This window comes from Rhizophagus irregularis, chromosome 19 (genome assembly GCF_026210795.1).
Source record: "Rhizophagus irregularis chromosome 19, complete sequence".
Classification (NCBI taxonomy): Eukaryota; Fungi; Glomeromycota; class Glomeromycetes; order Glomerales; family Glomeraceae; genus Rhizophagus; species Rhizophagus irregularis.
This window is the reverse complement of record NC_089447.1, coordinates 3409443-3553621: the sequence shown is the minus strand read 5'-3', so window position 1 is coordinate 3553621 and position 144179 is coordinate 3409443. Positions and strand designations below refer to the sequence as shown.

The following is a 144179-nucleotide window of genomic DNA, read 5'->3' as shown; positions in this document are numbered from 1 at the left end:
TGTTGGTGCATTTGGATCATTATTTTTTTTTCGCAAGCCAGCGGTAAACACACATCCATTAAAGTATCTCATAATATGTTGTTCAAAATTGTGATAACGTGCATATTGTTTTTTTACTATTGCGAAACAATATAAAGTATGTAAAATATCAATATTATTACTTTTAACAAATTAAAAATAAATAAAATAACTACTAAAATAAATTTTTTCGGATATTTTTGCTTGCATGCTTGAGGTCCGCATAAATTTCTGACACAATAGGAACGTTGGCTAAAGTTTTATTGGAATCCAAATCTCCATCAATGCAAACTTCAAGTAAAAGATCAGATTCTTCTAATATTGGAATTATTTGTTCCAAAAGTGCAATTAAAATTGCATGCTCCATCTGGCGAGAACTGGCATCAAAATTGCCTTGATGTATTACAACTTTTTCTTCAGAAGTTCCATCTTTTCCTTTTTTAGTGGTTATACGAGATTTTTCTACTACATGAAAAGCAACAACGGCTTTGTGTCCGTAACCTTATATAAATAGAAATAAAATTAATTAAATTGATAAATAATCAAATTTTATTTATATGAATTTACCTTCAAGCTCCTCTAAATAAATAAATTCTCCACTTGCTTGTTTTGCATTACGAGAGTGGGACCAAGAACAGTCAAATCCAATAGTTAAAGCTTTTTTCCCCTCTGTTAAAGTATGGGTTATAGCAGCTTTTAACGCTTGTTTAGTAGACTCTTCAGCTTTTAATATAAGGGCAGGAAACATCCGAGATTGATATTGATGATAAGAACTTTTACAACTCTGAGCAGTAATACCCATAACTGCTAATGCAGCTTGCATAGCATAATGATTCATTCCACCTGCCAAAGTTGATGCCGCAACTAGATGTGAAAAATTGGTTCCTTTAGATTGATTTGAGTACGAATCTATTGTACCACATAGTTGGCAATCTAAATCAATTGCAACATTAAATCCAGCGCAAGATACATGATATGACTTTTTTTGAAAATCGGTATTACAACAATGACTACAAGGATGCGAAAGTACTAAAGAAAGATATTGTTCTGTACTAACTAATATCGTTGATCCCAATTTCTTCTCATCTAAAATTTTATTTACTGCCTTTTTTATTCTTTCAGATTTTTCATTTAAATCAATTTCACTATCCAAATCAAAATTTTCACGGTTGAGTTGATCAATTTTAGTTTTTAGCCGTTTGATACTGCGATTAGCATTATAACATGTTGATTTGTATTTTTCGTGCATTACCATAAGAGCCTGTGTAAACTTTGGAGAAAGGTTTTTTCCATCTTCTTCCAATTTAATTCCATGAATAACTGAATCTTTTTCACAAAGTTGCTCAAGTTCAACACTTTTTCGTTTAAGATTACGAACCAAAGTCTCTTCTTTTAAAATGGTTGTTAAAGGCGATTGAAAATTTGAATTTTGACAAAAACGATGGGAAAAAATCTTATGAACTGTATTTTGTAACATCGTTACAATTGTAGGTTCATTAAATCCTAAAGCTGAAACAACTGAAATATTTTTTATATTATATTGTTTTATCATGAGATAAAATCCTAGTGTTTCCCGGCCTTGAGCTTTACAGCTAGTAAATGTGAAGTCTTTCCCAAATTCTTGCCAAAAAAATTGCAAAGAATCTTCATTTCTTTCAATAGAAAGTTTGAAATATAAGCCGCCCAAAGAAGTATATATGACATAACCTGGCAGTAACGGCACCCAAGAACTTTCGTCAAGAATATTATTATGCAAGTGCATATAACCGACACTCATATTTTTTTGTTGAGTTTTTTCAAGTTCATTATAGAAGTTTTTTGGTATAGAAAATTCTGACAGTTCTTTATGAAGTGGTAATACTTCGAAATTAAAAGAGAAGTCAACTACAAATCTGCTTCTATTTATTCTTTGATAACTCTGACATTTGGAAGGGTTTTTTTGGACGATAAGGTCATACCAGTTACGTGTCATATTGTTATATGTCAGTCAGTTAGTGTATAGGATAAACCTGTTGAAAACTTGATTTTTTTTAGACGCGTTAATTGAGTTGATCTGTGTACCCGGTTTTCGGAACCTCATGTGATCAACAAAAATTTGCCACTGCGCATATATAAAAAATGATCGACATACACTATATCTTTAAAGCATATGTAAAATTAATTTGCTAAATTTGAAAAAAAAATGAGTTTCAAATTTTGACCCAATAAAAAAGTCGATCCGACGCCCCGTGCTAATTTTTAAGTCAGCACAAATTTTGGTCGTACCACAGCTTGATTTATTTACTGATTCTCTCTGTGACAATCGAATAATTATTGTGCAATCGACACATGCATTATGATTAACTCTCGTACGCTGATCATTAAGCAGCTCTCATATGTTCAGCATTCCCTAAATTCAAATAATATATAGGTGCTTGATGACCATGTAGATAATTTTTCACTTCAATTTTTTTCCTATGTTAACAAAAGTGAGGTGCCAGTCCCGTCTTACCAAACATAATTTCAAATCCAGGGATGTTTGATCATCTGCAAATTATTAGCTAATCCTTTTGAAACATTTTATCACATGATTCATTCCTATTCTGATCAAATAATGATTTGATACTAGTATTATTATGTGAAAACTATTGTGCAACATTACATTTTTTTATTTTTTACTTTTAAATTCTAATAATGAGATTATAGGATACCTTAAGGAGTAAAAAAAAAAAATTTCGGAACAATTAAAAATACACAAACTCAAATGGAATGAAACACAATATGAACCTTCAAATTCGTTTATAATTTTCTTTTATTAAAAATTATTTTTGACTCTTTTTAAATAAAAATTACAGCAATGCTACAAAAATATTTTGTTTATATTACATTATGGTTTTTATTCCAATTTATATTAATTGAAATAAATTGCCTAAATGCGCCTTATACACTAAAGAAACGAGATGAACATACCGCAACGCTTGTTGATAATAAATTGTATATTTTGGGTGGGTCCTTACTTAATGAAGTTGGAAAAGATTTTTTTTATATCGATTTTTCTGTTTCATTTAATATTCAAAATTTATTATTGATCGATTTATCAAACATTAATACTGTCCCTTCACACTTTGGTGCTGCGTCTGCGAGGGGTGGTGCAAATAATGATACATTATTCATATGCGGAGGAATCGGAAATGTCACAGTTGATAAAGTTGAATTGGTTTACTCCTTTAACCTAAAAAGTAATTCATGGAGTATTCCAAAAATAACTGGTCAATCTCCCATTAGTTTATTTGCTGCTGAGACAGGAATTATAAACTATAATGGAATGATGTATTTCTGGGATGGAATTGTATCAAACGTTAATATTTTAGACACTATAAATTTAATTTGGAAAAAAGGAAGTTCGATCGGTGCACCAAAAGGTGGATTAGGTAGCGCTGCTACTTTATTGCCTGATAATAAAATAATTTATATGGGTAAGCAAGCAACTTAATAGTTCTTTATGATCCTAATATTATTAATATATTCATACTTCATCATTTTATTTACTTGTATAATTAGGCGGTATTGGTGATAAATCAACATTAATGAATCTGGTAAATTGTTGATTTTTTTTTTGCTTTGAATCGAAAAATAATTTCAATAAATGTTCTTCAGCTTGATACGTTGAGATTTTTAAAACATTAAAATTATATAATTTTGAATATATATTTATTTTACAAACAATAATTTGTGTACTGATATTAAAAAATTTATTTATATAGGTTTACATATATGACACAATAAATGATTTTTGGAGTACGAAAGTAAGTTGATAAAATTTATTAATTAACAATTTAAAAAATTTTACTACCAAACATTTTCATTCTTTTAATAAATACAGATAACTTCAGGAACTATACCTCCTAATAAAATTGGTTCAACTGCCGTTCTTGGTGTGTATTAAATAATATCATTATTAGACATTCGGCATTTTAAAATTAAGTTATAATTTTATTTTAATAGGACTAGATGGCCAAAGAGTAATTGTTTTTGGAGGTATTCCAACTGCTGATATTGCTAATGCACCTAAAATTCCACTTTATGAATTAAATCTGATAACTTTTGAATGGCATATTCCGAAAACTTCCGGATCAACTCCAGCATCCCGAGAGAATCATAGAGCAAATGTAATTGGAAATTATATGGTGATAACATTTGGTAAATATGCTTTTAATTATTTCTATTTAGTTTTAATTAATATGAACTTAACAAATATATGATGATCTTCAATAGGAATATTTTATTCTGAACCTGAAAATGACATTTTATTACTTGATATTAGTAATGTCGACGAATATATATGGACGAATGAATTTAATCCTTCATCAAGTATTGTAAAATCGTCACTACCTACAGTGCCCACAATACCTACAAAACCGTCACCTTTACCAACAATTTCTTCGCAACAATATATATCAAGTAATAATTCAAATATTGTTGGCGCAATTATAGGATCTTTGATTGCTGGTGCTTTATTATCCTTTGTAGGCTCCTATTTATACAAATGGAATAAAAATAGAAATAAAGATGGGAGTAATCTTAACGATAATCAAGCTAATACTAATAGTCAAGCTAAAAGAAATTATTATCCTGGACAAGAAGCAGTACAACCACCCGCTCCAGCTTCAGTTATTGATAGGAGCTATTATCATGGACGAGAGATTCCTAATAACGAAATACAAGAACTTAAACAAGAGATTCATGATTTGAGACAAATAATTTTGCAAAGTAATAAACAGTCTACTAGTTCTATGGGAAATAATTAAATACTATATGCATAATAATTTGAATAGTAAGCCAATCATTTTTAAGAATTATATATAATTACGACTCTTGTAAAGAGTATATAAACTTTAAGAAAATTCATTTTCTATTTGTATTTTATTTGTTAAAAAAAATATTGATATTAAAATTTATTCATTATCTCCGGGTTACATTTATTTAGAAATTAATATTTATTTAAGGTAAATCCACAGTAGAACTTTTATAAAATATTTTCATCTTTTTAGAAAAATAAATATATTTATACAAGTAACCATTCCTCTTTTTTTATAATCGTTAATATTTTGTGACGATGTGATAAATGATTATTTTGTGACTAATTTATTCTGGTAAAGAATAAAATCTTAATTCCTTTTTTCGGTACATACGGTAACGGTAATATCACATTGCTTTACCGACGCGGCGACACCTTGATTCTATTTGTGTAACAATATAATAAATAAACTGTTTTAGCTGTCTAAGAAGTGTTACAACATAAATATTTTAATTCCATTAAAATAATTACATCTTAATAGTTTAAAAAATACCGAATTCCATCCGTTTTAGAATACATACCAAGAATTTTTATATAGATGCCATGCTTCTCTTTTCGTTGTTTCTAAATCAAAGTTTCTTAGCAACAAAGCGGCGACCAATAAATGAATTACTAGTGGATTTATATTGAGAAAAAAGATTTGTCAAGATGATTTACTCTTAGCTGAAAGTCAGAAAATATGGACTTGATCACACAACTAATACGAAAAAAATGTTTGATACCTTTAACTTTTTTTGCTGTTTATTAATAAATGATTATTGCTAAAAATTACATAAAGATTTTTAATATACTATAAATGGAAACAGCGTAGATGATTAGCAAATAATTTGTTATCTTAACATTACTTCCTCCTACTTCATATTCAACATTTTTCTATTGAGTCAAATAATATCTACGTTTCAATTTTTTTAAAAAAATGATCGGCATAAAATTTTACTCAATGAAAAATGACCACATATGGTTTTCCTTATTCAGTAAAAGTACATTTAGAAATGCCCAATCAAATAACCATATCTGCCGATCTGTCCTGATTTATATGACTTTCGGCCCGAATAAATCTCTTTTCTGGAATTCTACTTTAAATTTCGTATTTCGTACAAAACTTTGATTTTTCTGCTAATTTGGATTAATTATTGTAATTTAAACAAGTCTCATGAAGAAAAACCTAATAATTCATCACATACTAATGAAGAACTAAGTATGGAATGTAAGAAATGTAATCATGAATGCTACACAGTTCGGTTTAAACAAAATTTTAAAAATTGGACTAGTGGTAACAATGACATTGACAAATTTATTCAAGGTACTCAGTTATCAGTTCATGATAATCATAGTAATATAAAAGAAGCATTAGAATGGATACCTTATAATAGATTATATAATATTAAAAATATTGCAGTGGGCGAATTTGATAAAATGCATAGAGCAAAGTGGGTTGATGGATATATAAATGGATGGAGTAACTATAATCAAGATTGGATAAGAAGTAAACAAAATATGTCTGTAGTTCTGAAAATATTAAATAATCCAGCAAATGTCACATCAGAATTTATAAATAAGGTAAAGTTGATTTATTATTTAATGACATTTTTAATCTCTAATTTTTGTTTATTATATTTGTAGAATATTACAGTGTCTCATAGAATTTATGGAATATCTCAAGATCCAGAAACTAAGAATTATATAGTGGTTTGGAATGAGATATGTGAAAAATGTAATTGTATATGTTTTAAACAAAATTTTGAAAATTGGACTAGCGGTAACAATGATATTGATAAATTTATTCAAGATACTCAATTATCAGTTCATGATAATGATAATAATATAGAGGAAGCATTAGAATTGATACCTTATAATAGGTTGTATAATATTAAAAATATTGCAGTGGGCGAATTTGATAAAATGTATAGGGCAAAGTGGGTTGATGGATGTATAAGTGGATGGAGTAACTATGATCAAGATTGGATCAGAAGTAAACAAAATATGAATATGTCTGTAGTCCTGAAAATATTAAGTAATCCAGCAAATAATGTCACATCAAAATTTATAAATAAGGTAGGGTTGGTTTATTATTTAATGACATCTTGGAATCTCTAATTTTTAGAATTGATGTGTTTATTATATTTGTAGAATATTACAGTGTTTCATAGAATTTATGGAATATCTCAAAATCCAGAAACTAAGAATTATATAGTGGTTTGGAATGAGATATGTGAAAAATGTAAATGTATATGTGATGCAATACGTTTTAAACAAAATTTTGAAAATTGGACTAGTGGTAATAATGATATTGATAAATTTATTCAAGATGTTCAGCTATCAGAACATACTATCCATAAAGAATCAAAAGTATTAGAGTGGATACCTTATGACAGATTTTATGATATTAAATATAGTATTACAATAGACAAGTTTGACAAAGTATGTAGAGCAAAATGGATTGATGGATACATACTTAATTGGGATATCTATGGTCAAAACTGGGAAAGATTCGAACAAAATATGTCTGTATTTATGAAAATTTTAATTAATCCAGCAAAAATCACATCAGAATTTGCAAATAAGGTATAGTAGATCTATTATTGAATGATATTTTAAAATCTATAACTTCTATTTGGAATTGATGTGTTTATTATATTTGTAGACCTTTATTAAAGTACCTCATAAAGTTTATGGAATAACTCAAGATCCAGAAACTAAGAATTATATGGTGGTTTGGAATGAAATATGTAGAAAATGCAATTATATATGTAATGCAATACGTTTTAAACAAAATTTTGAAAATTGGTCTAGTGATAGCAATGGTATTGATAAAATTATTCAAAATGCTCAATTATCAGTGCATAGTATGTATAATGTATTTGTAGAAGCATTAGAATGGATACCTTATAATAGAATCTATGATATTGAGCATATTACAAAAGGCGGATTTGATAAGATGTATAGAGCAAAATGGATTGATGGATATTTATATAGATGGGATAACTGTAATCATAAATGGGAAAGAAAACATCAAAATATGGTTATAATACTTAAAATTTTTAATAATCCAACTAACATTATGTTAGAATTTATGGAGAAGGTATAATACATTCATTATTTATGATATTTGTAAATTTCAATATTTATTAATTTATTATATTATAGCCTAGTCTACATCTTGAAGTTTTTGGAATAACGCAGGATCCAAAAACAAAAAATTATATAATGGTTTTGAATGATAAATGTGAAAAATGTAATCGTATATGTAGAGCAAAATATTTTCAGCAAAACTTCAAAAATTGGAGTAGTGGTAATAATGATATTGATGAATTTATTCAAGAAACTCAGCTTTCAAATTGTTATGCAAACAATGCATTAGAATGGATACCTTTTGATAGATTTTATGATATTAAGTATATTGCAAAAGGTGGGTTTGGTAAAGTATATAGAGCAAATTGGATTGATGGATGTATAGATAAATTGGATAACTACGATCAAAATTGGATAAGATATAATCAAAATATGTTTGTGGCTCTTAAAAGCTTAAATAATTCAAAAAATGTTACATTGAAATTTATGAACGAGGTATAAAATTTATTATATAATGAAAGTTTTAAGATAAAAAATTATTAGTACTGATATTTATTTGATTTATAGATTACATTACATTATAAAGTAAATCTGGATAGTAGGTGTATTATTAAACTATATGGAATAACTCAAGATCCAGAAACAAAAGATTATATTATGGTTTTGGATTATGCTGAGAATGGAAATTTGCGAAATTATTTAGATGCAAATTATAATGAATTGAATTGGAATAATAAAATTAATTATTTACATAGCATTGCACATGGACTTAAAGATATTCATGAAAAAGAATTAATTCATCGAGATTTACATATTGGTAATTTACTAAGGCTCAAAAGTATTACTTGTATAACTGATATGGGATTATGTAAACCTGCAGATTATGATGTATCAGAATATACAAAAAATAGTATATATGGCGTTTTATCATATATGGCTCCTGAAATTTTACGGGGCCAAAGCTATACCAAAGCAGCAGATATTTATAGTTTTGGTATGATTATGTATGAAGTAATTTCTGGATTACCTCCATATCATAATATGAGTCACGATAATAATTTAGCAATAAAAATTTGCCAAGGGTTTAGACCAAGATTTAACAATAAAGTACCTCAATTGATTGTGCAATTAATTAAAAGATGTTTGGATGCAAATCCATTAAATCGACCAAATGCAGAAAAAATTAAACGACTTTTAAGTCAATGGTTTAGAGAATCATCTGAATTAAAAAATCATAATGTTTATACAGAACTTACAGAACTACAAAAGCAAATTATAGAATCAGAGAAAAGCAATAATAATTTATCAATCAGTAATGAATTTTCAGTCAATTTAGGAGCATCATATGAAACACATTCTGAAGCTATTTATATCAGTAGATTACTTAATCTTAGTAATCTTCCTGTACCAAAGAATTCTTATGATTATTATGAAGAGAATGATAATATAATTAGCATGGAATCATCAGGTATTGATTAATAAAAGAGTATTTGAATTAATTGTAAAAAAATATACTAATCAACTTTAATTACTAGTATCTTTGTCTCTACAAAAGTTACAAATTGATATTTCTTAATTTAACGTTAATGAAATGGAATTTATATTTATAATGTCCTTTTTTTCTTAATATTTTTTTTTTATTATTAGATCAGAATAGTAAAATAAATATGGAATTGAAGTAATTTCTTTTGATATTTAATTACTGAATTTTATATTGTCTTGTTCATCATTGTCCAGATATATACCGTACTGCACTGCTTAAATCACCCCCCTTTGAGAATACTCACGTCAAAAGACCCGGATACAATATACGGCTTAAAAATGTTAATTCTGGTAGAATAAATCTAATTTTGGCCATGTATCTCACAAAATACCCACGGGTATCATGCAATTTAAAATCAAGTGTTTTGTATTATACCTAAGTATCTTAAGCAGTGCGGTACGGTACGGTATACACACTATACACTATGAAAAATTATCTATCGCGTGAATTCTGTCCTCATGTGACGTTATCCAATGAAATCGTAAATTTCTTTTTTTGCTCCGGACTTATACCGGTTTCCATATCTTAGTTATAGTTTAAAAATCTAAATAACATTAGTCTGTGTAAAGGTCTTAAGAATATTTACTAATTTATTGTTTATTTTATTACAATTTAAAAATGAAGTTTTTCTTCCAATAATTAACTGTAATATTTTTTTTTTTAATTCTTCTCTTTAAAATAAAATTTATACTTTATAAAAATTATTTTATAAAAAGTTTCTTATATTGCTAATTTGTCGTACACTGTTCTAGTGCATAATGTACTAAGCAAACGCAACTCTCATTTTTATGTCGAGCATTTCTAAATTCAAGAAACATATAGAAACTTGCAAAGTGATTATATTTGGACATAATTTAATCATTTTAATTTTTTTCCTACGTCAATTACTTTATTTCACTCATATATAATTTCTGGGGACTTAATTTCAAATCCAGGGATGTTGATCATCTGGACTCTAAACCTGAAAAATGCACTTTATCACATGATCCATTCCTATTCCGATCAAATAATGATTTGATACTAAAAAAAATGTGCAACGTTGCATTTTTTTTTATTTTTTTTTATTTCAAAAAATTCAAAAGAAAATTTATTGTTGATTGTACAATGTTTGCTTATGGTTATCATTCACTTTAAATAGTTAGTAGTACACATAACAAAGTTAACAACGTAATTATAGGATACCTTTTCACTTTAAAGCGAATTAAAAAAAAATTTCTACAAAGAGCAGAAATAGAACAAATGAAAGCGTATAATGAGTGAATTGGTATGTATGTCCATAAGATTTAACTTTTACCTTTTTTTTTATAATTCAAAATTATTCACGAGAGGTCTACAATCTTATCGTTGATAATTGTGAGAAAAATGCACAAACTCAAAATGGAATGTAACACAATTTGTAATGAATATATAACTTCCAAATTCGCTTATAATTTTCTTTTATTAAAAAAATATTTTTTGACTCATTTTAATAAAAATTACGGCAATGTTACAAAAGTATTTAGTTTATATTATATTATGGTTTTTATCCCAATTATTAATTGAAATAAATTGTCAAGAAACACCTTATGTACTAAAGAAACGAAATGAACATACCGCAACGCTCATTGATAATAAATTGTATATTTTGGGTGGGTCCTCAATTAATGAAGTTGGAAAAGATTTTTTTTATATCGATTTTTCTGTTTCATTTAATATTCAAAATTTAATATTGACCGATTTATCAAACATTAATATTATACCTTCACATTTTGGCGCTGGTTCTGCGAGGGGCGGTGCTAATAACGATACATTATTCATATGCGGAGGAGTCGGAAATATCTCAGCTGATAAAGTTGAATTGGTCTACACCTTTAATACGCAAAGTAGTTCATGGACCACTCCAGTAACAACTGGTGTAATACCTATTCTTTTCGATGCTTCAATAGGAATTATCGACTATAATGGAAAAATGTATTTCTGGGACGGAATTGGTGATATTATCGCCATTTTAGATACAAAAAATTTAATTTGGGAAACGAGGAGTTCAATTGGTGCACCAAATATTGGATTGAAAAGTACTGCCACATTATTACCTGATAATAAAATAATTTATATGGGTAAGCAAGTAATTTTGTTATTCTGACATTATTTATTATTTTCTTATTTGTCATTTTTATTTTTATTTATTACTTTATTATTTAGATAGTAGTTCCAGTAGTTTAATACAGGTATTGAAATCAAAAATTAAATTTAATAATATTTTTTTATTGAGTTTTTTTTTTAGACAAAAATTTGTTCTAGCTAGTTTAATTAAGTAAAATAATTATTTATAATAGGTTTATATATATGATACAGTAAATGATACTTGGAGTACGAAAGTAAGTTAATATAAATGTAAATGTAAATTATCAATTAATTATAAAAAACTATGTACTTAAACATTTTCATATTCAAATAAAGATAACTTCAGGGATAGTGCCTCCTAAGAGACTAGGGGCATCCGCGGTTCTTGGTATGTATTTAAATTAACAATATTGTCAAAAAAATATAGTATTTAAATTAAGATACAATATTATTTTAATAGGATTAGATGGTCAAAGAGTAATCATTTATGGAGGTTCTATTACTGAATCTGTAGATTCACTTTATGAATTAAATTTAATAAATTCTGAATGGCGTATTCCGAAAACTTCTGGGCAAACTCCAGCGTCCCGAGAATATCATAGAGCAAATGTAATTGGAAATTATATGGTGATAACATTTGGTGAATATATTTTTTTAATTATTCATTTATTTAATGTTAGTCTAATATAACTATAACCAAGATATATAATTTTCAATAGGAATGTTTTATCAACCACCTGAAAATGATATTTTATTACTTGATATTAGTAATGTCAATGAATATATATGGACAAATGAATTTAATCCTTTTCCATCAAGTATAGTAAACACATCGGCATCAGTACCCAGTGATTCTCCCTCTCAATCTGTGACAAGTCATAATTCAAATATTGTTGGTATAATTATAGGATCTTTGGTTGCTGGTGCTTTATTATCCTTTGTAGGCTCCTATTTATATAGATGGAATAAAAATAGGAATAATAAAAATGAAAGTAATTTAAACAATAATCAAGCTACTAATAATAATCAAGCTGAAAGAATTAATTATTATCCTGGACAAGAAATAATACAACCCCGCTCCAGCTCCAGTAATTATTAGGAGTTACAACCATGGACGAGGATCAATTCCGATTGCTAATTATGAAATACAAGAATATAAATAGAGATTCATGATTTGAGACAATTAATTCACAAAGTAATAGTAAACAATCCACTAGTTTCTATGGGAAATAATTAAATATTTCATGCATAATAATTTGAACATTAAGCAATTATTTTTAAAGAGTTATATTATTGAATTACGTCTTGTAAAGAATATAAACTTTAAATTTTACATCATATTAAATTTTTCTATCAAATAAACATAAATAAAAGATGAACATTCTTATTCAATCCCTCCGGATTACATGTACTTAGAAATTGAAATTCATTTAAGTGTAAATCCACAGTAGAATTTTTAGAAATATATTTTTTAATATTTCGTGTGACAGATAAATGATCATTTCGAGAAAATTTATTTTGGTAAAACATAATCTTTAATTCCGTTATTTTTTTTTTACGAACCCTCCGTTCTGGAAAGGTTTAGTTCAGTATAGTGAATTCGGTATACCTTGGTAATTCGGGCCAAAAGATGTAATGCCGGCCAGAATTAAACCTCCTGTATCACTATTAATTCTGGCTAGACTATAAATATGGCCCGAATTACTATTTAGTCACGTGACTGTTCGTTATGGAAGTATATGATTAATATATCTGAGCTGTTAAAGTGGGTTCGATATACATTTTATTGTAAAAATTCGTTATAACCAGAGTAATTAAGGAAATGTGAACGAGTTAAAAAGAGTACAGACGGTATAATTAATAAAATTTTACTTATAGAATTAATGTAATAAATTGATCCAAGAAGAAAAATCACAAGATCACCAGATTGGACAAAACTAGCAGTTACCCGTTGCTCTGCACCGGGACCAATGAGTTTGTTTAAATAGAAAATTTTAGTATTATAATGTAATACTAAGTAAATTAAAGATGAATACAGCAGTTTTTTGTTTATAATTATAATTAGGAATTTAATATAGGTAATAATTAGTTAACAAAATAATATGTACTAAATTATAATTATAATATTAGAATGATATAAATTATATTGGGAATTGGTAAACATCGCCTGGGTCTTCGATCATGTGGCAGATTTATCATATTTATTTGTTTTTCAAATCTCATTTTTATTATAGGTTCAAGGTTCGTTTTCTCAGTCTCGAGGTATTTTTCTTTTTTTCTTTTTATTTTTATTTCTAACTTATATCCTTACACTTTGTTTCTTACTAACTCTAATTGATTTTTTTTTTAGTGAAAACATTAAAGATTTTCAAAGTCCCAATTTCATCCAAAAAATTACTCATTCAAATTTTTTATAAGTATTAATTAATAAATAGTAATTACAAAATTTGACGTTCAATTTAAAATTTAAAAGTATTAAAACATATTGTTATTTTCAAATACATAAAATCAAATATTTAAACATTAAATTTTTATGTTGGTAAAGCAAAAAAAAAGATGATAAAATAGTGAAATTAATTACATGTACTTATAAACTAAAAATACCGTCAGAGTTTATGTTCAAGAAAGAAAAATATAATAAATCAGTTTATGCTTATCTTGTGGATTGGTGATATAAGGTACCGGGCAATACAGAATTTGTATGAAAGGAAGACGTAAAGAAAGAAAGAGAAGACCTAGATGGAGAGAAGATAAACCTAAAAAAATGATGACGAAAAAAAATAAAATGAAAAACCACATACGCAAACCCACACCCACCCGCACTCCCAACCCACACTCCCACACTCCCACACAACCCACTCCCTCCCACACTCCAACCCACACTCCCACACAACCCACTCCCACACTCCAACCCACACTCCCACACAACCCACTCCCACACTCCAACCCACACTCCCACACCCACCCACACTCCACACTCCTACACTCCCACACCCACCCGCACTCCCAACCCACACTCCCACACTCCACACTCCCGCACTCCCAACCCACACTACCCACATACCTAAAGAGAGACGAAAAGAAAAAGGGCCTAAAAGGAGATAGACAGAGAGAAGGTAAACCTAAAAAAAGATGACGAAAAAAAAAAATGAAATGAAACACCACAACACAAACCCACACTCCCAACCCACACTCCCAAACCCACTCCCACACCCACTCCCAACCCACACTCCCACACTTCCAACCCACACTACCCACATACCTAAAGAGAGACGAAAAGAAAAAAGGGCCTAAAAGGAGACAAGAAAACTATGAAGAAGATAGGTTACTACTACCGCACTAAAGTGTGTGAGTGAGGTTTCTTATATATAAACAAAATAAAGTTAAAAATAATAAAAAGTAAAATAATTTTTAAAAAAGAAACTTTTTGAAAAATATCCTACGCGTAGTGTTTGACGATAAGAAAACACGAAGAAAATGGATTACTATGGAAAAAAAATAAGTTCGTTCGAGCTTTCTTCTTTCCTTTTTTTTGAAAAAAAAGAAACATTATTTTTTTTTTATGGGTTACTATGCTGGAAATGATAAGAATGAGGGGAAAAAAAGGATATTTTTTAAAAAAAAATTTTGGATGGAGAGGTATTTTATATAAAAAAAATTGTCATACAAAATTTTTTTTTCCCACGGAGTTTGCGAGTTTGCTATAGTCAGAGCCAAAAATCGCGTCATTGATCAAACAAAACAATAGTAAAAAAATTTTTTTTTCTGTAAGAGATGACTCATGATTATTGATATTATTGATCATGTGATCATGTGATGAAAAAATAAGCTTTGATATATTGGATCATGCATATTGCATAAAATTTTGAAGGTCCGCTTATAAGATTTATAAAGTAAATCAGGTTGTATATTATAAATATTATAACAATATGGCTTTTATTTTATTTTAACCTTTATGCCGCAGCTCCTGATCGTCAGTTTATTTGAATGATAAGATAATGTAAAATAATTTTATAAATTAATATTTTTTTTATAGACAAATTTTAGTGATAGTGTACTCAGAAACTCGGAATAAAACAATATTATTTCCTCATTAAAATTTTAATATTTTTCCGATAATAATTACATTTTTTTTTTGTGTCGCGATGATATCACGTGATAGAATATTACAAAAGCTATTACTAATGTGTTACTTAAAAAAATTAGGGGTATGTTTACGTAATTTTTTTTTTGGCGGGTATTATATAATAAATTAATGATCTACTTTACCTTTACTGTATTATATAAATAATTAATTAAGAACTTATATTTTTTAATTAGTTTCACAAAGTAATATTTAATAAAAATCGGTAACAATATTGATGATCTGCAATTCGGAATTCATACCTTGAACTTACCGATATTAACCTAAATAATCTAGAAAATAAGAAGCAAAAAAAAACTTACGCTAACATGGAATAGATTAGGCGCAAGCAGAAAATATACTATTACACAATTCAAAACTATTTAACATGCTAGTCTAAACGTTACGATTTTTTTATGTATTTTTTTAGTTATATAGATTATGTAGAAAAACAAAAAAAAAACAAATCCTTTAATAAAATGTTTATACGTTTCTATTTTTACTTTTTAGGTGGCTCCTTCAGTCTTCTGGACGCGATATTTTGTAAGTTTTTAATTTATTTTCATTAATATTTTAATGAACAGCTAAAATAGAATTATCAAGTTTAATAATTATATTGATACCAGTTAATAAAGAACATAGTAGAATTTACTTTACATTTAGATAAAAATATATATAATAGTGGTATAAATTTTGATCTTGAAAAAAGTGAACGGAAAAAATTTGAATTATAAATTATATTTAGAATATAAATTTTTATTTAATTGGATTAAAGAACATTTCTTGGCGGTGTCATGGATTAAAAGAAAAGACGAATTTTAGAAAAAGGAAAAAAAAAGAGAAAATAAAACTAATGATAGAAGATTTGTGTTATACGTTAAGATGGAAAAAACGCCCAATATTTGGAGATTACTATAGAAACTGGATGAAATGTACAATAGAATCAAATATAAAGGTGAAATGTTAGCAAGTGAACATTTGATGGATATTTCCATTTGAATGTATTGCCAGAATATGATTGGAACACGACATTTAAGTTCATTAAGAAAGGAACAAGCGTGAATAGATTTGTAACCAACGTATTGGATAATGAAATACGGGCATATAAAATCAACAATTTCATAAAAGAATTACCTACATATGAAATTTTATTCAAGAGAGGTAATAATGCAATTATAACGGAAGCTTGCATCAGATGCTACAATAGAACCAATAATCATAATGTACCAGCAAATTGGGACCACATGTGGGAGTGTACGAGTAATGAGTACACGGAAGAAAAAATAATGTTCAATGCTCTTATGGAATTAGAAAATGAATTTAAAAATAATACGATAAAAATTAAGCCGTTAAAACATGTCACGGTAGAATATATAACGTTAATGAATCAAACATCAAAAATTTTAATATCGGAAAACACTGGCAGGCACGCCTTGAAATTTAGAGAATTGACGAAAGGTTTATATAATAATCAATTAAATAAAATAGGAAGAACCGAAGCTAAGAAAGAGATGGTTAAAGTAATATAGGAACGAAATTATTTGAATATTAGGGAAAAGATACTGTATGGTTACCGAGATGTTCAGAAGTTATAGCAAAAGAATTGAACATAACAGCAAAAGATAAAAAAGGAAAAGAATGGAAGGAAAAATAGAAGGGAATAATAATATAGATCATATAGACTAAAAAAAATTATAATAATAATAAAATAAAAAAACATAGAAAAAAAGATAATAATATAAATTTTATAAATTTCATTAAATAATAAAAAATACGCGTTACTAACAAAAAAAAAAATTATAAAAATGGGAATCTTGGTTCAGTATAACGAGTTTTTGGTTCGGTATAACCAGTGGCGACTGTATAAAGGTCCCTTATTTCGGCACTTTTATTTTAGTTGATTTTATTCGGTAAATACGTTAAATGTCACATTGCTTTACGCTTGGTTCTACTTGCGTAACAATGTAATAAATTCCTTCATAATAACATGAAATGGGCAACTCATTTACAACCTATTTCAAACTGTTTTAACTGTTTAATAAAGTGTTTAAAAAAAAAAATTAATACGTTCAGTAGCTTGATGTGTAGCAACTTGACATTCGTGTTTATAAATATTTTTTCATTAAACTAATTTATATTGGCTCTTCGTTTTTAAATCTTTCGGATGTTTATAGTTTAAATGGTCATGATGATGCTAACTTATTTTCTTGTCATAAATTTGGTGTGTATTAATCTAAATTGTATACATAATAGTCCACTTTTAACATTTTATTATTCGTGGCTTGTATTCAAATAAATTATAATTATATATGGTACAGTATGAAGAAATTACTTTATATTAGGGATTAGAAATTTTTTAGAATCGATTTTACTAAAATCGAATTAATCGAAAATCGAATCAGAATCGATTTTACCGATTATCGAATAAAAAATCGGCCACAAAATTTGAATGATGTTACACACAGTTTTAATTCCGGCCGGAATTATAAGCTTGGCCAGAGTTACCGCTATTTACTGATTTATATTTTAAAGATAATGTTATTTCAAAGTTGTTACTATAATTAAATTTTTCTGTCTTAATGAATAATATAAATTTATTTGCCAAAATCGTATATATATATAAGTTTAAAATTATGCACATATTATTTATTAGGCCACACAAATTCGAATTTTCGGTTCACTTCACCCGGCCGGGTCACTTTTTCAAATTTCAATAAAAAAAAGTTTATATATAAAAAATTTATCATGTGATCAGAACGTAATTTTATTGGCGGGTAAGTTTATCACGCGGCTGAGAACTTCTAGAGCGAAAATAAATTCCTCCCTTTTAAAAGTCAACCAATCAAATGTCACGATTTTATATATAAACTTTTTTTACTAATAAACAATAAACCCCGGGTCCCCGGGTCGATTTTAAATTTCAATGTTACGTGAACCGAAAAATTGAATTTGTGTGGCCTTAGTAGTAAAGAAGAAAGCATAATAGAGTAATAGACGTTAAGCTGAGTTCTGAGTTCTGAGTTAGACCAAAAAACTACTTAAAATTTGTTCAAGTTAAAAATGTTTGAAAGTTCATAATCAATTTGCCAATCATGCATGCAAGCCAGAATTATTCAAACAAAAAATTATGACTTCAGCCAAAATTTAATATTACGAAACCTCTAATTATGAATGAAACAACACGTGGTATTTCTATCTACTGTAAATTGTTCCAGATTCTAGGGATTTCATATTAAATTTGCCTAGGTACGCCCCTCCACAGGTTTGTTTTTCGACGCCAGTGTGGCGTTGTCGTAATGGCGGTTTGGTTCACGGTTTAGTTTAGAATTACTTTTAGCTTACGAATAGTTTGTCCTTGCAATTTGTATCGTGACCTCGTTCACGTGGAATCTAACAATAAAAATAAAAATAAAAATTAAAAGATTTCACATTAAATTTAAATTTTTCTTGGGGTACGGATGACCATATAAATGTTAGATTGCTGTGTCTAATATTTTCAAAAATTTTCAAATACCTCATACTTAACGACTTAACGTACCTAGAGTTAGCAACTGCGCCACAACAAAATCATAAGAAAGTTTTTTTGATTCATAAAATGGCAGGAAAATAATAATGCACAAAAATTTAAAAATTTCATTTAAAATTAATTGGTTTTTGCCTAGAGGTTTAATTTATTATATTTACTTTTGCATAACTTGCATAAGACACAATAATACTGCAGTTACGACGTCGAGTAACTGTTTCATAAGTCTTATTGAATTTAGAAACATTTATTTCGTTATTTATCTCTTTATAAGGAAAAGCGTCGTACCGTTTGATATCACTTGACAATATAAAATAAATTTTTAGAATTTTAATTTATACAATGTACAAATGATTACCACATATTTATGTAGAAAACAATTACGAAACAAGGGTGAAAAGAGTTATTTTATTACCTTATAATCCTATTCTGATCAGACAATAATCTGATGCTAGTACTATTATATCACAACCCAGGTAGTGATTGTGCAACGTTGCATTTTTTTCATTTTTTGGCTCGATTGTTGATCGTACAATTCTTGTCAATATTAAATTAATTCACTTTTTATGGATAGTAGTACAATCAACACGTGTTATTGCAGGTCCTATTAAGTGAAATAAAAAAATTTTCTACAAAGCAGAACTACAATAATCGATGAGTTGACGAATATATGCATGATAGATTTTATTTTATTATATAATAAGACTTATATAATATTAATTTTCCCATTGTAGCTGACTTTTTAGAAACTGCAAAAAAAAATTCAAATTGGAATGTAACACAGATTGCAATAAAATAATAACTTCTTTTTTTTTTTTTTGTTGAAAAATTAATTTCTTATTCTTATTTTTTTTTGAAAAAAAAATAAAAGAATATGTTGCAAATACATCGATTTTATATTATTATATTGTGGTTTTTATTTCAATTATTTATTGAAATAAATTGCCAAATATCACCCTATGTACTAAAAGAACGGCGTGGTCATACTGCAACGCTTTTTGATAAAAAATTGTATATTTTGGGTGGTTTCCCACTTGAAGAAATTGGAAACGAATTTTTTTATATCGATTTTTCTGTCTCATTTAATACTCAAAATTTAAAAGTGAATGATTTAACAAATATTAATACTCTTTCTCCTCATTATAATGCTGGATCCGCGATAGGTGGCACAAATAATGATACGTTGTTTATATGTGGAGGCCTCAGTAATGTCAAATATGCTACTATGGAATTAGTTAACACATTTAATCCACGAAGTAATTCATGGAGTATTCCAAAAATAGCAGGAGACAAACCATTTCTTGTAGATTGTGATATGACAACTATAAACTATGATATCTATATCTTGAGTGCATTAGATGTATCTGATATTAATATTTTAGATACAATAAATTTAGTTTGGAAAAAAGTAAATCCGATTGGTACACAAAATATTGGAGCGGCGAGTTCTTCCATTTTATTGCCTGATAACAAGATAATTTATATAGGTAAGCAAAGTAATTCTATAATTCTTTGTATTTATTATCTTTATATATGTCATTTTTTTATCATTATTTAGATAGTAGTAATACCGGTAATTTAGCAGAGGTATTGAAATCAATAAATAAATTTCAATTTGAAGTATTGTTTTTTTTCCGATAAAATTTTGTTCTGGGTTAGTTAGTTTAACTAATTATTTATATAGGTTTATATATATGATACAGTAAACAATAATTGGAGTAAGAAAGTAAGTAAATATAAATTATCAATTAATTGTAAAAGACTTCTTACTACTAAGCATTTTTTTTTATTAAATTATAGACAACTACAGGTACGATACCACCTAAAAAAGATGGAGGATCCGCTGTTCTTGGTATGTATATAAACAATAATATTATCAAATTATTTTCTGTGTTTTAAAATAAGATGTAATTATATTTTAATAGGATTAGATGGTAAAAGAATAATCACCTTTGGAGGTTTTGTCTCTGCGACGCAAGATCAACTTCATGAATTAAATTTAATAAATTTTGAATGGCGTATCCCGAAATCTTCTGGGTCAATTCCAGCGTCCCGAAGTCATCATAAAGCAAATGTAATTGGAAATTATATGGTATTATCATTTGGTAAATATACTTTTTAAAACTATTATTTAAATTAGTTTAATAAAAATATTAACCAAGTTATAATAAATTTTAATAGGATCAGGTTATAAGAAAAATAATGAAAATGATATTCTGTTACTTGACATCAGTAATATAAACGAATATATATGGACGAATGAATTTAAATCTTTATCATCAGCCAAATTATTAGCATTAGCAACACCAGCACCAGCAACATCTTTATCATCAGCCAAATTATTAGCATTAGCAACACCACCAGCACCAATAGCAATAACGGGAACTTCGTCATTTTTATCGCCAACTTCGTCATCTTTATCGCCAAAAGTTTCTTCGGTTTCTTCGGGATATAATGACCAAAATTCTAATAAAATTTCAACTGGCGTAACTGTAATATTGTTGATTTGCGGTGGTGCATTTATCATTGTAGTATCCATTTTACTTAGAAAATGTAACAATAGAATGAATAGAATGATATATGGAAGTAATTATACCATACAAATACCCGTTCCAGCTTCATTAATTAATAATGATATAAATAGAAATGTTGTTTATTATAATCAAGCTAATAGTAATAATTCTAATCCTAGGCAAGAAATAGTACAACAACCCGTAGCAATTAATAATGTTAATGATAGAAGAAATAGAAATGAAGTACGGCAACCCATAGTAATTTATGATGTTAATAATAGAAGAAATAGAAATGAAGTACAACAACCCGTAGCAATTAATAATGTTAAAGATAGAAGAAATAGAAATGAATTACAACAACCCGTAGTAATTAATAATGTTAAAGATAGAAGAAATAGAAATGAAAATGGTGATAATAATTATCAAACCGAAAGAAATAATTATTATCCCGGACAGGAAATTGTACAACAACCTGAAGTGATAAATAATGATAATAGAAATGAAAGTAATTATCACCCTGGACAAGAAATAGTACAACCTCCCGCTCCAGCTTCAATAATTAATACGAATTATAATCACGGACGAGAATCTGTTCCAATTGCTAATTATGAAATACAAATACTTAAACAAGAAATTCAAGATTTGAAACAAATAATTTTACAAAATAATAAACAATCTACTAGTTCTACGAGTAATAATTAAATATAATATAAATAAGTTAAATAAAAAAATAGTAAAAAATGTAATTTATAAAAAATCAGGGAATTAATGTTACGTAATTTTTAGGTCGTACGAGTGACCGTACGATTGACTAATTTCATTAATCAGTGTGGCTTTTATCTTACTCAGATGCTAATATGATATTTTGATAGAATTTTTCTAACTATCACCGGGGGTAATGATCACTGGTGACTGAAATCATGTCGATCGACCAGCATTAAAAAAAATATAGTACCGGTAAAATTTGATAATTCTGGCCAACGGTGATGATCACCCCCAGTAAAAAACACTTTGATAACATTAATAAAAAAATAATTTCAAATTAATACCCAAAAGCTAGAACGTCCTATGAAAATGTTATGTCTCGTAAAACTTAAAATAATAATTTTTTTTTTTTAGTAACATGCGTTATTATTATAAAATTTAAACGATTATTTTTGAATAAAATTTATTTTAAATTATAAATTATTTTTCTATTTTAATTTACATTTTAATATATAAATCATTTTTAATAAGAATTTTTATTAAAAGTGTGGGTAATAAGCAAAATTAGGATTATTATTATTTATAAGATTTTATTATATCGCATTTTAACGTTAATACCAATCGATTTATAAATTTCATTTACGAGATCTATCAATCAAATGTCCGCCAAGAGTTTTATCATAAAATCAAACTTCAAACATATAGTCATGAGACCAAACCGCGCTTCTACTTTCAAATTTAGAATAAAAGTAAGTCTATTTTTTTGTGTCGTGTTTTTGTGTATTATTTTTAAACTTTAAAGACTCACTTTTTTATATTTGTTTTCACTTATTAACAATGACCTCTTCAGTAGAAAAGGGTTCTCAGTTTGAGAGTTGCGTTTATAATAAACGAAATTATGTGTTAGTCGCACTAGGTAAGTTATATTATATCTCTTAAGTAGATTGATGGCCATATATACCTGAAGTTAAGCTGCCACTAGGTAATAGGGACTGGAAGCGCATCGTGGCTCTATAGATTACATGTTGGGTAATAGTTTAGTGAACGTCCTTCTCTGCTTAGCCTTATTATCCCTATGAAAAAAGTCTGTGTGATTTTTGTTGAAAAATCATTCAATTAAATTCACTACGATTTCTGTATATTTGACCATACAATAATTGTGCTAAAAATTGCAATAAATCACACAATTATTGCATGGTAATTCATTCAATAATTATCCTATTTTTGACCTGAATTTATACAATTATTGTGTGATTTCTGAGCCAAATTTTAGGCCATATTTTAGGAATTATAGGTTAAATTTTACAGTAATAACAGGCAATTTATAAAGTGAAATTATGAATTTTTATTGACTTAAAATATAAAAAATATACACAATATTTCATAAATAAAATACTAAATTTGATATAATCATAAATATAAAAATTTGTAAGAAAATAAAATAAAATAAAGTATGTTAATAACATGAAAGTAAATTAGTAGTATCAAAGAAGAAAGTAAATTATTAGTGTAAGTAAATTATTAGTATTAAATAAATAAAAAAGTATGAAGTTAGTGAAGAAAGCAAATTAGTAGTGTTAAAAAGTAAATTATTAGTGTTAGTAATAAAAAAAAGTATGAAGTTAGTGAAGAAAGCAAGTTAGTAACATTAAAATGTAAAAAGTTAGGAAAATAAAAAGATAAAGAACACAAGTTTTTCTTACCTGATATTTTAAAAGAAAGTTGAAGAAAAGTTAAAAGGTTAAAAAAACATAAACAAAAACATTTCGCGTCATCATATTTATTTTGACGATCAGATCACGTGATCAACATATATAATTTAAGAGTTAATTTTTACCGCATAATTCTGGCCAAATTATAATTCCAGTCAGAACTAATTGTGTAACCTAATAAAAAGTTTTTGACTTTTTTTTAGTTACAAGATGATACAAAAATTTCACCAATGGGTCCGAAAGATGCCCGTTTATAAGCAAATATGCAGTTGAAATTTGTGTAACCTTACTGCATAAATCACTTTACTTAGGAAATCTATTTGTAATGGTTAAAAGTGGTCTATTTGACCCTAAAAGTGGTCAAATGTAACCATACAGGTAAGATGGAAAGTAGTATAGTAGGATTACTCAAAAATTGCTTTCTGTATCCTAAATTTAAGTCTATTTTCAAGTTGTACAATAATCACAATTTTTATTGTACAAAAATTGAATGTTTTCTGTATCCTAGATTTAAGTTGTATAAAGATCACACAAAAATTGAACATTTTCTATATTCTAAATTTAAGTTGTACAAAAATTGCATACTTTTAATATGCTTTGAAAAACTTCATAGCTATTTTTATCCAAAAATCTGCAATAATTGTACAATTTCCACACGAACTTGAACAAATATCGTACAAAAATTGGATGATTTTTTTTCATAGGGTATTCGAAATCCTTTATGGTTGTGATGAATAGGTGTATGGTTTGTAGTAACTTGAGACCGACCTCAGGTTATTGCATCCACATTGTAATGATGTTTACTTGCTTTTATTTTACTTGGTATAGGGGTTCGCGCATCGATATTTTTTAGTCCATTTAAAGAACATACCCTCTTGGTTCAATGTAAGAATTATATCACCACAAAAGTGGGAATAAACGAAATCCGAGAATTTGAAGGAGCCCTCATAAGGTAATCCTTTTGAATATTTGAAAATTTTAATGTAGTGTTTTCATTCCTAATTAGATTTTCATAGGTATAACAAGGACCATACTCTAGGAGTCTTTGTTAAATCTATTGAGAATGGATACACCACTCCAGCACTACTTCATGCAAGTAGTTCGCAATATAAGATTCTTTTGACTGATATTCACTATCTAAGCAATGGACCTTGCGAACTATCTCCTAAGAACCTTATAAAAAAAAAATAAATAACAATTCAAAGAACGAAATTCTGATAAACTTTGCAAAAAAAATCATTTTCTCTAATTTTAAAACTGATAATTGTATGGAAATCAATTTTAAATCGAACCTGACTTGAACATTTAGTAAATATTTCCTCAGGATATAGTTAAATTTGATGCAATTTAATCACTAGTCAATGAAAAAAGTAATGTTATTAATAATATAAAAAATTGTAATTTTTATTTGTAATTAATAAATTTTATAAAAAAACATTAATGTTATAACGTGTTAAACCAATAATATCAAAAAATTTACGTTCGTTCGTAAGAATACTGTAATTTGCCGATCTTTAACACAACAAATTATTTCATTCATAGTGATGATTTCACTCTAAATATAAATGTGACAGCACATTCACCAGAATATTCATTCATATTTTCACATTCTCTTGGTATTTCAAACTTTGCCATTTCAAGCTGGCACAAAGTCAAACGTATTGCAACTATAATTAAAATTATAATGATCAATAAATAAATACAGTAATCTAAATATATTCCCATTACACGCTAGGAGACCAGGTATCTAGTTATATAGTTCATAAAATATACTTGCATTTTATTTTTTCTTTATCCGATCCATTCTTCAATTCTGTGCATTTGTTTCTAATTGCTAAATTGGCTTCTTTAAAACAGTCATTTTTACTTTCATATTGAACTAACATCCATATAACAATAATAATATCAATTATTACACGCTCATTAGGATTGTGCGGAATTCATTGTACCGATATTTTTGTTATCATGCCCGATATTTTTAATGATGATCGACAATATAATTATATTAGCACACGCACTAATCCTAATATCACGTATAATAATATTGTTATTGAACGGGGCTATATCGGCCTTCGGCTGATATTTTGACGCCCCGTTCAATAACATACAATTAATTTTTATCTCAAAATTATTTATACATAAGTTAAAATTGAATACAACCTTGACCATGATCTACCAACATTCTTTCTTTAGAATTGTTATCCATAAAATATACTCCACAAGTTAAAACCATTTGAATTACAAATGGGTGTAATAAAAAAAAAGCATAAAATAACAGATTTCATTTATATTTTTAATTCGAATTTGATATGAATTGGTGGGAATTAATTTTAAATCGAAAGGAAAACCTTTTTTAAATAAGAAATTTTTTCTATACTTAATTGACGATCCGCGAGTCAACTAGAGAAATTACATATAAAATTTGACGCAAATCATATACTAATTTGTCATAATACGCCGACTTTAATGATTTCTGATGTAACAAAAACTATAAGCATAGTTTACTAAAAATAACACAAACAATAAAGTAAATGTCACACTTTTATTTTTCAAAGCTACAAAGTGTAAAACTTTTTTTTGACGAAGTTTACCTTGGAAGCACGCGGCATTTACTATGTTATTAGGTAAACTAAGGTTTTAAAAGTACAAATTATGGAAATTTTTTTATATTTCACTAAACTTTCATGCATATTGCTTTATTTTTGATTTATTTTATTAGTAAACTATGCTGTAATAACTTCTAACTCGACAAATTCAAGACTTTTTCACACTCATTATACAAGTGATATGGTATGATAAAACTAGTTTTTGTCTTTCGAATCTCAGATCTCTTAGAAATTGGACTTTTTTCCAATGTTACATTATGATTTTTTTTGCATGAGATTGGTGGGAAAACTGTGGAAAACTATTTCATTAAAGAAAAATGGCGTTATTTAAACATTTGGCTAGAGAAATTCATGAACAACCCCACATTCGGAAATGCGGCTTTTAATTAATAAATTTCCGTCAAATTTTATTATCGTTTTCGCTACTTGACTCGCGGATCACCAATTAAGAATAATAAAAATCATTAAAAACTTTACTTTTGAAAACTTGGAAACTTTGGAAAATTTGCATATGTTTATTATGTGCAGCAGATTTATGATTTAAAAGGAGAAATTTGGGTAATGCTAAAAAATAACTAAATTAGAGATGAAAGAACAAAAGGACCTGCAAAAGTTGAGAATTATTAAGCGATATCAGAAAGAGGATTACTCCAAATGCAATAAAAAAAAGAATATAAATAATTATAAATTAGATAGCACAATTCTTAATCCAAATATGGTATTGAATTTTTAAGGTGGCGAATTATTGAAGCAACTGCATTTTTAAGTGATGCTCTTGAATATTCTTTGTTCTAACACCATATAAAAATTCACACATTTCCTTTACAATTTGTTCATTAGAAGAAAGTGATTCAAGTGTATACGTATAACCAACATTTTGATGATTTTGCCAAGAATTCAAAATATTGACCCATTTTTCAGTACATCTAGTTGTATTTAATGGTACGCGGCTTTGTTAAAATTTTGCAAGCTCTTCAGCCGTTGGTTTGAAATATGACTAAAATATTATATCAGATATTATTAATTTTAAAAATATTAATAACAATCATAATAATTTAAATATAAAACTCACATTATCGTTAATAAAATCAATATTTTCCATTAGAAGAGTCAAGAGACGATATAAATGTTTATTTAGTAAAAAAAAAGTTTATTAAAAAAAAGTCTTAAAATGGCAAAAAAAAGCTTAAATGTTACATATAAATCACATGATACCGGACAAATCACTTATTCGGCACTTTTAGCTGAATAACTAATGCTAGCTTATAATTAAATTTGATCAGTTGATCTCAGGCTCCTGCGGAGCTGGATCAACCAATCAAATTTGATTTACCCAATATTCGGCACTTCGTGCCGAATAACTATTAATTATGATCAACCCTATAGTAATTAATAATGAAGTAGTGATTGCTATAAGAACAACTCAAGATACTAGCATGTTGAAATTTGAAAAGTGTCATGCGGAAAAAAAATAATTATATAAATGATAATAAATACCTTTTATTATAATCTTCATTATAGGATGATTAATGAATTAATAATGATTAAACATTCATTTATAAAAAAGAATGGCGAATTATATTTGCGTTTACTATTTATGATATCTTGCTTAAAAAAATGTTTATCGAAATGATATACTTATTATAATTATTTGTTTGCAAATTGGAAAAAGTATTCTCTTTTACTAGTGTTTCGGCCCGTAGCCATATTTACTGGATGAACCGAATAAATTTTCTTTTTCAGATATCTAGATGGTCGTGATTTTATCCGAAATCTGGATAATAAAAATAAATAAATATTTAAACGATTTTGGATCCTGGTAAATCGATTTTATGCACATATTCATTGATAACCATGATTTTTAACGGAAAATCAGAATTTTTCAAATACTACTGTCTTTTTGTATAAACACTTGCGTATATTTATTGTGTGCAAGTGCCAAAAAATTTTACATATAAAAAAGAATTTATATATTAGTGTCAGGTATTAGGTTATTTATGTATCCTATCCAGATTTCAGTTCTATCCGGATATATTCGAATTTATATCCAAGTTGGATTTTTTTTTTTTAATTTATTCGAATCACTATCTTTTACATAACATTTTTTGCAAAAGTACGACAAATAGATTTGTACATATAATATAAATTCTTATATTGTAACTACTATAAAAATATTTTTTATGCCTTGTGTTTTTGAATTTTAAATATCAACAAGAAAAAGAATATTGATTATTCAAAGAAAATCTATTTTCTTACTTTGGAAGAAGAAAAAAGAACATTGAAAAAATTTTTATTTATAATTAGTAAAATTAGTTTAATATTCATTATGAAGGTATTTTATATTTTGTGAAAGTAACACTTATTACATATATGTAATAAATAGTTTTTATTTTCATTTCGATTAAAAATAATTTTTTCATTTGTAAAATTAAATAATGACGTTTTGTTTGTACTATTTTAATTTTGATCCGATAGTCTGTGAATGGCGTGATTTATCTATTTATATAATTCAATACTTTACTTTAGTCAATAAATAATTGGTTAATAGTAATCAATTAAATAAATTAGCGCAGAAGAATTTTAGAAGATAAAATTCTTTAATCGTGAATATATAATCTATTAAGCTTTGGAATAAATAAAGAAATTATGTGATAAATGAATATTTTCCTGGTGCGATTACTGTGGATACCGACTGCAGTTTTTGTTTCATGAAAAAAATGTATGATTATTTTAACCCATCTTAAAAATAATTCAATTAAAGTCTTAAATAAGTTTAAAATAAACAAAAAAAAATTTTTATTTAAACTTATTCAAATATAAAAATAAATGACTTTTAAATATAAAGAATAATTATTTGTTTGTTTGCAGCTTTCTTAATAGACAAGCTAACCTAAGATTTTTCTATCATAATTTTTTATCGTGATATCATAATGACATTTTCCAAGCATTCCGCTTTTTAGCGTTTGTAATCAAAATTGGCGTCTCTTTTTAACATAAGATATTTTTTTTTTTACTTATTTGATTCTTCCATACTATGATATAATACTGATTACTAAATATAAACCAAGTTAAATAAAAATTTTTAAATTATTATTCTGACTATTCCTGAAAAACAAATTGTTATTTAAGGCTCATCAATCAAATTATTTTCTTCTTGATTAATTTCATTGAGATCTATTATTAGGAATAATTAAATAAATTAAACGAATTAGACGGAAACTAATTAATAAATCACTCCAAATAAATTATTTTACCTGATTCACTAAATTTTACAATCAAAACATTCTGAAACTATAAATTAAACAACAATATAATGTTAAAATAAATATAATTTATAAATACAAAAAGTATTTACACTTACTTAGATTTGCTGATACTGATTGGACATCATCGATTATTAAAAAGGTTAGATATTATTAAAACTTGAACTTTTTTTTCACAATTAAAGTTGAAGATTTACCTGAATTAACTTGGAAAGATGTTAAATCTGATGAATTTACTGGTTCTGGAAGATTTTTAAAACTTAAAAGTCTATGGTATAAATTGCTTGAGGATGAGTTTTAATACTTTCAGAATTATTTCCATTTGATCTGTTTTTAGATTTTTTTTCTCTAATTTTATCTTCATATTCACTCATTTGAGAAGAAATTTTATCATCATTATACTGTATTTCCTCCCATTTCTTTAATGTTTGATACAATTCTTTAGCAATTGGTCTATTTTCTGCCCTAGCATCCCAACATTTCATAATTAAATCTACAAGAAATTTTGGAATATGTTCAGAAATTTTTGGTCTAAATCCTTTACATATTTTAACAGCTAAAATATGATCATGAGGAATATCATTAAAAGGGATTTCTTCAGAAAGAAACTCATTCATAATTATTCCAAATGAATAAATATCAGCTGCTTTTGTATATTGATATCCACGTAAAACTTCTGGTGCCATATAAGGTAATACTCCATAAACTCCTTTTTTATCTGATTTCTCTTTATTATTTGCTGGTTGACACATTCCTAAATCACTTATATACATAGCCCTACCTTCCAATATATTACATGAATGAAAGTCTTTATGGACTTTTTCAGCATTATGAATACTTAACAGTCCATTTGCAATTTCTAATAAATGATAAAGTTTTATATTATCGGAATTATTTAAATAGTAATTTCTTAAATTTCCATTTTCACAGTAATATGAAACCATCATATAATCTTTGGTATTTGGATCTTGAGTTATTCCATAGCAATAAATAATATCCCAAATAAAAATCTGAAGATGAGATTTGATCTAACAATTAATATTAAAAAAAAGTTTAAACAAAAATTACAATGAAAATTTAAATATAACATGATAAATTAATTTTTTTATTTAGTTACCTCATTTAAAAAATCTGTACTAATTTCAGAAGAATTATCCAAGCTTTTTAAAGCAACTTTATGATTTGTATTTCTTTCCATTTTTGATTTTCAATATCCCAGTTAAAAAAATTTCCTTCAGGCCATTCGGCTGAATAAATTTTACCAAAGACTCCTCTGGTAATATAAGTGACATTTTGAAATTTCTCAAAAGGTATCCATTCAAGACAATTTGTATAACGTACAGTGAATGTTGTATTAATTCATCAATTTCTTTATTTCCACTAGTCCAATTTTTAAAATTTTCTTCAAATCTTTTTGCATTACAAGGTTGACACCAATATTCTCCTGTGCCAGGTTCATTACATTCTCCACATATACCATATACTTCTTTTCTTTTTTCTATTTCGTCCATATAGATTATTTTATCATCAATTTCTTCTGATTTGATAACTGAATCAATAGAAGAAATTGTAACATGTTTCTAAATATGTAATAAAATTTATTTACTATTTAATTTATATTTTTATAATAAATTAAAAAGTGAAATTGCATTTACATGATATTTATCAGAATCGACATATTTCCATAAATTTTTTGGCTTTTCTCTGGATGCTTTATTTAAAATTTCCATATTAGTATTTCTTGGCTTTTTTTAAAATATCTTTTTAACGATTCTATACTTATAAATGATGAAATAAATGTGTCAATTACAGTAATTTTAGTTATATATGTAATATTGTTATTTACTTTATAATAAATGAAAATCATTAAAACAAATTTAGTGATCGTAAAATTATTTTATTTTATTACAGAGCTCCGAACTAAATGTAATGTATACAAAAATATGCATGCACATTGCACATCTGAGGCTAAAATCCATACCAATCAGATTCAACAATTTTTACATCCGCACATTTTTATTTTCATTACCTAATTGAAACATTGTGAAACCATTTAGATAAATAAGGAATCATCAAAATTATAGTATTACAAAATTCATGTCGATCCGAATTTTTTCTACCATTTTACTGGCAACTGATATTATATTTTTAAATTACACATATTTTTATTAGTAGATGATATATTATTTCATATTAAAAAATTAATGTATTAAGATTTATAATCATAAACTTAATACACTTTAGTTGTAACATATAATGGTCTTATAATTATTCAAACTTTTAATTTAGAAAAATAAAATAATTAATAAACTAGCTTAGGTTTATACGCAGCGACTTTGTTGCCACCAGACTGTCTAATACTTTTATATTATTAGGTTTTTTTTTATATTATGTTATGGATTTTATTTCAATTATTAATTGAAATAGATTGCCAAGAAACAACCTATTTGTCGAAGAGAAGGTCAGGTCATACTGCAACATTTATTGATAATAAATTATATATTTTGGGTGGTTTCCCATCTAATGAAGTTGGAAATGATTTTTTTATATTGATTTTTCTATCCCTTTTAATATTAAAAATTTAAAAGTGAAAGATTTATCAAGCACTAATAAAGTTCCTGCACATTATAATGCTGCATCCGCAAAGGGTGGTGCAAATAATAATACGTTATTCATATGCGGAGAATTCAATGACGTCAAAGTTTTTAAAGTAGTAACAGCCTACACATTTAATCCACAAAACAATTCATGGAATATTTTAAAAGTAACCAGAGGAACTTCCTAGTATTCTTTATTTACTTTTGAAATGGAAATTATAGACCATAATGGATTAATGTATCCCTATAAAAAATAAGTGTCCGGAAATTGTCCAGAAAATGTCCAGAAAATTTGTCTAAATAATTGTCCAGAAAATGTCCAGAAAATGCCAGGTACCATGTCCGGAAATTGTTCTGAAAACACACTCGTTTCTGGACACTCATTTTTCCAGAATTTGTCCGGAAATTGACCTGAAATATTTTTTCATAAAATTTAGCACAAAAAGATGATCAACAGGTGACCATCATTATAATTGCTTTTAACTTAAAGTTTATATTATAGATATATAGTATTTTTGCCTTCTCAGCAAATTTAATTAGTATGACAAAGAAGGTTATGAATGTCAGTCTTGTGCTTTTTGCATTTTTTTACAAAATTAATTTATCCTTTTTTGGAAGTAGCGTCCAGAATTTGTCCAGTTCAAATTATCTGAATTTTTATATGTCTGGAATTTGCCCAGGTTTATCTGTCCGGAATTTGTCCAAAATTTTATACTGGACAAATTCTGGACAAAATCCGGATATATCAAAATTTTAGGTACCAAATTTGTAGCAAAAAATAGACATTTTCTAGACAATTTCTGGACATGCCAGATTTATTCTGGACAATTTCTGGACATTTTCGTAGACATTTTCTGGACATTTATTTTTTATAGGGTATTTCTGGGATGGAATTGGTCCAGATGTTAATATTTTAGATACAATAAATTTAATTTGGAACAAAGGAAATTCAATTGGTGCACCAAAAGGTGTTCTTGGTAGTGTTGTCACTTTATTGCCTGATAATAAGATAATTTATATAGGTTAGCAAATAATTCGGTGATTCTGTGATTCTAATATTATTTACTATTTTCATATTTATCATTTTATTTTTATTTTTTACTTTATTATTAGATGGTAATGATGAGAAATAGATATTAATAAATCAGGTAAATTTTACATACTATCATCTATCTTATCTTTGGATATAATTATATAATTCTGGCCAAAATTAAGATTATTTATTTATTTATTTTATTACTAGAAGAGTAGTATTCCCAAAACTATTACAAAATAAAAGTCAAGCAACATTTACATGATGGTAACTGATAGGCGTGTATAGAATTTTGGAAATTAATCCCCTACGGGACTTCACCCTTCGAACAAACTATTCAAAATACTAGGACTACGCTAACAGGATTCCGCCTACTACTAAGATATATTACCGGTAAAAATTTCACTTTCATATGAAACCTTACCTTAGGATTTGCTTAAATTCTATTGGTTAATTGATTAAAAAGGAAAAAAATCATAACAATGTAACATAAAATTTCCTTTTATAGTAGGAACTTCAAAGAATTTTATATGTAAACCTTACGTTAGGCCACAGGGTGACCTATCTTAATAGTAGGCGGGGTCCTACGCTAACATTTCAAATGGGTCAAAGAAAAAAAGAGAAAGAAGAAAAGAAAAAACTACAATTCAAAAAAAAGATTAAGAATCCGTATTTTGCTTTCAACCAAGGTCGCCACTTGTAAATACTGTAAGAAGTGGAATGTTTCACATTATTTTAATAGATTAAACTACTTGATAAGGGGTATTTGACTCCTAATGTATAAAAAATTACATATGAATAAAAAATTTTTCTGTATTAGTTGATGGTTCAGCTACTGGGGAGTCATCTGCATTTTCAGTAGAAGGATGAGGACGTTTGTGAGGATGTAATGAATTATTTGTAGACGTATTAGTAAAACAAGTTGAATCGTGTTTGTTAGGTTGGTGTTCTAAAGATTTAGTATCATCTGATATCTCGTGTAAAGTATTGGGAGTTTCACTTTTTAACTTTTTCAAAAATTTAGATAAATTTCTATTAAGATTACGTTGTTTTCATTCATTATTAATATGGTCAGGGTAATTCTTGTCTGTGATATGATGACGTATGTATTCATCATATGTATCCTGTACTCTTGTAAAAGAATCTTGATCGCGTAATCACGTCACTAGATGTTTAAAACTAGTGCCATAATAAGCGGCCCTTGATATGTTTTTTTGATTACGTAAATTTTCTAAAGCAATAGCTTCAGCCTATTGTTTGTGGTCAATTTCATCAAAGCGTTATTGTCTTCTAATTCTTCATTCTAAATTATACATATGAGTGAACCATTGTCGAGAGCCAGGTGGAATATAAGTTTTACCTTCATCAGTTAAAATATAAATAGGATCTTTTGGAATAATATCTCAGTATTTTACTGGGATAAACATGTTAGGGATCGGATTATATTCTTCAACCCAAGGAACTGAATCATCAAAGGTTTGTAAGGTGGGAGAAATGTGAATGCGAGCATCAAGAAAATTCACATTCTCCTTAATTGTGTTAGCGTGTTGGGAATTATTTACATAGAAAGGTATAAAGAATTTGTAATCGTCAGCATTCGGAGCGATATTAGCCTTCTTGTATAATAAATGTTTGATTGGTTTGTTGATATACTGTGATTTAATGAATAGGAATTGTTATTTTTGTCCTACAGCCAAATAATCTGAGTGTTGAGCAGTACGTCCAGGAGATAATTTCATCTTACTAAAAATGCGATGATAAGCGCGATTGAAGCGTATTTCTTGCCATTTCTGTGTACGGAGATTAGGACTTGGAATCTTTTCAAAATTAGATAATCTTTTTCTGTACATGTGTTTGTTGTGAAATTTGAGGACAGATGAATTGTCCCGAGCATGGTAAGAAGAAATAAAGGATATACCCATTCTTTTAGAGAAAATATGTTTTGTCATCCAGCTAACCATCTAAAATACAACAGATTAGCATGTGAAGTTTTACTATTAGTAAAATCAGGAGTAGTATCTTTATCTTTGTGTTCAATTTTGGGTTTAATATTATGAAAAATGTTGGATTTAAAAAATTGTGGTTGGTGATTGACACAAGCACATCTATCACGTAACATAATAAAAGGAGCAGAAATTTTACATTTGCCTAACATAGAGAAAGTGTCTGGAGTTGATTGAATATGAGAACAGGGTATATAAATTCCAAAATAAAATCTATATTCTTTGTAGCTAAAATTAAAGAATGTTTTAGTATGAATATTTCTGGTCGTTACCAACGAACCACGTGATTCTATAATATTAATTCAGTCCAATAATTTGTTTCGAAGCATATTAAAATATTTTTGTTGGACACATCAGGGTATAACTCTTTGTAAAGAAAAAAAGTGTGTGAGCATACAACTAATTTGGTATTTGTTGTTTGGAAAGGAACTCGTGTTCTTGTAACTAATAGGTTTTGTGTTCATTTGATAATCATTTGTGTGTATCGTTAAATGAATATTATTGGTGCACGGAATTTGATCAGCGAGCTCAAAAAAGAAACTCCTTGATCAGCGTATTTCATATATCTTGTTATAACCTGATCGATTTGGTTTGGTCACGTGAAATTTTTTCAGGGATACCTGCAAAGGAGTTTTCGAAAAAAAATTTTCCAAAGAAAATTTTTCGGAAGACATTTTAAGGAATATATAATAATAAAAGATAGTAAAAAATTTATATTTTGAATATTAAAATATAAAGGTTCAAATGTATAGTGTAGCTACAGTAGAAAATAAAAAACTCTTATATAACTGCTGGGTTGTATATTACGTAAAGGGGTAAAAAGACGTTGTCTCTTGACTGTATAATTTTATTAAAAGTATTAACTTTTACCATATGTATATACTAGAAGATATGGAGTGACTTATATATATTCGCGAGTTGTAAGTTTAAAATAAAGGGTATTAGCAAGCAAAAAAAAATAAAGACGTCTATTTTGTAATAATAAAAATATTCTACTGCGCCATTTTAATAAAAATTGGATTTATCGGAAAGAGTTTTTTTTGGCCAAAATTAAGATTTACCGCATCACGTTACATAAATTTTATTGGTTAATGATCACGTGATCCGATTTATCGAATCATTTTACTATATCTGGTTAGAAAATTGATTTACTAGTAAACTCAAACTATTTTAATATACGTGATTTAGTTCCAGCAAAAAAGTCCAGTTTGGCCCAAATCCGGTTTATTGAAGATCCGGTTTATTGAATTTCACTGTGTAAATAAGTTTATATGTACCTCTGTCTTTTTTTCCAGAAAAAAAAAGATCAACGAAATTAATCTTCACAAAAAAACTTGTTTATTAATCCTCCAATTTAATATGCAATATATAAAAGTACATAGGAGACCTTAAATTGCATTTTACTCTTTTGATGTCAGAAGAAGTTATAAGTTATAAACTATAAGTTATATAACTATAATCTATATTATAAAAATCTGATTTCACGTTGTATGTGATGACTAAGCATATGAATTAAGTGAATATATTTGGAATAGTATGATCACACTATTGCCAAACTGGGAAACATATACATGTTTTCAGAGACAGTATGTTTTTAGAAGAATAATTATTGGATGCTACATAATTTATATTGTTGATCATAATCATGTGTCAGACGGACAGTGGGACATTTTGTGCCAATCTGCAGATTTCATATGATTTAACAATGAAGACTTATGGATCTGCGACCATATTTCCACTTTTATTTAGTTACGCTTCCATAGAATTCCATTGAGAAAATTATATTAATAATTTTTATTTTATTTTTACTTTTTTTTGAAATTTTCCTTAAAATATATTGCATCGTGGAAATTATGAATAGTAAAAATTCTTTTAATCCGACACCAAGATTAATATCTAGTCCTATTCAAATTTTGTTTCTCCCCTTTAACATAGACGAGATTAGATGTAATTGTGGAAATTTATACTCGTTTGCAAGTTTTTCACAACAATACTGCGAAAATTGTTTATCTAAGTATATAAAGAAAATGACTAATTTTAATGCATACTTAGATATTTATGATGTAAATGGAAAACGTTTTCATATACAAAAAAGAATGATTGAGAATTTTTATTTTAAACAAATGATCTCAAATTCTTTATTTTGTATTGATACTAGTAGTAATACATATTTAAGAAACTGTGAATTATGTTGTGATAAGCAATATAATATTATTTGCCCAGTTTGTTATTTAATCTCTTTCACATGGACAGAATTTGCTTCTACTTTTCCAGTTCTTCATTTACCATGGTGGGATACCCATAATCAATGTATAGTTTGTAAATCAAAATTAGAATTTAAATCAAATTGTCAAAAATGGTGCTCAAAATGCTTTATAATTTACACCGGGTGTAGATATTGTTTAACAACAAATATTATTTTTGGAATTACAGAAATATCTCAATGTATGAAATGTAAAAGATTGACAATGATTGATATCAATATGTCGCCTGATGTGGAAAATATTAAAGAATATTTTCTAAAACTTAATACTCATAGCTTTAATCAAATTGCTAATTATGTAAATAATATTAACGAAAATTCCAATTTGTTGAAAATATATAGTTTTATAAAGAAGCTTAATTATTTTCCTTTAAGTGTTTTATGTTCACACATTGCAAATTTAGCAGGAAATAATAAAAATTCTTTACATTTAACTATACCAATTATGTTCATCCCTTTTAGAAGTGATGAATATAAATGTTATTGTTGCAAAAAAGTCTATTCTGAAACACTATTATTCAAACAAAAATATTGCAAGTATTGCTTACAATGGTATATTAAATATGCAACCAGTAATACAGATAGTATTAAGACATCAATTGGTAACTTGGATGTATGTATAAAAACAACTAATACTAATTGTGATGAACATGAACCAAAAAATTTGGATTTTTGTATTCGAGGGTGGTGCGAAAATTGCTCGGAAATTTTACATTTCAAACAAATAGTTACAAAACGGCATTTTTATTTTAGTAATTCGTATCATTTTTATGAAGAAACCTGTAGATTATGCAAAAAATTAATGTACAAACAAAATGTACAAGATAACATTTTTGAGTCTAAATTATGTTCCAATTGTTATTCGATTTCTTTTGAATTTATAGAATCAACTTTGGCCAAAAATCATATTTTAATTCTTCATTTACAATGGTGGGATGCTTATGATGAGTGCATAATGTGTAATTTAAAACTAAAATTAAAAACTAATTATCAAAAATGGTGCTCAAATTGCTTTATAATTTACACTGGGTGTAGATATTGTTTAACAACAAATATTATTTTTGGAATTACAAAAAAATCTCAATGTATGAAATGTAAAAGATTGTCATGGATTGATATTGATCCACTTGATATGAAAAATATTGAAGAATACTTTTTAAAACTCAACGCTTGTTACTATAATCAAATTACTAATTATGTGAATAATATAGACAACCATTCTAATTTATTGGAAATATATATTTTTATGAAGAAGGTTAAGAAGTACTTTAATTTCAAGATATATTCTAAAACAATTGCAAAATTAGGAAACAATGGAGATTATTTAACTATGCCAATTATGTTTATTCCTTTTAACAATGACGAAGTTCTATGCTATTATTGTAAAAAAGTCTATTCTGAAACCCTATTCAAACAAAAGTATTGCAAGAATTGCTTATATTGGCACATTAATTATGCTACTAGTAATTTGAATATTAAATGTGCAATTGATAATTTGGATATATGTATAAGAACAACTAATACTAATTGTGATAAACATGAACCAAAAAATTTGGATTTTTGCAATCAAGAGTGGTGCGAAAATTGCTCGGAAATTTTATATTTCAAACAAATAGTTACAAATCAGCAGTTTGATTTTAGTAATATGAATTATTTTTATGAAGAAAACTGCAGATTATGCAAAAAATCAATTTATGAACAAAATGTACAAGAGGCATTTAAATTATGCTTCAATTGTTATTCGATTTCTTTTGAATTTATAGGATCAACTTTGGTCAAAAATCACATTCCAATTCTTTATTTACCATGGTGGGATTCTTATAATCAATGCGTAATTTGTCACCAGCCTCTAGAATTTAAATATAATTGTCAAAAAAATTGTTTAAATTGTCCTATAGTTTATACTGGATGTAGGTTTTGTTTAACAACAAATATTATTTTTGGATATATTAATCAATCTCAATGTAAAAGATGCAAAAGAATTGAAAGAATTGCTTCTATTGGTACCATTAATGTCAGTGACGTCAGTGGAAATTATAATATAGACGAATTTCTTAATTTTACAAAATTCAACATAGCTAATCAAGTTGATGATTTTGTTAATAATATTAACAAAAATTCTAATCCATTAAATATATATAAGTATAATTTTGCTTCAAAATTAAAAATAGAGTGGATTTCATATTCTCGAATTACAAATTTAAAGGAAATAGCAGAAGGAGGATATGGTAAAATTTATAAAGCGTCAATAAATGGAAATATTGTCGCGGTTAAAGAGTTTCTAAATTCTCAAGATCCTAGTAAATATTTTTTAAATGAGGTAATTAATTGATCCTATAAATTTTTTTATAAATTAATATTTATTTATTATTTAATAATTTTTACAATTTAGATCAAATCACTTTATCAATGTTATGATAATAAATTTGAATATATTATTAAATGTCATGGTATTACAAAAAATCCTACGACAAATAAATTTATGTTTATCATGAAGTATGCAAATGGAGGTGATTTGCATAATTATTTACAAGAGAATTTTACAAAGATTACATGGAAGAAAAAAATGCATATCTTATGGAGGATTTCGGATGGGTATTTATAATTAAATTTATTTATTACGTATATTTTATGATATCAAATCAATTTATTTGTTTTTATTTTAGGCTTCAAACTATTCATGAAAAAGATTTTATACATCGAGATTTTCATAGTGGTAATATATTAGTTGAAATAACTGAAATTGATTCATGTATAATTGACCAATATTTGATTGGAGATTTAGGATTATCACAACATGCAAATAATACAAGCAATGAAATATATGGAGTTATACCATACATTGCTCCAGAAATATTTAAAGGAGTTGCATTTTCAAAAGCGTCTGATATTTACAGTATGGGTATGATTATGTGGGAATTAACAACTGGTTGTAAGCCTTTTGCTAACATTGTACATGATACTGATTTAATTTATAAAATTATTGATGGAGAAAGGCCTAAAATTACAGATGATACTCCCGAAGATTTCGCTAATTTAATGAAAAAATGTTGGGATGATAAACCCAATAAAAGGCCATCGGCAAAACAAATTTGTGAAAGATTTGACCTTTGGGCAAATAAAGGAAAAAATCCTGATCAATTTAATCAAGCTGAGGAAATACGATTAGAATTATTAAAATCTAAGTCAATTGGTCCAGAATTTAGTGAAAACCATTCAAAAGCAATTTATTCGAGTAGATCATTAAGTTCTTTTATTTCCGAATTTTCATCTACTAATTCAATGAATTCATTGGAACAAAGTATGTAATATTCTAAAATTAGTCGATTATTATTATTTATCATCTTAAATTATAAATATGAAACCAATTATTAATTATTATTAAACTCATCTTTTTAGAATATGTAACAAAAGAATATGAGCTTGATATAAATGACATTCAAAGGTATGTATGAAAATATATAAAACATTTTTTATAATATTATTAGTAATATTGTAGTCTAAGTAGAGATTTTATTATCAAAAATTCAAACATTCAGTAAGTAATTTATACTAGCAAAACCATTGAGCAAATTAATTTCGGAAATAAATATTTCAGGAAAACGGTATATTGAAGGCGAAACTCAAGCTAATGAAGTTAATAGTAAGTAAAATTTTTATTTTATAAATGCGTGTAATAGGACCTCGAAATATATATAAAGGCCATAGGTAGCCAAAAAAATTTTGCTATTAGTTGTACTCATTTTTTTCAGTGCCGGAATTATGATAAGTTCGGCCAAAAAAGGTAATAGCTTTTCACCAGGCACTATCTATAAAAGGAAAATTTTTCACGGTTTTTTTTTTGGCTGTACGCAAACTTGAACTTGACCTTTTCATATATATTTCGGGTCCTGGTGTAATAATTACATATTTTGTAATATAATATATTTTTTATTTACAAAAACAGGAGAGCACGTTAAAATTAGAACGGAAATAACACATAGTCTCAAAAAGTTCATTTAGTGTAATCAAATTTTATTTATTTATTCATTTTTTTTTTGTATTCATTTTTTTTTTTTTGTATTTAATTAAATGATTAATAATAAATTTTTATTGAAAACTAATAATTTATTTACTCATTCATTATTCAAATATCATCAGAAAAATGACCAATATAATTTTCATAGCAATTGAGAATTGAGTTAAAGAAAATGCTATTATACTATGACAAAATCTAAACTAACTGAAAATATCGCTTCTGTGCCTCGTTTCTAAAATAATTGACAAATTTAGTTATGTCTACTACTTTTTGTTTCTCATCAATTTTCGCAGACTTTATGACTGTAAATTTCCCACTGAATATGAAATTCGTATTGGTAAAATTAACATAAAAAAGATAAACTTTACCTTTAATATCTTAATGTAATTATTAGTTCAGATTTTATATTGCTTTTTAATTATTTTTAAAATGTAAGTTACCAAATAATTAAATTATATTAAGACCGCGCAAATCAATAAATTAAGGTCATATACAAATAAATTTTTAAGGGGGAAATATTTAATGTAAATATTTAACAAGGGAGCAACGATTTACCAGCGAAATATGGCATAGTTCTTAAAGAAAGCAATATTAATTTTCGTGATAGTTGATTATTATGTCATATTGTGGTCATCACACTTAGGGTGTCTCTTCTCATTTGAAAAATATATCTGTGATGTAAAATTTTGTTTGTTAATAAATACACTGTTTAAATCTTCCTGATTGTTTTAGTTTCATTTACAAAGCGAAATGATGACCTGCCTATATTAACTGCTCATGTTTCTTGCTCCATAATGCTAATAAATTCCTCGAAATTATTGAATGAAAAAATGGATCTAAAGTCACTTCCTTGCAAGTCCGCACAGCCACAGCCATGGTTTTTTCGTCTCTACAGCATTTTGTTTGATATCGCACAGATAAGTTCATGAGTAAATCATTATCACATTTCACATTTCCCAACTGTATAACTTATAAATTGTACAACAGTTATTAATTAGTACCTCTATGAAATTATTTTATCATAAGTTTTTTTAGCTGATAGTTTTCTTTTATTCTATTTTTTTCATGGTACTGATAACAAACCTTCTTTTACTAAATGTCCAATGAAAATAAACAAAATATAATGAACAAGATATTATGAACGACAAGTTAATAAATGAGATAATATTCAAATTATTTTTTTTAATGATAGTGGATTTTTATAAATAAAGTTTTTTTCAATTTGCATTAATATTAAAAAATTAAGAGTTTAAAAAAAGTAAAAAACATTAATTTCAATGACATAATAACATAAGATGCTTTATTATTATATAGAAGTTACAAAGAATGACTGATTTAAAATTTGTATAATAATACCGACCGTATATACCATAATAAGGGAACGTCTAAAGCCGTGTTAGATCACATAATTTTAAAAAATTCATCACCCATTCATCACATCCCTGTTTTCCATTTTTACTATTTATTCTGGGGACGAATTTTATAAATTTATTTGTCACGCCTCTATTTGACACATAGTTAACAAACTTACCTAGCGTCACCTAGAAAAAATGGTAGCCGGATAGGTTCGCTGGCTACACGTGATTCGGGAACTGATTTCCGGTTACATTAATTACAAATTGATAATTTTTTACCTTTTTACCTTTTCATCAATATCTCGCCAAACACGTCACTATAAACCCTTTTCTTTTCTTTCTTATTTTACTAATGTCAAACCAGGAAAATAGAACTTGTAAAAGATGTCATATTCGTCAAAGCTATGAAAATTTTCTAAATGATAAAGGTGTTACTTTAAAAAAATGTTTGCACTGCCGAGATAAACTTAAAATTGCTCGTTTAAAAAAAATACTGAACAATCTGAACACAATAATTAATTATTTAATTTCTCTAAATGATACTAACGAACATTATGAAGGTGAAAATGTGGAGTTAAATCTTGATCTTGATATTGAATTATCATCTTTTCTGTAATAACACTTATTTCGGAAGGTGATGCCGTGATGGCTATTCATGGTTTATCGGAATAAAAATAAAAAAAATACTCTCTTCATATATTATATTATTGCAATTGTCGAATTGAGCTTGGAAAACGGCAAGTAAAGCATCCTATATTAGATAAACAAAGAGACGCATCTACCTATTTAGAATGGTACCATTGTGAAGGAACAATAAATATAGAAATCTTATCAAAACTGGACTTAATTAAAGTTAAGTATTCTCATAAATGTTATATCCACGACCAAGGCATATTAATATTACGTATAAATTTCATATACAGATGCATTTTTAATCTTTAATAATGTCAAAGAAATTTTTTAGGCTAAAGAACTGTTAAAAGAATCATATAACAAACCAAATCGACATCTATGGTTAAAGAATGTTTGCAAAAATTTCAGATTGTTGGAAAAGATGAATAATGATAGTAAAGCACTAGAAAACCGTTGAACAATGCCAAAAACATGAAAAAACTTTAACAAAAATACAATGTATTGGGAATAAATAAAATAAATAATAGCAATATTAAAATAAAATTTCAGAAAAAACTTTAAATATTTACTGTATTAATTTATTCAGAAGTTTTTTTGTTATAATAAAAATTAATAAGCTAACCGGAAATCAGTTTCCGAATCACATATAACCCGGAAAACCTATCCGGCTACCATTTTTTCTAGGCGACGCTAGAGTGGTTATAGTTAACATGAAAAATCACGTGATATACCGGCTTTAGACGACGTAATTTAGATATAAATATTATAATTATTCAGGATTCTTATAAATATTCTCAATATTGACCTTTCTTTCTAAATTAATATTTTTCTTTCCAGAAAATAATCCAAATCTAATCTTAACTTTAACTTTATGATATACATAAATATTATCTCTATCAGTAGACCAATTAACCTTATCATCCAGCACTTCAATTTTAAAATTATATGACCATTCATTATGTGCATCCAAAATATTTGGAAATTGATCACCAGATACTCTTCTTTCTTCTATATACTCACTGATCAATTTTACATTCTCAGAAGCTCTAAAAACATGATACTCTTTCAAACCAACAAATACTTCTTTTATTATTAAATCATACTTATAAAATTTAAGAGCAAACTTAACAATAATAGGATTTTCAGGTCCAAAGGTACTATAATACATGAAAACATCATAACCTAATCCACGTTTCCAAGCTTTCTGATCATTCCATTCTACCCATTTTATAGGATCTGTCATTGGCATTAGACTATAACGAGAAATATTACAATTACATTTAATCATTTTCTTTGAACCTTGAAATTTCCAAAAATTGCTTTTCCTTTTAATTTTTGCGTTCACATTATAATAAATAGTTCCAGTACCCAAACTCATTGATGATGGTATATCATTAGGTAATGGAATTTGGAATGGAATATACATATTTGCAATATTTTCATATAATTCTTTTTTTGACCTTACATTATTCTTCAAATTTCTGCTTTGCCATAATATCATTGATCTATTCAGAATTTGTTGTTCATGGAGATAATTTATTTTTTCCACATAAAGTTGAGTATAATATGAATTGGTAATAGAATCATATACTTGACGAGTTCTGGTTACTTTTTCAGTCCAATGAACATACTCTGTACCCGTGATGGAAACTTCAATTTGCTTGGCATTTAGGGGTTCCCCTTTAGGAAATTGAAGGTGTAAGTTCCCGGCTATATATGAGTTAGTAATGCCTAACAACTCATGTTGAAATCTATTAGAACCTTCCACATAAGAGAACCATACTTTTCTACTAGCTTGAGTGTATGAAGATCTTGGAGGTTGAAGTAGTGCCATTTATGATTATTTAACCAAAAAGAATTTATTACACTCTTAGGTAATGATTTTTTATTTTACATATAAACAAATTTCTTCAAATAAATGAACAATAAATTTCTAGAATTCGGAATTTCCATTTATAACACATGTTTATACTATTACATAAAATTATATACATGATTACAACTTTGTGTAAATATAAGAATAGCTCCTTTCATTTTTTTGGTGTGAACGATGTTTGTTTGTTTATTTTTAGCCATGTCACTATTTCAGCCAAAATATTGTTTGTTTGATAGTGGAACATACAAAATCATAATATAAATAAGTTGTAATCCTATAGAATCAAAGGATCAACAATTTGAAGATTTTGTGTTTTCGAACATTCCAAGTGCATAGCGTATTACATTGAATCGGTAAATAATTATCCGTTCATTTAAACGAAAAATATTGTCAACGTCTTCTTGTTAAATTGTACGTTTATTTATTTTTTTTTTTCAACAAATAAAGTTTGCATTTTTAATATTTTTAATAAATAAAATATGTAAATAGATTGCACTAATATACTATTAGTTCTACACGTCTCCTCAGGGCCAGAATTATTACATAAAGCTGCCTGGAATTATACAAAAAAGGAATGATCTACACGTTATTCTACTTTAGTCTTAATTATCAAGCTTTGAACTTTATCTTAGCTTATATGAAAGAACAATAATTTAATTAGGCATTTCTTTATAAAAATATTTGAATTTTTATTGTTGTTTTCGGTGTATATTCGAAGTTTGAAGTTTGATTTGTAAATGATCAGACAAAATTTCAAAAAAACCGCCAATAAACTGATTTTGTGTGAACGAGCTTTATATTAGCATTAAATTCAAAATGACTATTTTTATAGTTAAAGTATAATAAAAATTTATTTTAGTAGAATTATTTAGTAATAATTTGACTTGATTGACCTTTAAATTAAAACATCATTATTTAATTTGCATTTTTTGAAAAATTTTCAACAACCATATCAAGCGATAGTAATTGTAAATATTTATTAATTTTAAATAAGCAAATTGAAAAATTTTATTAATCTCATTTAATATCAAATGTAAAAAAAAATATATAAAAATTTTACTATCACATTGAAATTGATAAATATTATTAAATTATTATTAGAAGAAAAAATCGCATTTTCTTGTTGAATTTTCTTTTAAGAGATTCCCCGTGAATAGTGTTTAAAGTTAATTCATGTTAAATACGATTTAAATTTTATTTTCATATATAAAAACTTAATATTCAAATTTAATTTTCTTAAAAATAATAATCGCTATTTTAAAGATTATATATATTTACATATATTTTTAAAATAAATTTCAACATCAAATTTAATTTCATATGAAATATCAAAAATATAACTTGATAAATATATTATTCTTCAAATCATGAATTATAGCGAGTATAAAATCATAATCTATAACAATCCGTGTAATATTGATCATTTACACGTTAGATTTGCTAACAGAAAAAAAAAATCGACAATTTTGTAATTAAATTTAATTGACGATATATAAATTAATAAATTTTAAATTATTGCTTCCAAAAGTTAAGCTATTTCTTAATAGACTTATATTATAATATTTACAATTTAATAGGATTTTTTCCCCGAATTTATGTCTCAAAAAAAAAATACTCCGTAAAATTCCCTACATTCATACATTAAATATTTATTTAATTAGGGAAAATTATTACTTGATTTTATTACGTTTTTTAGACTTTTTTTATAAACTTATACTAGCAGTCACTCGTTGCTTCGCACCGGAATCAATGGACTTAAAACCATACAATAAATTATAATAAATTGTGCACAAATAATACATAATTATTATGTATAATGATTATATATTAATTAATTGTATTTATATTTATTCAAATTAAAAGATTATAATTTATTCAAATAAGAAAATGATCCCGATCCAAACCTAAGAGATGAGCGAAAAAAAAATGATTAAGGGAAAAAAATTAGTAAAAATAATAAATAAGAAAAAAACAGACGGGCCGATCCCAATCAGAACCTAAAAGGTCTAGGGACGAAAAAAAAAATTAAGGGGAAAAATTAGTAAAAAAAAATAAAGAAATGGAGAAAAAAAAAGCGCTTATCCGTGGCCTTGCAACGCCAATCCGATCACTTGATGAAATGAAAATTTTTTTTTTTTTCAAAACGAAAAAAAGGGAAAAAAGTTTCAGTTTGAAAAAAACCGAAAAAGGTAAAGTTAAATATATTAGATAATATTTGAAAGAAAAATTCTGTTTGAAAAAAAAAACCCACTGAAAATTTGAAAAAAAAAATCAGTTTGAAAAAAAAGCCGAAAAAGGAAAAATTAAAACAAAATTTCTGTTTAAAAAATTAAAAAAATAAATTTTGGTTTGAATTTTGAAAAAAAAAGCTAAGAAAATTTCAAAGTGGAATAATAAAAAAAAATCCGAATTGGATTAGCCCATCGCAACCAATCAAATCATATTACGGCATGAGTTTTCATGTTATTTATTTATTGGAGACTGCTCTACAAATTTTTTTAGTTATATAGATTATTAGAGAAATAGGACCCAGAAATATATATAAAAGGGTCAGGTTTGAGTTTGCGTATTTTGAACTAAAAAAATCATGAAAATCTTTCCTTTTTTAGATAATTTTTGATAATGCCAGTCAGAATTTTATTTCCTATTATAGTAACCGACTGGCATTATCATAATTCCGGCCCTGAAAAAATGCGTACAGCTCATAGTAAAAAATTTTTTTCATCACCTGACCCCTATATATATATTTCTGGGTCCTAGAGAAATACAATATATGAAGTAAATAGTAATTTTTGCTCCTGCGCTATATCTCTACGTACATAGATTTGTAATGGGATACCAATGTTCGACTTTATGCAGTGGATACGAAAAATTTATATTGGTCATTGTATTGGTTGATACTTGAATAATTAATAAGATAAATAAATTCAAAAATTTATTAACAAAATTAAGTTTAAATACAGTAAATATAAATAAATCTATATAATTAAAAATTACCTTTGATATTTAGATACTCTTCCATATAAATAAATTGAATATACTATTGAGTTCATAATTATGTGAGATTTGTATGCCGGTTAATGAAATTTTGGTCAGTTTTTCTGGCTCGCTTGGTTTTTAGTTAAAATAAATATATCTGTTATTTTTTCCTTTTTTCGTTTTTTATAAAAGATAAAAAATTTTTTTGATTCAGTTATTAAATAAATAATTATTCTTTTATTCTTTTTATATTTAAGCAAATTACTCATTCTCAAATGATATTTTTTTAATTCGTTCAAAATCTTTTTACATATAGTTGATCACTTGACTAATTTTTTTTTAGAGAGAAAAGGTATAGTTAAAAGATAGTAATTGGTAAAAAAACATGAAAAAAAAGTTAAAAATGAAATCTTTTTACACAAAAACATAAGTTGCCATTAAGAAACATCTTTATTAAAAAGAATTTAATGGAAAATTTCGAAAATTCCATCTTAATGGAAATTGAAAATATGGAGAAAGTTGAAAAAGATATAACAAAAAAAGAATTAGAGATTTGAAAATTTAAATAAATATTAAAAAATTCGCGTAAATTAATATGATATATAGGTCACGCAAACCACCCTAGCGTCGCCTCCAAAAAATGGTAGCCGGTTCTAATTTGCCGGGTTACATATATTATTGAGAGGTGATAAATAATACGTGACATTTAGTACTTTACGTATAAAAAATTTTCTAAGTCCTCAGAATAATTATAAAATTAAAGAAACGTTAGGTGTGACATTATGTGACGAATTCTTAACCCTTAATCCCCTTACCCTAATCCTAATCCTAATCCCCTTACCCTAATCCCAACCCTAATCCTAACCCTAACACTAAAGAACCGGCAAAATAATCCGGCTACCATTTTTTGGAGGCGACGCTATGGTCGTCGGTCACGCAGAAGTAATCGCATGATATATAGCCTTTTCCTACTACAAATTTAGGACTAAAATAAAAGCGTCAATATATGAAAGATAAAAAAAGATCATTTTTAAATATTTAATAAAATAGAATAAATTTAATTGTAAAATAAAAAAAAAAACAATTACTATTTTAACATATAGTCTCTATTCATTTTTTCACTAAAATAATCTATAGATATATCTCTGCTTATTTAGTATATAATATACTTTATACACATAATTTATCATATATTGATTAAAAACATTATTCCCGGTGTGAAGCAATGATTCACTGCTAGTAAATAAATAAATAAATAAAATTTGATTTTTCTAAATGAATTTATTACTCTTGAGATTCTGTGTTAATTTCGTTACTAATTTTAACGTGCTTTCCTGTTTTTGTAAATAAAAATATATTATATTTACGATGTATATAATTATTGCATTCATATATAAATAAAAATTTTACTTACTAACAACTCCATTAGCTTGAGTTTCGTCTTCAATATTCCGCTTTCTTGAAGGATTTATTTCTGAAATTAATTTGCTTAATGGTTTGCTAGTATAAATTACTTGCTGGGTGTTTGAATTTTCAATTATAAAATCTCTACTTGGCCTACAATTATAATTATAATGTATTAATGTTAGTAATATTATAAAATAAATTTTCGTAATTTTTCATTCATACCTTTGAATATCATTTATATCAATCTCGTATTCTTTTGTTACATATCCTAAAATGAATTAAATAATAATTAACAAATAATCATCTAAGTTATTATCCGATAATTCAATTAATATTTCAAATTTATAATTTAACTAAACTGGCAATATTAATACTCATCAATTAATCTAAAATATATTTAATAAACACATTATTATACATACCTTGTTTAAATGAATTCATTGATGTATTAGTAGATGTGGAAATAAAAGAACTTAATGGTCTGCTTGTATAGGTCGCTTTCGAATGAAATTTTCCAATAGATTCTGGTCCAAGCAACTTAGATTGAATTAGCTCTAATCGTATTTCCTCAGCTTGATTAAATTGATCAACATCTTTTTCCATATTTGCCCAAAGGTTAAAACTTTCGCAAATTCTTTTTGCTGAAGGTCTTTTTCTAGGTTCAGGATTCCAACACTTCTTAATTAAATTAACAAAATCTTCAGGAGTATCATCTGTAATTTCAGGTCTTATTCCATCAATAATTTTATAAACTAAATGAACATCATCCTCATCAATATTAGCAAAGGGTTTACAACCAGTTGTCAATTCCCACATAATCATACCCATGCTGTAAATATCAGATGCTTTTGAAAATGCAGCTCCTTTAAATATTTCTGGAGCAACGTATGGTATAACTCCATATATTTCATTGTTTGATAAAGTATTATTCGCAGGTTGTGATAATCCTAAATCTCCAATCAAATATTGGTCAATTATACATGAATCAATTTCAGTTATTTCAACTAATATATTACCACTATGAAAATCTCGATGTATAAAATCTTTTTCATGGATAGTTTGAAGCCTAAATAAAACAAATAAATTGATTTGATATCATAAAATATACGTTATAAATAAATTAAATTATAAATACCCATCCGAAATCCTCCATAAGATATGCATTTTTTTCTTCCATGTAATCTTTGTAAAATTCTTTTGTAAATAATTATGTAAATCACCTCCATTTGCATACTTCATGATAAACATAAATTTATCTGTCATAGGATTTTTTGTAATACCATGACATTTAATAATATATTCAAATTTATTATCATAACATTGATAAAGTGATTTTATCTAAATTGTAAAAATTATTAAAAATAAATAAATATTTACTTCATAAAATATTATAGGATCAAATAATTACCTCATTTAAAAAATATTTACTAGGATCTTGAGAATTTAGAAACTCTTTTACTGCAACAATATTTCCATTAATTGATGCTTTATAAATTTTACCATATCCTCCTTCTGCTATTTCCTTTAAATTTGTAATTCGAGAATATGGAACCCACTCTATTTTTAGTTTTAAAGCAAAATCATTCTTATATATATTTAACGGATTAGAATTTTTGTTAATATTTTTATTTTTTTTAATGGGTTCCAGTTAGAAACCTAACATGGACGCGATTATAAGTAGAAAATTACATATAAGTCAAAATTGACAAAAATATTAACTAAACTACACGCAAAAATAATCTACTCAAACCGGTGGGCAATTAACAGGAAGAAGGTATAATGTGAGATACTAAAATTAGACCCCACGACACAAAAACCCAGATAACGCCACTGCCTCCCATACTCTCGCCTAGGTAAACCTAAGTTTTGGTAAGTTGAAGCCTGTACCCCGCAGATTATCAAACTGAACCGCCAGCCCCTGGTTGGAAAAATCCCCCCACACTGGTCGATAAAAATAAATTCTCCAAGTGACTATATTACCAGAGTTAACAAACTACCTAAGAGTAAACTAAAGGGGAACTTTTTAGTGTCATGCAATCCCTGAAAGGACACCCACCTCATTTCGAACGATCCCTCCAATCTAAACTAAACCGCAGTAAAAACTCATGATAGTCCAAACATGTGCCACCTTGACCTCACCTGACCAAAAACTGATCACCAAGATCTGCACCCTCCTTAAATTACACCCAACTCTCTCAAAAGAAAAGATCTACAAACCACCTGATGTCGATCAATTTTGGGATACCCCCCTACCCCCCAGAAAAACTCCAAAAAGCAGAAGGCAAAAAAGAAAGACGAGAAAAATTCACCAAAAAAATAAGAAAAATTCATAACCCTAGGAAAACCAACCCAAAGGAGTAAAAACCTAGGTAAAGAGGGAAATTTCACCAAACTATCACCAGGAACAACCCCTTATTATTAAGAAAGCGAACTTTCACCACTGAGCGAAATGGAAATTTCTTCCTTCCAGCTTGGAATCTTCAACCTTATAACCAAAGTCGTTCAAAACATATGAACAAGTGCCGCTGGACCCAATAGAGACAAGTAGCGGAAACCAAGTTGGTGTTTTAACCAGGTATTTAGGGCAACTTCTTTAAATACGAGTATTTTAAAATGAGTGAAATATTATTTCCATTAAGAAAAGTGAGAGAAAGGAGAGAGAGTTCATGGATCTTAGAATTTTTGTTAATATTAACACCCAAGTAGGATTTTAAGGCGATTTTTTACTTTAAAAAGCAAAAATTTTGGTTGATCATTTCATTTCAGTCAGATTTTCACCAAAATTTTCTATTCCGTTTTTGAAAATCATCCACATGCATAGTTGCCATGGATACAAAAAAAATTGCCTTTTTCGTAAAAAACTCTCGGTTTAATCTTAAATATTAGTACAGTACTGTACATGTACATGTACAAGTACAAGAGCAAGAACATGAACATGTACATGTACATGTACAGAGAAAGTGAACATTCACTATGGAAACTTTTTGCGCTGAGTTTAACTGTGCTGCTCAAAAAGAATGTTAACTTGACAGATCATGAAATAGTATGTTGATCATTTTTTATTAAAATGTGAAAAATTTTTTTTTTTAATTAAAAATGTCAAAAACTTGATTAAAAAACAAAAAAAAATTAAATTTTTTAATTAAAAAAGTCAGACTTGACGTTTTTTGTTATTAAAAATCAAAAAAAAATGATTTTATTAATCAAAAATGTCAGACTTGACGTTTTTTGTTATTAAAATCAAAAAAAATGATTTTTTTTTAATTAAAAACGTCAGACTTGACGTTTTTTGTTATTAAAAATCAAAAAAAAAATATATTTTTTAATTAAAAACGTCAGACTTGACGTTTTTTGTTATTAAAAATCAAAAAAAATATATATATATTTTAATTAAAAACGTCAGACTTGACGTTTTTTGTTATTAAAAATCAAAAAAAATATTTTTTTTAATTAAAAACGTCAGACTTGACGTTTTTTGTTATTAAAAATCAAAAAAAAATATTTTTTTTAATTAAAAACGTCAGACTTGACGTTTTTTGTTATTAAAAATCAAAAAAAAAATATTTTTTTTAATTAAAAACGTCAGACTTGACGTTTTTTGTTATTAAAATCAAAAAAAATGATTTTTTTTTAATTAAAAACGTCAGACTTGACGTTTTTTGTTATTAAAAATCAAAAAAAAATATTTTTTTTAATTAAAAACGTCAGACTTGACGTTTTTTGTTATTAAAAATCAAAAAAAATGATTTTATTAATCAAAAATGTCAGACTTGACGTTTTTTGCAAAAAAAATGATTTTTTTTTAATTAAAAACGTCAGACTTGACGTTTTTTGTTATTAAAAATCAAAAAAAATATTTTTTTTAATTAAAAACGTCAGACTTGACGTTTTTTGTTATTAAAAATCAAAAAAAAAATATATTTTTTAATTAAAAACGTCAGACTTGACGTTTTTTGTTATTAAAAATCAAAAAAAATATTTTTTTTAATTAAAAACGTCAAACTTGACGTTTTTTGTTATTAAAAATAAAAAAAAAGTGATTTTTTTAATTAAAAACGTCAGACTTGACGTTTTTTGTTATTAAAAATCAAAAAAAAAATATTTTTTTTAATTAAAAACATCAGACTTGACGTTTTTTGTTATTAAAAATCAAAAAAAAATATTTTTTTTAATTAAAAACGTCAGACTTGACGTTTTTTGTTATTAAAAATCAAAAAAAAATATTTTTTTAATTAAAAACGTCAGACTTGACGTTTTTGTTATTAAAAATTAAAAAAAAAATGATTTTTTTTTAATTATATTAGTGTACTTTTGGATATAATGGGTGAGTTTATTTTAAAAGCATACTTATACTACTAATAAATTAATAAAAGATTTTTTTATAACAATAGATTGTGTTTAGTGAGATTTATGAAAAAATTTTATGAAATTTTTTTTAATAAGAATAGCTTTGTATAAAAAATTTTCTAGAATTTTTTTTTAATAACGATATATCAGCATAGTAGTAATAGTACAATAGGGTTAACTATAGTACAATAAATAGATGTAATAAATTTTTTGGAATTTTTTTTTAATAACAGTAAATTGGTATCATATAATAGATGATATAATAAAATTTTTTTGGAATTCTTCCTTAATAACAATATATTGGTATAGCACAATAGATAGATATAATAAAAATTTTCTGTGATTTATTTTTTAATTTCAATAGATTGGTAACTTATTAACGGAAGTTAATAATTTTTTTACAGTTCACAGTAACACTAATATTACTTTTTTTTTTAATCGCAGCGCATTTGCAGTTTTATTAAAGTAGAAAAATAAAAGAATATGTATACATAGTATGATTCTAAAAGCTACTCTAATATAATTAAACTACAAACCACTCGTCATACGTATAGTACCCCACGTGTGCACTGTCGAGTGATCGTTAGACTCAGTAGGTAGACAACATTTGTAATGCGTTATCTTAGCCAGACGGCCCTATCTTCAACATAGTAACACTAATATTACTAATAAGTAATGATAATAAAAGATTTTAATTACATTTAATAAGGTTAATAAAAAAATTTTTTGAGATATAATAGAATGGTATAGTACAATAGATAGATATAATAAAATTTTCTGGGATCTATTTTAATAATAACAGATTGGTATAATACAATGTATAGATATAAAAAAATATTTCTGAATTCTTTTTTTTAATAATAGATTGATATGAATATATTTTCTGGGATTTTTTTTTAGCAATAAGTCATTATATCAGTATAAAATTTTCTGGATTTTTTTTAATAACAATAGATCAGTATGGTATAATGGATAGAAATAAAAAATTTTAAGGATTTTTTTTTAATAACAATACTAGATTGGTATAGTACAATAGTTACTAGATATAAAATTTTCTGGGATTATTTTAATAACAATAGATAGGTATAGTACAATGGACTAATTTAATAAATTTTTTTGTGATTTTTTTTAATAACAATAGATTGGTAATAGACAACTGATTATTAATTTGTTCAATTAATAATTGTTTTTTAGTAAGATTTTTTCCAGTAATACTACTACTAATAGGTATTAATAGTTAGTTTAATGAGTTAATAAAAGATTTTTTATAAATAGATTATATTTAATGACATATAAAAAAATTTTGGGAGATTTTTTTTAATAACAATAGATCAATACAAAAAATTTACTGAGACTTTTTTTAATAACATTAGATTGGTATAGTACAATGAATAGATATAAAAAAATTTTAACTTTTTTTTTAATAATAGATTGATATAAATATATTTTCTGAATTTTTTTTTAACAATAGAGTCAATAAATCAATATAAAAAATTTTTTTGATAACAACAGATCAGTACTACTATATTATAATGGAGAGATATAAAAAATTTTTTAGATTTTTTATTAATATAATAGATCAGTTTCTGGAATTTTTTTATGACAAATTAGTATAGTACAATATATAAAATTTTCTGGGATTTATTTAAATAACAATAGATATGATAAAATTTTTGGTGATTTTTTTTTAATAGCAATAGATTGGTAATAGACAATTATTACTGTGACCAAAACTGATCTGATTTACCAATTCATTATCAGTTCAGTTTTTAATGTTTTCATAACATTTTTTATTGTCTATTACCAATCTATTGTTACTAAAAAAAATAATCACCAAAAATTTATCATACCTATTGTTATTAAAATAAATCTCAGAAAATTTTTTTATTAACCTTATTAAATGTAATCTATTGTTATAAAAATCTTTCATTTATATTACTTACTAGTAATATTAGTGTTACTGTGAACTATAAAAAAATCTTACTAAAAAACAATTATTAACAAGTTAATTGTCTACTATCAACATATTGTTATTAAAAAAAAATCCCAGAAAATTTTTTTATACCAAACTATTACTAAAAAGAAATCTCATTAAATTTTTTATAAATCTCACTAAACACAATCTATTGTTATAAAAAAATCTTTTATTAATTTATTAGTAGTATTAGTATAAAACTCACTCACTATATCCAAAAGTACACTAGTTATTAACATAATCATAAACTTGATTATTCATGTTGAACTTTGTAAAATTAAGAAATTCGTCTATATTAGAATTTCCACTGACATTATCGACAACAATGGTATCAATGGTATCAATAGAAGCAATTTTTTCAATTCTTTTGCATCTTTTACATTGAGATTGATTAATATATCCAAAAATAATATTTGTTGTTAAACAAATCCTACATCCAGTATAAACCATAAGGCAATTTGAACAATATTTCTGACAACTAGATTTTGATTTTAGAGGTTGATGACAAATCATGCATTTATTACGAGCATCCCACCATGGTAAATAAAGAATTAGAATAGATTCTGAAAATTCAAAAGAAATTGAATAACAATTGGAACATAGTTCAAACTCAAAAAAGTCATCTTGTACATTTTGTTTGTACATTAATTTTTTGCATAATCTACAGGTTTCTTCATTAAAATGATCCAAATTACCAAAATCAAATTTCTGTTTTGTAACTATTTGTTTGAAATATAAGATTTCAGTGCAATTTTCGCACCACCCTTGAATGCAAAAATCCAAATTTTTTGGTTCATGTTTATCACAATTAGTATTAGTTGTTCTTACACATACATCCAAATTATCAATTGCACATTTAATATTCAAATTACTAGTAGTATACTTAATGCACCAATATAAGCAATCCTTGCAATACTTTTGTTTGAATAGGGTTTCAGAATAGATGTTTTTACAACAATAACATCGATCTTCATCATTAATAAAAGGAATGAACATGATTGGCATAATTGAATAATCTTCATTGTTCTCTAAATATTCAATTGTTTGAGAATACATTTTGAGATCAAAGTACTCAAGCTTCTTTATAAAAATATATATTTCCAGTAGATTAGAATGCTTGTCTATATTATTCACGTAATTAGTAATTTGATTATAGTTACAAGTGTTGAGTTTTAAAAAGTGTTCTTTAATATTTTTCATGTTGATATCAATTAATGACAATCTTTTACATTTCATACATTGAGATTTTTCTGTATTTCCAAAAATAATATTTGTTGTTAAACAATATCTACACCCAGTATAAATTATAAAGCAATTTGAGCACCATTTTTGACAATTTGATTTAAATTTTAATTTTGAATTGCAAATTATACATTGATTATGAGCATCCCACCATGGTAAATGAAGTATTGGAATATGATTTTTGACCAAAGTTGATTCTATAAATTCAAAAGAAATTGAATAATAATTGGAATACAATTTAAACTCAAAAAAGTTATCTGATACATTTTGTTTATAAATTGATTTTTTGCGATTTTTTTTAAAAAAATGATCCATATTTTTAAAATCAAATCGCTGATTTGTGACAATTTGTTTGAAATATAAAATTTCAGAGCAATTTTCACACCACTCTCGAATGCAAAAATCCAAATTTCTTGGTTTATGATTATCGCAATTAGTATTAGTTGTTCTAATACATACATCCAAGTTACCAATTGCTGTCTTAATACTATCTGTATTACTAGTTGCATATTTAATATACCATTGTAAGCAATCCTTGCAATATTTTTGTTCGAACAATAGTGTTTTAGAATAGTTTTTTTTACAACAATAACATTGATTACTTTTGTTATTGAAAGGGATGAACATAATTGGTATAGTTAAATATAAAGAATTTTCATTATTTCCTGCTAAATTTGCAATATGTAAAAGTAAAATACTTAAAGGAAAATAATTAAGCATCTTTATAAAACTATATATTTCCAACAAATTAGAATTTTCGTCAATATTATTTACATAATTAGCAATTTGATTAAAGTTATGAGTATTAAGTCTTAGAAAATATTCTCTTATATTTTTCACATCGGGTAACGTATCGATATTAATCAATGACAATCTTTTACATTTCTTACATTGAGAATTTTCTGTAATTCCAAAAATAATATTTGTTGTTAAACAATATCTACACCCAGTGTAAATTATGATACAATAAGAACACCATTTTTGACAATTTGATTTAAATATTAATTTTGAATTACAAATTATACATTGACCATGAGTATCCCACCATGGTAAGTAAAGAACTGGAAAAGTAGAAGTAAATTCTATCCATGTGAAAGAGATTAAATAACAAACTGAACAAATAATAGCACTTCGTTCATAACAACAAAATTTACAGTAATTTAAATATTTAATAGAAGATGAATTCTTATTGACTATTTGTTTAAAACTTGAATTCTCAAGCGTTATGTTTTGTTTTCCACTTCCATCATAAATATCTAAGTATGCATTAAAATTAGTTATTGTCTTAATATACTCAGATGAACAATTTTTGCAGTATTTTTGGAATAATCTTATATTTGAGTATGCATTTCCACAATCACAAAATTCCTTATCTATACTAAAAGGGAAAAACAAAATTTGAATAGGACTAGATATTAATCTTGGTGTCGGATCAAAAGAATTTTTGCTATTCATAATTTCCATAATGCAATATATTTTAAGGTAAGTTTCAAAAAAAAAGAAAATATAATAAATTTAAGTAGGAAAATATTTATTATATATTTGTCACATTCTATTAATACCCCGTAAAAAAAGTCGATCCGTTTTTTATATTACGCCTTTTTTCCGTAAAAGGCTCATATTTCCGAAATTAATAACCCCTATATCACGGAATTTACCGAATCATTTACATTTTCCGTGAATGGATCCGTGAAAGGCTCACTTTTACGGAGTTTTTCCAGAAATAACGGATAAAATTTTTTATAGGGATAGAATTTTCTTGGAAATTTAGAATAGAATTCTATTATGGAAGTGTAACGAAATAAAAGTGGAAATTCCATATTGTAAAATCATATGCATTCTGCCGATTGGCGCAAATTGTTCTCCGATGTACTGTACAACAATATAATTTGCGTAACCAGATTGTCGCAAAATGTTCTCCGATACATTATGATGTACTGTACAACAATAAAATTTGCGTAACATCCAAGCAACACTTCAGGCTTTACGTATTTCTGAGTTGCAAAATAATTTTCATGATTATTATTTCGATTATCAAATATAATTATTCTTTTAAAAACACACTGTTAATTTTGATCTCTTAATGTGAGAATGAAAATAACTACTAATTCTATAAACTATAGTATATATATGTTTCCCAATTTAGCATAATAGTGTGATTTTAATCTATATTTAGAAAATTAGTTATTACATAATATTAATTCAGTTAGTGTAGATTATTTATAATGTGAGTGAAAAATAAAAATTATTAGAATTACATCTTATATAAAAAAAAAATACTTTCTTTTTCAGTTAAATATGATAATTTATCAATGAAATCATATATTATTATTTATTAAATATCTTCAAATAGTAATAATTCTAAGTTCAATAATTATATTAAATATATAAAAAATTATTAATTCGATTTTTTTTTAGGATATTTTTATTAAAAATCGTATTCATTCTAACTAAAAATTTTTATAAAATATATTATCATACTATTCCAAATATATATTCACTTTTCGTTTAATTCGTATGCTTAGTCATCACAACGTGAAAATCAAATCGGATTCTTATAACATAGCCATATAACTTATAGCCTATATCTCATAACTTCTTTTGACAACAAAAGAGCAGAATGCAATTTAAGGTCTCCTGTGTACTTTTATTATCAGTAAGTTTTTTGCAAAAGTTAATTTCGTTTGATCATTTTTTTTAAAAAAAAGACAGAACCTCGTAAAAACTTATTTTTAGATATGTAATTTGCATTAAATTATCAAATCTTTTTTTATCTGTCATTACTTCTATTTTTAAATTATTTATTTATAGAAAAACGATCATACAATGTTTATTGGAAACTACGAAAATAAGCAACCGTTCATAAAATTTTTTAATTTAAAATATTTTTATTAAAAGCTTTTAGGTTAATAAACTCTTTTTTCATAAATAAATTACTGTATATATGTTGAAAGAATTTGTAATTAATAAAAAAACCTGATATTATAGCGGGCGAGCTTGGACTCGAGTTAGGATGAGTCAACTCGAGTAAAACGAGTCAAGAATTTATTTGACTCGAAGAGTACTCGAGAGTCATGATAAGTTAAAGTGCGGGCCAAAAAACTTATCCATAATTCTACCCAGACCGTTATAGTCATAGTGCCGGCACTATCAACCACGTGATCCCGGTTGACTCGAGTCAAGAAATTTCTAACTTTAGTGGGAGTTCAACTCGAGTCAACTCGAGTTACATGAGTGCGAGTCCAAGCTCTATTATAGCCTTTAACGGAAATCACAAAAAAAAATGTACAGTATTTATCTATTGTATATTTAAGTTTCTATCAGTTCTAGAAAATATTCTATTATTTATCTATTTGTGCAAAAAAGTGTTGTCGGTTGATTTGTATCACTCGAGCGGATAAAAAAAAAAATCTTTTTTTATATAAAGATGAATTATCTGAATTATCTGTTATATAATTTACTTATATAGAAAGTTAAATTAATTTTTCAAAAATTCTTGAAACAATTATGAAACCATTTGAAGAAATTTGAAAAATTTTTTTTATATTACATTAATAAAATTTCTGCTGCGACAAAGTCACACAACATATTATGATTGTATATCCCATCATGTGATCCGTTCCTATTCTGATCAGACAATGATATGATACTAACTATTACAAACTAGTATCTGTGCAACATTGCATTGTCCTAACCTTTTTAATTCAACGATTGGATCGACTTGATCGTAGAATTCTACACGTATTTTCTCTCACGAAGTGTAAAAGATATCTACAAAGAACGGTAATAAGATTACTTTTCCGACTTTTTAATGCACAAACTCAAAATGGAATGTAACACTAATTTCATATAATATAAAACTTTCAATTCGCTGATGTTTTTCAATAAAATTATTTTTAATTTTTTTTTTTTTAATAAAAAAAACGTGCAAATGTTACAAAAGTATTTTATATTATTGTTTATTTTTCAATTCTTAATTGAAATAAATTGTCAAACATTTCCTTCTATAGATAAGGAACGAAGCGAACATACTGCAACGCTTATTGATAAAAAATTATATATTTTGGGTGGTCTCTCAACTAATAATGTTGGGAAAGATTTTTTTTATTTCGATTTTTCTGTCCCGTTTAATACTCAAAATTTATTAATAAAAGATTTATCAAGCATTAATACTATTCCTTCACATTTCGGTGCTGGGTCCGCAAGGGGTGGTGCAATTAATGATACGTTGTTCATAATCGAAAATGCAGGAGCTATTAAGTTGTCATCTGTTCACACATTTAATCCGCAAAATAATTCATGGAATACTCCAGTAACAACCGGTGTAATACCTATTCTTTATGATGCTTCAATAGGAACTATCGACCATGATGGAAAAATGTATTTCTGGGATGGAATTGGTGATATTATCGCCATTTTAGATACAAAAAATTTAATTTGGGAAACGAGGAGTTCAATTGGTGCACCAAATATTGGATTGAAAAGTGCTACCACTTTATTACCTAATAATAAGATAATCTATATAGGTAAGCAAGTAATTCCGTCATTCTTTGTTATTCTGACATTATTTATTATTTTCCTATTTTTCATTTTTATTTTTATTTATTACTTTATTATTTAGATAGTAGTGCCAGTAGTTTAATAAAGGTATTGAAATCAAAAAATAAATTTAATAATGATTTTTATTGGATTCTTTTTAGACAAAAATTTTGTTCTAGGTTAGTAAAATAATTATTTATATATATAGGTTTATATATATGATATAATAAATGATACTTGGAGTACGAAAGTAAGTAATTATAAATGTTAATTATCAATTAATTATAAATAACTTAGTACTAAACATTAATTTAAATATAGATAACTTCGGGAACAATGCCTCCTAATAAACTAGGAGCATCCGCTGTCCTTGGTATGTATTTAAATAATAATATTGTTAAACAAATATCGTATTTAAATTAAGATACAATTTTATTTTAATAGGATTAGACGGTCAAAGGGTAATCATTTATGGAGGTTCTAGTAATGCCAAACCTGTAGATTCATCACTTTATGAATTAAATTTAATAAATTATGAGTGGCGTATTCCGAAAACTTCTGGGAAAACTCCAGCGTCCCGAACTTCACATCGAGCAAATGTAATTGGAAAATATATGGTTGTATCATTTGGTAATTGTATTTTTAAACTATTATTTAAATTGATTTTATATGAATTTAACCAAATATATAAATAACAAATAACTTTAATAGGATTGGGTTATAACGAATCAGAAGAAAATGATATTCTATTACTTGATATTAGCAATAAAGATGAATATATTTGGACAAATGAATATGATCCTACATCATCAAATATATCAGCACAATCATTTAATGAACCATCAAAAGTTAATGTAAATATTACAGGCGCTATTGTAGGATCTTTGATTGTTTGTGCTTTATTTGTTTTCGCTTTATATATGTGGAATAAAAGGAGTCAAGCTGAAAAAAATATTTTTAATCACGGACAAGGAATAGTAGCATCACCTGATAATGGAAATATTCATAATTATGAACTAGAATCATCCAACAATGTAAATATTCATAATCATGGGCGAGAATTTGTAGAATCATCCAATAATGAAAATATGCACAATCACGGACAAGAAATAGTAGAACCACCTAGTAATGAACGTATATTTAATCATGGACGAGAAATAGTATAACTGGTAACTCAAGATCCAGTAATAAATAGTAGTTACAATCGTTGACATTATTAACATTATGATATGTACAAGAACTTGAACGAGAGATCCAAGACTGAAACAAACAATAAGGCATGAATAAATTCGGATGTTATTATCAAACAAATCAAAAGAATAATGCGGTATTCCCATCTCAATGTGGTATGTAATTTTGTTTGAATTACTAAATTATTGTTTCCCAAACAAACCTTTATCTGTTATATTTTTTTCTTAACATTAAACACTAAAATAAAACCTACAATACATTATTTTTTATACTTAATAGTTTGTCAAATAAATTTAATATTTCTCAGTATACTTCTGTTAATATAAGCTTGTATATATCATAATTTAATAAAGCAAAAAAATAAATTATAAACATAAAAAATATTCGTTACACTACGCCATGAAATAAATATTATCTATACATATGATATCGGTCTCATTTGCGTTAACGTTAAATCGAATGATAAAACTATTTTGTAATACCAAAAAAAAATTATCTGACGGATGATAGGACCCCGAGCTATACATAGAAAGGTCAGGTCCTGGTTATGAGCCCAAAATTATGTAGATCGCTTCCATTTGTGGATAATTCCGACCAGCATTACATAGTGCCGGCCCTGAAGAATGCGTAGAGCTCGGGTCTTCGGATGATCCTAGAAAATGTCATATCATTTTTTAACTGCGTAGTAATTTTTATGTGCAGTATATATATAGGCTTAATGATCAAATATATATAATAATTTCGTTCATTTAATTATACAATATAGGAGTTTCTGCCTTAAAATTTTGATTATGAACAAATTCTATTGTATAAGAGAGCTCTTATGATAGATATTATACTAATATTTACCAAAACGTATTTATTGAATTCCAGCTTAAAAGAAATTTTACCAAAATCAAATAAAATTTTTTGCTGCGCTTATAATAAACAAACGATACAATGTGTTTACTACTAGGCATTATTTAATAATTAAGTAAAGATATAATGAAAAATTAGTAATCATGGTTTGTTATTATTCATCTTATTGTAAATATTGATAATTATGACTCATTATAAGTTATTTTATCAAAGGAATATGATGGAAATTGATGGAAATTAGTATTTATAATTATTCATTTTATTATGATTATGACTCATTATAAGTAATAAAATGTCATATTTCTTATAAATAGGAGTAGTTTTGGACCTATTTATGTTTTCAGAAAATTACATTACTTGTAGGTGATTAGAATCTTGGGTTGATACCACCTTATTTTTAACAAAGGTGAGTTATTGTGTTCAATTGAGCTTTAATTGCAATGAAGGCTTTTTTACGATTTAGTTCATGGGTCTGTTCACGTATATATATGTCTAAGGTTTTCCAAATATATTTATTTGTCGGGATTCTTTGTGAGTCTAGATGAAATCTGGTATATGTGCCTGAGTAAGCGTGGATGAGCGTTCTGATATCAGCCCAGTAATTCAATAACTCATTTATCTGAGTGATCATAGGATAACCTCTCTTTTATTTCTATTTATAGATCAATTATCAATTATTTAATTATCTTCGAGTTATCGTCGCCAAGACCATTGTCATCAAGACCAAGTAGAATCCCAAAAATTTCTTAAGTTCCAAAAATATTTATTAATAATAATAGCTTTAAAGATTTTTAAATTTTTTTGTAATTAGTTAACTTCATTATCAAATAATAAATTATATTAATATTTACAAATTTATTATTTTTTTTTAAATTATAACATGTAACTTTTGGATGAAATTTAAAAATTAGTTGACTTCACATTATTAAATGAAGAAATAAAATATTATATTAAATTTACAAAATTATTATTTTCTTTTTAAAAAATCAATATAACGCGTAACTTTTGGATAACTTTCGGATGAGTAACTTTATGAGATTTTAAAATACTTAATATGATTTTAACAAAAATATCTCAAAAAGAATGCTGTTATAATTATTACAATCACTTGAAAATGGTATTTTATTACTTATGCAGGGTTTATAATTGTTCAGATACTTATCTTTGATATGTTACGACATTATCTTAAATATTACACAAGAGGTAAAAAAAGTTCAAGATGAATTTTTGTTGAATTTTGTTATGCCATTATCATTTAATATACCGTATTCTTTACCATTTGATAGAAATTGACTCGTCCCTATTTAAAAAATTGTATACATTAATTTTTTTTTTTTTGAAAATAATAAATACATAAATTCATCGAATAAAAATAAAATATCAAGTGTTGAAACATTTTCTATAATTTGTTTAAATAATACACATAAAAAATTATCATACAATTATTTAACTGTAGTCGCGATCATGGTTTGACCGTTTGGGAGTAAAAATTCGGTATTTTTTTATATACCGAACCCAAAGTTTTTTGAAAGTTCGGTATACCAAGAAAATCACGTAATTAATAGCCCAATTTCGGTCAGAATTAAGATGTTTTAACATTAATTAATTTAGGCAAAAATTAGGTAGTTCTAATTCTGGCCGAAATTAATTAATTTCAGGCAAAATTAGAAAATCATGTGACTAAGTGAAAATTTTTTAATAAATGGTAAATCAATAAAAGTTCGGTATATGTTATATAAAGTTTATATGATGTTCGGTATATCAAGACGTTTTAAATATAATGATGAAGACGGTTTTAAAAAAAAGTTTGGTAAATCATGAAGTTCGTTATATCGTTTGTTCGTTATATCGAGATTAGACTGTCGCGGAATCTACCATAATTGATATGAGCACTCAGCTGACTGAATATTTTGTTTTTTTACTTTTTTACTTATTAGGTCCGGCTGTCATAATTAATAAAAAATTTTTTATTGGCTAAATATTACAAATGTACTAAAGTAATATCACAGCGGCAAATGTATCGTTCTTATACGTGTACGACATACTATCTTATACGACCTATATTATGTGACATATACGTCGTATAAGAACATAGCACCTGATCGTATAAGAACGATACATTTGCATCACAGCGAGACATAAAAGTACAAAAATGGAATGTAACCAAATAAATCATACTTTTGAATGATATATTAGGCAGTATGGCACAAGTAGATGATTAAATATTTCCTAATATAGTATACCGCACACATAGCACACGGGAACCGCATTTCTTTATTAATTATTTGCCTAATTACAAAGGACTACAATAACAAACAAAAGAAATACATAAAGATGTGTAACCGTAATCTTTTCTTTGATACGATCTTATTAATTTTCATTAAACTTTATCAATAACTTCTAAATATGTTAGTCTTACGATACTTTTTTTTTTTTTTTTTTGACTTTTAATTTAGATAAGCACTTTAATTCACTTGAAAATTATTTTTTTAATAAATAACTATATAATGTTACGAAAGAGTTTAATGTATATTACATTATGGTTTTTATTTCAATTATTAATTGAAATAAATTGCCAAATGACACCTTATAATTTGAAACGGCGGGGACATACCGCAACGTTTATTTATAATAAATTATATATTTTTGGTGGTTCCGAGGATGGTGACGTTGGAAAAGATTTTTTTTATATCGATTTTTCTGTCCCATTTAATACTCAAAATTTAATAGTGAAAGATTTGTCAAACATTAATACTATTCCAGAACATACGTTTGTTACATCCGTAAAAGGTGGTGCAAATAATAATACGTTATTCTTATACGGGGGATTCGGTCCCACTTCTATGGATTTGGTTTATACCTTTGATCCACAAACCAATTTATGGAATATTCCAAAGATAATTGGTGATACTTATCATAGAAAGTACTCTTTGACCGGAATTATAGACGACAAGGGCAAAATGTATTTATGGAGTGGATTAGATATTCGTACGAATGTTTATAGTGATATGCTTATTTTAGATACAGTAAATCTTGTTTGGGGTAAAGGAAGTTTTGCATCAATTAGAAGTATGAGTTATGCTGCCACTTTATTGCCTGATAATAATATAATTTATATGGGTAAGCAATTCATTTTACAATTTTTATGATTCAAATATTACTTATTATGATGTATGTCACTTATATACTTGTTCTATTATTTAGATTTACTAGATTTACAGGTATATAATATTTTTGCAATAATTTAACGTTAAAACGTTGAGATTTACGTTTTATTTCAAAAAAACGTCAGCATTTTTTATCTCTTTGTTATAAACCTTTAGAACATAGAATTTTTATACAGAAATATTTCGGTTCAACTAATTAACTATTTATTTATACAGGTTTATATATATGATACAATAAATGATAATTGGAATATAAAGGTAGATTAATAAAATCATCAACTAAATAAATATAAAAGAAATTATTGCTTATTACTGTATATATTATTTAAATATAGTCTACTTCAGGAACAATATCTTCCTACAGAAACGGTTTTACCGCTGTTCTTGGTATGTATTTCAAACAAAAATATCATCATATTATTCAGAATTAAGAACTAAGTTAATTTATTTCAACAGGATTAGACGGTCAAAGGGTAATCATTTATGGAGGTTATAGGGATGTTACTAAACCACCTAAACCTGTAGATTCGCCACTCTATGAATTAGAATTAATAAATTTTGAATGGCGTATTCCAAAAACATCTGGGCAAACTTTGGCATTCCGTTATGGTCATGCAGCAAATGTAATTGACAAATATATGGTTATATCATTTGGTAAATATATTTACGAACCACCATTTAAATTAACTGATATGAATTTAACCAAAATTTAATTATTTTAATAGGAGATGGATATAATCGTTCAATTGAAAATGATATTTTATTGCTTGATATTAGTAATGTCACTGAGTATATATGGACGAACGAATTTAACAGCTTACCACCACCATCAAATAATGAACCGTCATCAATTAATAAATCACTTATTATTGGGGTAATTGGTGTAATTATAGGAACTTGGGTTGGTTTCTTGTCCTTAGTAATTTTTATTGAATACAGACGGTATAAAAATAGAAGTAAAGATGATGATAACGATCAAGTCGAAAATAAAGTTCATAATTACGGACAAGAAATAGTGCAACCATTCAAAAATGAAAATATTTTTAATCATGGACAAGAAATAGTAGAACTACCCAATAATGACCATATTTTTAATCATGGACAAGAAATAGTAGAATTAACCAATAATGATCATATTTTTAATCATAGAAAAGAAATAGTACAACCGCATATTCCAGAGCCAGTAATCAATAATAATTACAATCATGAACAGGAATCAACACAAATTGCTAATGATAAAAAGTTATCATTACAATATGTACAAAAACTTGAACAAGAGCTTCAAGATTTGAAACAAATGATTTTACAAAATAATAATCAATCCACTAAAAATTAAGTATTATTCATATTAATAAGTATAATTTAAGAAGTTAAGAAATTAATTATTTTTTTTAGTGAATTATAGAAGAACAAGAATATTTATTCTGTTCAAAGATTTGATGAGTAATATGAAAAAATTTTCACAATAAAATTTAAGTAACATTTAGTTTAGTATTTTTATCTAATATAAAACCTAATTTTAAATATCTGTAATTTTTCATGTTTTTAATTGATCTATAACCCAAACACAAAATTTTTCTCCAAAGACATGGTTCACAGTCATTTTATAATAAATTTTAACGTTTGTTCTAGTATAACTCCTCTCTAAACATGAATCCTTGTATATTTTGAATAAATTTATTTAATGTAAAATTAAAAATGAAGGATATAACTTATGTCACAACAGTCAGGTTACACAAATCAAGTGATTTTGGCTGTGAATTTTTACCTCACTCAGCCAAACGTATTGCTAAAAATTAGTTTAACCGTTCGGCTTTGATACTTTTGCTAAGCAACATGATTTTATTATTTATATCTCGATATAATTGATATAATTCAAAAATTTTTTGTGATAAACTGTTACAATGGGTAAATTACAAATAATAATATACCCTTTAACTATAGCTATGATTATTATTATCATATATACTTGCATATTAGCACAAATTTTAGCTCCAACTAAAAATGCCCAAATAGAGGGATTCGTAACTACATGGTCTCAAAATAAATATACTAAAATGTTTTTGTTAAGATTTTTACCAATAATTGGACAACATATTTTTTTAAAAGAATATATTAATGAAGATGTAACATGGCGTATGAGAATTTTAAAGGATGCTATACAAACAATTCTACCTCCAACAATTGCAATAGTAGCGTTTGTAATATCTCCGGAATTCTTAGAAGCTAAATATAAATATGCTATATATGGTTTCTTTATTGTTAGTCTGGTTTCTGGTGGAATAACATTTGGATTTTCAATGTATGATTTCTATATTCACAAAGAAGATTATGACAATAAAATTTATGAAGATGAACAACAACAACTAGAAGATGAAAGGAAACATAAGAGATATAAGAAATATAAAATTTTCATGTATTTCATTGGTTTTATTGATTTTTTATCAGGTTGTGTTTTCATAATCCCATTATACAACATGTATGGTCTTAAAAGCGCAGCTTTTGTTATTTATACAACTTCATTCGGAACGCTATTGCTTGGAATAATTTGGTCACTTTTTCAAAAAAACAAACATTCTTATGGTTACACAATAAGAACTTTATTGATTGGTATAATATCATATTATAGTACAACGGATCATTTACAGATGAACGAAACTTCGATCACAATTTCATTAGTATCTGCTTCAATCACCTTGAGTTTTGCAATAAGTGAACTTCATAAATTGAATGAATCATTTATCTTTAAATTAGATCGTTTAGAATTAAAAAATGGATGTTATTATATTCCAGATAAAATTATTATTCGTGATAAAGAATTTAGAAAATTTGAAGATCGAATTAATCAAATAAATTCAACCGGTTTAACTATGACAAGCTCGAAGGTTTGAGGAACAAAGAAGGATACATTTTGTACTACTAAATTCATTATCTAAAATATTATTATTAATCTTAAAAATTTTAAAATGATTTTTTATAATTTTTTCATAAACTTTGGATATATTAAATTTATTTGTACCTTATTTATAGAATTCATTGGTAAATAATTACCTATAAGGAATTATTAAATTATTATTTTTATCGAATTTTTTTCTTTCTCATTTATCAATCAAAGAAAATTATCTATATATATTTAAAATTCACTATTATTAAGAATAAAATTATTAGATATAATGTAGGTCAAAATTTTAAAAGTACAAATATTAATGTACTGTAAATATCCTTTATTTATATTTTCTGTTTTAAATTTAAAATAAGAATAAAATGATAGTATATGTAATATTTTAAATGTGGATCGAAGTACAAAATAAAATTATTAAATGTCCTCTGTTGTTGCATTTTAGTCTTCCCCTGGATAAGCTTTGGAATACTTATATAAAAGAAATTATTATTTCATTCTAATGTACTAACATTTTTTGAATCAGAATTAAAGCATTGTTAGATTCCATAGAAATTTTTAATACTATTTTTTGGTAATTTTGTTCATAATTAATAAAGTAGTTATTGCTAAGATGAAATTACTCACGTAGTTTTACCAATTCTGGTGCTATATATACAAGGAAAATTTCTATATATACTTTTTGATGCTTTGATAGTTTATCATCTGATTCATAAATCTGACGTTACTTAGTATAAAGCTTTGATTATATTCTCAAAAATTCATAATACATAATTTTAGACCCTGGAGAGTACAGATTTCTTCGAACCGCGTACATCATACGTAATTCCTGTACCATAACAGAACATGGATTCAATTAAGTTTTTTTATAATACTAATACTAAAAATTTCAAAAATTTTGTAAAATGAGCGTTAAACACACTTTTTATTAGTTAATTTTTATAACTTGTCATCTTTAATATAATGTACGGAATTTCCTGGTTATTGATCATTTAGATTGGTATCAATAGATTCAATGAAAATTCGGCCTGCAAAATCTTATAACCTTTTATTCTTTCCAGAAAAAGTACCAGTTTTAATTTACTATACCCGAATTCAATCTATAAATCATAAGTTCTACTTCGAGTTATTGATTGCAACATTTTTGACGGAAACTTTCACTTTCAAATAATACTCAAACATTTAAATTCAAAGAATTAATCACTGACAGAAAATAAAACAAATAATTTTGTGAACAACAATATTATTTATTATTTATCCAAAAACCCTCTTATGTTTCAAATAAAGAAAAACATGCAAAGTATATTTGACACAATTACCGACTCTATAATCATTCGTTTAAATCCACTCGTAATGAAATCTTTTTTTATTTATCCAAAAAAAAAATTACACAAAGCGATTTCGTAATTTTTCGTAATAAACTTCAACGTAACGTAACATTTTATTAAAATCAGTAATTTTGATATATTTGATATCCTTTTTAAATTACACCTGTTCTACACTTTATTCCCGTCCCTTTCCCTTATTCCTTAATTAAAGGGTCGACTATTCTGAAAATTAAAATTTTAAAGTATATATTATTATAAGAGTTCTTTAAAAAATATTAAATATATGTAATTAAATATATCTTACCAAATAATTTTTCATCGCTTCTTCAGCAGATAAACGCCAATTAAAATAACGGAAATTACTATATGTGATAAAAGTAATAATCATTTATTAAACTAATTCTATGATTCATAGACAAACTTAATTATTATGACAAATTATACCTAATTTCGCCATTAAAACCTTCACGATAAAAGCGTCCAATGTATAATGGCCCATCATTGAATTTAACTTTATGCGTTTTGACATTTTCAATACTATAAAATGCGACCCATTCCCCATTTATGTAGAAATCCAGTCTCTTTTCGGGATCAGAAAGTGTGTAAGTTAAATGATACTTTTGATTTAACAAAAGTTCGTCCCCAATTTCTTCAATTCCAACATTATTATCCCAATTTCCGGTAAAACGTACATGCAATTTTGATGTATTTGGCATTAAATAAAGTCCAGGTGTACGAATTAAACGTTCAGTACCTATATTTTAGGAGAGTTGTAGAGTTATTCAGGCAAATGAATTAGCTAATACTATTTTTTATTTACCTTTATGAAAAATGATGGCCCAATCAGAAGCGTGATTCTTAAGTTTCAACCATAGTGACACTGATAACTCATTCTCAACTACTGGCAGTTCAGCATGCTGCACGACGATTTGGTCTCCAGGCCTGAACGTTTTAGGCTCCGAAACAAACTCATAGAACTCATTTATGGCAAATTTCTTCATTTTTCTTGACAAAAACCAAATGATTAATTACCACCGTATGACATTAAATATCCAAAAATTCGTTTTTATGCACAGTATGAATTTAAGAATTTCATGTTTTACAGTATGTATGTATATACTATATATTACACACAATTACGTTACAATGACGTCACGCACTACCTGTAAAGGGATAGTATCAATACATTGAATGATCGTCTTCAAGAAATAAGTTCACGACCCCAAAATATAAAAAGAGGAGAATTCAACTGGCAAAGAACACCATAAGAGAATTAAATTAAATAAGTTATACAAAAGAAAATAATTATAAAAAGTAAGAAAGGTAACAATAAAAAAGATAGAAAATTTTTCGTAACCTTTTTTGGACTCTTTTTTTAAAGCAGATGATTGTGGATTTTCATAAATAATAATCACATGATCGAATCAGATGTTTCGTGTTTCTCAGGCCGAAGAATTTCCCGATCTTACATATAAGGATATTCATTCATTCGATAAATTTGGGACAATTTTACCATTTTCTTTCATTTCTTTGAGTTTACCTAGAAAAAAAAAAAAATTTCTTTGAAAATTTAAAATCGGTGATAATGTAAAATGATAAACTTTTATCAAAATTATCTCAAAATTTACTTGAAATTTTATAACTGTTGAAGTTGGTAATGAACCTTATTTAAAGGTTTTTCGTTCTCCTTATTTGCGAAGATTTTTATCGACTGACGCTATGATGTAATCTTCGTACATATTAAATTACCAAATATTTCACCTGAAATTTTTCAAATGATCTTAAGGTAGGAAAAAATTGTACCGATTTTTTTTATAAAAAAAATGTATAATATATATGAATATATTTTAATTCTTGCGAAAATATTCAAATATTTTCATTTTAGATATATTTATGGAGGAAGACTTTCTTTGGAAGAATATGATACTTCGGATATTATTAAAATCTTGAATACTTCCAATGAACTTAGTCTTCAAGAATTAATCACCCATTTACAATCATTTTTGATTGAAAATAAAAAAAATCGGGATGGAACAAAATTTTTTTAATTCAATCGATTATATTATTTACGTTTGTTTGTTAAGAAATGTATATTTAAAAGAAAAAAATAGAAAAAATATAAAGAATTTTAAAAGCCGGCTATGATTAAAGTATACGAAAAAAAAGAATTCGATGTTAAAAAATATTCGGATTTAAAAAATTCGGAGTTATAATTCAGAAAATGGAAATCAATGGAATTAATTACAAAAAGATATAATGAAAAAAAAGCATAGATTAATTGATTTATTTTATTATTTCACTTTAAGAAAAATCTTTAATTTCTTTTATTCAACATGATAACTTTCAAATGAATGTTATTCAAGTTTGGAAGCATGTACTTAAGTAGGGTATTCGCTACTACCAGTGTATTATGAATCGTATATATTTACTAATAATTTACACGAACGCTATAAATTTATGTATCATTTTTAAGTAATAATATATTTATTAAGTAATAAATAACAAAAATAGTTGTATTATTATACAAGTTTATTAAAAGATATTTCCTACGTTGTGACATCACTCACTTTGTGTCAGATGTATTTTTCGTCTATTTATTTGAAAAATAGATTTATTTTTTTGAAGCGTTAACATATATATATATATATCATGAATGAGCAATTTTATTTATGGTACCAGTTCTTCTAAGATTGAATCAATATAGTTCATCTAATGGCGTAATTTCAATTTCATTGTTTCTCTCTTTAACAAATAAATAATTCTTATTTTTCGATAATTTCTTAACTTTTCCGTGAATAAATTGCAATGAACTTACTAAAAGAGAAGAGAAAAAATAAATAATTTTCCTATAAATTTTCAAATTGATTCAATAAAATTTTATCCAAAGAAGATTGTGACAACTTACATTTAAGAATGTGTGGATTATATATAAAAATTATTTTCTATATAAAAAAATAGAATTTTTAAAGGATTTCTCTTTTTTATAAGAAAATATTTTATGACTGTTTCTAATTTGCTCTCTATTTGAAATCATCTAGTAGGTGATTTCACCCATATAAAAATTTATTAAATTCAGGTGATTTCACCCATAATAAATTACACGTATAAAAAGTTAAAAAATTTTGTATAAAAAAAACTTTTAATTTGAGCGTAAAAATAATTTATATATAGATCTAATTAATTGAAAATTTTTATTATAATATAATGACATTTAAAAGTCTATAATCTCGTTACACTATTATTATGGTTCATGTGATTTACAGACTCTTGATAACCACCACCAAAATCAAAAATAGTTGAGATTGGAATGAACCAAAGATTAAAATAAATGGGATCAAAATAAGACTAAATGAAACCAGAAATAAAAATATACAAGGCTAGAATGAACCAAAATCAAAGATAAAATAATGAGAAGATAAATGAAAAACCAAAATCGAAATAAATCCAAAATCAAACATAAAGTAAAAATAAAATCACAAAGTCAAAGTTTAAAAAAATGAAAAATTCCAACCAAAAGAAAAGAAGCATAAGAAGAAAGTCAAAAGAAACACCAAAGAAAAAATTAAAGAAAATCAAAGAAGAAACCGTCAGCCCCCCGGCGAAAAGAAATCCAAAGAAACCAACTTAAAAAAAAATGCAAGATCCAAGGAAGAAACCCAAAAGAAACCTGATGAAACCAAGAAGAAATCCAAAGAAGCCCAAGGAAAATCCGGCCAAAAATAGAAGAAACTCAAATGAAAAGTGAAAAAGAAAAAAAACTGATTAGTTACTGTAAAGAAACTAGGCTTCTGAAATTCTGAAAAACTTGAACTTACCATTTAGGCATTTACTAGAATTCCGAAGTTGAAAAATCTACAAAAAGAAAAATGGGTAATTAAGGAACAATAGCAAATAAAAAGAAAATATTATAAAAAAAAGCTTACTTTCAAAAGTCTAAGAAGAAAAGGCATTAAAGAACGTAAAGAATATTGAAAGACATTAAAAATGTTAAAGGTTGTCAAAGAACATTGAAGGATATTAAAGAACGTCGAAAAAAGGTTGATAAACAAATAAACAAAAAAATCAATCAGGTGATATCAACTAGGTGATTTCACCGGTGTTTGTTGCTCGTACGATCATTTAAATTATCATTTTCTATTTGAAAAGATTTTTGTCAATTGATAGAATTTTAGCATAATTTAAGATTATTAGAAAAGTTTCAGGTAAAATACTTCTTTAAGATCTAAGTAATTGAAAGTGTTGAATTATTATTTTTTTTTTATTGCATAAATAGATTTTTAGTTTATAACACTTAGAATTTACTTGTGGAGAAGTCTTTCTTTAGAAGAATAATTTATCATAAAGAACTTGTAAACTCAGTCTTCAAGAATTGATCACATTTAAAATCATTTTTGACTGAAAAAGAAAATTTTGGAAGCTATAAAATTTTTGTACAAGTATTTATACTATTTAATAAACAATATTTCAATTAAAATGAAAATTTTCATATGAATGATATACGAGTTTGGGAAAATGGATATCACTTAAATCATTAGCGAATTTAAATACAGGGTATTTGGAGTATTTATATGAAATTACAATCAGTCAGACAGTCAGACGATCCATAATTACGTCACTTAATCCACATTTATGATTATAAATTTAGCTTTACCACACGATTTATTTTTCAAATATCGTTATAGACTGCTTATCAAGTTCAAAAAGCTTAGAACGATATAATTAAAGGGAACGAAAAATTCTCATTACCGGCTGATAATGTTCTGAAAGGGTCGAGTCAGATCGGGTTTGAGAATGTACTTGAGTATGAAAACCAAACTCGATAAATATTCGGGTTTACATGACTTGGGTCGTTTATGATCAGCAAGACAATATGTCGCACAACTTTTACGATAAATTTTCATATTTTTATTATAACAATATTTTATATTATTAATAACTTTGACCTATATTTACAGCACATGTTAAAGTTATAAATATCCAGCTTTTCATATTGTACTCGTTATGGATCAAAGTTTCAATGAATGGTTAGTCTACTTCAATAATTATCATAATTATATTTTTAACGTAAAATTTAAAATTCTAAAATTTATAACTTTCATTAGATCCTTCTTTTCACATCCTATACCTACCTACCAATCAAGATTTCAAACACATACATATTCGCACTGCATTATCTTTTTGGGAACACAACTGATGTTCACATAAGCGTCCGCTTGATTCTATCAAACCAGCCCTAAAACCATAAATATCTAATAAATCTTTACATTTTTACATTTGTGATGGAAATTCCATTTCTTCAAAAAGTTCTCTAATAAAAAGTTTGCTTCTTAAAGAATAGAGAGCTTCACTCATTTTAATCATATAATTAAAGATTAAATCCCGGGAAAAGGTAAGAGCGAAGGAAAAGTACTATAGTTAACCGATGCGCAACCAGTTACTGCGATTTTGTAATAATTGATATACATTCCAGTTGTGCAAAATTTGTGCAAAATTTGTGCAATGCTTGTACTTGTGATCAACGCTTCTGCACAATGCATTTTGCATAAATATTGTTTATTCATACTAATAAAGACGGTTAATAATAAAAAAAAAAGATATTTATTTTATCTTTTTCAATTAGGGAGAATTTTGATATAAGCAATGGATGGTAAAGGTAAAGCATATAACATGAATAATAATATAAATTAGAATTATTCAAAATTATTAAAATAAACTTGCAATGTTTTTGTATATACCAAAGAACCTGAAGGTAAATATAATATACAAAACAAAATTGAAATATTAAGATTTTTATTTATTAAAAAAACTTAATTGTAAATAATTAAATATAATTAAACCAAATTTGCAATATAACAAAACTAGTTTCCATTAATATTGAAGAATTTGAAGAAAGTGGCACTGGAGAATCTAAAAGTATATCAAACAAACTGAAATATTAAATTTTTATTTATAAACAATTCAAATACTTATTATTTTTATTGTATTCCATATAACTAAATAATTTATTCAATAATTAATAATCTGAAGTTGGTAAGTTGTCAGTTATTTAAATCTTTAGTCCTTTACTTTATTTATTCTACACAACATTCAAATAACTAAATTCTTTGTTTAAATAACTATTTAATAATTAATTGTATTACAGATGGTAAGTTACAATATAAATATTATATTTATTTGTTTAATATTTTACATAATTCAACTAATTATATTTTTAATTTAAATAACTAGATTGTAAGTAATATATAATTTACAGTAAATACTTTTATATTATCTTTATATCTAACTAATTAATAATACTACAGGGTGTAAGTTATATGATATCTATATTTATGTTATTTATATAATTTAACTAATTTCTTTATTTAAAAAATCATTAAATAATATAGGGAGTAAGTTATTTATTTAATTCTATTATTACTTTATTGTTCTAATATTTACATATAATTTAAACTAACTAATTTCTTTATTTAAAAAATTATTAAATAATATAGGGAGTAAGTTATTTATTTAATTTTATTGTTACTTATTGTTATAATATTTACATATAATTTAAACTAACTAATTTCTTTATTTAAAAAATTATTAAATAATATAGGGAGTAAGTTATTTATTTAATTCCATTATTACTTATTGTTATAATATTTACATATAATTTAAACTAACTAATTTCTTTATTTATTTAATAGATCGTAAGTTATAGGTTATTTATTTAATTTTATTATTACTTATTGTTTATAATATTTACACTTAATTTCTTTATTTAAAAAATAATTAAATAATATAGGGGGTAAGTTATTTATTTAATTTTATTATTACTTATTGTTATAATATTTACATATAATTTAAACTAACTAATTTCTTTATTTATTTAATAGATCGTAAGTTATAAATTATTTATTTAATTCTATTATTACTTATTGTTATAATGTTTACAAATAATTTAAACTTACTAATTTCTTTATTTAAAAAATTATTAAATAATATAGGGAGTAAGTTATTTATTTAATTCTATTATTACTTAATGTTATAATATTAACATATAATTAAAACTAACTAATTTCTTTATTTATTTAATAGATCGTAAGTTATAAGTTATTTATTTAATTCTATTGTTATAATATTTACATATAATTTAAACTAACTAATTTCTTTATTTAAAAAATTATTTTGTAATTTATTTTAGTTGGTAAGTTATAAGTTATTGATTTAATTCTATTATTACTTATTGTTAGAATATTTACATATAATTTAAAATAACTTATTTCTTTATTTATTTAATAGATCGTAAGTTATAAGTTATTTATTTAATTTTATTATTACTTATTGTTATAATATTTGCATATAATTTAAACTAACTAATTTCTTTGTTTAAAAAATTATTAAATAATATAGGATGTAAGTTATTTATTAAATTTTATTATTACTTATTGACATATAATTTAAACTAACTAATTTTTTTATTTAAAAAATTATTAAATAATATAGCTTGTAGGTTATTTATTTAATTCTATTATTACTTATTGTTATAATGTTTACATATAATTTAAACTAACTAATTTCTTTATTTATTTAATAGATCGTGAGTTATAAGTTATTTATTTAATCCTATTATTACTTATTGTTATAATATTTATATATAATTTAAACTAACTAATTTCTTTATTTAAAAAATTATTAAATAATATAGAGGGTAGTAAGTTATTTATTTAATTCTATTGTTACTTATTGTTATAATATTTACATATAATTTAAACTAACTAACTTCTTTATTTATTTAATAGATCGTAAGTTATAAGTTATTTATTTAATTCTATTGTTACTTATTGTTATAATATTATATATAATTTAAACTAGTAACTAATTTCTTTATTTAAAAAATTATTTTGTAATTTATTTTAGTTGGTAAGTTATAAGTTATTCATTTAATTCTATTATTACTTATTGTTATAATATTTACATATAATTTAAAATAACTAATTTCTTTATTTAAAAAATTATTAAATAATACAGGAAGTAAGTTATTTATTTAATTCTATTATTACTTATTGTTATAATACTTATATATAATTTAAACTAACTAATTTCTTTATTTAAAAAATTATTAAATAATATAGGGTGTAAGTTATTTGTTTAATTTTAATATTACTTATTGACATATAATTTAAACTAATTATTTCTTTATTTAAAAAATTATTAAATAATATAGCTTGTAGGTTATTTATTTAATGCTATTATTACTTATTGTTATAATATTTACATGTAATTTAAACTAACTAATTCCTTTATTTAAAAAATTTTTTTGTAATTTATTTTAGTTGGTAAGTTATAAGTTATTTATTTAATTCTATTATTACTTATTGTTATAATATTTATATATAATTTAAACTAACTAATTTCTTTATTTATTTAATAGATCGTAAGTTATAAGTTATTTATTTAGTTTATTATTACTTATTGTATAATATTTACATATAATTTAAACTAACTAATTCCTTTATTTAAAAAATTATTAAATAATATAGGATGTAAGTTATTTATTTAATTCTATTCTATAATATTTACATATAATTTAAACTAACTAATTTATTTATTTAATAGATCGTAAGTTATAAGTTATTTATTTAATTTATTATTACTTATTGTTATAATATTTAAATATAATTTAAACTAACTAATTTCTTTATTTATTTAATAGATCGTAAGTTATAAGTTATTTATTTAATTTATTATTACTTATTGTTATAATATTTACATATAATTTAAACTGACTAATTTCTTTATTTATTTAATAGATCGTAAGTTATAAGTTATTTATTTAATTCTATTATTACTTATTTTTATAATATTTACATATAATTTAAACTAACTAATTTCTTTATTTATTTAATAGATCGTAAGTTATAAGTTATTTATTTAATTCTATTATTACTTATTGTTTATAATATTTAAATATAATTTAAACTAACTAATTTCTTTATTTAAAAAATTATTAAATAATATAGCTTGTAAGTTATTTATTTAATTCTATTATTACTTATTGTTATAATATTTACATATAATTTAAACTAACTAATTTCTTTATTTAAAAAATTATTTTGTAATTTATTTTAGTTGGTAAGTTATAAGTTATTTATTTAATTCTATTATTACTTATTGTTATAATATTTAAATATAATTTAAACTAACTAATTTCTTTATTTATGTAATAGATTGTAAGTTATAAGTCATTTATTTAATTCTATTATTACTTATTGTTATAAAATTTTACATATAATTTAAACTAATTTCTTTATTTAAAAATTATTTATGATCTAGCTTGTAAGTATTTCTATTGTTATATATTTTATATAATATTTTTTGTTAACTGAATTCTTTTATTTAAAAAATATCTGTTACTTTAGTCAGTAAGTTGTAAATCATAGATTATTATGTGTATTTATCTAAAAATTAAGACTTATTTATTAAATTCCTATTTAAATTTTAGAGTAAGCAATAATTTATTTTGTATAAATTATAATACAATCTATAATATAATTTAATTATTTAAATTTATAGATTTGGGAAAAGTGGTGATACAATTATAGATGATTTTATTTTTGAAAAAAAATTAAGATGGATTCCTTATAACAATTTTAAAAATGTTGAATATCTTAATGAGGGAGGATTTGGTACTATATATAAAGCTACTTGGTTAAAGAATAGAGAAGTAGAAGTAATCCTTAAATGTCACAAGAATTTAAATGAAAATTTAAATGAATTTTTGAAAGAAGTATGATAGTATATTATTATTTATTTTTAATTTAAATTAAAATTTATTTATATTAATAAATTATTATTATTTTTTATAGTGGGAATATCATACAAGTGTTTTAACTTCAAGTGATATTATAGAATTTTATGGATTCACAAAAGATCCAGATACATTGAGATATATGGTAGTAATGGATTATGCAAATAAAGGTAATTTAAGAGAAAATTTAGCAAATATAGTCACAAATAATTGGAATCAAAAATTATATTTGTTGTATGAAATTATTTCTGGACTTAGTAAGATACATGAAAAAAATCTTATTCATTGTGATTTTCATGATGGGAATATTTTAAATCATAATAATCTGAATAAGGAAATGATTTATATTAGTGATTTAGGATTATGTCAACCTGTAAAATCGTTTTTGGGAAAATATGATATTTATGGTGTTATATCATTTATGGCTCCTGAAGTTTTAAGAGGCAAATCTTATACTCCAGCCAGTGATATATATAGTTTTTCTATGATTATGTGGGAGTTTACATCTGGAGTACCACCATTTAATAATAGAGCACATGATCTTCAACTTAGTTTAAGTATTTGTAAAGGTGAACGTCCTGAAATTATTGAAAATACTCCACAGTGTTATGTAAATTTAATGAAAAAATGTTGGAATGAAGATCCATTAAAAAGGCCATCTACTTCAGAAGTGAAAAAAGTTATTGAAAATTGGATTTTCCATCCTGGTAATGATAACATTAATGAAGAATTAAAAAGCAACATTATGGAATTTATAAATGCATCAATTGGGCAAAACAATTTTGCTACTAAATCTCATCCTAAAGCTTGTTTTAAAAGTCGTTTACTTGATTTTACTAGTAAAAAATTGAATGAAGTTCTTGAAAGTGAAAATTCACAAGCATATCATGCAAGTCATTCAGATTTGAATGATTGTGTAATTAGAGATTTGAGGTCATTAGGTATATACTATAATTAAAAAAAATTAATCTTGCAAATTATTTATATGAAATTAATTAATTAATTAATTTATTAAAACAGATGAAAGTAACAGTAAAAAGTTGAATGAAATTCCTGAAAGTGAAGATTCACAAGCTAGTGTAAAAGCAAATGAAATGCTAGTAAGTGAAGATTTGAATGATTATATAATTAAGGGTCTGGGATCATTAGGTATGTATTATGATATATAAAGAATTAATCTTGCATATTATTTATGTGAAATTAATTTTATTTAATATTTAATTATTTAATTTAGATATTAAAGCAGATGAAAATTAACCAATCATTGTTTGCTTTTAAAAAAATTTATAGTTTTTTTTAAGTAATATTTGATATTATAACATTCAAATTTATTTTGTTCTTTTTAAATTTATTTAAACACTAAGGCTAGCATAGTAAAATATTTTACAAGTTTCTTAGTTTGTAATTTAAATAATTCATTTTTTTTTAGTTTATGTATTTATATTCACTTTTTTTTATTATACTTAGAATTATTTAAACACTAAGGTTAGAGTAGTAAAATATTTTACAAGTTTCTTAGTTTATAATTTAAATAAATCTTTTTTTTATAACTTTTTCAATTATGAGATATAAATTATTAAAATAATAATATAAAACCATGTAAATTGCTAAAGCTCACTGGCGGTGATGGTCACCATACCAGCAATCCAGCATTATGATGTATTTTCGACCAGAATTAAAATACTGGCAAGCATTACATCATAATTTCACCATCAGTAACCGGTGATGTTTAGCAATACCCTAAAACTATTTCCAATAATAATGTAAAATTTTTTATGCTTATTCCAATAGCTGATTGTACTTAATTTATATTTATTGATTTTTATTTTTAATATTATTTAAATATTTTGATAAGAAACTACATCAAGAATATCTGCTGGATTATACAATGCATTTTTTTTTCTTAATAAACCAAACAAAAGTTTTCTAACTTTATTCTATTTTGACATAAAAGCACAAATGTACTTATTAAGATAAATATATATTAATTTATTGCTTGATGTAATCAAATTAAAAAAAATTCATAATTATTATATTACAATTTACAAATTACAGTAAATAGTTACTTTATTAGCAAATTTAATAAGGTGTAATATTATGAAAATTTACACCTGTGAAATACTCTGCAAATTTACATGACCTTTGAAAAATTACACAGCTGTAATATTTTGTATTTTCAACATAATATTTTACAAGTTTACACATAATACTTTGTAAAATTATAGTGTAATATTGCCATGTGTATAAATTTTACATCGTAAAATTTTTTAGATTTACAGTGCAATATTTTAAAACTTTTTCAAAAGTAAATATTTCATAATTTTATGTTATAGAATTTTTATAGGTTTATGGGTCCAATATTTCAAAACTTTCTGAAAGTGTAATATTTCATAATTTTATGCTGAAGGTACTATAATATTTTGTAATTTTACATCACAGAATTTTGTAAGTTTATGTTATAATATTTTAAAACTTTCTGAAAGTATAACATTTCATAATTTTACATCACAGAATTTCATAGATTTATGGTACAATATTTAGCAACTTTTCTGAAAGTGTAATATTTCATGAACTTTTCACAAATTAATATATAATTATACAAATAATTTTATTCACTGTAACTTACATGTAATATTTTATAAATTTATGTAATATTTGTAATTTTATTCAAAATATAGATATAATTAATAATTTGTATTTAAAATATCATAATATTGCATTTAATCTTGTCAATATTAATCTTATTTGTCATTCATCTTCATTTATTTGACTCTTCATTCTTTGACTTTTAATTTTTCAACTTTACTTCTATAGTTCTATTTCATCTGTGATTAATATTTTGTTATATCTGATATTATAAAATAAAAAAAGTCATTTGGATACAATAAAAGAAAAACACAAAATACACAAAATCTAAAGAAAAAGAGCAAGCTTCTCTATTAAAGAAATATCACATTTGTCTTAGATGTGAAATTTTTTACAAACTTTACTCACAGTTCTTTTTTTTCTTTTGTAGTTGAGAGAATATTTGAACATGTATTAATTTGGTAGGAGAGATTATTTTTTTAATTATTTTTTACTAAAGTTTCATTTTTTTCTCTTTTTCAAGTGGTAACTTCAGTGTGGTACCATAAATAAAATACTTATTCATGTTAACGCTTCAGAAAAATAAATCTATTTTTCAAATAAATAGACGAAAAATACATTTAGTAGTACTAGTAGTGTATACTGACATAAAGTGAGTGACTTAACATAATCTAAGAAAGATTTAGTATATACTTTGTCTTCATACTTGGTTATATCCCTCCTAAGTTTGTTAAATATATACCGTCATAACGAGGAAATATCCTTTAGCAGTAAATATTGATAAACTTGTATAATAATGCAACTATTTTGTTATTCATTTATACTTGATAAAGATATTATTACTTAAAATGATATTTGATATTTCTAATTCAAATAATATTAAATTTTATTTGGGAAAGGCCGTATATAATATATGATTTACATAAATTTATAGCATTCGTGTAAAAATATATAACATAATTAACATAAGACTGCGATGGCAACGTAATTTATCACGGGCGTAGATCCAAATGACGGATGAACGGGATCGTAACACCGCTTCGAAGTGTAATGTTTGTTATATGACATCAAGAATACGAAATAGTCAACATCATGTCCATAGATTTTATAGATTTTGAATCAGTATGAGCAAAAAAAAGAAGAAACTTAAAAATTATCAGCTTAATACAAGATTCGTTTCTTAAGTAAATAAATAATAAAAAAATATATACTATATCGTGAGAATACTAACATTAAAGTGTTAATCAATCTTTCATAATTTGAAATACTTCAAATTCTTCTACGATAAAAAAACAAGTTTCTCTATACGATTCATAATACACTGGGTATTGCACACTCCCATTTCTATCATAATTAAACAAATTAAGTTCATAACCACCAAATACTGGGCCAGAATTAGAGCTATCACATATGGCAAATTTTTCATCCTTTACTCGACTTAAAATATTTTCTTCAACATTTTCTTTATTCTTGAAAAAAAACATAAAACTATCTTTAGTAGTGCCATAATTGCCATCAACTTTCCATATGATCGGATTATATCCTCCAAGAATTTCATTACTACCTTTCGCTTTAATAATTGATATAGTGCGAGATTGATAATCACAAATCTCATGGAATTTACTGGGTGTGAATCCATCACGAGATCCACGAAGAATTAGCTTAAATTCATACAAATTTTTCATCTTGTCAGTATTTTCTAATTTATCAATCCATTTTGAAATTAATTCAGCATGATGAGATGTAATGATTCTTGAATCAATACTTTTTGAACCGATTTCTTTAATTATTATCTTTGATTCTGGCTTATTATTATCTGATTGATCTATAAAATGTTTAATTAAATTTTCGCGTAAATCTTTTGGTATGATTTTTCTATACGGATAAACTTTGTTTAAAAATTCTTTATTATTTAAATTAAAGAATTTAATAAAAGGAATAAATTGTTGTAAAGTATTTTTTAAAGCATTAAAATCGTCTTTTGAATAACTTGAAGGGTCTGAAGAAAGTCCAGGATTTCGAGCGATGCCCCATTTAAGTACATGTTCCCAAATTTGAATAACATTCAATTGAAAGTTATCATGTTGAATAAGAGAAATTAAAGATTTTTCTGAAAGTGAAATAAAATCGATTGAATTAAAAATTTTTTCAGGTTCGTTGGATATTAATTCCGTACAAAAATTTTGCAATTTCGAGAAAGAATCGTTCTCAAAGCTTGTTTTATATATTAAATTAAAATTTTGTTCCATCCAATTTTTTTTATTTTCAATCAAGAATGATTGTAAATGAGTGATTAATTCTTGAAGACTAAGTTCATTGGCAGCAATCAAAATTTTAATAATATCTGAAGTATCATATTCCTCTAAAGAAAGTCTCCCTCCATAAACATATCTAAAATGAAATATTTGAATATTACCCGTAAGAATTAAATATATTCATATTTATGTTTTTTTACAAAAAAAAAAAGGTCAAATTTATTATTTCAATTTTCCTACCTTAAAATCATTTGAAAAATTTCAGGTAAAATATTTGGTAATTTAATATGTACCAAGATTCCATCATCATTCTTTTTATTAACGTTAGTCGATAAAATTCTTCGCAAATAAGGAGAGCGATAATTTAAAATGACCATATGGGAACGAAAAATCTTTACATAAGGATCATTACCAACTTCAATAGTTACATCGTAAAATTCATTATCTTCTAAAATTTCAAGTAAATTTTGAGATAATTTTGGTAAAAATTTATCATCATACATTATGACAAACTTTGAATTTTCAAAGAAATGAAAAAAATGTAAAATTGACAAATTTGTCGATTGAATGAAATATCCTTATATGTAAGATCGGAAATCTTCGGCCCGATAAACACAAAACACCTGACTCGATCATGTGATTTATTCACAAAAAAATCCACGTTAAAATTTTTCTATTATCTATATACTTATCAAAAGCATGGTTTCAAAAAAAATTATGATGTAAAATTCGCCGTATAAAGAAAATAATGCGAAGATTCTGAAAAATGATAACTATCTAATGAATAATTTATTTTATTATGATCATATTTAAAAAATAAATTTTGTGGTAAATCAACTGTAAGAAAAAAAATCAAAAAGGTTAACAAATTTTTGATACCGACACAGTACGCTTTTGTGATTGGTTTGTGTTTCGAAAAATATTCTATCCATTGTTTCATTGTGGAAAAATTATTGAAATTGATAGATTTTTCATATCGTGAATTTTTTTTCCGTACAATTTCCGTTCATTTTATATACAATTTCTGTACGGAAATTATACGAATAATATACATAACATAAAATGTATGCATAATAACCTGAAAAAAAAATTCACAGTAAGAAAAATTTTGTCAATTTCAATAATTTTGAAAACCACAACTAATTATCTTTAGTGGAATGATTTATTTGAAAAATACTTTTTTTAAAAAGAAATTTTAAAGAAAAATAATCCATGCATTTTCAATTCTAAGTTGTCACAATCCTTCTTGGAAAAATAATTCTCTAAACAGGATTAAAAATGAAAATGAAAAGAATCTAGAAAAATCTTTATTGAACCAATTGAAACTTATAGGAGGAATTATTTATTTTTCTCTTTAGGTTCGTTCTATATATGAACAGAAAAGATAAGAAAGTATTGAAACAAGGATTTTTTAATTTTTTAAAGAAGTATTGTGATTCAACCACCTTTGTCATGATATGTTGATACTGACAACCTTGCACGAATTCAAGATTATTTCGTCAAAATTTACAGCTACTATTTTCCATAATTTTATATTACAATAATCATCTGTAGACAAGCCATAAATTATATTAAACAGAAGTAACTTAAGAATTTTTTTTTATTACTATGCTTAGTAAATAATAACTATTAGCCAGTATTACCATATCTGATATAATATTTTTCAGGTAAATAATAAATAATAATACATATGAATCGTGAAGAACATACTGGCAACTTTAATTATTAAAACGTTAGTCAATTATTCATAATTTGAAATACTTCATATTCTTCCACAGAAGATTTACTAAATTCTCCAACCGATCCATAACAAACTGTTTCTGCTCCCATATTATCGCCTCCACATAAAACAAATTCATAGCAACCAAATGCTGATCCGAAATTAGAGTCATTACATATGGCATATTCTTCGTATTTTGCTCGACTCAAAATATTTTCTTCAACATTTTCTTTATTTTTAAAAGAAAATATAAAACTGTCTTTAGTAGTGCCAAAACTACCATGATCAGATTTCCATATGATCGGATTATATCCTCCAAAAATTTCATCACTATCTTTCACTTTAATGATTGATATAGTGTGAGGTTGATAATCACAAATCTTATGGAATTTACGAGGTGAAAATCCATCACGAGATCCACGAAGAATTAACTTGAATTCATACGGACTATTCATCTTGTCAGTATTTTCTAACCTATTAATCCATTTTGAAATTAATTCAGCATGTTGAAATGTAATGATTTTTGAATCAATACTTTTTGAATTAATTTCCTTAGTTATTATCTTTGACTCTGGCTTATTATCTGATTGATCTTTAAAATGTTTAATTAAATTTTCGCGTAAATCTTTTGGTATGATTTTTTTATATGGATAAACCTTGTTTAAAAATTCTTTATGATTTAAATTAAAGAATTTAATAAAAGGAATAAATTGTTGTAAAGTATTCTTTAAAATATTAAAATCATCCTTTGAATAACTCGAAGGGTCTGAAGGAAGTCCAGGATTTTGAGCAATACCCCATTTAAGTAAATGTTCCCAAACTTGAATAACATTCATTTGAAAGTTATCATGTTGAATAAGAGAAATTAAAGATTTTCTGAAAGTGAAATAAAATCGATTGAATTAAAAATTTTTTCAGGTTCGTTGGATATTAATTCCTTACAAAAATATTGTAATTTCAAGAAAGAAGCTTGTTTTATATATTAATTTAAAATTTTGTTCCATCCAATTTTTTTTTATTTTCAATTAAAAATAATTGTAAATGAGCGACTAATTCTTGAAGACTAAGTTCATTTGCAGCAATCAAGATTTTAATAATATCTGAAGTATCATATTCCTCTAAAGAAAGTCTTCCTCCATAAATATATCTAGAATGAAAATATTTGAATATTTTCGTAAGAATCATATATATATATATACATTTTTTTTAAAAAAAAAATACTGTTACAATATTTCCTACCTTAAGATCATTTGAAAAATTTCAGGTATAATATTTGGTAATTTAATATGTACCAAGATTCCATCATCATTCTTTTTATTAATGTTAGTCGATAAAATTCTTCGCAAATAAGGAGAGCGATAATTTAAAATGACCATATGGGAACGAAAAATCTTTACATAAGGATCATTACCAACTTCAATAGTTACATCATAAAATTCATTATCTTCTAAAATTTCAAGTAAATTTTGGGATAATTTTGGTAAAAATTTATCATCATACATTATAACCGACTTTTGATTTTCAAAGAAATGAAAGAAATGTAAAATTGACCCGATTTTCCGATTGAATGAACATCCTTAATTCCTTATATGTTAGACCGGAAAATATTTGACCCGAGAAACATGAAACATCTGACTCGATCATGTGGTTTACTAATTTTGTGGTACTAGCAAATTTAATATGATATACGCTTTGATTGATTTTGTTTCGAAAAAATTTTTATCCATTTATTTAATGTTAACTTTCATATAATGGTTACGTAACTAGTTTCTGCAACTTTTCTATCTTTCTTGTATTCCTTTCTTTATTCTTTTTTTTTTAACTTTGTTCCATATTTTCTGTTTATACCTTTAATGTATTCTGTTTCTTGTAGTATTCCGAAAGGGTCGGGTCAGATCCGGTTATTTGACCCGACTCTTGTTTAAATCCCGAATCAAGTCTTTCATTATTTGATACGAGTCTTAGGTTTGATCCAACCCATCGGGTCAGAGTGCTTGACCCGGTAAATTTCGCAATTGTTGTGTTGTGAAACAAATTCTTTTTTTTTTATATTTATTTATTTATTTTTGTAAGATACGTTAACGTTTCTTCATTCTTAGAGCTCCGAACGGTCCTAGCCCTGTTCATTTCCGGTCGGTCGCATTTTTCGGTCAGATTTAAGTTAATTTTGATTGGGCTGATCAGTTTGTACAACGCAACCATTTTCTGAACTTTTAGCCCAATTTTTTTGGGGTTTTTTGGTCGAACGCCAAAAATAACCAACCAAAATTAGATAATTTCTGTTTACATGACAATTAAGAAAAAAATGTATATCAATAGAAGGAGTTCGAACTAAATTTCATCTAAAGCAGTTCAATTTGCGATCGAAAATAAAAAAATTTTATTGGATAATTTTTGTACAACAAAATCCGACCAAAAATGCAACCGACCGGAAATGAACAGGGCTAGTGTAGACAGTCTATATAGCTAATATAGTATTTCTATATTATATATTTTATTGGTTTAATAAAAACAAATTTTTTTTTTTGTATGTCCGTGCTTGTGTTATGTACTATATAAATGTTTCAGCTACATTGAATTGATTTATCAAGGCTACAACCATGATGAACTGAATAAAGTAAACCTTGTAACTTAAACGTGATAATATGAATAAAAGAGAATGATGATAGCCGTCACAGAAATAAATTCACGACTCAAAATATAGAAGCGGAGAATTCAACTAGCAAAGAATACTATAAGAAATTAAAATAAATAATATACAGGACTATGATTATAAAAAAGAAAATAACGTATTTATAGTATCAAAATTTAAATTTTAGTACGATAAAAGAATTATGTACAGTATATCGGCAAAGAGCAATCAATAATTAGAAAGATTAACAATGCGATTGCAGAAATAGAAACAAGAAGGTTTAGTAATAAAAAATACTTGGGAGAGAAACATCATAGTAGACTGCTTACTTATCAAGTTCAAAAAGCCTGGAAAGAGGCGTGGCGAACGAGAAATTCTCAAGAAAGATAGAAAAAAAGAAGAAACTAATTGCGTATACCATTATATGAAAGGTAACATATTTAAAAATGGATGGAAAATTCTCAAAACGGGAAAAAACTACACAAGAGCATATCAAAATTTGCTAGCCTTTTTGGATTTTTTTTACGTTATGATAATTTTTTCGTAAATCACATGATCGAGCCAGGTGTTTTGTATTTCTCGGGCCGAAGATTTCCGATCTTACATATAAGGATGTTCATTCAATCGGCAAATCGGGACAATTTACATTTCTTTCATTTCCTTGAAAATCAAAAATCAGTTATAATGTATGATAATAAATTTTTACCAAAATTATCTCAAAATTTACTTGAAATTTTAGAAGATAATGAATTTTATGATATAACTATCGAAGTTGGTAATGATCCTTATGTAAAGGTTTTTCGCTCTCATATGGTTATTTTAAATTATCGTTCTCCTTATTTTGCGAAGAATTTTATCGACTAACGTTAATAAAAAGAATAATGATGGAATTTTGGTACATATTAAATTACCAAATATTTTACCTGAAATTTTTCAAATGATTTTAAGGTAGGAAATTGAAACAATAAATTATAACGATTTTTTTTTTTGTAAAAAAACATATGTATATATTTAATTCTTACGAAAATATTCAAATATTTTATTTTAGATATATTTATGGAGGAAAACTTTCTTTAGAGGAATATGATACTTCGGATATTATTAAAATTATGATTGCCGCCAATGAACTTAGTCTTCAAGAATTAATCACTCATTTACAATCATTCTTGATTGAAAATAAAAAAAATTGGATGGAACAAAATTTTAGTTTAATATATAAAACAAGCTTTGAAAACGATTCTTTCTTGGAATTACAAAATTTTTGTACAGAATTAATATCCAACGAACCTGAAAAAATTTTTAATTCAATCGATTTTATTTCACTTTCAGAAAAATCTTTAATTTCTCTTATTCAACATGATAACTTTCAAATGAATGTTATTCAAGTTTGGGAACATGTACTTAAATGGGGTATTGCTCAAAATCCTGGACTTTCTTCAGATCCTTCAAGTTATTCAAAAGACGATTTTATTACTTTAAAAAATACTTTACAACGATTTGTTCCTTTTATTAAATTCTTTAATTTAAATCATAAAGAATTTTTAAACAAAGTTTATCCATATAAAAAAATCATACCAAAAGATCTACGTGAAAATTTAATTAAACATTTTATAGATCAGCCAAATCATAAACCAGAATCAACAATAATAACTAAGGAGATTATTGGTTCAAAAAGTATTGATTCGAGAATCATTACATTTCAACATGCTGAATTAATTTCAAAATGGATCGATAGGTTAGAAAATAATGACAAGATGAAAAATTAATATGAATTCAAGTTAATTCTTCGTGGAACCCGGGATGGATTCTCAGCTAGTAAATTCCATGAGATTTGTGATTATCAATCTCATACTATATCAATTATTAAAGTGAAAGATAGTAATGAAATTCTTGGAGGATATAATCCGATCATATGGAAATCTGATAGTTCTGTTGGCGCTACTAAAGATAGTTTTATATTTTCTTTTAAGAATAAAGAAAATATCGAAGAGAATATTTTAAGTCGAGTAGAGAGTAATGGAAGTAATGCTATACGTAATGATCCTGATTTTGGTCCAGTATTTGGTGGTTATGAATTTATTTTGAATGAAAACGATAGTAGTGGGAGTGTGCAAGACCAAGTGTATTATGATAAATCGATCAGAGAAATTGATGACTTTTCCGTAGAAGAATTTGAAGTATTTCAAATTATGAAAGATTGATTAATTAAAGATATATTTATTTACTGAAAATATTATTATAAAAATTTTTTAGTTTCTTTAAATACAATTTATTGTTTATGTACTATGAAATTATATATTTCGTATCTTAGTAGTAAAAACTTTATTAAGTAATAAAATATATTATCGAGATAATCAAGATAATCTTGAATTCGTTCTATAATTAATTACTTTAACTGCAACTTTGTCTATATCATTTTAACGTGTAAATAAATCACATGATCGATCAGATATTTCGTGATTCTCGGGCCGAAAATTTCCCGTACTTATATATAAGGATATTCATTTAATCGGCAAATCGGGACAATTTTACATTTCTTTTTTCTTTTATTACTTTTGAAAATCGAAAATCAGTTATAATGTATGATGATAAATTTTTACCAAAATTATCTCAAAATTTACTTGAAATTTTAGAAGATAATGAATTTTATGATGTAACCATTGAAGTTGGTAATGATCCTTATGTAAAGATTTTTCGTTCTCATATGATTATTTTAAATTATCGCTCTTCTTATTTACGAAGAATTTTATCGACTAACGTTAATAAAAAGAATAATGATGGAATCTTGGTACATATTAAATTACCAAATATTTTACCTGAAATTTTTCAAATGATTTTGAGGTAGGAAATTAAAATAATAAATTATAACGATTTTTTTTTTCTTTTGTAAAAAAACATAAATATTAATATATTTAATTCTTACGGATAATATTCAAATATTTTTCATTTTAGATATATTTATGGAGGAAGACTTTCTTTAGAGGAATATGATACTTCAGATATTATTAAAATCTTGATTGCTGCCAATGAGCTTAGCCTTCAAGAATTAATCACTCATTTACAATCATTCTTGATTGAAAATAAAAAAAATTGGATGGAACAAAATTTTAATTTAATATACAAAACAAGCTTTGAGAACGATTCTTTCTCGAAATTACAAAATTTTTGTACGGAATTAATATCCAATGAACCTGAAAAAATTTTTAATTCAATCGATTTTATTTCACTTTCAGAAAAATCTTTAATTTCTCTTATTCAATATGATAACTTTCAAATAAATGTTATTGAAGTCTGGGAGAATGTACTTAAATGGGGTATTGCTCAAAATCCTGGACTTCCTTCAGACCTTTCGAGTTATTCAAAAGACGATTTTAATATCTTAAAAAATACTTTACAACAATTTATTCCTTTTATTAAATTCTTTAATTTAAATCATAAAGAATTTTTAAACAAAGTTTATCCATATAAAAAAATCATACCAAAAGATTTACGTGAAAATTTAATTAAACATTTTATAGATCAATCAGATAATAGTAAGCTAGAATCAAAGATAATAACTAAGGAAATTAGTTCAAAAAGTATTGATTCAAGAATCATTACATCTCATCATGCTGAATTAATTTCAAAATGGATTGATAAATTAGAAAATACTGACAAGATGAAAAATTTATATGAATTCAAGTTAATTCTTCGCGGATCTCGTGATGGATTCTCACCTCGTAAATTCCATGAAATTTGTGATTATAAATCTCACACTATATCAATTATTAAAGTAACAAGTAGTAATGAAATTCTTGGAGGATATAATCCGACCATGTGGAAATCTGGTCTTAGTTTTGGTAATACTAAAGATAGTTTTATATTTTCTTTTAAGAATAAAAAAAATGTCGAAGAAAATATTTTAAGTCGAGTAAAAGATAAAAATCTTGCCATATGTAATGACCCTGATTTTGGTCCAGTATTTGGTGGTTATGAATTTTGTTTGCCCAAAGATAATATATTAAGTATTAAACGCCCAGTGAGTTATGAATCGATTAGTGAAGTTGGTCGCTTTTCCGTAGAAGAATTTGAAGTATTTCAAATTATAAAAGATTGATTAATTAAAAATGCTACTAGTATATTCTTCACGATTCATATGTATTTAGTATTATTTATTTATCTGAAAAATATTACATTATTACAAATTAAATAAGATTATAATACTGTTTTTATTAATTACCATTTAAACATAGAAATAAAAAAAATTCTTAAGTTTCTTCTTTAATACAATTTATTGTTTACGGATAAAAATTATATATTTTGTATTTTAGTAATAAAATTTAGGAATTTAGATTTTGTGCGTGATGCATTTTATGCACCCTAGCATAATTTTTTTGTGTGCATGGGGATTATAATTTTATAAAGTTTATTTGTCGGATATTTGTGATCATCACATGATTTATCCAAACTTTCAATAAGCTTTTATAAGCTCCATTTTTCTTTTTCATTCTCCTTATTATTTTCATTTATTTCCTGTAAAAAAAGTCGATCCGTTTTTTATATTCCGTCTTTTTTCCGTAAAAGGCTCATGTTTCCGGAATTAATAGCCTTATGTCACGGAATTTATCAAATTATTTACATTTTCCGTGAATGGATCCGTGAAAGGCTCATTTTTACGGAGTTTTTAGAGAAATAACGGATAAAATTTTTTATAGGGATTATTTACGGCTTTAACAATGTCAATGAGTGATATTGAGTCTATTTCTCTGATAGTGTACTGAAGAATTTCTTGAGAATATTCCAAATGACAGTAATACTGCGGAAACAAATGCAAATTTAACATTAGAAGTTAGCTTAAGAATTAGACCAGCCTAAGAATATGAATAACCTATCAGAATTTGATCAGGAAAATGTTAGAAATCCCGGGATAGACATCCAAAGGGAAGACTGCAGGAAACACCAGATTTAAAAGACCTTTAGAAACTTCAAATGACTCTAATGAAATTTCTAATGAGCGGAATCAAAACAAATGTAGTTATTGTAATTATAAAAAACATAATCATGCTACTTATCCATCAAATCTCCGTCAAAATAAAAAAAAAATGGCGAATAAAAATTCTAATTGGTAAGTCATTACGAGTTGGTTAGCGTTGGTTAGGGTTAGGCGTTGGCTTAGAATTAGATTAGGGTTAGGGTAAGGGTTAGGGAGTTGGTTTAGGGTTAGGAGTTGGCTTCATGATTAACTTAGCGTTAGGGTTAGGATCAGGGATGATTGGTTAAAGAATAAAATGCTAATTCTTTTTTTAATTATGTAGGATTTTGCATTGACTTAGGTTATGCATTAGATTCGGGTCTAGGAGTTGGCTTAAGTTTAGACATTGGCTTAGAGTATTAACAGATTCAAGAAAAAATGAGTTTTTTTCTTTCACTTTTATATAGGATTGTTAATTGACATTTATGACGAAAAATCGTTAACTTATCATTGTTTTAATTATAGATATTGTAGTCGTATTATTTAAAGTTTCATTTTTGTCGGTAATTGTATTATTATTATTAGGAATGCGTAAAAAAAAAAATATGTGCACTCAGATAAATTTTAATAAAATTTCACATAATGCGTAAAATTGTAAATTTTTATAATAAATTTAAAATTTTATGCACCCTTGCAATTTATGCAGTGCGTAGAAAAACAAACCCCATAAAATTTTATTACAGTAAGTAATAAAATATATTGTCATATAATCTTGAATTTGTTTTGTAATTGATTACTTTAACTACAGCTTTGTCAATATCAAATTATTTCTATTTTGAAACTTTTAACGTGGATTTTTCGTAAATAAATCACATGATCTAGTCAGATGTTTCGTGATTCTCGGGCCGAAAATTTTCCGAATTTATATATAAGAATATTCATTCGGCAAATCGGAACAATTTTACATTTCTTTTATTTCTTTGAAAATCGAAAGTCAGTTATAATGTATGATGATAAATTTTTACCAAAATTATCTCAAAATTTACTTGAAATTTTAGAAGATAATGAATTTTATGATGTAACCATTGAAGTTGGTAATGATCCTTATGTAAAGATTTTTCGTTCTCATTTGATTATTTTAAATTATCGCTCTTCTTATTTACGAAGAATTTTATCGACTAACGTTAATAAAAATAATAACGATGGAATCTTGGTACATATTAAATTACCAAATATTTTGCCTGAAATTTTTCAAATGATTTTGAGGTAGGAAATTGAAATAATAAATTATAACGATTTTTTTTTTTTTTTGTAAAAAAAATAGATATGAATATATTTAATTCTTACGGATAATATTCAAATATTTTTCATTCTAGATATATTTATGGAGGGAGACTTTCTTTAGAGGAATATGATACTTCGGATATTATTAAAATCTTGATTGCTGCAAATGAGCTTAGTCTTCAAGAATTAATCACTCATTTACAATCATTCTTGATTGAAAATAAAAAAAATTGGATGGAACAAAATTTTAGTTTAATATATAAAACAAGCTTTGAAAACGATTCTTTCTTGGAATTACAAAATTTTTGTACGGAATTAATGTCCAACGAATCTGAAAAAATTTTTAATTCGGTCGATTTTATTTCACTTTCAGAAAAATCTTTAATTTCTCTTATTCAACATGATAACTTTCAAATGAATGTTATTCAAATTTGGGAACAAGTACTTAAATGGGGCATTGCTCAAAATCCTGGACTTTCTTCAGACCCTTCAAGTTATTCAAAAGACGATTTTAATACTTTAAAGAATACTTTACAACAATTTATTCCTTTTATTAAATTCTTTAATTTAAATCATAAAGAATTTTTAAACAAAGTTTATCCGTATAAAAAAATCATACCAAAAGATCTACGTGAAAATTTAATTAAACATTTTATAGATCAGCCAAATCATAAACCAGAATCAAAAATAATAACTAAGGAAATTACTAGTTCAAAAAGTATTGATTCACAAATCATTACATTTCAACATGTTGAATTAATTTCAAGATGGATCGATAGATTAGAAAATACTGACGAGATGAAAAATTTATATGAATTCAAGTTAATTCTTCGTGGAACCAGGGATGGATTCTCAGCTAGTAAATTCCATGAGATTTGTGATTATCAATCTCATACTATATCAATTATTAAAGTGAAAGATAGTAATGAAATTCTTGGAGGATATAATCCGATCATATGGAAATCTGATAATACTAATGGTACTACTAAAGATAGTTTTATATTTTCTTTTAAGAATAAAGAAAAGATTGAAGAAAATATTTTAAGTCGAGTAAAAGATGAAAATTTTGCCATATGTAATAATCCTAATTTTGGTCCAGTATTTGGTGGTCATGAACTTATTTTGTGCACAGATAATCATAATGGGATGATGCAATTCCCAGCATATTATGAATTGATTAGAGAAATTGGTAACTTTTTTGTAGAAGAATTTGAAGTATTTCAAATTATGAAAGATTGATTAATTAAAGATGTTAGTATATTCTTTACGATTCATATGTATTTAGTATTATTTATTTACCTGAAAATTGTTACTATAAACTAAATAAATGGTAATAAAAAAAATTTTTTAAGTTTCTTCAATACAATTTATTTTTTACGGATGAATATTATATATTTTGCATTTTATTAGTAATAAAATTTTTATTAATTAATGGAAAATATTGACGAGATAATCTTGAATTCGTTCTAATTTATTACTTTAATTATTATTTCTATTGTACGAATTGAAATTGTTTTAACTGATTTAGTAAATAGCTTTCTTTAGTTCAAAAAATATTTCTTTGTTATAACATAAATATAACATACTCATTTGTGACTACTGAACTGTTGTTAAATATATTTTTATACTAGTAAAAAGTTTATCATAAAATGAATGGAGATAAATGATTAGAAATTCTAGTGAATCAAAAATCGTTGTTTATTGTCGAAAAAAAAGTAAAATAAAATTTAAGCACACGTGAATAATAATTTAATTTTACAGCATCAGTCCTTCCGCCAAATCAGTTGTTAGTCTTAAATAAATCGAGCATTGGTAAACATTGATACCACGTGTATATTCGCGCCTTCAACATGATATCATGACAAAGTGGTTGATCTAATGATGTAATTTCAATCTCAATACTTCAACTAATTAAAAAGTTCTTTACGTTTCAATATCTTCTTAACTTTTCCGCTAATAAATATATAGAATGAACTTCAGTTACTAAAAAAGAAAAACAAATAATTTATCCTATAAGTTTAATTGGTTCAATGAAAATTTTAGATTCTTTTTTTCATTTTTTTTCTCCTATTTAAAGCTTTAATATTTCCAAGAAATATCGTAACAATAGCAACATTTTTACTCCAATAGAATTATAAATCGTTTAATGCATCTATTTTTATAGATAAAATTATGTAATTCATAATTTATTCCAATTTCATTCCACAATTCATTCGATCATTTAATAGCTTCAATTAAAATATAGAATTACCATTGCTAGACTAAAAATTTGATTATAAAATTTCTAAGATTTATAATCATTCATTATTATTTGTATCATACACTATCAAATACATATGCCATGAATCCTTCCGTATTATGATATCTAATAGGAATATTTGGTTTATGTTGAAGGTACGGTATCTCGTTGGACGGCCTACGGATTTGGCTTCTAGTAGCTCTTGGAATTCATCTTGGACAAATATTCAATTATATTATTTCGCGCATAACTTTCCTACTAGTATAACATCTGAAAAGTCTAAGGTTACATTTCAAAGTATTGTTCGAGGTAATGATACTGTAAGCCGAAAATTAAATCTGATTACATACACCTACTGGACGTTAGCAATTACCATATTTTTTATTAAATGATAATAATAAAAAATTTTGAAAAGCACGATTCCTACCTCTTATATATGTAAAGTACATTATAAGTAAATATTTCATCTTCAATAATACATACCAAGATAAAGTTTTTTGCATAATGCGTAAAATAAATTCGCATCATTTTATTAAAAAAAAAATTAATTTGAGAATGAAATATATATTCCTATCAATAATAATATAAAATGTAGAAACGAAAAAAATTATCCAATAATCCATAATTACAAAATAATGGAAATGTTCCTAATACAAGAAAAAAGCAAGAAACGTAACATTACTTATTATGTAATTGCATGGCAAAATTATGAAAATTATGAAATGTATCGTTTTATGACTTTACATATTTATCTCTTTTCTTTTAAACTCGAAGCAAAAAATAAACTTTTCAAGTAAACCATTTAATTTTTGTTATAAATTAGATATGCTTTCATATTATAAAGATCTATCAATAACAAAAATTTTTCTTTTTCAAAAGCCAATAAAAATAGAAAATGCATTTTATGTTCGTGTAACGTTACTGGTCATATTGCATGATGTAATGCCGTAGTATATCTAGTAAATTTATTAATTGTGAGGCGCAGTATTACATTTAGTCTTAGTGTATAAAATTTTAACTTATTTTTATTTTTATTTTAAATTGGACCGAGAAGTCGTTAAACTAATAATCACATGGATTAAGGTAATTGGTCCGTGATGACCTTAAACTATTAGTCACGAGATTTAAGGATAAATGAGGATCCGAAAGATACTAAATTGAATGAAATCAAGTGATCTAAGGTGTCAAGTGATTAATTTGTTGATCACTACGTTAATATTATAAATCATAATTCAGGAGTTTATGATGATCAAATGGATACAAAATTAAGATAATGGAAATACTTTAAAACAATGGAAATACTTTAATAATTTAAATCCATGAATCGAAATTATGAATTTAGTTACACAAAAACAAACATAAAAGGGCGTGAAGATCACCTTTTGGAAAGGAGAGAAATTAGACGAATTTTGTTATGAATTATTTATTTTGTTATTTAATGTTATTAAACCAAGCATATTATTGTATTTATTTATATTATTAATAAAGAGTCATTTTGTTAATACCTGAGGTGGCAAACATAATTCTCTATGGGCTCAGGTGTTACAATGATTAATTTTATTGATTTTCATAACGTTACTTAAAATGATTGGACAATTTTCCAAACATTTCCGATGTGCATAATTTGTCTGACAATACATTTTGCTATAGGAAATTTTATTTGTTATGATCCTGCGTTTATTTAAATCTAGGGTAAACAAACAATTCTTATGTAAAATAATAACAACGTGGTTTAACTTTTAAGGAAATATTATAATGAAATCTCGTGTAACGTCGAAATTGTTATTTGTTTGTTAGTCAAACCAACGTCGAACAATTAAAATGTTCAATTGCTTCGGTGAAACGAATTTATAGAATGCACTAATTCAGAATAGTGCCACAAAGTACAATCTGGTCAATATAAAACATGCAACTTTAGTAACTCCTAAAAAATAATAATAATAATAATATCAGCTAAATTAAAAAAGACGCAATAATGTTACAAAAGTCTCTAGCGAATATTATTATTTTATTATATTTATTTCAATTAATAAATTGTCAAACGAAATTTTACGAGCCAAGACAACGATTTGGTCATACAGCAGCAGTTCTTGATGATAATAAATTGTATATGTTTGGCGGATATGATATGACATCAAGTATTGAATACCTTCTCGGAAAAGAGTTTTTTTATATTGATTTTTCTACTCCATTTAATACTAAAGAATTAACATGGGAAGATTTATCAGACTATTATACTCTCCCATCACATGCTTTTTCTGCAACTGTTAAAAGTAATAGAAATAATAATACGTTATTCTTATATGGAGGAATAATCGAATCAACTGCCGAAACATTAGTTTATAGATATGATACACAGAGTAATGCGTGGAGTACTCCAACAATAACTGGTATTAATAATATTAGAAAGCGAGATCTGATTGGAATTATAGATAATAATGGAAAGATGTATTTATGGAGTGGAATGAAAGTTATTAACGAAAAAAATACAAATTATGTAAATGATATGCTTATTTTGGATACAATAAATCTTAGTTGGGGGCAAGGAAGTACAATTGGTGCACCAACTGCAAGAGGAAATTATGGTGCCATTTTATTACCTAATAATAACATTATTTATATGGGTAAGTGAGTAATTTCTATATTTCTAATATTATTTAATATTAATATTTATTTATTATTTAGGTGGTTATAATGGTGAGGAATTAACATTGAAACAGGTAAATTATTCCTAGATAATTTTATAATTTTGATATACTGTATATATTTTTATGTAACTAATTAACTAATTACAATAATTTCATTTAATTTATACACTATACAGGTCTATTTATATGATATAATTAATGATAATTGGAGTATAAAAGTAAGTTTGCATAGATTATTTGAATATGAAAATAATTTATAATTTAAATTTTTTTTTTAATATAGACAACTTCAGGAATAGTACCATCCGGTAGGAGTGGTTTTTCTGCCGTTCTCGGTATGTACTTAATCAATAATATAACAACAAATAAACATTCCATATTGAAATTTTTATTTACTAATAGGATTAGATGGTCAAAGAATAATAATTTTCGGAGGTACCACAACTGTCGCACGTAATAACCTTACAATTGAAGATTCACTTTATGAGTTAAATTTAATCAACTTTGAATGGCGTATTCCAAAAATTTCTGGGCAAATTCCAAAAAGTCGAATGTATCATAAAGCAAATGTGATTGAAAAATATATGGTTGTATCATTTGGTAAGTATAAATAATAAAAATATAATTTAATATAATAATTTTTAAATTGATATGAAATTAATTTCGATTTTTATATAAAAAAATATATTTAAATTTTAATAGGATTTGGTTATGATCCTCCAATTGAAAGCGATATTTTATTACTTGATATTAGTAATAATAATGAATACATATGGACTTATAATTTTGTTCCTTCATATAATCCGGATCCATCAAGTCTGCCGTCATCATCAATAGAACAATCGTCATCACCAACACAATCATCATCACCATCACATTCAGTAAATTTACTTTCAGCTCAACAGTCTGAAAAATCATCATTAACTATGATTGTTTCAATTGTGGGATCTTTGTTTGCTGGTACTATATTGTTATTCGGATGCTTCTTTATATATAGATGGATTAAGATTAAACGAGAACAAAAAAATTAATGATTATTCCTGGAAATGATGATATAAATAATAATAGTCGGAAAAGAATGTTAAATACTAATGAAAGAAATAAGAATTATGGAGCGATTTCTATATTAATAATGAAGGCTACCAATAACGATAACGGTAATAATTTTTTAGATTATATGTATTCTTTTTAAATAATATAATGCTCCACAATATGTTGTCATTTAAATAAGTTGCATCATAAATAAATCGATAAAATTTATTCATGATTTAATAATGATTTATGATTAGTGCTTAGTTAATTTAAATAATAGGAATTGATTTACAATTTAAATATCGCGAATAAAAGCAGAAAACTTATTTACCGAGAAGTTTTGCTAATGCATTTGGTAGCACGTAAATAATTTTAGTTCGCGACATTCCTATACTTTATTGACGACATTAATAACTTTTTGTCAAAAAAATAACTTAAGGTCTCAATTAAAAAATTACTTTGGTACTTTTCTTTTAATTGACAACTGACAAGTTGACATTTTATTTTTTGAATAATGAACGAGAAAAGTAAATTACAAGTATTTGTTCAAAATTTATAAAATAATTATTTATAATACATTTAATAAAAAAAAAAATAGTAAATAAATAAAATAAAAGTTACTATTCTTGTATTCTTGAGATTCGGTGTTATCGTATTCCGATTTATACATAAAGTTTATTCTTCAGTTTCGTTACTAATTTTAACGTGTTTTTCTATTAAATAATAAAAACATGATCATCTGAATGTTGCTTACAATTACACCATATTTAAATAAATAATTTACTTACTATTAACGTAAATTTCGTTTTCAATACCCCGTTTTCCCGAAGGATTTATTTCCGAACTTGTTTTGCTCAATGATTGGCTGGTATAAAATATACAGTGTGCTGAGTATTCAAATTTTGAATAATAAAATCTCTGCCTAAATATAGTAATATTTTGATCGTACCTTTGAATACCATCTATGTCAAAATCAAGTTCTCTTGTTACGTATTCTAAAAAAAAAAAATGAGTTAAATGTTAATTAATAAATAATTAGTGATCATATAAAATAAAATTACCGTTATCATTATTTAATTCTTTAATTATTGTTTTACTTGAAGACTTGGAAATAAAAGGACTTAATGATATACTCGTAAAAGTTGCTTTTGAATGAGGCATTTTGGGACCAAGTGAATTATATTTTATTAGATCTTTTCGTATTTTTTCAGCTTGAATAAACTGATTAGCATCTTCTTCTTTTTCTGACCAAAGTTCTAAACTTTTGCAAATTTTTTCAGCAAAAGGTCTTTTTTTTGGATCAGAATTCCAACATTTTTTCATTAAATTAGCAAAATCTTCAGGAGTATCTTCTGTAATTTCAGGTCTTGTTCCATCGATAATTTCACAAACTAAATCAACATCATGTTCAACATTTGCGAAAGGTTTACAACCGGTTGTCAATTCCCACATAATCATACCCATACTATATACATCAGATTCTTTTGAAAATGTTTTCCCTTTAAATATTTCTGGAGCAATGTAAGGTATTACTCCATATATTTCATTGCTTGATAAAGTATTATTTGCAGGTTGTGATAATCCTAAATCTCCTATTAAATATTGATTTACATGTTCAATTATTTCAACCAATATATTACCACTATGAAAATCTCGATGTACGAGATCATGTTTATGAATAGCTTGAAGACCATCCGAAATTCTCCATAAAATATGTAATTTATCCTTCCATGTAATTTTTGTAAAATGTTTTTGTAAATAATTATGTAAATCCCCTCCATTTGCATACTTCATTATAAACATAAATTCTTTTGTCATAAGATTTCTTGTAACACCATGACATTTAATAATATATTCAAATTTCCTATCATAACATTTATAAAGTAATTTTAGCTAAAAATTAATAAAAAAAATAATTAGATAATAGTTTTAAATTAAAAAAATAAAAGTTTTTAAAATTTAAAAAAAATTTACCTCATTTAAAAAATCTCTACTAGTATTTTGAGAATTTAAAACTTCTTTTACAGCAACAATATTTCCATCATATGAAGCTTTATGAATAATACCATGTCCTCCTCTAGCTATTTGTTCTAAATTTGTAAGTTTTGAAAATGGAATCCATTCAGGTCTTAGTTTTATTAAAGAAGAAGAATCATTATTTGGATTATTATAATGAACATTTTCTTTAATATATCTATATATATTTAATGGATTTAATGGGTTAGAATTTTCTTTAATATTATTGATGTAACAATTAATTTGATGATAATTATCAATATTAATTTTTTTAAAATAAATAAATTCATCTATATTATAATTTCCAGTAATATTAACAGAAATATTTCTTTTGCATTTTTTACATTGAGATTGATGAATAAATCCAAAAATAATATTTGTAGTTAAACAATATCTACATCCAATATAAATTATAAAACAATTTGAGCACCATTTTTGACAATCAGTTTTTGGTTCTAGAGGCTGATAACAAATTATACATTTATCATAAGTATCCCACCATGGTAAATAAAGAATTGGAATACGTTTGTTAATCAAATTTGATTGTATTAATTCAAATGAAATTAGGTAACAATTTGAACATAAGTTAAATGATACATAATTATCATTTCGTATATAAATTAATTTTTCACATAATCTACAATTTTCTTCATAATAATCACCAGAATCAAATTGTTGATCTGTGACAATTTGTTTGAAGTATGTAATCTCAGAACAATTTTCACACCATTCTTGAACACAAAAATCCAATTTTCTTGGTTCATGTTTATCACAATTAATATTAGTTGTGCTTATACATATATCTAAGTTATTAATTGCACATTTAATATCCTTATTACTAGTTGAACACTTAATACACCAATAAAAGCAATCTTTGCAATATCTTTGATTAAATAATGATGTTTCAGAATAAATTTTTTTACAATAATAACAACTATACATGTTATTATGAAAAGGAATAAACATAATTGGTATAGCTAAGTCAAAAGGATTTTCTAAATTTGCGATTTGAGAATATAAAATTCTTAAAGGAAAATAATTAAGTTTCTTTATAAAATGATATATTTCTAATAAATTAGAATTTTCATCAATATTATTCACATAATTATAAATCTGATCATAATTATGAGCGTTAATTTCTAAAAAGTACTTAATAATATTTGTCATATCATTCAAATGAACAATGATGGTTGAAATTCTTTTACATTTCTTACATTGAGATTTTTCTGCAATTCCGAAAATAATATTGGTTGTTAAACAATATCTACATCCAATATAAATAATGATACAATATTTGCACCATTTTTGACAATCGGATGAGAAATTTAATTTTAAACCACAAACTATACATTGATCATAAGCATCCCACCATGGTAAATAAAGAATTGGAATATGTTGATTATTATAAGTTGATTCACTAAATTCGAAAGAAATTATATAACAACCTGGACAAATAATACTTTTTCGTTTGTGACCACATAATTTACAAGTTTCATATAAATTACGATTCCTATTATGTAATAATTGATTTGAAACTATCTGTTTGAAATATGAAATTATAAAATGTTCATCAACGTAAACATCCAAATATGTATTAATACTAGTATCATTATCGGTAAGAAATTTTGTATATACAAACAAGCAAAATATGCAATATTTTTGGTTCTTACTTCTAAGATATTCATTTCCACAATAACAATAACTCTTATTTATATTAAAAGGAATAAACAAAATTTCAGTAGGGCTAGACTTTAATTTTGGTGTCGGGTCAAAAGAATTCTTGTTACTAGTCATTGTACAAAAGTTTTAGTTTGAAAAACATACGACAATACTTATTTATTTCGGAAATTAACCTAACCCATATTAGCCATATTAGTAAATATTATTCGGAACTTGAGAATATATTTCCGTGGGAAAACCGGTAATTAAAAATGGAAATAATGGTAATTGTAGATCATCTATAAAATCATTGTAAAAAATTTTTAAGATTTCATTGTAAATAATAAAACTTAAAAAATTTCTTTAATTAAGTTGCAGTAGAATAAGCATGTACATGTGCTGATTAATTTTGTACGATTTTTTTTTTTCTCCATTGCATGATAACATGTATCTTGAATTTAGTATGCTGACATTGATCGTACAATTCGTGCATGTCGATCAATTTTAAGCCCGCAGACCCACACTTCCTTTCGTTGCTTACAATAAAACAACAAACTGAGGAAAGAATAGGAACCATTATAAAATTATCACAAGGAAAGTTGTTCTTTGATCTATTCTAAAATAATAAGAATTATTTTAAGATGTGTAATATGTATTCGTCTAAAAAATTATATTTCAGAAAAAATTTTTTGATATTATCATAATCGATGACAAAATTTTTTTTTTTATGTATTTTTAAAAGTAGGGACGAAAATTAATTAATATGAGATCAAGTAAAAGTGGTAAGAGCCTTTAGTTGTTATGTTTTTAATTTTTTTTTTTCGTAGTTTGTTCTTTTTTTAATAAATTATTTAATTTATATATATATATATTTTTTTAGCGTTAGACGTTAGATATGGTGTAAATAATAGTTATCTATTAGAGAGAACTATGGAGAACTATGCTTAAATTAAGTGAGGTGCAAAGAATCATAACTTATTTTATGTTAACAAAACTCAATATAATATTTTTGATTTATTTTAACATTTATTTATCTTAATCATAATTTTATTTGTATTGAATAATTTAATTAAGGCTAAATAATAATAAATATATATATATATATATATCTTTATTTTATTTAAAGTGGGATCTGTTTAAGTTGTTAAATAATTTAGACAAGAATGTAAAAATGAGATTCTTTTCGTTTCTATATATAAAAATTACGTGGTTTGATTGGTCATATGTCATGTGATCCAGAATCATTGGTTTAATGATCATCCACGTTATCACGTTTATACAATTTATTATGCAAAATATTATCTGAAACTGCTTTTTTTTATTTATTTTCGAAATATGATTACTTTTTTAAGGATCTACTTTAATCAATACTTTATAAATTTAATTGATATATTAGATTTTGATCAGCATTAAAGAACCAAATGATTTAATATACCGGATTTTGTTGCCGTTATTAGCTTATTTAATCTTAAAATATCTGTAAAAGAATTTGTTAATAAAGTATGGCTAATTATTTATGATTGTATTTGTTCTAGTTTAGGTAACATTAAAACAATAATGGAAAAAATTAATTTGCTTGTTATTATGTTTACAATAATTATTAATTATGGTACACATAATAATTTTTTAAACATGGAATTATTGACGGTTATTATTAATATGAGAATGTTATTGAGAGATAATGTCCTTATGATATAGTTAACATCACAGTGCATCATTTAAAAATAATATAATAATAATAATACTGTAATAATAATTTATTTGCAATTATTTCATTACTTCTGCAAAATAATAATAAGATAAATTCCTACTAAACATTATAGTTATAGATAATTTAACTGGTTTATTCTAATTACAAATGAATTCCAATTGAAATATTTTCAAGTCTCTTTACTTGTTTCTTTTGTTGATGCTTAATAAGGTATAGATTTATTTTATATGCTTTTTTTTAATATGCTTTGCCATTTTGGTGGGTGTACTAAACCTTAAGTCACAATAAGCACATTCTGCTGCTTTATTTTTCTTAATTTTTTTCCTTCTTTTTTCGCCTTCATCATCATCATCTTCATCATCATCATCTTCTTCTTCTTTTTCTTCATAATCACTTTCTGAATCCTACAAAAAAAAACATTAAATATCAATAAAATAATAAATTTCAAAATGAAAAAGATATGTAATGATAAATATTATGAAAATATACCTTGCCAATATTATCATCAATCCCCTCTAATTCTAAACTCTCTAATTGTAAAGTAAAGTCGGGTAAAACATCACCAGCATCTAAATCTTCCCATTTACGTTGATAACGATAGGGTGAATCACGCTTATTCCTTTTATAAACCCAGATAATACGATTAATAGGGTCAATCAACCATCCTAATTTAACAGATGTACCATGCGCAAAATAATCCTTTTTAATTCTATTATCAATTTCTTTTTCTACTTCACTATTTTTAAGATTAGCAACTTCAACAATAAATATGGGATTGAAGGGTTGACCTTCAAAGGACCAAAGTTGCTTTTCATCAAGTGAAAGGAAAGTACCTTCAGGTATAAAAGCAACATCTGGTGCTCGAATCTTCTGTAAATTAGTGACATTAAAATCGAAGCCACCTTTAGAAGTGGTTACAACTCCAAGTCCATCCTTTTTAGTTTTAATATTCCAATTACCTAGCTGTCTAGAGATCTCATGTACAACAGCATCAATGGCAATTGGAGAATATGAAACAGGAATTAGTTTTCTGTTTACAAGCTCAAAATTGGGATTTATTTTAAGATAATTATTAATAAGTTCAAGTTCGTTAACACTATAGCAATAGTCAAAGTCCAAATAATCTTGAAGATTCAAATCATTGACTAGTATGCAATAGTCAACGTCAAGATTCAAATCATTGACTAGTATGAAAGAAAGGTTAGTAAAAGAAAGGTTAGTAAAATGAACAGAATAACAGAATTCTTTATAAAAGAGTTCTTCCAAAAACACCAATTGCTTATTTTAATTACCAATATTATTTTTTCTTGTTCTTGCTACAGTACTGGATGATTGTTTTATTTTGGATGGCTTTTTTGTTGACCTTTTTCTCTTTTGTGACATACTGCTTAGTTGTACTTTTATTAGATTACGCTTTGTGTTATGCTTTTGTGCTTTATTAGATTACGCTTTGTGTTATGCTTAGAATTTTTTGGCATGCCTTTATATATACATATATTATAGTCATATAAGCTCATTATTTGTAATGTTGATACATATCAGAACATCAAATTATTTTATTATAATTTCTCTAGTTTGAATCAATTACTTAAATATTAAATTGTCTTAACCCTATTATTAATACAAGCAATACTTTTTATGTTTAATAATAATTGAAGTTTCAGATTGTTATCTCTTATAATAATTCACTCATAAAAATGACAAACTTTATAAATCAATCTAAAATGAAATTAAACATTCTGGTACTATTTTAGACCAAAATTTCACCTATAAATTATTGTAACTTATATTTGAAGTTTGACTTTCTAATGTTTTTGTTTTCAAAAAATGTGCAACATATACATATCATATACAATTTTTACATGTACAGGCTCTAAAAGGCAATTAGATTAATAATTTTTGTGAAGTATAACTGATATATAAATACTTTTATTATAAAAAAGTAGTACTTTTATTTGTTCTTATGATAATTCCATCAGTCTTATACTGCAATATTTTCAACTGGCAGTTTATACTCATCAGTAATTGTTATTTATTGCCTAGCAAGTCCAATTGTGATAAGGTATTAATGAATGCTTATCACGCAGTTTTTTTTCCATTTTCCTTTATTATAATGAAATTTAAAATTTAAATTACATACAATATATAAATAAAAAAATACAATAGACATAACACTAACATCTATTAGGTTATTCTATCTACTAACCATCTAAGGCACCTATAACTTACTAATTTTATACTAAATCCTATATTTACATACCCCAATTATTTTTCCTGTTATTGCATTTTTTTTAATTTTTTATTATGTTTTATTTGAGCTGGCCTTTTTATATAGGCTTTGTTAGCCTCTTCTGTTCTATATCAATATATATACATGGAGGAAAATTAAAATATAATAATAATAAAATAAGGAAGAAGCCTAAAAGAGTGTAATAAGCTTTGTTCAATCAAAAAGAATAAACTGTAAAATGATTTGTGTTCAAAAAGTAAAAAAGACATTAATATAACTGACTATGATGATCTATGCTCAAAAAGAATAAATTAAAAACTTTGCTTGATGCAGTTGTCTCGTTATGGAAAAGATTGAGATCGTAAAGATTCTGAAATTGGAAGTCATATCCCTAAGTATTCTGGATGATTATTATTCCTCATCACTTTCATTTTCTTAACCCATCTGTCTTAAAACATATTGTAGTTATTATTATTTTAAAATATTTTATATTATATTTTTCAAGGACATGTTTAATTTCATTTATTGTCACAATTTGCCTCTGATTAATGCCATATATATTTGTCTTCTTTTATATACTTGGTAATAATCAGAAGGTAACAAGGCTTTGCAATAACAATATAATCATAGGACTTTCATTTCCAGGTGCCTTTATACTGACCTTCTTTTTCAGTATTATATGAATCATTGGAAAGTATATCACTATCATCAGTTGTACCATTGTGAGCTACACCATCAGCTACAGCATCTACGTCATTACCATCAGCTGCAGTTGAAAAAGGAAAGAGAGTTTTTGTCTAAACATAAAAATTTATCTTTACTTTCCAATTTTTGCTAAATCTGATCAGTCAATTATTGTTTTGAAGTTAAAGAGTTGGTCTTTCATGTCTTTAAGAACATTAAATTGAAAATATTTTATCCATTCATCATGTATTTTGTCTCCATGTCCTTCAATTGTGAAAGAGTCTTTTGTCACATGATTTATTGTAAGTTGTAGGCCAAGATCATAAGTGAGCAGTAAGCAAAGTTTTGTTTCACCACCGCTTTGTAAGTGCAGTATATGATTCATGGTTAATAAATTTTCAGATAAACCTGCTTTTAACTGTACTTTTCTTAGTGCAATTGTGGTGTTAATTCCATCCATCCCATTCTTTTGAGTTTATTCTGATTATATAAATTCTGCAAATTGTGCAGAATATGTAATAAATTTGAACTGCTACCATTCGGTAATGAGTGGCTATTTGTTGCACATGATAACTTCAGACTGTGTTATTTTCTGCATATTTTTCCAAAAGTTGTCCTAGATAAAATAAATTTGTGAGCTGCAAGACTTCATTTCTGAGTCATTTAGATCATTCTATGGCATCCTTAATTAGGCAAAATTTTTCACTAAAAGTCATATGGACTTATGGCGGTGTTATTGGTGTTAATTCAATCAGTTGAGTTTGACTAATATACTATTATATTAAGTAATCTTTCAGGTAGATATTCACTTGCATAATTCCTCTAATATATATATAAATATCATAATATTATATAATAAATTCATTCGCATCATCAAAATATAGAAAAGATCATCTAATGCAAATTTCCCAACAATTTTTACTATTTGATATGAATATTTATGTGCAAAGGTGTTGAGACAATGTGACCAAACCTATTATATCTTGATGAGTAAAAATGCTATTATTAGCTGATGAAACTATTTTCATTTTTTCTTTAACAGTGTAATAATATAATTATATAGATATTTGCATTATACTTTGCTTATAAAGGTCTGTATTCTAAACATGCCACTATGATTTTGTTATTAATATAGGTAAGTTGAGCAGTCATATCAGCACACTTGAAAAAACAATATTAACGTATAAAACATATAGTATTAACTTTGTCATTCATTTTGGTAAATCATTTTTTATAGCTATTGATTGATGTAGGGAACTTCCAAATGAAGCATTTGAAAGGTTTAACTTTCAATAATTTTGTATTCGTCAGAGTCATTATTATTGTTATTGGACATTTTTAAAATGAAAAAAGTTCTTTTGGAAAAAAAAAAATTAATAAAGGAGATGATCATTTTATATCCAAGTAGAGTTAACTTCATAATGTGGAGATAATTCATTATTTACTTTTGTTTCTGTGGCAGTCAAAATTTTTGTGTTAAATCTCCACTCCATTCATTTTCAAAGGTGAAAATAGCATCAAAGAAGTCAAAAATGATGACTGCATGCTGGTACATTTTCCTAGTAAAGACATTACACTTGGCTATATTGCCATATCGGGAGAAACAGCTTCTTATTTGTGATTCACATATTATTACATAAAAATTATAAACACTATGGAGAAAAGAATTTGACTTCTAAAATATACTTCTGCCATATACACCAAAAAGTTGTTAATTGAATAGGCTTTTTACCAATACATCTTTTATATTCTATATAAAAATAAAAGAATAGCTTTTTCAAATACAATTGGTAAAGTTTCTTCTTTAAAATGGTGTCCTTGTTATAATCTATTAGGAATTAGAAAGATTTATAAGCATGAAAGATTCTTGTAGAAATGTTGATAACCACTGGATTATTTAAAAGTTATATTATGAATTTAACAAAATGAATCAATTTAAACTTTACTATTTTGAATTACATTATTTGATTAACATTACTCTCCTTTTTAATAAACCTGTTCTGCTCTATCTTCCTCTTTTATTTTCCATATTTTTAATCTATGATTTTTTGTAAGAAATAGAAATTCCATTTTTTTTCAATTTTTTAAGTGGAAAAATGAGGATAAGGTAAAAATTGATAATTTTGTTTTTTTAAAAAAAAGAATGAAAAATACGATTTTTTTTTCTTTTTTTTTCATGTTTCAAATTTTCTTTTCCTCTTAAAAATTCAGGATTATTAAAAAATTTTAAAATCTATAATTTTTTCCAAGGAGGTAATGTGATTTTAATTTACAATTATTAATCTCTATAAAAATTATTTTCTTCCTAATAATTACTATTTTTATATTCAGCTCAGTTGAAATTAATGAATAAAAAGTGATTTTTTTTTTCTTAAAGTTTCAAGAATATTTAATCACATATATTAAGATAATAAATCTATCTTTAAATACTATAACTTTATATATTTTTTTTCAATAAAATGCTTAACTGAAAATTTTTTTCTGTAAAAGGATTTTTTTGTAATAAAAATTTCAGCATTAACAATGGACTTTTTTGATATTTTTTTTTTAATTTGAACCCATCAAACTTTTTTTGATTTTTTTTTCTGTAAAATAATTTGAATTCTAGAATAATTTCTGAATTAAACATTGATATAAATAACTCAAGGATATTTAGCAAAGAATTCAGTTGAAATAAAAAAAAGTGGCATAAATTTTGAAAATTATTAACATAAATAATTTGATGAAATTATAAAAAAAATCAAATCTGACCCCAATCAGATGCATATCCAAACCCTATTGGATGTGAAAATGGTCTGACCCAATCAGATGCATGTCCAAATCATCCAACCCCTATTGGACGAAAAAAACAACACAATTGGACAAAAAGTTCACAAAAAAAATTATTGAGAAAGAGAGAGGGTAGGACTTGTGATTCTTTCCATGTAATTGATTTCTTCTTTATATAGTAGATGTTTCATATTAAAACAAATATTATTATAATTATTATTTCTTTTACTTATAATAACTTGTAACACTAAAGAAATAGATTTTTTTCTTATAAAAAAGTGATGTCTTCCTTTTTGTGCCAAGATTAGTAAGTGTCATCTTTTGCAAAAATTAACACCATCAACAATTAATTCTCTATCTCCTGGGTCTCCTCTTTCATCACTTAGTTCACAAATGTTTTAAGATTATATTGGTTCATGTTATATAAGCTTATCTCTACTTTAATTGTATTTTTATTAACACCTCATCATTATGTTTGTATTTTGGCTAATTGATTTTTCTATTAATTTTTTGCATACTTAAATAAAAATAAAATATTAGTGATTCATTCTATTCTATTTTTTTTTTCTTAATTAATTGAAGAAATTGAAGATAAAATTCCTTTGTAAACATTTATCCCAGTTTCAATGAATTCATGGTCATAACTAATTTTAACATTATATTTAAAATTATTCATGAATTTAGGTAGTATTATTTTCTTTTTTTGTTTTTCAAGAAAATAAAAAGATTTTTTCATTATCTACCAATTCACTGTGTTCTTCTGTAACTGTTAACTCATATTGATCAATTTTGGCTTATCTCTTTTGTGACTAATTCTTCCATTATATGAGGTGTAATTTGAGTTTGATTTCTAAATGCTTGCTGTTAATTAATTATAATAAAGTACAAAAAAATTATTCAGTAAAACAAGAATCCTGTGAATTAGTATATTGCAATACTGAAAATTATAAATTCTATCTAAATATAATTGATAACAATTATGTTGCTCTTTTCTCATTTGACTAATAATTATTTTCATACTTTCTAAGTAAAATATCAATTTATACATATTTTAGAAACTTAGATAGTTGCAGCAACACTCTATCAATATCCTTATTGATATGATAACTCCATTGTGTGTTAAAATATGCAATTGAGTCTTCTGTTTTGTAAGTAATAAATGTGACTTAATATAATCCTGCGCCATGAGTATATTAGGATCATTTTTAATAGATATCCTTATTGTTTGACATTATAGAATTGTAGGGAAAAAAACTTTAAAAAAATATATCAATAATATTACTTTTACATCTTCTTTATATAGTTTTTCTCCAGACTAGTAGATTATTGCTTTATTTTTTTTTTTGCTAACAAAGAAATTAAATGAATAATTTTGTGGTGAAACTTTTTCTATAAATTCATCAATATCTTATATTTTTGGATTAATTATTACTATTAATTATAGTGATAAGGATTTAAATTCTTATTATTAATTTGTGCAGCATTTACAAAAAAATGGCAGTAAACAATAGTGGGCACGGAAGTGATGGATGAAGACAAAAATGCCACTTTCCATATATATCCGACCTATTTGTACTGCACGTTAAGGCTTTGTTAAAAAACCAGAGAATAAAAGGTTGCTAGTTTCTCTAATTATATTAAATATTAATTTTTACTAGCAATACTTTGTTTAGTTATTAATATTCATATTAATTTTTTTTTAGGGTATACTTATGAAACTGTAACAGTTTGAAAAATCATGAGAATTTTTAGCTTATAGCTTTTTAAATCTAATTAATGGCCAGTATAAGAATGTATATTCATTATATTTTAAAATTATGAATTAATATAACCATCCAGCTGTTACAAATTTTACTGCGCCTGATAATAAACTATTCAAGAACTGGACCACCAAGGCTATAAACTCCACTATAGCTAGAAATTTTCTATCTAAGAGTATTTTAAGAATCTTGCATATAATATCCACCTTCAATTTGTCAAATCTTAAATTTTTGAGCAGTTTTTAAAGCTTGAAAATATAGGCATTGGACTTTTGTTATTATAAAGAGAAGAAATTGACAAGCTGGACGGTACCAAATAATAATCAAGATATAGTTTAAAAATCATTAAGCCATAAGATTATAAATAATAATTTTTGTATAATATTTATCTAACTATAATTGTAACAACCACTATGTTTTGGGCCATTGTCTTGTTAAATTATTAGATGGATGTGAGTTGAAACAGTAAAAATGTGTCTAATTTAATATCCTTTAATATCTATAATAAAGTTTTTTTTAATATAAATTCATCCAACTCTTTTAGAGTTTTAATTCAGTTCTTTAAATCCTCTGATAATTGTTCTATAAACCATTCAAGAAATATTTGTATAAGCATCTTTTCCAATCTTCTATTGGATATTTGCTTTTCCTATATCATATTATAGTATATAAGGATGTACTAATAACTTCAATGAAATTAATTAAAGTGTAAAAATATTAAAGCCTAAATATTATACTTATAACCAAGTATGTTGAGTCTCCACAACTAAATTACAATTATAAGTTTTCTGAGAAAGATAAAGCACATTTATCATTTTTTTAATACTCTGCACCATATTAATAATAATTGTGTATATTGCAAGAAATTTGAGATATTGTGAACTTCTTCTAGAAATTTTTACATCCTTGGATGAAAAAATAGTTGGCGTTGTTGTTGATGATGATGATGACGATGATGTTGATGAGGATGTCTATCATTTCTGATAGTTTATTGATGACATGTACTTAATTCATTTATCCCATTTACTTTTCTGTTGCTCTATAGATTATAGCCTTTCATAGCCCTTCCCTTCTTTAACAACTTCTCAAAAACTATTAAAACATAGAAAAGTAGCCATTTATTTTTTAACTATTCTCTAATAATTAAATTATATAACAAGCATAAAAGCATTTTTTCTTTGCAATTTTAGATTTGTAACATTTCTTTTAGTAATAGAATTTTAATACCCATTCTGATAAGAAGGATAAAGAGTGAAAAATTTTAAAAGAATGGTGAGCATTTATATCCTCTTTTTTCAAACTATTATATAGCTTAATCATCCAATAATATATAATTATTAATGAAATCTATTGCCGATTCTGAAGGGCAACGGTTTTCTCTATCGCAGCGTCAAGTAATTCTTGAGAACCAAAGGTGACATAGGCCCACCATTTAGGCTTATAGGAGTTAAAGGATAATGGAACATTGACTGCCTTGGCATTCAATTGCCAGAAAAGTGGGGTCAAATCAATGTCTTTAGTGTTAGCTGGGAGTTGAGTGAGCAGAGCGACATGTTTTCTGCACGATTTCTTCTGTTCCAATGAGAGATGGCAGAGGGTGATGCGTAGGCAGGTAGAATAGCAATACACAGCCCATTGATCATTGAATTGTGTGATAGTGACTGCAGAATCGTAAATGATTCTGGCCTGTTGAACTTTCAAATCAGCATGAGCGTGGATTCTACATGAGTCAATGTTGCCAAATCTTTTAAAGGCCACAACAATGTCATCTTTTTTAATATAGAAGGGGATATCTGTTACTTGAATAGTGCGCAAGTCCTTAAAGTAAGAGATATGAATAAATTAAACACATTAAAATCTCTTTTCTTTTCTTTGACAAGTAATGAAAAAAAAAATTTTTTTTAAAATGCTCTCTTATTGAATATTTGCATTTCTGTTACACTTTCAGATCTAGGTAGTGGCAAAACTTGTATTTGCAGTGCCATATTCATTGTTATTGCCAACAGTAAAATCCAGTTTACTAAAACATCAAAATGGTTGATAAATATTCAATGTTATAATGATTACTTTTAAAAATGTGTATAAAATACTGATTTATATTTATAATATTATTCATCAAGTATGAATAAAACCCATAAGCACAATGAAATTAATTATTTATATTATTTATATGCAAACTGAATGAATAGTACATTTCTTATCATGTTAATTAACTAATTTATTCTAACTAAATAAAATAAAAGGGGGGATAATAGGATAAAAAAAAAGCAAAAAAAAAAATTTTTTTGTGGAATCCACACTATTTATATAGGCTTTAGATATCAATAAAATTTTACTTATTTTAATATAAAGTTTGATGAGGCTGTGAATAAGGTTTGAGTCAATCATATGAATTCTAATGTTTAATTTCCAAAAGACACCTGATTATGGCTTTTGATTGTATATAATATGATAGAAACATGTGATTAAACGTATGATTTCAATACAAGCTGGCAAAGCTCTTTCTAATAAATTTAATAAATTACTAATAATAATTAGACACTTTTAAGGCTTATGTCTTTGTAACTGATGTGGCAAAGTGCACTATCATGTATTCCAAAAGCCACATCACACAAAATAATATTTATTGTAAAAACATTCAGCCCAATTTCTGTACAAATAAGAAATGTATGTGAAATAACTGTTTATCATAAATCAGATAGCTTTAATATAATTTTGTGTCACCGTAGCATCCAGAGTATTCTTGTTTAGGGTATTACTCGGAAGTTGCATGTATCTGATATGACCTTTGAAAATTTCAAATCATTAAAATAATAATCCTCAATTCTATTATTACATTGCGGCGGATTTATGAAATTTGGCAAAAACCCTGCTGCGCCTCGGAAATTAAAATTGACTTACAGAAACATTAAGCTTTTTTCCTAAAAAAAAATGTCAAATAATGACGCACCTTTAACCTGGAAAAATTGATTAGGTAACGGAAAAATTGGTTAGACGCAAGATTTGGGTACAAAAAAATTTTTTAGAGCTCATTTTTGACTGTTCACTAATAAATTTGGGACTTAAATAGAAATTTGGTGACTAAAAGACTGTCAAATATTTATTTAATTTGACATGACGGACAAATTTTGAGGTATTTCATAAATCCGCCATGATGAAACTTATGTGATATAATAATTATATAAAATAATTTGTCCTATTAAATCAGCATTCCAATTTTTTCCGAAGTGGGAACTTTATAAATAAATTTTCTTTGTTTATAAAATGTTCATTTTTCACTTTCTGTAAAACTGTTAATTCATTTTATTTGTTCTAATAAAGAATAAGAATTGATATACCTTTGATGAGATCATGAGATTTATAATTTTTAATCTATTTCTATAAAAATAATGTAAATATTTCTTGGAGTATTTATTAACGTAAAATTCTCTTTTAAAAATATTACTACTTAAATGCTAAATTTACACATTATTGTAAAAATTGTATTGGAACTGATTAATAGTAAAGAATTATTTTGAATTATATAAAGAAGACGCATTCAATTCACTGACAATTACTTTCACTAACAAACATTTTGCTAACAAACACTTAAAAAAAATATGTGTTAATAAAAAAATTGAAGATATGCTTGTCTAACTTAGGTCGGTTTTCAATTTATTAACTTATAAAACAAATACTAAAACAAAAATAGAAACCAGCTTTTACATACAAAAAAATATTCACAATCATTTTCTTCTAATTGGATATTTGCAAAGCTTTTCGTAACAAACATAAAATTAATATTAATGGTTAATGTTTACCATGTCTATTTACTTTTTTAGGTAGCTAAATATCATAATAATAAAATAATAATGTCAGTGAAACGACTGTCGATGAATGTTTGACAGTTAAATGATTCTGGTAGTGAAATATATATTAGTGAGAATGGTGTTTTGCTAAATAAACTTTGAATTTTTATGTAAGAAAATATTTAGTAGATGCATTTAATAAATAACGAAAAAAAAAATAGGATTTCTAATTTTTTTAAATAGAAGAAAAGCGAAAAAATAGGTTCTTCTAATTTCTTACGAAAAATAAAAAATACAATTGTTTTTTTCCAATTTTCTAAAAATACAGAAAAAAAATTAATCTAATAAAAAATATAAAGTTTTTGAAAATATTTTTATATTTTCTTTCTAAGAGACAATTTTTTTTTCTCAAAAAAAAAAAACATTTTGCTCTTTACTTTTATTTAATAAAAAAATGTCCATTATCTATCACAGATATCAAAATATAAAGGAAAAGGGTTCTTTTCATTGTAGATAATTTAATTCTTAAAGAACATGAACATTTTTTGCTATTCTCTTACCTTTAAAAATTCGATGATATTAATCATATTTAATTATAAATATGATACTAAATATTGTGCTTGGGAGATAAAGTTTCCCGTAAGTTGCATATTTCAACTGAATAAAAAAAAATTTTAACAATTTGAAAACATTGATCAAAAAAAAAAATAATAATTAAAGCTCAAGAAAATTCTCATGAATTTTTCTTGCTCTAAAAAAAATTTTTAAAAATAATACGTGGGAATTAGTCTTTCTTTTTAACAATATAATGTATATATAATAATAATAAATATTATGTTTGAGGAACGAAGCCCCCATTATTCTAGTAAGAAACTTCGTAAAAAAATTTGATTGATACAAGTTCATTACAATATAAACTGTTTTGAACTTTTTGTAAGTGCTTCTAAAATTAATTTTCGAAACTTTCATTGGAATTTTGCAGTCCACAAACGGCACAGGGTCCGTTATTTCGCTTGTAAGAACCTCTCGTCATTTTCTATTAAGAGAATAGTCGAGTATGTTTATATTAAATCCTGATCTTAGTTAACAATATACGTCCAAATTTTTATATAAAAGTATATATAACAGCTCTCTCTTATGAACATTTTTTTTCTTTTTTTAAGATAACGCGTTGCCATATAAATTGGATCACATGATGTGCAAATTATGCAAATTAGCCAATAACTGATAATCTTAATTTTGCCCTAAAAAAAAGGCCCAATTGCAATAATACACGTATATGTACTGCTCTTCTATGCATAGTTATATCATCTATTCTATGCGACCAATAATCTCTATTTAACATGCACGTTTGAATTGTCGCACCAAAATGATCATCACCCAATACCCTAGTACCCCCCAAAAAAATAATGATTTCACCGCTTAAACATATCACTTCGTTCAATAGACTGGGATTTTCTTGGTCATTTGTTCTCTACAATTATTAAAAGATCCCTTTTAACAACTTTTTGGTTGCATATGAAACTTAAATACCGTTAGAGTATTGTTTTAGCTCTGTTTACTGTGGAAACAAAGAATAATTGTTGACATTTGAGAACGAAGTAAACAGCAATAATATAGAAAGTGAGAAAGACGATTTACTATTATTCAATATTTTACATTCCGTTTCTTGTCAATTTTAACATATATTTTGCTTTGTTTAGTTGTTAAAATAACTATATAGTTGGTTGACTTGGATAACTGCGCCACAAAAAAACCAAAGGAGAAAAAAGCGTAAACCCCGATATTTAAATGGTTTTTTTTTTTGCGGCGCAGCAAAGGATTTTGTGTGTTGCTGAAGGGGGTTTATTTTAATTAACCACCGTCCGCTGCGTTATTTCTACTTTATAATGAGTGAGAACGTTACGCCACTTGAGTTTCCAATTGGCAGTTGGTTATCAGTGGCATTATATTTATCGAACAATAGTTTAAAAGCATCAGAAAATCTTCCCGAATGCCAAAAATAAATACGATTAATTAACCACTTCATTATAGAAGCTGCGCCTCGAACATCGTGATGCAAACAGGGTAAAGATATTATTGGATGGTAATATATCACAAATAATTTATCATTATGATCCTCACGGCTTCAAGATTCTTGATAAGATTGCTTCTGGGGCATCCGCCTTGGTTTATAATGTATGCTGGAAAAGTGCATCAAAGTTCGCAATTAAAAAATTCATCGGAAGCTCTAGCAAAGAGGCCATCGTTAATGAGGTACGTTGCTAACTGAATATGATATGATAAGGCTTTTTGTATAAATAATTACAATTTTATTTCTAGATTTATTTAATGGAAATGGTTAATTCTCATCCGAATATAATTCAATTCCATGGGCTTACAAAATTGCAAGGTAAATAGCGATCATGTAATAAACCTATAATGATTTTTATTTTTTCTCTGATGCATAATTTAATTATTTTTGACATGTTTGATATTCATTAGATGAAAAAAATTACTCGCTTGTCCTTGAATACGCAGAAGGTGGAACACTGAGAAAGTATTTGAGAAACGACGCTATTAGTTTTGAATGGGAGAGTCAATTAAGATTTGCTAAGGATATCGCAAGTGCAATTTCATGGTTACATGATGACATGGGAATCATACATGGGGACCTTGTAAGTATACTATATTCGTGTTACCTTACAGTATAATTCATTATATTAATTAGTTATGAACACTATTCTTTTTTAGCATCCAAATAATATCTTAATAAACAAAGGAACAATAAAAATAGCGGACTTTGGATGTTCATATCTAAAAGGATCAAACCGTAATACTCAAGTACAAGGTGTAATACCTTACATGGATCCCAATTTTTTTGAGCAAAGACTATGTTCGTCCGAAACTCAAAGACATCCATATCCCTTAGCCGAAAAGGCCGATATATATAGTCTAGGGGTATTATTCTGGGAATTAACAAGTCGTAAAATGCCTTTTGATTTTGAAACAAAAAACAATGACCCTTTCGAAATTATTAAAATCAAGTCGAACATCCTTAAGGGTATGAGAGAAAAACCTTCTCCAGGCACAAACCATAAATTCGTTGCGCTGTATGAAAGTAAGTATGGAATTATATGATTTTTTATTGCAATCTAATTTTAATTGTCGTTATTTATTTCAATAGAGTGTTGGCAACATAAACCAGATGTAAGACCAGAAATTCGCCAAGTAATTTTAGAACTCAATAATATTGAACCTTTGGTTGTATCGGAAAATTTTGGTTTTAAAGAAATCGAAACAATGGAAAAATCAGGAACATTAGAAAACGATGAAGTTAACGTACCGAGTTATGACTGCGATATAAACAAGTATAATTTATAGAACATTCAATTATGATGTATTTTTTTATTCGTATCATTTGCAGACATGTCTTTATAGTTGAATAAATTATAGATTATTTCCATGTTTATGGTAATAGCTTTCCGATTTTATCACATGAATTTTGCCGATCATTTTGAAAAGTTCTACACACTAATATATTCTCAATCAATTAAATCTAAGTGGAGTTACTCTCGCTATAATCATATTCTACTATATAGTCATACCGGTTAGATGTTCAAAGTACTTATTATTAAAATCTATCCTATAAAGTCAAAGGATAAAATATAAATGTCCAATCAGTTCATATTTAGGCCAATTAAATTTTTTTATTTGGAGTAATTACTATGTACCACCCGAACCGATGAAGAATTATTTGAGTTATATAAAGAAGATGCATTCAATTCACTGACAACTACTTTCACTGACAAACGTTTTGCTAACAAGCACTTCCCCGTTCAAACTTATTAAAAGAGACGATTTACAAATGAAGGAAATTGAAGCTGTATATTTACTATACATTGGTATATATTTAATGAAATTGAATAATCTTGTGAATATTATGAACTAAATAATAGTGTTACAAAAAATAGTTGAATTTTTTAAAATGTTAGTCAACGAGTATAATTATTAATATAGTTGTGCACAATTCTTAGGAGAAAGTAGATGATAAATAGCTATAGTTTATGAATTGTATAAAGGATTATTTTTTAAAATTTATTATAATAAATGGCATGTTTGTTCTTCATGTTAATTTAAATATATTTCATATTTTTCTCTAAAATTATTATTATAATGCCGTGCAAAGTGGTAATTTCAGAAATAAACAATTTAAAAAATGTATAACAATTATAAATCTTTTTTTTTTTAAATAAAAATAACAAAATAATAATAATGTGAATTTTTTTTGTAAATTTAATTGATGGTAATCGTGATTCAGAAATAATACTTGTCCACTCTTCAACCGTACAGGTCTATATCATTCTGTTACATTATCAAGGTCTATAATGTGTGGAAAATATTCTCTAAATAGATTAATATTAAATGTGAATAGGAAATCTATAATATTAAAGTGCAAGAAGCTATTACTCACTCTTCATTTGGTTCTTCATCATTATCAAAACCTATGTATGCAATTCATGATTATTATCTATCAATGTTTTGACTTGTATTTGGACTCAAAGTTTGAGTTATCCCTATTTTCAACCTGAATGGCTTGAAAGTTCATCATATTCGGACTCTAGAAATTTATTTCTATTTTCAACCTGAATTTAAAGATAAATTATATTTTTAAGCAGAGAAACTGGTGCAATGAGAAGAAAGTAAATACTAACTAGTTCTGTAACTCTATTGAAGTGTATAAATAATTTGTTTCCCAGCTTTGCTTTTTCAATATGCGTCCAGAATTTTGAGACAGCTTGAGATTTGATTTCATACTAAATTAAATGTAGAAAGTTTGGTTAGTTTTGTTTCATTTAAAGAATATATAAACGAAAATAGTTTTTCGGGGCTCAATTTACTGTGATGCCAAAGCAAAGGATGGCACAGAAAATGGAATCCTGTGATAAAAGCAGAGGATCTAATCCTGAGTCCAAAGCAACAGGAACAGTTTAATGTAGATACATCACCTGATAATTTTTGACACTAGTCTTTGAATTCGTGATGGCTATTGGATCAATTGGATTACTGATTGGTTTTACTGATTTAATTTCAATTCCACAAGTAGAACTTCTAAACCTAATCTTTATTGGGTTACCCCGGTCAAAGTCCAACAGATTTAAGAAAAAAAGATAAAGACTTCATCAATTGGACTATTGGACCTAATAATTTTATTAGTCTAATAAATTGGACTTATAAGTATAACCAACGCTGAATAGGATGATGTTTCCAGATATTGTTAAGAATTTCAACCCATTTCTTATGTGTTGCTTGTTTATCTGTGACAGCAGTATTTAGGAACCATAAATATTCGAGATGATTTGAAACGCCAGGCTTTTCTAAAATCTGATTGTATCTCATTCTTCGTTCACTTTTGAGACTTCTGAGCTTGCTTTGCGTTTTGCCCTTATTTTTGTAAACTGTTTTGAAAAGTTTGAGGGTATATACTTGTAAAAATCTTTGTGAATACATCATAACTAATAAAATAGACTTTGATCAATGGTTTGTTATGATGACATAGATATGGTACTCAAAAAAAAATTATGCGAAAAAAAAAGATTAAAGTGACGTTATGACAATATAGGTGCTTTGAAAAAAATTACATGTTAAATAAATATTCTCATATTACTCATATACACCATAAAAGGTAATCGATTACATAATTATTGATGAGATTGATGAATTTTTTAATTTATAAATCGATTAAACGAGATCCATCGATCGGGATCAATGTTAATCAGTCGAATATAACTGAATTTTTTTTTATATATATATTTTTTTCATTTTTTTCGATATATTATAGTAGTTATATCTTGAAATACAGAATATGGTTGTATTTCAGAGTAGAAGCAGGATTCTGGGGAAAATATGAGGTCAATAAATTAATTTTATAATTTTATAATAAAAGAATAAAGTTTTTAAGAAAAATTCTCATAAATTTTTTCTTGCTTTTAATTATTGAAGAAAAAAAATATTTTAAATATTTGTAGGAACTTTTCTTCCTTCTGAACAGTAAATACATTTATAATAATAATAAATATTATTCTTGGGTACAAAGAATTATAAACAATTCTTTTTTTTGCTCTATTTTTAATACTTTTTTTTATATATTACTTATATAGAAAATTTTTATCGAGTTATCATTTTCTTTTTTTTTTAACTACAACTCAGATGCAACTTATAATGGAAGTTTTTATACTTAAATATACGTAATTTTTATGATGAATCAAATTATTTAGTGAATAAAAAACAAGGTTAATAATAATTTTTGTGGCAATTCTCTCTTTCACATATATTCATCAAAGCCGATGGCAAAAGTGGAAGCAAAGAAAATATTCTTCAAGTAGGGCATCTTATAGCTCTAATAGCTTACCATCATAAAGTTTTGCACAGCTTTTCTTGGCAATAATCAAATAAAGATGGATGTCACATCTGGTTGGCTACTTTGATTGAGAACACCACAAATGAATAAATTAAAAATAATATTTTATATTTTGCTTGTATTACCATGTGAATTTTGGTTTAAATCCAGGCCAAAAACCCTTTTAAACAAGTAAATCAAACTCTAATATCAAAATTCTTTAAAAATCAGCAATAAAATTTTGATCGAATTCTAAAGAATTTGAAGAATTATTGTTATTATAGTTATTGTTGCTGTTTTATTTCAAAAGAACTTTTACAAAACTATGATAAAAATATTATTTTAATTAAAATCTTATAAAACAGATATATAAAACGTGAATTTTATATAATAAATTCTATCTATGATATTAAACCTAAAGAAATATAGTACACTGACTTTTTATTTCATTTCTTTTAAAAGGGATGATTTTGCACTTGCTGGATTAAGTATCACGTACATTCCACAGTTTCCAACATTCACCCGCCTATTACACTTAAATGAGACAAATCTAATTTTTTCAAATATGAGTCATGACATGTAACACATAGTCTTGATGATGTAAATATATAACTGATAATTTAAGTAATATAAATATGTCGGTTTTCTTTTTTTTTAGGTCTGTCTTCTTTCTGTCTAAGTCTTCTCTTTATTCTTAGGTCCCTTTCTTTACGTCTTCCTTTAGGTATGTGTTGTTGTTCGTAGGTTTGTGTGTGGGTTTGTACGTGGGTGGTGTGTATGTTTGTGTATTTTCTTGCTTTCCCTTCGTTTTCCCTTTCCCCTTCGTTCTCCCTTTTCCCCTTCGTTTTCTCTTTCGTTCTCCCCTTTCCCTTCGTTCTCCCCTTTCCCTTCGTTCTCCCCTTTCCCTTCGTTCTCCCCTTTCCCTTCGTTCTCCCTTTTCCCTTCGTTCTCCCCTTCCCTTCGTTCTCCCTTTCCCTTCGTTCTCCCTTTCCCCTTCGTTTTCCCTTCCCCTTTCGTTTTCCCCTTTCCCTTCGTTTTCCCCTTTCCCTTCGTTTTCCCCTTTCCCTTCGTTTTCCCCTTTCCCTTCGTTTTCCCCTTTCCCTTCGTTTTCCCCTTTCCCTTCGTTTTCCCTTTCCCTTCGTTTTCCCCTTTCCCTTCGTTTTCCCTTTCCCTTCGTTTTCCCCTTTCCCTTCGTTTTCCCCTTTCCCTTCGTTTTCCCCTTTCCCTTCGTTTTCACCTTTCCCTTCGTTTTCACCTTTCCCTTCGTTTTCCCCTTTCCCTTCGTTTTCCCCTTTCCCTTCGTTTTCCCCTTTCCCTTCGTTTTCCCCTTCCCTTCGTTTTCCCCTTTCCCTTCCCTTACCCTTCGTTTTCCCCTTTCCCCCCTGATCAATGTTGCTGCACCTCAACGTGGTGATCAGGTGACAACAAGTTTTTTAAAAGACTTGGCTAAGTCAGCAACTACATATTACATGAATCATAAATCAATTTGTTCACTTTATTAATTTGTTAAATTGATTTCATATAAACATAACTAAATAAATAATTTGATATATCTAATTTTTAAGACTATTAGATTTTGAATAACACTGATTTGTTCGTAATCAATTTCTTTTGTTTAATGTTGTAATAAAAAAGATCTTGAACAAATAAATGCAACAATACCCAACTTTTAAATTGTTTCAATTTGTTCGCCAGGACGATAAAATTAATATCTCAAGCAAAAACATTTCTAAACAAAAAGAATTTTGTCTTTTCTCGTATAAATCCTAGCAAAATTGAATGGAATGTTTACAAAAATGTTTGATAATTCAGAGCGAATTATTTTTTTTGTGAATTTTGTTGACGAAATATTCTTTAAAGTTTGTTCTACGACATATAAAAATCTTTGATAAAAATCTAGCGTAATCTCTAAATCTTTAAGTCCACATCAAAAAATGGTTCGTCTGATGATGGAAATTCATCCGTAACATTTGATTACATTATATTTCGAAATTTATCACGACGGATGGTAAAAATAGACAAAATTGATGAAAAAAAAGTTGAAAAAAATACATTCCTCAACATAAATAGCATCATTCCAAAAAGTAAGTGATCTATCAATGGATTGTAAAAGTACGATATCTGTTTTACTGACTTTATCGTATCGTGTAATGGCACAGATATGGTTTAATTTGTTTTAGATACCACCGCAGTAAACCAAATTTGGACATTTACATACTGGACATATGGAATGACTGATCAAACCTCTCTTAACATCTGATATACATTGTTAAAACTAACTTAAAATGAAGTGACGATTTATAGGATAGTTTTTATTAAATAAAAAAAAAATTATTTTAATTATCAAAATATTTTTGAATTTCACCACATTTCTAATAACATGCTAATACTCCACGTGATATCTTATACTTAAAAAAGGCTTATATGTATTTACGGGTATCGCCACAATCGAATGGCTTAGACTAAAGAATACTAAGCCACTCTATAAAACATCCCGTTAACTAACTCTTCAAGAAAGATAGATCCATTAACAAAAGAATTAAATGATAAGAAATATTTTTTTTCTAACTTTAATTTAAAAGATCAAAGCTACCAAATAAAACCTTAAACAAAATACGAAGAATATTGTTAAAAAAACGAAACTTAGTTCAATACTTTTGATCTTATATTCTTCGTCAACTTCAATGATTTTTCTCGTTCCCCGAAATTTTTTTCTCATTTCTTTTTTTATTTATTTTATTAACTGTTAATATAAAAAAAAAAATCTCTATTTAATATAAAAAAAAATAAAATAAAATGAAGCTTTCCTCTTTATTTACCTTGTTTTTATTTATATTAAAGAAAAAAAATTCGATTTTAAGGTTAAAAGAGTGCAAGATTAGATATTAATTTTTGTCATCAGTTATTTGTTTAGATCCCCTTTTATTGACGAAAAACCTGCTAAAAGGCGAGGAAGTATTAATCTTAACCCCGCGTGACGGCTGAGACTTATCAATATTTTGCTTGCCGAAAATGTAACATTAAAATCACGTGATGTCGTATCACACCTTTGTGCTTTAGTATAATCGGGAAACATCTTTTTAGAAGCGAATCACAAATTAGAGTATAGAATATTAAAATAGAAAATTATCTTAATAGTTGTACTTAAAACGATAATATTAAAGTAATCGATTAAATATATTTCTTAAATAAATAATGACTTTATTTCATTTTAAGAATTTTAAGAATAAAGTAGTTAATTTACAGTAGATATATATTTAAACTTGATGATGTTTAATAGTCCAAGTTTTTACACAAGCATCTTGTCCAACTGAAGATATTGTATCATTGTCCAAGAATATTACGCCAGTTACTGATACTTGATGTGCGCCTTTAATAGCAATGTTTTTCATTGGTTTTTCTACGCTCCATATATAAATATTAGTATCCAATGATCCACTAGCCGCATGAAGTCCATCCGGTGACCACGCAATACTGTTAACCTTTGCCGTATGAAATACCCATTGTGAAATTTTAACCTATTTTTTTGTTTTTAATATATTACATACATTAGTACTATTACTATTATACAAATTATTTAACATAGATTTATTATTATGGATACCTCGTGATTACTAGTGTCATAAACCGTAATTTTTCCTTGCGCATCACCTACAGCTAATAACGATCCATCAGGAGAATATGCAATAGCCGATATGGAACTTCTGCCAGTAATTACTTTCTTCTCTTCAAGTTTATCGCCATTTACTTTATAAAGTGTCACTTTTGAATCCTATAATAACAAATTAAAAAATATTATTTAATAAATATTGATTTGTAATATAGAGATTGGAATCGATTAATCAGATCAATAATATATATTTTTATATATATATCAGCCTGACTCCAATCCAGTTTCTGAAATGATCCGCATTTAGGCAGAAATAGAAATTGCTTTGGAGTCGGATGGCCTATTTATAAAAATTATTAAATCTCGAGAACAATCAATTCTATTATTTACAGAATCAATTCCGACCCCTATTACAATAATCAATAAATGTGAAATAAAATATATCTTACTTCACTACCAACAGCTACTGAAGAACCATCCGAATTAATTCCAATAACAGTAGGGGCATTTGAAACCTCTAGAGTGAATATAGCTTTATCGTTCTTAATAATTTCGATACATTTAGTAGTTGCTAGAAAGATTTTATCATCCTTCATAGCAAATCCCCTCGGTAATCCATTGGTCTTCGCAAATGATTCGCTATAATGATTAAAATAGCCAACTTATTATATTAGAAAATAATATAAAATTGCAAATAACTTTCTTTATTTACCTGAATTTCTTGGTTTCGGCATTAATATTCCTAAGAGTATCGTCCATACTAATAGAAATTATTTTATCATTCGAAGTAATCATTTGACAAATTTGATTTGTATGACCTTCACCATCAACTGAAGCAGCACTGCCTTCATCTCCGCTCCAGGCATGTTTGATATAAGTTAAGTAACATTATGATCATAAATTTTTTTTTAAAAAAAAAACATCGTCATTATTATTAAAGGATATAAATTTTTCCATCATAACTTCCAGTAAATAATGTATTATCTTTGTCATATCTAGCGAAAGCAGTAATGGCTTTTTGGTGACCCTAATTATTTATTAAAGTGAATAAAAATTCGTGTTGTATAATAATTTTAATATAAAATTACATACTTTGACCACTTTCGAAATAGAATTAGACTTTGGATCTAAATAATTAAGTTCTCCAGACAATGAGAGACTAATAAGGAATTCTCCAACCCACAAATTCCCAACTTGCTGATTTTCAATAACATCGGGAAATTCATACGTTCTAAGTATTTAAAAGAGAATTTAAGAAAGAAAATTTAAAGGTCACATTTAGATATAAATTAACTTATAACTTACTGAACAACTTTTTGCGCTTCAACATCCCAAAGTTTTACTGTTTTATCTCCTGATGATGTGAGCAATTGTTTACTATCAGGAGACCACGATACAGCAAAAATACCACCGTTATGAGAATCTTTTCCAACAACTTTGGAAAGATCAACGAGTTTTTCACCTCCTTCTCCTTCATATAAAAATAACTTTATAAAAAAAATCATTGAAATTGTAATCAATAAACAATTAAAGACATAAAAATATAAAAGATACTCATCTCTTACCTTTTTATCTGAACCAACAGTTGCGAGGTTGCTACCATCAGGTGAAAACTTAACCCCTTGGACAAATCCTGAATGGTCCTTTATTGTCGTTTTTTGTTTAAAGGGTGGTCCATGAAAGAATACAACTGTAAAATCATCAGACGCTGTGGCAGCACGCATAGGTCGTTTCTGCCGAATGCTAACGCTATTAATAACTTTGGAGTGGCCACCAATCTCTCCAGCTGATGATCCTGTATCAAACAAAAAGGCATGACCATGTCTATAAAGAATTTAATACAATCAGTATTCATCTACAAACGTTTATTGCATCTAAAACACAGAAAATTAATGTACCTTTCTTTGCCATTACCGACAGCAATTATTCTTTTACTCTCGAAATCCCAACTAATATCATTGATCCTATCAGCAATAACTTTAACCTCATTCTTCAAAATATGTTCATCTTGAATCGCATCCCAAATTCGAACATTTCCATGAACATCTAAATCAATATAAATTACGTCAATTCTACTGATTGGAGCTAGTGATTCTAAATAAAGTCACCAATTTACCTCCAGATGCGACGTAATAACCACTAGGAGAATAACGTGCAACTGTGGTATTTGCTGAATGACCAGTATATTCCTTTACAATGACTGGATTCTGCATGAACAGAATAAAAAGAAAAAAAAAAATTAAAATAACGAATGAATGCATGAACTGTATAAAATGTTACAATAATTTATAACTTACAGCTAAATTCCTGATGAAAACGGTTCTGCCGTTCGTATAAAGAAAATTTTCTCCTTTTGGGTCAACTCCAAGCTGAGCGGCCTGACCACGAGAAGTAGCTGGAGTACATGCAAAAATACTTTCTAAAAAATATATATATATGTACATACATAGATATATAAACAATAAAAATAATTATTTTTAAAGCAAAAAAATCATTCGTGTAGTAATTATTACTTTGGCTATAAGACATTTTCCGAAACGCAATGTAAAGAGTTGGAATTTATTTCCCAGCACTTTATAGCTACAATTGCCGATCAGCAAGTTTTTTTAATACTCAAATCACGTGATATTCTTTTACTAAACAAAAATCATATGAATATTGATAGCCAAGGGTTGCATTTGACCAAATTTAATTAGAGAAATTTTTTGTGAACGCATATATACCCAACATAATGTAATGAAAATTCGATTTATTGTCACAATATATGCAAAATAATGTATACTGGTGAGACATAAATTAGAGTTGATCCATCAGAAATTTCCCCAACATATTTCCTCTAAAGCACATATCTTCATCACATTACCCGCTGTGATTGGGGAGCATACTAGTGAAAGTTGTATACCATTTGAAATAAGAAATCATATAGCTTTACTGTTGTTGCGCAAATCAAGATCGTAAATCTGGGACGAAAATCTTTCAATAAAGCTCACTATTAGCGAATCTGCTTTTGATCGAGAAAAGAAATGAAACTTTCAAACCCGGTAAAATAGACCGATCCAGAATTTCCGACCCAAATGATCTGGTGAGATCTTATTTCAGGCCAAAATTTTCTCACGGTGATAATCATGAAGCAATTCAGGCTACAGTCGCATGTACTCAGACAACTTCAGGTTTTATGGCTACTCAAAATGGAATAGGAGGAGAGCAGAAAGCCTACGAAGTTAATCACAACATAGTTTGCTATAAATAATCAAAAATAAAATCAGTTCAATAAAAATTTTCTTCCCTATTCAATTGTAAATAAAGTAATCAAGCCAGATTCAAATCTATTTAAATCTTCATGATTGGACTTTGAAATTTATTGCATACATTCGTTCAATAAATGTTAATGGTGTTTGTTTACCACTATATACTGCCTGTTTGTAGTCATGAAAGTCTGTATCAGAAATACGACCTACATCAATAAAACTTTACACACATCCAATTTTTAGATAAATCATCTAATTTGTCCTTTTTAGTTTTTTTCATTGGAAGAGTACTAATAGTAATAAATATATTGCTTAGTCATTTCAATTGCAGATTCTTCAGTCCGACAACGCCCTACAATTTTGAATACTAATGCTATAGGATATCTAAAAAATAAAATAACCGATAAGTAATCAATTTTAATAAAAAAAAAAAATAATAATATAATATACAACTTACTATTTATTTAAAATTTTCATAATATGAAACCAGCATAAAATTTTTTATGTGAAGCATTTTGTTAAGCAAGTTTAGATGGTCTATGGCTCTATCAAAATATATGGCTTCTCTGTGTCCAGATAAAAGATTTTCATAGTACCACTGAATTCGTTATCACATGAAATATTTTTTTTTTAATAGCTTCAATAGCCAATCGTATAGTTTGATGGTTTTCCTTATTACCTACACAAAGCTAATGTATATTCATTTACGATTTAATAAATAAATTATAATAAAATTATTATATGCGTTAAATTTCACCTACCAAATGCAATAGGTAGTCCACAACCAACACTATTTTCGGTAACAATTGACAATACTGGAGTACGATCTAAATTTAAATCGTATTTACCATCTATCTCAATGCGTTTTTCAACCAAACTCATCAGTGAATGTAAGTTGGTAATATCGACCGAATGAATCAACCGGCTGTTAACATCTGCTATTTGACAATATATAAAACCTTGAGGTTTAGTATTATTTACTAAATGATAAGGTTGCGTGCCGTAAGTATTGATTATTATATTTCGAATTACAACCTAAGCGGGTTGTAATATTATAAACATAAGTTGTAATTTGGTTGTGAATACTATGCTATTGTGGTTAACTAAAAGATGATAATTCTGATTTACAACCATTATAATTACTTGATTTTTAGACTTACAACTATTTACGGCAGGCAACACTACTAAATGATCAAGTTGTGTCCAAGGACCAGGATCATCTTTCAATTTTTTTTCATCTCTAGCAATTGTCGGAGTCAGATTAAACGTTGACATGCTAATGCATTGTTAATTACTACTACTGAAGCATCATTGAATGATGTTAATAATTTTGCTTTTATTTCTTCAGCTCTCCTATGATCCGCTCTAGACATGTTAAAGTTGAATTTATTCGAGAAATTTTAGGAATAATATGAAATGTATGATTGAAGATAGCCAAGATAATCGACATCCAGAAACAACTCTAACGCTACAATGATGCATACATATCATTGCCATTTTTCATTTTCCTATACCACCACATAATCTTGACATTTATTTCCATCACCGGAGCAATACTGTACATAACCCAATACCAGCACTTACCTTGAATTAATTTGAGAAACCAAAGCTCCTAAACTGATTAAGACTAAAATATTATCAATACGATTTGTTAAGTATACCGTCCCAGTTTTAGTTTTCCATCTAAATAATCTACAGCCTCCTATACACGTTCTACTATTAAGATTCCAGCCTTAACGTTGAATTTTTAAGCGATAGTTTTCATATTTGATAAAATACCCATTCCAGCACAAACGAATGGGAACCATCATCATTGTATATTCTTTGATTTTCGTAATAAACAAGACAAGGTTATAAAACGCAAATAAAAAAATTGGAAATAAAAATTAAATTTGTTTGCCGCGTACATATTTCTTCACGTAATATAAATTTTCTTCACAAATATCTAATACGCGTTAAATATTATATACATTTACTTGTTTAGTAATAGTTTGTACAACTAACTTCTAAAAAAAAACGCGGTATCTGGTATGCAGCTTAGTTGAGGATTAACCCGTGTGATCTACCTCTATATAAAGCAACGCACATAATTTTGTGGCTTGGTCATCCAATAGCTTAAGTTCAAGGTATTAGATATATATATAGTCCAAATTCTCGCTTTTTCTTGCTTAAAACGCGTAATTTTTTATATAGTAAGTTCTTCTTTCGACAAAAATGCCTAGAATGCCTAGAAAACCATACGTTAACTTGTATCTTTCAGTTCATGCCGGAAAAGTCGGTACACGAGTATTTCGATCGCAAGTCCTCCGATTGGACCATTACGGGGTTTCTTGAGGAATGCGACGCAAAATTATTTACTGATCAGATCGGATATTACCTCACTTCTCTCGAAAACATAATTGAAACTGGTAGTGGAAATAGGCGTAAAAAGGCACAGGAATTGTATGCTCGTTATAAACAGGCAAGTTCAAGAATTTTTTGCGGTTAAAAATATTGATAAGAAATTGGTGGCGTGGCAGAGATCTCCAAGATTTTTGTCATTCAAGTCTCTAAGACGAGCTACGAAGCTAGTATTGGGGCACAGAAGATCTCTAAGATTATCTGATGTTCAAGTCTCTAAGATGACCTAGTATTAGCCACATCGGGGCGTGGGCAATCTCCAAGATGGTCTTACGTTCAAGTCTTCAAGGCGATCTGGTGTGATGAAAAAAAGTTAGATAGAAATTTTAAGGTATTAGTCAAGGATACTGCTAAATTTTTCAAGTTCTCTTATTAAAGGGTTTCCGGCCTGATCGCCGGATATCACGAGATTGGCTGTCTCAAAAAAGTAAAGAGACTACTGGAACTTCAATACACTTGCATCAACCAACGTTTAAGGATAGCTCTCTAGGAATTGGAACGGTCAATGGCGGAACATTCAATGCTGGATTGTCAAGCAGTATGTCACGAAATAAAGCGGCAAGTTAATCCCAGCTTTATTATTATTGTCTTCTGGTAATAAGGTAACCTATGATCATAACCATGTTTGATGTAATTTTTAATACCTTAGGATAATTACGGACAGAAAAAAATAAAAGAATTTTTCCCCCGTGATATCACTCCGTCTCAACTTCACGAAGATGACAATGTGGATCATGAAAATGGAAAATCCGCTCCACGAGATGATTACGTTAAAGATTCCGAATATTTTGATAAACTTGTAGACAATGTGGACTTATCTTATGTTGGAGGGGAAGAAGAAGAACCTGCACCACCTCATTCAAAATCTGGAATTCCAGTGGAAAAAACTTGGGACGCTTTTATGATTGACGAAATTGACATTGTAAAATGTTTTAGTTCCCTGCGCAAATCCTTACCGAAAACAAATCCCGAGGTCCAGTAAGTATTCCTTTATATAATGATTCTGAAAGATAAGTTTCGTGATAAATTCACTAATATCAGCTTTCTTCTTGAAGTCCACCATACTGGGGGGTCCTTGACTTGACAGGACAGCATAAACCGACAAAGAAAATGTTTTTTACGAAATGGAATGAACTGATTAATGATTTTCGACTTGATATAGGATGGAATATGGTTAATCTTGACCAATCCGAATACGATCTTTTTGATAATATGGAGGTAATTACAATGACACATGCTTTTAGTTATCATTTTCGTCCTATTAATTCCTTGTTCCACGTGTTTTTTTTTAAAAAAATAGGATTTGAAAGCCCAACAGACATTACCTGTATTAAATGCTCATCTTACGATATTAAAGTCATATCTTGAACACCTCAAACTACCAATTAACGAGGGGGAACTTATGATTTGTTTTGTTGCCCCTGCTTTCAGGATGAGCCTGGATCCGAATCAAGAAAAATTTCAAAAATACTGGTAATTTTTAAAGGGTCTTTCTTGTTCCTGTCTTGCATATCAGGCTAGATTTATTAATCTTATTAATTTACATAATATTTTGGAACTTCAGGTCCGAGCAACAGCTAGTCGCAAGTCAGGAAAGACGTAGGCAAGAGCAAGATCCTAATGATGAGCGTGCACGCGTTGGACAAAAAACCGATATTATAATAGCTTTGCCGACAGGACCAGCTTTGGAAGGTTTCATTTGCGAAGTCTCAGGAGGACTTCCAGCAGGATGCCCCAAAAAAATTTGGACCGATAAGCTGAAATTAATGGTTGGAATGCGAGATATGATAAACAGAGTAATAAAAACCTTTCCTGGTCTTTTACCAATAGATTATATGAAGGTCATTGTATTCGGATGTCAAGTAATTGGTAAATATATTTTAAGAAGCATAGAAATTTCTGATAGAAGACTGCTAACTTTTTGTCGCAGGCTTACAAATGAATCTTTATGCAATGGATGTCCGAACTTCGGGAATTTATCGTTTTGGAATGATTGATAAGGTTTCTTTGCCCGCCTCAGCAAAAGAGTTGCCTGCATATGAAGCAGTGCACACAATGTTACGTTCTTTAGAGGTTTGTTGTTGTTCACTTCCTTACCAATATACGTATTTCACCATTCTTATCGGATTTAATTTCTTATAGCATCGATTGAACAAGTTAACGGATTATTGCACGGATCTCAAAGTCAAACATGTAAAGTTGAGGCGAAAACGTGACTATATATATCAAGAAGACAATTTGGCCTTTTCAAACAACTCTCCAAAAACATTCTCTCAAAAAAAGAGAATAAGATCCTAATGTATAGAATATTTTTTATAAATACGCTAAAGAACTGATTTCCGGTTCTATATTTATTATTATGGGCTACAGCAAGTTTTTTACGTTACACATGCACCATCAGTTGCTGAAAATATAGAAATGTTATGCAATAGTTTAATTGATCTTGAACTGTATATTCTCCAATCAGATATCCACTTTAAAGATATTTTACTGTTTACTGAAAATCCTTATGATTGGCTTTCTATCAAAGAAAGATAAGGGCATGATTAAAGGAAGCAAGAAGAGCATTGGACTAGCATGCATGTATTGTATATAGGTGATGTGTGAGAATATACATCAGAAAAATAACGTATTAATGAATGTGCTGTTTAAATACTTACCGATTAGAATAGATTTATATTACTTTCTTTGAGAGAAAAAGAATGTGGCGTATCTGCTGTTGGTAATAAAAATAGAATGTGCACATGATGGCGAAATAACTTGTCTGTGCCGTATAGCAGTGTTGGGCTATTATAATTATTACACCATTGCTACGCCACTTTACCGCCTGTGAACGCTTAAGTATTTTTATAAGCCCACATCGGGCTTTATTTGTTGTGTGTGGTGATGTTATGTATTTTCTTTTTTCGCTATCATTTTCAAAAAAAAAAAGAATTCAGAAATTTTATTAACTAATAATGAGAACTATAGTTTATTATTATAATAAATGAATACGCTTTTTTTTGATTTAGAGTTTACACAAGAATGGTTGAAAGTTAATAATTTATTGAATATTGAATGTTATATAATACAATATATCAATAAATATAAAATTTAATAAACAAATATACTTTTTACAGTGCGCATCAACAGTTAGAAAATCTTAAATAAATTTTGATCTGATGATTTACTGAATTTAAATTTTTACAAATAGTCCAAATATAATCATAATATTTTCTTGCATATTCTTTATTCACAATACATTTATGTATAATTTAATTTATAACGATATTAGAATAAATATACCCTTATAAATTCATTACTACTGGCAAATTTTGAATTGCGATTTTTATTTATCTAATCTGATTTTTAAACACTCTTAACTATTCTTCGTGACATTTCTTTAAAAAATACAAATGAATACATTAAGTGTGGTTGATTTGCATCAATGCACGGAAAGAGCGTTCAAATTTTTATTGTATTAGTTCACCTAGTGTAAAAACTTGATAGTCTCAATTTACTGGTTTTTAAAAGGCTAAAACTCGGTCAATAAAGAGCTATTGGTTAGATTTTTAAAATATTATTTTAAAGTTGATCAATGTAACTATAAGGTGCTAGTCGAGTATAGACGTAGCTATGCTAATGGTCATAACCAAGGATAAGAAAACTTGACGCTTCCTTTAACACATGATAAGTTTTTACCATCTGGATTTGAGATTGTATGAAATATATAAACAAATTTCATAAAATCAAAATTTTATATAATTAAGAATTTACTACGCATCCTTATAAAGTATTCAATTACAACATTTTTCGGATCATTAAGAGAAGCATCCACCGGAACTGAAACTTCAGTTATTGATTCACCCTCTACTGGGCAGGTGAATCCAGCTGGTATGGCAACTTTGCAAAAATCATCGTTGTGCTAAACTGTTTATAAATAACGCCCCTTTTTTAATGAGTACTTGACCCGCGACGACTGGACTGGATGTATAACTATTTCATTTAGGAAGTTGCTAAGTATCATTCTTGACGTCTTATTAAAGTTGATGATGTAAATGTTGCGAAAAAAGAAATTCTTTTTTATTTTTATGAAAAAAATACGATCAATAAAGCATCGGAGGTCACGTTTCTTTTAATGAATTCATTTATTTTTTACATTTTTTAATTTCTTTTCTTTAAATCCATATTTAGAAAATCAATAATTGTCATTGTCTTGCACCATTAACAAAATTTAAAAATAAATCAAAATACTACTTTTTCTTTTTAAGATTTAAATTAATCAATAGATCCTATTTTTACCTGTTAAATATGTACTGTATATTGGCGGAAAATTCCAATTACCGAAATTTCCAAAATATAATTTAATAGAAGTGTAATTTGTAGTAAATTTTATACATAGACATTTGAACATATACATCATGAGAGAATACTTGCTTTTTACCTCAGGTATTATACCATTCGCTTTGAGTCTGAAAATTATCCCGATTCACCCTTTCAACTTTCGAAACTCAATGATAAAAAAAATTATTTATTTTGTTAACTAATTAATATCAAAAAAGTAATTGAAAATATTATTAATATATTATATTATAATCTAATAATGTAGCAATGCCCGATCATTCAAAACTCGCTTATACGCTTATACGAGGTGGTAAAAACTTAGATGCTGCAGCAAATGATACCAAGCAACTTTGAGATAAACCTGACATTTAGATGAAAGGTTTAGGTGATATGATTTTGCTTAGCAGACACCAAGAAATTTTGAAAATAAATAAAACATGTCATTTAGAAATTATTTGCTTTACTTTGATAGTCTAAGCCTCAGCGGATTTTTATTTTATAAATGGGTTCGATTACGCACTATTTTTAAGTTAAGAGAATCTTCTCTACGAAAAAAAAAAATATTATTAAAAAACACAAAATAAAAGTGAAAATGAAATCCTGCCTCCTTTTGTTCTTCCGGTCGTTCTCTCCGCCGTCGTCACTTCGTTAACTGTCGAAGAAAAATAGAAAACGTGTTAAAGTCAAATGGAAGATATCGAAGTGAAAAGGATAATGTGGGAAAGTTGTTTGTATATTTCATAACGCCAGCAAAGCCATTATCGGAAGAAAGGTTGTGTCTTGCGAATAGGTGCGAGGGAGCAGCAACGGAACTTGAAAAGAATTTTATCACAGTACATGCCATGATGTATTGCATATTTACGTACAACGCTAATCTTTAATGTATGCATATTACGTATTATTAAAATGCGTATTATTATTAAAAGCATTCCAATTCGACGACTAATAATTCATTATTGCATATCTATAATGATAAAATTATTTTATAAGCGAACATTTGATTTAATCTTGATTCAATAAATGTAAAAACGGTATTATTCATTTACCCTGTAATTCTTGAACTGAACAAATTAAGAATATATAGTTTGATATTAAAATGACGAAAAGTATTTCTAAATTATTTGTTTTTGGAACTCCCATTTCTGATTATCTATAAAAATATATATTTTTGTATTATAAATTAATAAATTAATAAACGTAAAAATAAACGATAACCTGCTATATTGTTATATTGTCCAATCGTTATAACAAAATATAATCAACATACCAAATTATCCCCGATTCATCCTGAATCCTAAAAAATGAAAAACAATGGTAAAAAAAAAAATATGTTTTTGTCAATTAATGATAGAAAAAAATTAACAAACACTTGTAATAGTACTGTAATACGTACAAAAAATTATGATAATTTTTGTTTATTGTGTTTTTGGTTAAACAAAAATTTGCTGCGTGATTTATATTTGAAAAATGATTTTATTGTATAGTACATCTTCCCCCCTATTAATGCCCAAATCATGCGATCGTGATTAGTGCATAAAATCGATCCATCAATTTGTAGAAACTAGACACGTGTGGATTCAAAATGAAGTATATATACTCCTACGTCTTTATACGAAAATTTATTCTCTCTTGTTTATAATTTGCCACGTCTACTTTCGATAATCGATAGTTCCTTCATCAACATAACACCATCTCGGAAAATTGGGTCATAAATATTTCGATCGCAAGTTCTTCGAAAAGAATACAATAAGTTTTTTGAAAGAATGCGATGCAGAATCATTCACTATAAAATTGGTTATAATCTCCTCGAAATAAAGTAATTCGTGTTAGAAAGATTAACATATGCCGAGAAATCGTAATCGCTAGCACGTGCTTCATCGGCGCAGTGAAATACGGAGAAAAATCACATGACTGTAATTTCAGCCGATTAACAATATTCCACGGTTAATCCCAATAGATTCAAAATCATTTCATCTCAGGGAAATTCTCTTGTGGGAAATAATCTATTACATAGTCTGTGTAGACGAAAATTCTGTAGATATAAATAGTGTAATTTATTTCGGAATTCTAATGTAGAGAAAGATTATGGGGTGAGAATCTTGTAGTTAGTAATAAATTATCTGTAGAAATTATTCTGAGAGCAAAGAAATAACTTGATACTGGGTCTCGCATTAAATGGCCTAGGATCCTCCCTCTTTAGCATCATACATTTCATTTGCTACCTCTGCCGTTTTCTGATTAGATATGTATATTTATTTATTTTATTTTACGATCGAAAATAGTGAATGTTAGATTACATATAGTAGAATTATAAAATAAAACTAAAAATGAATCATTAACATTTTGCATCCCCTACGGGACCTATTTAAGTTTGGGCACTAATAAAGACTGGAAAACTATGCTACAGCCCATATTTAAAAATAAAATGAATAAAAAAAACACACTGGGACCAGGAATATGACCAATAAAAAGGGGGATGGAAAAAAAGCGGAAGCTAAAAAAAAACCAAAGACACCGAGAAAAAAGAAAATAGAAAGAAAAGAAAAAAAAAACACCATCCTACCGATCCACCAAAATCACCTTAAACACCAAATTAACTTCTGTCTTGGGTCCTACAAAAGAAATAAGCGCCACTAATTTTGCCTAAAAAAAAATGTTATGACTGCAATACAGTTAAAGCCACTTATTCTATGCTATTTAGGATTCAGTTACTCACAATTTCATACCAAAAGGTTCAGGAGTTTTATGAGTAAAGAATGCGTGTTATCAGTCTTTTGTTGAGTATTGGATTTGTTGCGTAAATGAGTTGAAGGACTGAGCGATTTGCCCAAATTCTTCCCTTTACTTTGCTGTGAGTAAGACTTTTTGTCCTTTTTGGACTTTTGAGGAATTTTTTTCGTGGGAGGAGTTGAAATGGTCAGCTTCCAATGATGCTTAAATTCCATACATCTAAGTAGATGTTCATGCGTTTCAAAGTAAGCGATCAACTGATGTTTCCCATGCACCTTTAAATGAATAAAAGCGTGACCCTTCAATTCATAACTCAATACATATTCGAAGGATTGATCACTGTGGTAACTGAATGCTAACAGAGTAGTTTTCCAGTCTTCCAAAAGAGAAAATTTTACTTAAAAACGTTCTCAAGCCTTACGTTCTCTTAATTTCCAATGTCCAGGATACCAGCAGACAAGACCTTTACCCAATTTTTATTGCCACGTTCTCATAACGAAGTCCGTATCTATGGTTGGTTTGAGTATCATTTTAGTCCAAACAGACTGATACTTGTATTGTGTCTTAAAGGATATTTCCAATACTTGGCCCCATGACTTTAGATGTTCCAAGATTGCATCATGTGACCAGACCGCAGGTATGTCGTAAACTATTATTGTACGCACTTGACCTTTTTGTATAGCATGTATTACGTTATTATTAATAGTCATCTTAGTGATCTTGTCTTTCGTAATTTGTGATTCTGAAGGTGTTACATTTTTCGGAATCTGAGAACCAATTGGCTTTGATATAGATGTAGATTGTTGATCAACCTTGGATAAACCTTCCTGATTTGGTTGGGACATGGTTATATCTGGATCTACATTGTCATCTATGTTCATGAATTCATCGATCACAAGATTGGCATCTGTATCATCCGATACAGGCACTTTTTGTTTGCTGACCTTCTTCTCCTTTTTTTTTAACTGTGCCTCAGCAGCGTTTTGAATGAGCAAAGGAAGAGCATTTTGGTAACGTGAGTTTAAACTATCCAACTGTTGACGAGCTTTGCAGCGAGCTCCTGAGATTATTACTTGGTTTAATGTTCTCATAAACAGTTTAGTAATTCTAATATTATCCAGTATAGACCGCTCTGTAACTATGTCGTCTTTTAGAACGAGTTTAGCAGTTGCAGTCGTATAAAATAAAGACTCTACATCACCACACTGTATGTAATCAAATATTATATCCCCTAATATAGAAGCAAACGAGTTGGTGAAGGCGTCTACGAACTCTTGTACGGGTATAGACTGTTGTGAAGATTTCTTTTTATTAATTTTACCCATTTCTTATATGTAAATTTTTTCTTAGTATTTTTTGAAAAAAAATTTTTTAAGAAAGAGTTTTTCAATAATTAGATATGTATATGAAATTATCGTAAAAATGATCACCTACATTTCACAGTATCACATGTCATATGTCATGTGATGACGAAAATTTTTTAATTTATGGCGCACGGCGCGTACTTATTTTTAACTGATTAATCTCGGTAAAAAATCGTATGAAAATAAAAAATTTCAAAAAAATGGAAGGTAAGTTTTTTAGTTCTGCCTTCCTTCTTTTAGCTCTATAAATATAAAACCTTTTATTTCCGCCAGGAATTCAAGTGGACAATTACTTTACTTTAGACCACAACTGGTCTTTACTAAATTTTTTATGTATCGACAACAGTACAATGATTTTTCTACTGAATAAAAAGCCAGTTGCTTCAGCTAAGTAAGTCAGCATAAATGAATCCCTATGATGATAAGGATTTGTTACCGTAAATTCTTCTCAAAATTTTCTATTATTTTTTGCATAAATAGGCCAAAACCACAAAGGATATATCATCATCATTAGCAGGAGTGGTACATGGAGGGACATTAGGAGAAGTAACAAAGTAACAACATAACCAGACCATCATTATCAAGTTCAGAAAGTGTAGGGTCTAGCAGAGGAGCTACAGAAATGATGACTAGCAGTATAGAC

The 144179-nt window shown here is 26.3% G+C and overlaps 34 protein-coding genes across 34 annotated transcripts in view; 16 read left to right on the top strand and 18 right to left on the bottom strand.

Annotated features, from left to right (window-relative positions):
- OCT59_011322 (uncharacterized protein) overlaps positions 1 to 1990 on the bottom strand; it is a gene marked incomplete at both ends in the record, with an annotated part of 4815 nt that extends 2825 nt beyond the window's left edge. The window contains 3 exons of the mRNA XM_066136423.1: positions 1 to 160; positions 255 to 519; positions 586 to 1990. The exon at positions 1 to 160 is cut by the window's left edge and continues 78 nt beyond it. Of these exons, the coding sequence (XP_066001046.1) occupies positions 1 to 160; positions 255 to 519; positions 586 to 1990 (1830 nt within the window). The remainder of the gene's footprint in view (positions 161 to 254; positions 520 to 585) is intronic.
- Positions 1991 to 2854: 864 nt separating this feature from the next.
- On the top strand, positions 2855 to 4805 carry OCT59_011321 (uncharacterized protein; the record flags this gene model as incomplete). Its single annotated transcript, XM_025326920.1, has 6 exons — positions 2855 to 3473; positions 3559 to 3593; positions 3762 to 3803; positions 3881 to 3932; positions 4003 to 4197; positions 4273 to 4805. 6 exons carry the CDS (start codon positions 2855 to 2857, stop codon positions 4803 to 4805), a joined length of 1476 nt encoding a protein of 491 aa, XP_025173794.1.
- Positions 4806 to 8968: 4163 nt separating this feature from the next.
- On the top strand, positions 8969 to 9503 carry OCT59_011320 (uncharacterized protein; the record flags this gene model as incomplete). Its single annotated transcript, XM_025331173.2, has 2 exons — positions 8969 to 9395; positions 9463 to 9503. 2 exons carry the CDS (start codon positions 8969 to 8971, stop codon positions 9501 to 9503), a joined length of 468 nt encoding a protein of 155 aa, XP_025173793.2.
- A 1450-nt stretch (positions 9504 to 10953) lies between these two features.
- Positions 10954 to 12672, top strand: OCT59_011319 (uncharacterized protein; the record flags this gene model as incomplete). The annotated part of the gene is made up of 6 exons (XM_025311216.1): positions 10954 to 11566; positions 11652 to 11677; positions 11786 to 11827; positions 11910 to 11961; positions 12034 to 12213; positions 12293 to 12672. 6 exons carry the CDS (start codon positions 10954 to 10956, stop codon positions 12670 to 12672), a joined length of 1293 nt encoding a protein of 430 aa, XP_025173792.1.
- A 1554-nt stretch (positions 12673 to 14226) lies between these two features.
- OCT59_011318 (uncharacterized protein) lies at positions 14227 to 14635 on the bottom strand (the record flags this gene model as incomplete). Its single annotated transcript, XM_066136422.1, has 2 exons — positions 14227 to 14329; positions 14391 to 14635. The coding sequence occupies 2 exons, from the start codon at positions 14633 to 14635 to the stop codon at positions 14227 to 14229; spliced, it is 348 nt and encodes a 115-aa protein (XP_066001045.1).
- Positions 14636 to 16549: 1914 nt separating this feature from the next.
- Positions 16550 to 17225, top strand: OCT59_011317 (uncharacterized protein; the record flags this gene model as incomplete). The annotated part of the gene is made up of 2 exons (XM_025326919.2): positions 16550 to 16651; positions 16734 to 17225. 2 exons carry the CDS (start codon positions 16550 to 16552, stop codon positions 17223 to 17225), a joined length of 594 nt encoding a protein of 197 aa, XP_025173791.2.
- A 2868-nt stretch (positions 17226 to 20093) lies between these two features.
- Positions 20094 to 22434, top strand: OCT59_011316 (uncharacterized protein; the record flags this gene model as incomplete). The annotated part of the gene is made up of 6 exons (XM_025332316.2): positions 20094 to 20706; positions 20778 to 20806; positions 20904 to 20945; positions 21020 to 21071; positions 21145 to 21324; positions 21401 to 22434. The coding sequence occupies 6 exons, from the start codon at positions 20094 to 20096 to the stop codon at positions 22432 to 22434; spliced, it is 1950 nt and encodes a 649-aa protein (XP_025173790.2).
- Positions 22435 to 30278: 7844 nt separating this feature from the next.
- Positions 30279 to 31748, bottom strand: OCT59_011315 (uncharacterized protein; the record flags this gene model as incomplete). Its single annotated transcript, XM_066136421.1, has 4 exons — positions 30279 to 31046; positions 31136 to 31154; positions 31360 to 31598; positions 31674 to 31748. The coding sequence occupies 4 exons, from the start codon at positions 31746 to 31748 to the stop codon at positions 30279 to 30281; spliced, it is 1101 nt and encodes a 366-aa protein (XP_066001044.1).
- A 2688-nt stretch (positions 31749 to 34436) lies between these two features.
- Positions 34437 to 35570, bottom strand: OCT59_011314 (uncharacterized protein; the record flags this gene model as incomplete). Its single annotated transcript, XM_066136420.1, has 4 exons — positions 34437 to 34680; positions 34810 to 34898; positions 35064 to 35264; positions 35340 to 35570. 4 exons carry the CDS (start codon positions 35568 to 35570, stop codon positions 34437 to 34439), a joined length of 765 nt encoding a protein of 254 aa, XP_066001043.1.
- Positions 35571 to 35593: 23 nt separating this feature from the next.
- On the bottom strand, positions 35594 to 35803 carry OCT59_011313 (uncharacterized protein; the record flags this gene model as incomplete). The annotated part of the gene is made up of 1 exon (XM_066136419.1): positions 35594 to 35803. The coding sequence occupies one exon, from the start codon at positions 35801 to 35803 to the stop codon at positions 35594 to 35596; it is 210 nt and encodes a 69-aa protein (XP_066001042.1).
- Positions 35804 to 37678: 1875 nt separating this feature from the next.
- On the top strand, positions 37679 to 41916 carry OCT59_011312 (uncharacterized protein; the record flags this gene model as incomplete). Its single annotated transcript, XM_066136418.1, has 7 exons — positions 37679 to 40234; positions 40307 to 40509; positions 40581 to 40630; positions 40907 to 41215; positions 41314 to 41359; positions 41484 to 41557; positions 41861 to 41916. The coding sequence occupies 7 exons, from the start codon at positions 37679 to 37681 to the stop codon at positions 41914 to 41916; spliced, it is 3294 nt and encodes a 1097-aa protein (XP_066001041.1).
- Positions 41917 to 44468: 2552 nt separating this feature from the next.
- OCT59_011311 (uncharacterized protein) lies at positions 44469 to 45734 on the bottom strand. Its single transcript, XM_025332315.2, has one exon. The coding sequence runs from the start codon at positions 45419 to 45421 to the stop codon at positions 44690 to 44692; it is 732 nt and encodes a 243-aa protein (XP_025173786.2). The 5' UTR covers positions 45422 to 45734; the 3' UTR covers positions 44469 to 44689.
- Positions 45735 to 50059: 4325 nt separating this feature from the next.
- On the bottom strand, positions 50060 to 52863 carry OCT59_011310 (uncharacterized protein; the record flags this gene model as incomplete). Its single annotated transcript, XM_066136417.1, has 9 exons — positions 51839 to 52863; positions 51591 to 51739; positions 51318 to 51520; positions 51199 to 51248; positions 51007 to 51129; positions 50605 to 50934; positions 50405 to 50450; positions 50190 to 50332; positions 50060 to 50109 (listed from the first exon to the last, which is right to left on the bottom strand). The coding sequence occupies exons 1-9, from the start codon at positions 51843 to 51845 to the stop codon at positions 50060 to 50062; spliced, it is 1101 nt and encodes a 366-aa protein (XP_066001040.1). The 5' UTR covers positions 51846 to 52863.
- A 3836-nt stretch (positions 52864 to 56699) lies between these two features.
- Positions 56700 to 59210, bottom strand: OCT59_011309 (uncharacterized protein; the record flags this gene model as incomplete). The annotated part of the gene is made up of 1 exon (XM_025333288.2): positions 56700 to 59210. One exon carries the CDS (start codon positions 59208 to 59210, stop codon positions 56730 to 56732), a length of 2481 nt encoding a protein of 826 aa, XP_025173784.2. The 3' UTR covers positions 56700 to 56729.
- A 2467-nt stretch (positions 59211 to 61677) lies between these two features.
- Positions 61678 to 63451, top strand: OCT59_011308 (uncharacterized protein; the record flags this gene model as incomplete). Its single annotated transcript, XM_025330554.2, has 6 exons — positions 61678 to 62272; positions 62368 to 62393; positions 62494 to 62535; positions 62607 to 62658; positions 62730 to 62915; positions 62997 to 63451. 6 exons carry the CDS (start codon positions 61678 to 61680, stop codon positions 63449 to 63451), a joined length of 1356 nt encoding a protein of 451 aa, XP_025173783.1.
- Positions 63452 to 66913: 3462 nt separating this feature from the next.
- OCT59_011307 (uncharacterized protein) lies at positions 66914 to 68837 on the top strand (the record flags this gene model as incomplete). Its single annotated transcript, XM_025311215.1, has 6 exons — positions 66914 to 67454; positions 67539 to 67555; positions 67718 to 67759; positions 67837 to 67888; positions 67958 to 68155; positions 68227 to 68837. 6 exons carry the CDS (start codon positions 66914 to 66916, stop codon positions 68835 to 68837), a joined length of 1461 nt encoding a protein of 486 aa, XP_025173782.1.
- A 568-nt stretch (positions 68838 to 69405) lies between these two features.
- On the top strand, positions 69406 to 70392 carry OCT59_011306 (uncharacterized protein; the record flags this gene model as incomplete). Its single annotated transcript, XM_025319464.2, has 2 exons — positions 69406 to 69409; positions 69482 to 70392. The coding sequence occupies 2 exons, from the start codon at positions 69406 to 69408 to the stop codon at positions 70390 to 70392; spliced, it is 915 nt and encodes a 304-aa protein (XP_025173781.2).
- A 1238-nt stretch (positions 70393 to 71630) lies between these two features.
- OCT59_011305 (uncharacterized protein) lies at positions 71631 to 72822 on the bottom strand. Its single transcript, XM_025319463.2, has 4 exons — positions 72549 to 72822; positions 72173 to 72482; positions 72033 to 72090; positions 71631 to 71950 (listed from the first exon to the last, which is right to left on the bottom strand). Exons 1-4 carry the CDS (start codon positions 72727 to 72729, stop codon positions 71930 to 71932), a joined length of 570 nt encoding a protein of 189 aa, XP_025173780.1. The 5' UTR covers positions 72730 to 72822; the 3' UTR covers positions 71631 to 71929.
- Positions 72823 to 82137: 9315 nt separating this feature from the next.
- On the top strand, positions 82138 to 83075 carry OCT59_011304 (uncharacterized protein; the record flags this gene model as incomplete). Its single annotated transcript, XM_066136416.1, has 3 exons — positions 82138 to 82459; positions 82539 to 82667; positions 82753 to 83075. 3 exons carry the CDS (start codon positions 82138 to 82140, stop codon positions 82773 to 82775), a joined length of 474 nt encoding a protein of 157 aa, XP_066001039.1. The 3' UTR covers positions 82776 to 83075.
- A 2163-nt stretch (positions 83076 to 85238) lies between these two features.
- OCT59_011303 (uncharacterized protein) lies at positions 85239 to 86862 on the bottom strand (the record flags this gene model as incomplete). The annotated part of the gene is made up of 2 exons (XM_066136415.1): positions 85239 to 86495; positions 86600 to 86862. 2 exons carry the CDS (start codon positions 86860 to 86862, stop codon positions 85349 to 85351), a joined length of 1410 nt encoding a protein of 469 aa, XP_066001038.1. The 3' UTR covers positions 85239 to 85348.
- A 1234-nt stretch (positions 86863 to 88096) lies between these two features.
- OCT59_011302 (uncharacterized protein) lies at positions 88097 to 88534 on the bottom strand (the record flags this gene model as incomplete). The annotated part of the gene is made up of 1 exon (XM_066136414.1): positions 88097 to 88534. The coding sequence occupies one exon, from the start codon at positions 88532 to 88534 to the stop codon at positions 88097 to 88099; it is 438 nt and encodes a 145-aa protein (XP_066001037.1).
- Positions 88535 to 89066: 532 nt separating this feature from the next.
- Positions 89067 to 89632, bottom strand: OCT59_011301 (uncharacterized protein; the record flags this gene model as incomplete). The annotated part of the gene is made up of 2 exons (XM_025319461.2): positions 89319 to 89632; positions 89067 to 89226 (listed from the first exon to the last, which is right to left on the bottom strand). The coding sequence occupies exons 1-2, from the start codon at positions 89579 to 89581 to the stop codon at positions 89067 to 89069; spliced, it is 423 nt and encodes a 140-aa protein (XP_025173778.2). The 5' UTR covers positions 89582 to 89632.
- Positions 89633 to 91351: 1719 nt separating this feature from the next.
- OCT59_011300 (uncharacterized protein) lies at positions 91352 to 92912 on the top strand (the record flags this gene model as incomplete). Its single annotated transcript, XM_066136413.1, has 3 exons — positions 91352 to 91659; positions 91760 to 92446; positions 92528 to 92912. The coding sequence occupies exons 1-3, from the start codon at positions 91649 to 91651 to the stop codon at positions 92910 to 92912; spliced, it is 1083 nt and encodes a 360-aa protein (XP_066001036.1). The 5' UTR covers positions 91352 to 91648.
- A 377-nt stretch (positions 92913 to 93289) lies between these two features.
- Positions 93290 to 94807, top strand: OCT59_011299 (uncharacterized protein; the record flags this gene model as incomplete). The annotated part of the gene is made up of 3 exons (XM_025319460.2): positions 93290 to 93552; positions 93664 to 93878; positions 94230 to 94807. The coding sequence occupies 3 exons, from the start codon at positions 93290 to 93292 to the stop codon at positions 94805 to 94807; spliced, it is 1056 nt and encodes a 351-aa protein (XP_025173777.2).
- A 1858-nt stretch (positions 94808 to 96665) lies between these two features.
- Positions 96666 to 98305, top strand: OCT59_011298 (uncharacterized protein; the record flags this gene model as incomplete). Its single annotated transcript, XM_066136412.1, has 3 exons — positions 96666 to 96928; positions 97039 to 97253; positions 97605 to 98305. 3 exons carry the CDS (start codon positions 96666 to 96668, stop codon positions 98183 to 98185), a joined length of 1059 nt encoding a protein of 352 aa, XP_066001035.1. The 3' UTR covers positions 98186 to 98305.
- Positions 98306 to 101160: 2855 nt separating this feature from the next.
- On the top strand, positions 101161 to 102864 carry OCT59_011297 (uncharacterized protein; the record flags this gene model as incomplete). Its single annotated transcript, XM_025330553.1, has 6 exons — positions 101161 to 101809; positions 101871 to 101905; positions 102010 to 102051; positions 102117 to 102168; positions 102236 to 102433; positions 102536 to 102864. 6 exons carry the CDS (start codon positions 101161 to 101163, stop codon positions 102862 to 102864), a joined length of 1305 nt encoding a protein of 434 aa, XP_025173776.1.
- A 676-nt stretch (positions 102865 to 103540) lies between these two features.
- OCT59_011296 (uncharacterized protein) lies at positions 103541 to 106675 on the bottom strand (the record flags this gene model as incomplete). The annotated part of the gene is made up of 6 exons (XM_066136410.1): positions 103541 to 103578; positions 103654 to 103730; positions 103815 to 103860; positions 103927 to 104330; positions 104655 to 104758; positions 104840 to 106675. 6 exons carry the CDS (start codon positions 106673 to 106675, stop codon positions 103541 to 103543), a joined length of 2505 nt encoding a protein of 834 aa, XP_066001034.1.
- Positions 106676 to 111116: 4441 nt separating this feature from the next.
- On the bottom strand, positions 111117 to 111625 carry OCT59_011295 (uncharacterized protein; the record flags this gene model as incomplete). Its single annotated transcript, XM_066136409.1, has 2 exons — positions 111117 to 111278; positions 111380 to 111625. 2 exons carry the CDS (start codon positions 111623 to 111625, stop codon positions 111117 to 111119), a joined length of 408 nt encoding a protein of 135 aa, XP_066001033.1.
- Positions 111626 to 121371: 9746 nt separating this feature from the next.
- On the top strand, positions 121372 to 122845 carry OCT59_011294 (uncharacterized protein; the record flags this gene model as incomplete). Its single annotated transcript, XM_066136408.1, has 6 exons — positions 121372 to 121422; positions 121517 to 121738; positions 121805 to 121874; positions 121967 to 122139; positions 122216 to 122582; positions 122649 to 122845. 6 exons carry the CDS (start codon positions 121372 to 121374, stop codon positions 122843 to 122845), a joined length of 1080 nt encoding a protein of 359 aa, XP_066001032.1.
- Positions 122846 to 123821: 976 nt separating this feature from the next.
- On the bottom strand, positions 123822 to 124975 carry OCT59_011293 (uncharacterized protein; the record flags this gene model as incomplete). The annotated part of the gene is made up of 6 exons (XM_025332314.2): positions 123822 to 123867; positions 123936 to 123966; positions 124050 to 124107; positions 124177 to 124278; positions 124471 to 124579; positions 124707 to 124975. 6 exons carry the CDS (start codon positions 124973 to 124975, stop codon positions 123822 to 123824), a joined length of 615 nt encoding a protein of 204 aa, XP_025173773.2.
- Positions 124976 to 129021: 4046 nt separating this feature from the next.
- OCT59_011292 (uncharacterized protein) lies at positions 129022 to 132000 on the bottom strand (the record flags this gene model as incomplete). The annotated part of the gene is made up of 12 exons (XM_025319458.2): positions 129022 to 129379; positions 129466 to 129633; positions 129921 to 130110; positions 130184 to 130337; positions 130417 to 130498; positions 130564 to 130702; positions 130777 to 130958; positions 131037 to 131295; positions 131370 to 131517; positions 131588 to 131678; positions 131769 to 131890; positions 131985 to 132000. The coding sequence occupies 12 exons, from the start codon at positions 131998 to 132000 to the stop codon at positions 129119 to 129121; spliced, it is 1812 nt and encodes a 603-aa protein (XP_025173772.1). The 3' UTR covers positions 129022 to 129118.
- A 1009-nt stretch (positions 132001 to 133009) lies between these two features.
- Positions 133010 to 133994, bottom strand: OCT59_011291 (uncharacterized protein; the record flags this gene model as incomplete). The annotated part of the gene is made up of 4 exons (XM_066136407.1): positions 133010 to 133103; positions 133399 to 133408; positions 133481 to 133657; positions 133880 to 133994. The coding sequence occupies 4 exons, from the start codon at positions 133992 to 133994 to the stop codon at positions 133010 to 133012; spliced, it is 396 nt and encodes a 131-aa protein (XP_066001031.1).
- Positions 133995 to 134749: 755 nt separating this feature from the next.
- On the top strand, positions 134750 to 137417 carry OCT59_011290 (uncharacterized protein; the record flags this gene model as incomplete). Its single annotated transcript, XM_066136406.1, has 10 exons — positions 134750 to 134759; positions 134865 to 134911; positions 134980 to 135180; positions 135498 to 135677; positions 135769 to 136097; positions 136175 to 136337; positions 136420 to 136592; positions 136684 to 136988; positions 137050 to 137192; positions 137262 to 137417. The coding sequence occupies 10 exons, from the start codon at positions 134750 to 134752 to the stop codon at positions 137415 to 137417; spliced, it is 1707 nt and encodes a 568-aa protein (XP_066001030.1).
- Positions 137418 to 142162: 4745 nt separating this feature from the next.
- Positions 142163 to 143497, bottom strand: OCT59_011289 (uncharacterized protein; the record flags this gene model as incomplete). The annotated part of the gene is made up of 2 exons (XM_066136405.1): positions 142163 to 142447; positions 142757 to 143497. The coding sequence occupies 2 exons, from the start codon at positions 143495 to 143497 to the stop codon at positions 142163 to 142165; spliced, it is 1026 nt and encodes a 341-aa protein (XP_066001029.1).
- Between the last annotated feature and the right edge of the window lie 682 nt (positions 143498 to 144179).

Excerpts from the sequence above, each read along its gene's own strand:
- OCT59_011311 (XM_025332315.2), bottom strand. The coding sequence starts at position 45,421 with ATGATATTATGGCAAAGCAGAAATTTGAAGAATAATGTAAGGTCAAAA.
- OCT59_011305 (XM_025319463.2), bottom strand. The coding sequence starts at position 72,729 with ATGAAGAAATTTGCCATAAATGAGTTCTATGAGTTTGTTTCGGAGCCT. Across the intron at positions 72,483-72,548 it reads GGCCATCATTTTTCATAAAG|GTACTGAACGTTTAATTCGT; the intron begins GTAAATAAAAAA and ends CCTAAAATATAG. Across the intron at positions 71,951-72,032 it reads AAGCGATGAAAAATTATTTG|AATAGTCGACCCTTTAATTA; the intron begins GTAAGATATATT and ends TTTAATTTTCAG.